This window comes from Hylobates moloch, unplaced genomic scaffold (assembly GCF_009828535.3).
Source record: "Hylobates moloch isolate HMO894 unplaced genomic scaffold, HMol_V3 SCAFFOLD_12, whole genome shotgun sequence".
In the NCBI taxonomy this organism is placed as follows: Eukaryota; Metazoa; Chordata; class Mammalia; order Primates; family Hylobatidae; genus Hylobates; species Hylobates moloch.
The window spans coordinates 88243418-88387596 of NW_026652287.1; the positions used below are offsets into that span (position 1 = coordinate 88243418).

At 36.9% G+C, this 144179-nt stretch overlaps 1 protein-coding gene across 2 annotated transcripts; it reads right to left on the reverse strand.

Annotated features, from left to right (window-relative positions):
- Positions 1 to 7647: 7647 nt before the first annotated feature.
- On the reverse strand, positions 7648 to 98022 carry KITLG (KIT ligand). 2 transcript variants are annotated; one of them, XM_032170871.2, is made up of 10 exons: positions 97815 to 98022; positions 63059 to 63172; positions 49848 to 49910; positions 36125 to 36295; positions 33768 to 33924; positions 32968 to 33051; positions 24515 to 24624; positions 23798 to 23865; positions 22646 to 22722; positions 7648 to 12045 (listed from the first exon to the last, which is right to left on the reverse strand). In XM_032170871.2, exons 1-9 carry the CDS (start codon positions 97827 to 97829, stop codon positions 22683 to 22685), a joined length of 822 nt encoding a protein of 273 aa, XP_032026762.1. In that variant the 5' UTR covers positions 97830 to 98022; the 3' UTR covers positions 7648 to 12045; positions 22646 to 22682. The 2 variants fall into 2 exon arrangements, with proteins under 2 accessions (XP_032026762.1, XP_058281869.1); XM_058425886.1 differs by lacking the exon at positions 32968 to 33051.
- Positions 98023 to 144179: the final 46157 nt, after the last annotated feature.

A 144179-nucleotide genomic window follows, 5' to 3' on the forward strand; every position in this document is an offset into this window, starting at 1 on the left:
TTTGCTGATGATATGATCTCATATTTGGAAAATCCTAAAGAATCCACAAGATAACCATTAGAACTAATAAACAAAGTCAATAAAGTTGCAGGATACAAAATCAACATCCAAAAATCGGTGGCATTTCTATAGGCCAACAGTGAACAATCTAAAAAAGAAATTAAGAAAGTAATCCTATTTACAATAGATAAAAATAAAATACAAATCTTAGGAATTAACTAAAGAAGTGAAAGATCTTTACAATAAAAACTATAAAAAACATTGCTGAAAGAAATTGAAGAAGACACACAAAAATAATAGAAAGATATTTCATATTATGTATTGGAAGAATTGTTATTATTAAAATGTTCATACTACCTGAAGCAAGCTACAGAGTCAATGCAATCCCTATGAAAATACCAATGACATTCTCCACAGAAGTAGAAAAAAGAATCCTAAAATTTATAGGGGACCACAAAAGACCCAGAATAGCCAAATCTGTCATGAACAAAAAGAACAAAACTGGAGTAATCACATTACCTGACTTCAAATTAAACTACAGAGCTATAGTAACCAAAACAACATGATACTGGCATAAAAACAGACACATAGACCAATGGAACAGAATACAGGACCAAGAAACAAATTCATACATCTATAGTAAACTTATTTTCAGCAAAGCAAGAACATACATCGAGGAAAGGACAGTGTCTCTAAAGGTGCTGGGAAAATGACATCTATATGCAGAACAATGAAACTAGACCCCTATCTCTCATAATATACAGAAATCGAATCAAAATGGATTAAAGACAAATCTAAGACCTCAAACTATGAAACTACTCGAAGAAAATATTGGAGAAACCTTCCAGGATATTGGAGTGGGTAAAGATTTCTTGAGTAATACCCCTTAAGCACAGGCAGCCAAAGCAAAAATGAACAAGTGGGATCACATCAAGTTAAGAAACTTCTGCATAGGAAAAGAAACAAACAATCAACAAAGTGAAGAGACATTCCACAGAATGGGAGAAAATATTTGCAAACTACTTTTCTAACAAGGGATTAAAAAACAAAATATATAAGGCACTCAACAACTCAATAGTAAAATATTTAATAATTTGATTTAAAACTGAGCAAAAGATATGAATGGACAGTTCTCAAACGAGGACATAGAAATGGCAAACAGGCATATGAAAAGATGCTCAACATCATTGATCATCAGAGAAGTGCAAATCAAAACTACAGTGAGATATCTATCATCTCCTCCCAGTTAAAATGGCTTGTATACAAAAGACAGGCAATAACAAATGCTGGTGAGGTTGTGGGGAAAAGGGAACCCTTGTACACTGTTGGTGGGAATGTAAATTAATAAAATATATGATCTAGAAATCACACAGCTAGGTATGTACCCAAAAGAAAGCAAATAAGTATATTGAAGAGATATCTGTACTCCCATGTTTATTGCAGCACTATTTGCAATAGCCAAGATTTAATAATCCATTTTAGTGGATCCAGTTTTTTCGGGGACTCAAAACTGATACATTTAGTGGGTTCCTTAAGGAAAATAATATAGATATTATGAATATAGAAGTAGGTAGGAAAATAAATATTTTAAGAACGAAAGGATATAACAAAAACTGTGAGTTATAAGAAGTTGACAAATACAAACATTATAATAATTTTAAAAATAGTATTTTGATTAGTTAACTGCCATACATATACCTATAACAATTATTTTGCCTTTTGTGGTTACATACATTTTTATCACTTCTTCGTATGGAAATATGGAAATATGTTTTATAGAAATAATTTAGTATTCCTACCACCATCACACTACCAAGATTGAAATGATTGATCAATTTTATTTACTTATTTTTTTACTATTGGTAATGTAGAAGGTTTCTTTCATCTTTACAGCTCATTTTGGCAATATCATGTAAATTTGTAGAATTGTCAAATTTGGTAAAACTCTGTAAAGTTTTTTTCTTATACATGAGCTCTGTAAGATTTGAGGACATTTTACATTTTCCTTTTGGTGTGATTAATTTTTAATGTTTTAAAAATTGATGACATTCATTAGCAAGTTTATATCTGATACCCTTGTTGTGAAGATGTATTGTGTTTTAAGTTATTTTCATCAATATAGTATTTTGTATTCAATCAGCAAAAAATTAAAATCATTTGCCATTGTGTTCTAGTGACCCACTTTCTTATTAATTTGATTGTAAAGCAACCTAAGGGCCTATTTATAACTCCTATTGGAAAGTTATCTTTTCTTGTTAACATATTACTGCATTTGATGTGACACTGTTTTGTTACAGTTTGCTTCTCAAAGTTAGAATAATTTAAATTTATTAATTATTTATATTGATTTTTGTTTCATATCAATTTATTTTGTATTTAAGCATTCTCTCAGTTCTTTAACAAAATAAATACAAAGATGTCAGAAAGAGATCCTTTATATTCATTTTATATGTTTGAATCAGGAGCCCATAATTTCATATTTGTTTTTATAAAACTTTTAAAGCAACTTTTAAAATTGGAGTTAAATGTACATGAATTCCACCAACTTTTTACTTCTCGTGTGTTGGAGCTTCTTAAGTCTTTAAAAATATAGTTCTAGCCTAGGTGACGATGAAACCCTGTCTCTAAAAAAATAAGAAATAAAGATAAAAATATATTTTAGAAGTAATTAAAATATTGTTAATTATGTTGCAAAGTCTTATAATAAGAGAGCATTTCACTACACAAAAACTCTTAAAAATCCAAGTTTGCATGTATTTAAAATACTCCATCAAAAAGAGAAACTTGAAAAGAAAATATGATACGTGCAAAATATCAAAGTAATCAACTTCAGGTACTGTGGAGACTGCTTTTTCTCTGTGAGATTAGGGAATAAATCAATCAAGATATATACTCTGTTCTTACGTTTTAAAAAAAGGCTTGCAGCTGGTCTGTGACAAACAGGAGAATGAAAAGACAAACCATAGACTGGAATAAAATATGTGCAAAACACATACCTAACAATGAACTTGTATAAAAATATACAAAGAACTCTTAAAACCCAACAATAAGTAAAAGAACAACCCAATTTAAAAATGGACAGAAGATTTGGACAGAAATCTCATCAAACAAGATACACAGATGGCAAATAAGCATATGAAAAGATGCTCAACATCATTTGTCATTAGGGACTTGCAAATTGAAACAATAATGATATAACATTACGCTCCTATTAGAATGGCTAAAATCCAAAAAACTGACAATAGCAATTGCTAGCCAAGATGAAGGACAGCGGGAACTCTCACTTATAGCTGCTGGAAATGCAAAATAGTAAAGCCACTTAGGAAGACAGATTTGCAATTTCTTATAAATCTAAACATAGTCTTATCATATAATCTGGCAATGGTGCTCCTAGGTAGTTATCAAAATGAATTGAAAACATGTTCACACAAAAGGTTGCACACTAATGTTCACAGTAGCTTTATTAATAATCGTCAAAAAGTGAAAGCAACCAAGATGTCTTTTCTTTTAAGAGAATCGATAAACTGTGATACATCCTTACAATGAAACACTAGTCATTGACAAAAAGAAATGAGCTATCAAGGCACAAACTACATAGATGAATCTTAAATGCATGTTGTTAAATGACAGAAGCCAGCCTGAAAAGGTTCATACTGTAGGATTTTAATTATATGACATTCTGTAAAAGGTAAAAGACAGTTAAAACATCAGCGGTTCATGGAAGTTCAGGGAGAGGGGAGAATCACTGAATACATGAAGAATGAGGGATTTTTTTAAGGGTATTTAAATAATTATGTATGATAATATAATGGTGGATAGATGACATTATGCATTTGTCAAAATATGTATGTGAGGTCACTTGTTTTATGCTTCCAATGTACTTTCAGGAGCATAAAACATGTGACCTGACGTACATATTTTCTAGCTTTATAACTACAGCAGTTTTGTTAAATTCTATTGTGTTTCTTAATTATTAACAGCCAAAAAAGGGTTTTTTTATGGTTTGTTTATAATTGTATACTCTACATTACTATTTTCCTGACAGGAGAAAATTTCTGTTTTGGTCAAGCACTAATAAAAGCTGAATTCCTACTTAGAATTTCACCCATCAGGGGACTGTTAATGATTGTGAGAATTTTCCACAATGGGCTGCTGGGTCCATTCATTTCAAACCTTGTTTCTCCTCCATTACACACACGCTTTTGATGCCAGGTCTATAGGACATGTTCACATCATGATACAACCTCCGGCCACACACCTTTGGGTCATGATGCCCTGGTGAGCTGTTGCCATGATCAGTAGGAGTGTCGCTGAAAGCCATTCCCACACCAGAACAGCCACTGATAAATAGAAGTCGCTGCAAATTTTACAAAAACGTATTACGATGTGAACACGTTCCTAGGTCCCCTCCTGGAATTTATAAATAACCTGGATAGGTAAGAGTTTTTGAAATGTAAGCTTTAGAAAATCAGCCTCTAGCTTCTAGGAGTCTTTGAAAGTTATCTTTTTTTTTCTTCAATATTCAAGGTGCCATAGTAGTCAAGATAATAAGCTAAGAGTAAGAATGGGAACAAGGTGCGTGTTTTGGAAGAGAAAATAATGTGTGAAATAGTCTGTTTTGAGAATAGAAAAGCAAATGGACTAGGGAAATATAGTGCCTACTTGAGGTTCATGGGAAGGAATTTACAGGGAGACCAGTAGACCTGAAGGTGCATTGTGCTCTAGCCATGTTAGCCATACAAGTATAGACAAAGAGTGAGTAGAGAATGGGATTTGAGCCAGGCTACGGTTTACCAAACAAATACTAGAAAGTGAGAGGGACCAAGGGTGAAGAAGGTGTATGCAGAAGGACAATGATAATGCCGGACCATAGATTTTAATAACTGCCTAGGAAGGGAAGAGAGGGCATCAGAGATTGACAGTAGTAAAAAATGGTAGAATCAATAGGTTGACAGTCCCAGTGAGTTAAAGGATTGTTAGGATTGGGGCATATGAGGGAGTAAACTGGAAAGATACAAAGTCGTGCTCAGAGATGGAATGAATGCAATTGACATACGAATGGGTTGCAGTTAATGGCAACAGCAAGGTGTATAGGAAGACCATGAGACCGATCGGTTAGAATAGTGTTGAAGGCAAGTTTCCTAGGAGGACAGAAGTTCAATAATCTGAAAGTGCAGAACGTTTAAAGGCCCATTTATGGTTATATTAACATCCTCAAGAATTAAAACAATAGTATAATACAAATGAATCCAGTGACAGTGATCCATCTAGGTGCTAAACCCATCAAGAAACCAGGTGTAAAAACCTGGGAGTTAGTACATGAAAGCAGAAATGAGTGGCAGTGGGTATATAATCTGATAGCAGGAGATTCTAATCTACAAGGGTCTAAGGATGAGAAAAGAATGACCCAGAAGCTGCAATGAGGAGCAGGGAACCCACCTCCAGACCTAGTGACACCTGTAGGGGGAAGAGAGCCACCAATTGAGAGTGCTGCTGAGGCTGATAACGTCCTTGAAAGAGAGCTTCATTTTAATTTTGAGTTAAGTAATTAAAAAAAAGTTCTGATAGTATGTTAGATTTTGCTGAGTACTGAAAGTACTGAGTACTGAAAGGGCACACATTATGTTACAATCATAATGCCTATCTATAATTTCCTGGTTATTATGGTGCAGTGGGTAAAGATTTATGTAGGCTGATGTAGTGTTGCGCATTCTCCTAATAAATGAAAGAAATAAGGTTAGAGACTAGTATTGCATATACATGTATATATAGTTTGTACATGCCAAAAAATTCTAGAAGTTAATGAGTAATAATTAGCAGTGTTTACCTCCAGGGAAACTAACTTTAATGTTCAAGAGGGACTTTTAACTGTATTTTATACCCTACTCTAGTGCAATATAGCAGTGTACAGTGTAAGAGAGTTAAAATGTAAATACTTGTTGGCTCCTTGGTATTAAGAAATTATTAATAACTTTTCTTAGGTATAACAAGGGTATCAGGGTTACGCTTTCTGAAAGTTAACAATTAGAGATATACATAGAAATATTTCCAGATCAAATACTTTTAAGTACTTTTCTGAAAATGATATGAAATGGGGAGTGGATAGGGAGTATAGATAAAACAAGATTATTCAGGAGTTGAGTCAGGTTGTAGGGTTATGGTTATATGAATTTATTACACTATCTTATCGACTTTTGCATATATTTCAAATTGTCCATAACAAAAATCTTAAAACATAACTTCTCAGTGCGATAGGTGATAGCTATTTAGATCACATTTTGTTTCAATTCCACTAATTATTATTTGCACTAAATTTGAGGACTGCAGTTATATTAGTATTTATGGGCCCAACCTTCATGTTGTTTATGGATTAAAGACAAAAACAATGAGCAATCCAAAACAAAACAAAACAAAAAAGATGAGATGGCTCAAGTAGAGCCTTATAGGCTATGTTGAAGAGTTTGGGCTTTATCTAAAAAATAATGAGAAGCCATCCAAGTGTTTTATCCAGAAACACACACACACACACACACACACACACACACACACACACACACACACCTCAGATGTCTCCCTATTATTGACTATAATGTGATGAACTGATTGAAAAAGGGTGAAAGTAGAATCATGTGATCAGTTAGGAGGCTATTCTAGTTATCTAGTCATATATTGGTCGAAGTTGGCAATATAAAATGTGAACAGAGGAGAGAGAATCAGCAAATTCTGAAAAGAAATGGTGGGTATGTAAGTGTGGTCTCACATAGCAAGGGTATGTGCTTGAGAGTCAAATAGCAACCAGTGGTTAAGCAGGATGGTTATCTACTGCCTAAATCACAGGAGCCGTAGTGCATTTTGATCTTGTCATTCCTCTTCTCAGAAACAAGCAAAGGAGTCTAGGCTTCTCAGGGACCCTAAGAATAGTGTCTGCACTCCCTGTTGTTACATTGAAGGGTCTGGTCTTATCTCTCCGTGTGTCTTTTTATTTGGTGTATGCTAAGGACATACCTGTTTGATTTGGTAAAATAAGCTTAGAAATTTTATAACTTCTTTCTATGGAAAATGCTGCTCTGACAGGGCATAATTCTCACTATAAAAATTTGTCTCATCCTTCTAAGTATTAGCCCAAACATCAACTCCTCCACAGTCCTCCTTATTCTGTATCCGTTTCTCCTTCCTGCATGCCCTAAGCACATTAACTGGACCTCTGTTTTGCATGTAGGTAGTTACTTCGGGGACTATACATATTATACTGCTTTTCTATATCTATATCCGTATCTATTTTCTGTATCTATATCTAGTATAGTGCTTTTCTATATATCTATTGCATTTCTTTTCTCCAACCAAGTTATAAATCTCTTGAAAGCAAACGTCGTGTTAATTCATTTTTTATTTTCCTTGATTACTTATTTTAGTAATCAATAAATATTTATTGAATTTAAATGATTTGTTATCCCCTTGTGTCCATATTTCAACAAAATCTAGATTAATGACAAAAGTTTCCATAGAAAATTTTGACTGTAGCTTAATAAAATATAGATTAATGACAAAAGTTTCCACAGAAAATTTTGACTGTAGCTTAATAAATGCTCAACCATGTTGTAAACATATGTGATAACCTTAAGATATAAAATGACTGGGCAAATTTACGAGAGTGCATAAAATTCTTTATTTAGAACAATAAAGTATATGTATATATAATGTAATTTTAAATTCAAACCTGTATAAAAAAGGGTTGGGACATACACCTATTTTAAAAAGTACACATACAGTATATACACATACACATCACATTTTACAACCTTTTTTATTTAATTAAATTTCAGTCATAATAAAACTATTTAGAATAGTGTTGACATACATTTACATTATTATATTCAAACTCCAATCTATGACTGAACTAAGGGTATATCTGCGCATCCATCTAAATTAATACTTTTCAAGTCCATTGATTTAAAAAAATGGTGGTAAGTGGACACTATAATCACGTATTAACCCTTAGAATATAGAATAGAATATTTTGATTGGAAAATTATATTTAGTGAGTATTGTAGCTCAGAGATCAAGTAATGGAAAACAGTGTGGTTTTTAGTTTAAACAGTTGTTTTAATTTTATTGTTAAAAACATCATAAGGATGTAGCTGGAGATGGCAGTTATAAATAAATTTACAATGCTTAGTAAACATTTCAGGATCACAAATATCCGTTTTAGCATGGATTATTTCTTTAAAAAGAACACCTTGTTATAAAATGAAAGTACCATTATTTTATTTTTACAAACAAAGGCATTTCAAGACTAGTTAATGGAAAGCAGCAACATTATGAATTGTGTGATCAAGTTCCACAAATGAACTAATTAGAATTTCGATCTGAATCATTTTATTTTAAAGCCAATTTCAAAATAATATTGTTTCAAAGATAAGCTGGTTTACTTTAGAATTCTTATCCCACTTTCCAATTTTAAAGTGTAATTAATGAATTACCCCTTTATAAGTTGGTTCTAAAATATCTTTTGGCATTCAAAAACTTCATGAGCATTTTACATTTTCTGCCCTTGGTTTTCAATAAAATGAGAAGATTTAAACACTCACTTTGGTGCATTTCCAAATGTTACATACATCTTACAGTTTCTCATCCTGACTAATATGACTAAAATGTACTACTGGTTTTCATTCTTTGGAGGTGATCCAAAATGTTTATTCAAGCAAAGGAAAAAGCCATCTCTTGTGTAAATGGTGATCCAATTCACCCTACTTGAGACTGAATTTCACTTTTACTAATGGACACTATTTACATTAGAGATAAGAACAACAATGACTTTTTATGGTCAAGATACTTATTCACAGAGTCCAGAGTTGGATATTTTGTATGGGTTAGTTTCAGTGCTATTTTATCTTCTTTGTCAGTCATATTGCAATAGGACTCACCCCTAAGGAGTGATCTCTGAGTTTACCGTATAGATAAATAAAAAATTGAGATCCAAAGAGGAGAGGTGATTTACCATATCAGTTAATGACAGACTGGAGGCTCCGGATATCTTTTGCAACATCCATCCCACCATGCCAAAATGCATTTTTGAAGAATATATTTTTTAAATATACAGAATGCCTAAAAGCTCCAAACTGGAATTACATTTTGAAATGAAAACTTGGCTGCAGCAAAACATGTTTAAAATCCATGATTTCTGAATGAATTTTTCTCTTTATTTATAACTTCAGTTGAATTAGAGTAGCAAAACGTGCCCCAAAGTTTCTCCAAAGTACTTTAAAACTCAATGAAATGTATTTAATTCTTACTAAAACCAATACTTCATTAGGTATGCATAATTTTTCATAATTTTCATTTTTTCACATACTTTTTAAGAGAATAGGCTACTTGTTCCATTATTGTATTGAAGAAAAATCAATTTGTCTCTGACTCATTAAAATGTGGCAGTGTAGTAAGCACATTAAATTACAATACAATATCCAGGAACACTTCATTATCACTCAGGAGGCATCATTTATCATAAAGCCATTTTCTAAATAGACTTGGTTTCTACCAAAGAGGTGCGAAGCTTTCAGTATCGTTGAGAATCTACAGACTTCTGAGATCATTTTAAAAGGTAATTTTGAAACCTTCTAAGATGGAACTATCAGATACATGGCACCAACTGAAAAGGCGATTTCACGGTTTCCTATCTCAGCAGTGAGTTTTCCATGATTTATGAAGAAGGATATTCAGAACACATCTGGGATAAAATAAGCAAAGATAAATATATATTTTTATCTCAAAGCAGAAATGACACAGTTAATGTCCAAGCAGCTAGCATCCAAAATAATGTCCAGCATTTTTCTATTGTTCATGCATTTTATTCAACTTTAGTGTTTTAAAAATTGGCAATCCATGTAACTTTCAATGGATCAATACATTTAATAAGCAGGACACATCTCCCCTCTCCTACCATGTCAGATTTAATAACTTGCTGAATTTGTTTATTTAACTCCATTAATTAGGACCATGTCCATGAGTGTTAAAACAGCTACTAGGTTTGAGGACAAAAGTACATTTATTATACTCTTAAGCACATTAAGCAGCATTTTCATATGCTCAAGCAAACTGAAACCATTGATTAAATAAATCAAACTACTAGATTGAGAAGTATCTGTCTTCTCAATCTATACACAACCTACATGCATAACTCATATTAATCTGTATCTATTTTGCTGAAAACAATCAATGCCACACACTGAGACAGGACCTATCAGCAATTAAATTGATCTCTGGTTTTATTACTAATCAAGTGTACCATGTGATATCTGAGGGCCTGAACACCTTAATGCAGCTTCTCAAAGCACCTGGGTTGTATCTTAGAGAAATTAGTCATGTTTAAGGAACCACAGCATGTTAGAGAAGAAGGGGACTGTAGGAATCATCTGGGCTCTTTGGTACAAAAAAGAGCAAAGGCCACTTACTGGAGTTGCATCTGGATTCGCTTTGAACAGAAGCTAAAATCCAAATGTACTAGAAATTCTTGGACTTTTGAAATGAAAGGAAAGTTAGCAGTTAGTTTTTCATGCCCTTTTGTGTCACTACATTGAAAACTGTCATCTTGTGGTTGTAGAACATGGCAATAATATTATCACAAAGATTAAGTTAGAATGGAAAGCTTTGGATTCCTTTATGTGTACATTCAAGATGTGTTAAAAGAACTTTCATCAAAATAAACCATAAGAAATAATTCTTTGACTTTAGTCAGATGTTTTCTTGATTATAAAAAAAATTGGCAAGGGATATTCACATAATGTCTTACAAGTTCTAGTTTAAAAGCACAATGTCCATCTTGGGAATTCCTGCCAAATTCACTCTTAATATGACAAACACTGTTACACATTTTAAATAGCAAACTGACATGCATAACTACATAAAACTTTCTTTTTATTTTTAATTCATAAACCTTAATGAATATAGAGTGCCCGATTGTAACTAAATGGATCCTTTAAACAGATAATGGTGATTATACTATAAATAACTAAAGTTTCCTGATTCCTTGCATTCCAAGTAACCTAGTTTTCAACACCCATATTAGCATGTGGGCGTGGTTTTCTAACCTTAGATACTAAATGTCATAATTTATTTTTATTCTCTCCCATGGTGGAAGTTGAAATGGGACCATCTTACATTCAGCATTTTCTCCTAAGTCTCTTTACATAGCTCTGTAATAGTTTTAGAATATAAACACGTCATAACACATTTTGCAAACACGATTTATACACCCTATAGTGGTCAAGGGAAAAGGCAGACTTTCCCAGGATGCCAATGTCCTCCTTAGCAGACTGTTCTGATGTTCAGTGTTCTTAACTTCTTCCTGCGGTGACTCTTTTGGAGAGTCTCCACTCTGCCAAGGCATAATTCAGTACTGGCTCCCTTGCATAAATGGAACCAGGCAACCATTTGCATTTGTTTAGTGGGATATGGGTGAGCATGGTTTACATCAGGAAGAGATCAAAATCAGACCCATATCACTAATCAGCAACTATAAAGCTGACAAGTTGCCAACTCCTATCACAGTTCCCACTGCTTTCTACACTGTACAGTGGCTGATACTACTGAGTTTTAAACATTTTTTCTAGATCCCTTTGAGAAAAATTGTTACCCCTACTATCCAAGCTGAAATCTATTTGCAGAGACCAGGATAACTACAGGCTGCAGTTTGTATCTGAAGAATAAAGCTAGGTGTTTTTTCAGCATTTAGACATTTCTGGAGCCATGCAAATGGTACATGCAGTCTGAGACACGTGCTTTCTCTTCCAACATCAGCTGCAAGTTCTAAATGAGACCCAAGTCCCGCAGGTCCTTAAAATAGAGTCCTGCTCCATGCAAGTTCTTCTTTATAGATGATTAATTCAGTGCCAGTTTCACAGTAAAACATTCTGTTCCAATTTCTGAATCATCCATATAAAGTCATGGGTAGCAAGAACAGATAAAGATGTGGTCTGTCACTCCAGACAGAATATGAATTTGTTTAAAGCTGCTTCATTTATGAAGCAAACATGAACTGTTACCAGCCTAGAAAGGAAGGAAAAAAAGAGAGATTATGGTGTATCTGCCTTCTGCCTTTTTAAAAATCTCAATAGCTGAAATCATATATGACCATGGAATGAGTAACAGATTTACAATGTATGCTTCACTTACATAGCATAAAAGAACTTGATAAATGTTTTCTTAGATGCAGTGATCAGTCATTTTCTATGATCTCCTTGGTAACACATTATCTGAAACAATCTTACTTATTGTTTATTATCTATGTCCTCCCATTAAAATGTAAGCTTCATGACGGCAGGGAGCTTCTCTATCTCTTTTAGTGCTGTACCTCAACTCTTATAATAATGTCTGGCACTTAATAGACACTCAATAAGTATTTCACCCTGTGACTTTCATACCTCCTGACATTCTACCAGTGATCTCAGTTTGTGATAATATAATTATCAACTTAGCTTTGAATTTCTCTAGCAAGACTATAAAAGGTTATAAACAGGGGTGAAGAGAGAAGGATTGATGAACAAAGAAGCGTCTGGAGAGTGGAGACTAGAGAAGTGGAGAGAGAGAGAGTAGCATGAAAGAGATCCCTAGGACAGGTGGAAAAGCTGGTCAATGGACACTAACAAGTAATAGCCTCACATGGCCACTGAGCTGCTCTAGTATCTTGACTATCTAGTTAGGTTCTAGCAATCATTTATCCCAGCTGAGGAAATAGCAGCAGAAAGATTTCATTCAATACTTCCAGCCAAAAAAAGAAAGACCGAAATCTTGGCACCACATACCAACAAAGTTCTGGGGAAGGTTCATTTGGCCTCAGCATAGCTTATTGTACTTGTTGAAGCATGAAAGCCATATTTTGTTTTAGTTCTTCAGTACTTGTGTTAATCTACTAGCTTTCAGATGTTTCAACTTTCCAGTAAAGTATTCGTATTTCCTTCTCTACTTAAAAAAATATATATATAGATGGTATCATCATCCCATCTTCAATCCCAGTCTCTAAATAAACATGTTTTGCGTTTCTCATCTTCTCTGCTCAATCTCTTTCACTACTTTTGTCCTTGTTTATCAACCTAGCATCACAGATCACTGTTTTTAAAGTATTGAGATCATTACACAGATTAGCCATAAAATTCCGTAGTGTAATAAGAATTGCAATATTTTCCAGTCTCTCTAAATGTAATATATTAAAAACTGTCTTATACAACAATTTACCAAGCAGAGAACTCTAGAAGCTAGAAAACCTGTATTTAGGAAATCAGAATTAAATCTAGAACAAAAATTAAGAGATACTAAGATAAAACTTCAGAAATCCAAAATATATAGATATTTTAAAAGCATGGTTAGAAAGCAAAAGGGAATCACAAAAAGCAAAAGAATGTATTTTTTAAATGTATAAATAATTTGAAACACAAAGCTTAATGTAGAGAATTAAATGTAGGATGGGCATGGTGGCTCATGCCTGTAATCCCAGCACTTTGGGAGGCTGAGGTAGGTGGATCACCTGAAGTCAGGAGTTTGAGACCGGCCTGGCCAACATGGTGAAACCCTGTCTCTACTAAAGATACAAAAATTAGCTGAGTGTGGTAGTGCACACCTGTAGTCCCAGCTACTCATGGGGCTGAGGCACAAAAACCCCTTCAACCCAGGAGGTGGAGGTTGCAGTGAGCTGAGATCATGCCACTGCACTCCAGCCTGGGCTACAGAGCAAGACTTAAAAAAAAAAAAAAAAGAAAAAGAAAAAAAAAAGAAGAAAGGAAAGAAAGAGAAAATTAAATGTAGAGAAGATTGGAAATGTATTTTTGATTTTGTTCCCAGGTCACTTAGCAAAGAAAATAAACTTAAAGACTGACACCTGTTTTCCCATAGAACAAAACTACAATTTTTATAATGATAACCTGGGTTCTTGCAAGAACCCTTGTGAAATAAGAAGACTAAATTTATCGTTAACCCTCATTACACATCAAAAACCAGGGTTTAAAAGACATGAACTGATAACTGATATAAACTCATCTAGTATTCTACACCAAAGAGTCAAGGCTTGAACCCAAGTCTAATCCTTTCTGATCATCTGCTTTACAATGTATCTACAGAAACCAAACTCCCAAAGCTTTGGAAAGTCAGGAAATACCTGGCAAAGAATCGCAGATCTTGCTATTTGGTAACCAACCATTCCCAAGCCTTGAGGCCTAAATTTCCAAGCTTGACTTCAGCTTGTCCTTTATTCCAATTCTAAGATTTATTTTCTTCCCCCTTAACTCAGATATACAGAAATTTTGTTTGTATTTCTTTAGTGAACCTCTCCACAATCAAACCCATGCTATTTACTATCAACCACATGGGGCCATTTCTGTGACTAAGCAATTTTTCTTTCAAGGTCTCAAATAAGATTCTTTGCAGATAACTCTCAAATTGCAAATCATTCTTTCCAGGCCTGACTGTTATTTGAAGTTCCAGTCTAACATATTTGGACACTGGTCAGTTTCAATAATATTTACCAACAGCTTCTTCTCCTGATTTTCCATTTCCTGTTAATGCCACTGCACTCTGGTAAGTCCCATAGTCTCCAAATCATTCTTGAGTTCTGCCTGTGATGCCAAGTCTCACATCCCATTAGTAACTAGGATTTGTTGATTCTTTTACTGCAATGTCTTCGAATGGTCTATGCTTTCTTATTTCCTGGCCCTGATGCTAATTCAGTTGTCATTCTCTCTCACATCTTATTTAAAGACTGGCCTGGTAAGTGGACTCCATTTCTCTAGTTAGCTACTCCCGTACATCTTGCCATACCAACACCCAATTAGTTTTCCCACACCTCTGCTTTGTCACCCACATCTTTCCTACACCATTTTCTCCCAATACCTCCTTATGTGACACAAGGCATTTAAGCCCCAGTCCTGGAATTCAACCCCTTTCTCAAACTGATGCTCACCCTTTCTTCTCAGCATTTTAACTCTTTATATGTGACTTCCACTGGAATCCAACTGTCCAAACTGACCGTTGAACATAGTTTCTACTTTGGGACTTTCCTGACTTAGTTTACGCCATGTGCTCAGTACAGATACTACCTCCATCACTTGCAAAGTGAAGCTTTTCTCCTATTGTTAGTGACTTCTCTCTCCTTTCAAATTAGGTAATTGTATTTGAGTGTGCTCAATTCTTTTTTTTTTTTTTTTTTTTATACTTTAGGTTTTAGGGTACATGTGCACAATGTGCAGGTTTGTTACATATGTATCCATGTGCCATGTTGATTTCCTGCACCCATTAGCTCGTCATTTAGCATTAGGTATATCTCCTAATGCTGTCCCTGCCCCCCCCCCCCCCCACCCCCCAACAGTACCCGGAATGTGATGTTCCCCTTCCTGTGTCCATGAGTTCTCATTGTTCAATTCCCACCTATGAGTGAGAACATGTGGTGTTTGGTTTTCTGTCCTTGCGATAGTTTACTGAGAATGATGTTTTCCAGTTTCATCCATCTCCCTACAAAGGACACGAACTCATCATTTTTTATGGCTGCATAGTATTCCATGGTGTATATGTGCCACATTTTCTTAATCCAGTCTATTGTTGTTGGACATTTGGGTTGGTTCCAAGTCTTTGCTATTGTGAATAGTGCCGCAATAAACATATGTGTGCATGTGTCTTTATAGCAGCATGATTTATACTCCTTTGGGTATATACCCAGTAATGGGATGGCTGGGTCAAATGGTATTTCTAGTTCTAGATCCCTGAGGAATCGCCACACTGACTTCCACAATGGTTGAACTAGTTTACAGTCCCACCAACAGTGTAAAAGTGTTCCTATTTCTCCACATCCTCTCCAGCACCTGTTGTTTCCTGATTTTTTAATGATGGCCATTCTAACTGGTGTGAGATGGTATCTCACTGTGGTTTTGATTTGCATTTCTCTGATGGCCAGTGATGATATCTTACCAACCAAAAAGAGTCCAGGACCGGATGGATTCACAGCTGAATTCTACCAGAGGTACAAGGAGGAACTGGTACCATTCCTTCTGAAACTATTCCAATCGATAGAAAAAGAGGGAATCCTCCCTAACACATTTTATGAAGCCAGCATCATCCTGATACCAAAGCCAGGCAGAGACACAACCAATAAAGAGAATTTTAGACCAATATCCTTGATGAACATTGATGCAAAAATCCTCAATAAAATACTGGCAAACCGAATCCAGCAGCACATCAAAAAGCTTATACACCATGATCAAGTGGGCTTCATCCCTGGGATGCAAGGCTGGTTCAACATACGCAAATCAATAAATGTAATCCAGCATATAAACAGAACCAAAGACAAAAACCACATGATTATCTCAATAGATGCAGAAAAGGCTTTTGACAAAATTCAACAACCCTTCATGCTAAAAACTCTCAATAAATTAGGTATTGATGGGACGTATCTCAAAATAATAAGAGCTATCTACGACAAACCCACAGCCAATATCATACTGAATGGGCAAAAACTGGAAGCATTCCCTCTGAAAACTGGCACAAGACAGGGATGCCCTCTCTCACCACTCCTATTCAACATAGTGCTGGAAGTTCTGGCCAGAGCAATCAGGCAGGAGAAGGAAATAAAGGGTATTCAATTAGGAAAAGAGGAAGTCAAACTGTCCCTGTTTGCAGATGACATGATTGTATATCTAGAAAATCCCATTGTCTCAGCCCAAAATCTCCTTAAGCTGATTAGCAACTTCAGCAAAGTCTCAGGATACAAAATCAATGTACAAAAATCACAAGCATTCTTGTACACCAATCACAGACAAACAGAGAGCCAAATCATAAGTGAACTCCCATTCACAATTGCTTCAAAGAGAATAAAATACCTAGGAATCCAACTTACAAGGGATGTGAAGGACCTCTTCAAGGAGAACTACAAACCACTGCTCAATGAAATCAAAGAGGATACAAACAAATGGAAGAACATTCCATGCTCATGAGTTGGAAGAATCAATATCGTGAAAATGGCCATACTGCCCAAAGTAATTTATAGATTCAATGCCATCCCCATCAAGCTACCAATGACTTTCTTCACAGAATTGGAAAAAACTACTTTAAAGTTCATATGGAACCAAAAAAGAGCCCACATTGCCAAGTCAATCCTAAGCCAAAAGAACAAAGCTGGAGGCATCACGCTACCTGACTTCAAACTATACTACAAGGCTACAGTAACCAAAACAGCATGGTACTGGTACCACAACAGAGATATAGATCAATGGAACAGAACAGAGCCCTCAGAAATGATGCTGCATATCTACAACTATTTGATCTTTGACAAACCTGACAAAAACAAGAAATGGGGAAAGGATTCCCTATTTAATAAATGGTGCTGGGAAAACTGGCTAGCCATATGTAGAAAGCTGAAACTGGATCCCTTCCTTACACCTTATACAAAAATTAATTCAAGATGGATTAAAGACTTAAATGTTAGACCTAAAACCATTAAAATCCTACAAGAAAACCTAGGCAATACCATTCAGGCCATAGGCGTGGGCCAGGACTTCATGTCTAAAACACCAAAAGCAATGGCAACAAAAGCCAAAATTGACAAATGGGATCTCATTAAACTAAAGAGCTTCTGCACAGCAAAAGAAACTTCCATCAGAGTGAACAGGCAACCTACAGAATGGGAGAAAATTTTTGCAACCTACTCATCTGACAAAGGGCTAATATCCAGAATTTACAATGAACTCAAACAAATTTACAAGAAAAAAACAAACAACCCCATCAAAAAGTGGGCAAAGGAGTGTGCTCAATTCTAAGATGTCTTCCATGCCAGTATCTAGAACTGTGTTGAATTCACAACTTGTATGACCATATGCAGAGGCCTGGACTTTAGTCAAAGTAACTCGGTAAACTTTTAGTTCACTTTTAAAAATTGGTTATTATGTATATGTCTGATTTCCTTTTGTAGGCTATAAACAATTTGAGGACACAACAAAGTTATATTAAGCTTTGCATCCATCAATGCACCTACTAGAGTTTGTTGGAATCACATTTGTGGGAAGAGTAAAGAGCAAAAGTTTCCTGTAATGCATTAACATAAATAAAGCTTTTAATGTAATCTATCTGTTTTATTTATTTATCTTAATCTTTGCTATACACAACCCAATATGAAAAAAGGTTTTTGTAGGATGCTACTATGGATATTTGGCATAAGCTATGTGACCAAGTAAATTTTTAACTTTTCACATAGCTGTTCTCATGCATGATGTCAAATAAACACAACTTCAGTTAATTTTTTATTTTTATATTTTGAGACCAGGCCTGCTCCATCACCCAGGTTGGAATGCTGTGGCTTGATCATGGCTTATTACAGCCTCAACCTCTCGGGCTCAGGCAATCCTCCTGCCTCAGCCTCCTGAGTAGCTGAGACCACAGGTGCATACCACCATGCCCACCCAATTTTTAAATTATTTGTAGAGATGGGGTCTACCTATGTTTCCCAGGCTGGTCTTGAACTCCTGGGCTCAAGTGATCCTCCCACCTCAGCCCCCCAAGGTACTGGGATTACATGCATGAGCTACCACTCCTGGCCTATTTATTCCTAGGTGCGACTTTTTTTGTTGCTGTTTCTAGTTCAATACATTCCTTCCACGTTTGTTCCTTGTATTTAAGATATTAAGCCCTCCTTCTTTTCATTTTCCAATTATAGGTTATTTCCTTCAGAGAACTAGTACATATGTTCTCTATTCTAGTGTTCCAATATTTGTCTTGATTTAATTTGTTTTAGTTGGTGAAAATTCCATTTCAGGGAGAAATCCTTGCCATAAACCTGAGTCATTCCTTGTATTTTCCCCTTCCTTGCTAACCAAGAAAATGATTATAATCCAAACTATGTCTATTTTTTAAATGTATAATTGCAACTCCACATTTTATTTCTGTCTTGGTATTTTTTACTACAGTTATTCTTATTTTTTAGAAGATTTTCTCTCCAACCACTTCATAGTTTGTTCTCCCAGACCTTCCCTCTACTCCACACCTATCTAGGAACTAGACTTAAGAGTTCCTTGGAGGGTTTTCCATCTCTGTTAGTAGAAGGCCAAATGTAAGGGTTTACTTCATATAATGGGTAGTCAATAGATGATTACAAATGATATACACACATTTTTACTTTGGGGTTTTCAGATTCTGATGACGAACTTGCCCTTTTCTCCCTCTTTTCCTACTTTTCCCTCAGCATTTGAATTCTTATGTACTCATAGACACATGCAAGTTTATTTCTGTTTTTATTTTCATATATTTTACTCTCATCTTATTGTAATTCTGAGATATTCATTCATCTTTCCATTAATTTATTCAACAAATAGTTATTCATCATTTATATGTGCACAGTGTAAGTGACATTGTTTAGTGGGGCTCCAAAATTAAATTAAGAAAAAAAAACCTGCCCCCTAAGAGCTTATGGTTTTGAAAAGGGCACAAAATGTTCATTTAAGTGACTGTGATGTCCTACCAAGTGTCATATGAAATCTATTTAGAGGGCCACAAATAGAGATTATTTTCATTTGGGAAGTCCGCTTTTTGTAGGTGACAGTATGTGACCTGAGCCTTGGTGGAGCTTTGCAGAGATGATGAGTAAGGCACTTTGTGAAGGAGAATGAGTCATGTTTTCATTCATTCTGCCATCTATTTTCCATTGACTACTGAATAAATGAGCTGGGTTTTTTTCTGGATAATTCTGGCTTCTTTAACCTGGCTAATGTGATTCATTTTATACATGAGTAATAATTCATACCTTAAGAAAAATAATTTGTTAGTTAATTTCCCATGTGATTATATTCCCTCTTGATATGCATACCTTGCTGTCTCATTAATCCAACCCAATAAATTAAACACACACATTCACACAAAAGATAAAAACAAACCCTACTTCAGAAGAACAATCTTCTTTGCCATTTGCTTAAACTTTCATTTAGGGCTGGGTCACTCACTCAGTCTCTCATTCAACAAACATTTATAGATAGCCAACAATGCACAGGCAGCAAGTTAGGTGTTGAGGGTACAGCAAGAAACAGAAAGACCTAGCTCTTGTCTTGGAATGCTAACTGACTATTCAACACATGCATAAGTTGTTTGACTATGGTTGCTTTAAAATACCATCTTTTTTCCTCCTAAACAAGTGGCCTGGGTTTCTGTATCCTAATCCACTCCCAAATATCATGGGACGAATGTCATAATTAAAACCACATGATTAAAGACCTGTGTGCCAAAACCGGATCCCAGCAATGCAATCCCAAAGCAAACAACAGAGGATATTACTTGAGCATTTGAGCAGTTAAGACTCAATTAACCATTTAATGTGTGCTTTGTGAATGCTGCTTGAGAGAACTGAAATGGCTGTCAAGAAGAAGAAGAAAAGGAAGGAAAAAAAAAAAGAAAACAGTGAATCTCATCTTATGGTTCAAAGGCAAAAAAATGAATTTCTAGGAAAAAGCATGGTTTCAGCTTGGGAAATATTGCTCCCGAAAATAAAAAGTGTCAAGCAAAGGGTCTATCCATTTACATTATTTGACAGGAAGAATGAGCCTAGAAAGAAGTGGGAATGGGCAGCAGAAAATAGAGGGTGCTATTCATGCTACAAACATGTTAATCAAGAGTATGATTGAAGGTAAAAGTGACAGAGTGTGTAGAATAAAGTATTACAGTGTTAGAGAAATGTGCAACATAATTATATCATGTTATCTTGAGTTGTTAAAAAAATGTTGTATAACCATAAAAGCAAGCTCATACAGGAGGCAAGATACTTTATGACTCAGCTCCACTGAAGAAGATTAAGTCTAGAGACAAATCTCTGAACCTGGGACAGGAGTTAAAGCTGGAAGAGCAGTGACTTGCAGGGTAAAGACGGAACTCACCACAGACTATCTAGGTAATAAAGAGGAGAGTAAATAATCCTTTGGCAATGAGGGAATGCACAGAAGAAATGAGGAATTAGAAAGAGGACAGTATATTCGCATGCAACTGTGGTAAATGCTCTCAGGATTCCATGCCAGTAACAAAAATAACAGCCAATTAGCAGAAGCAAAAGTGAGGGACAGCATGAATCAATACTGATTAAGTTAATGCAGCTGTGGGTCTTCCTGCAACAGTATCTGCAGCAAGGGAACAGAGAAAGTAGACGGGACAGGAGATAATGATACCGTACCTTCTAGCCCTGTCTTACTCTCCTTTCTCCCACAATCCCTCCGCAGACCCACACAATCACAGCACGTGTCTGCTATGCGTTTATGTTCAGTGCATCCTGGGCTCTGAACTATTATAATGCATAATTATTACTAGTCACGTGGAAGGTGGCAATTGACCTGGAAAATCTTACTCTCCTGACTGTAAGATATTTGGACGTTTTCTCTTTTTCCTTAAAATGGCAGGGAAACATTCTGGTTTTCTCTTGTTTCAGCATCTAACACATAGGATACAGTCACGTTATAGTGGTCACACCTAAATAAAATTGATTCCATATATTTTTATTCTATTAGTAATACTTAATTTTAGTCCTAATTTGCTATATTCCCCTTGTCTAATTAATTTTCTGGCCTCAAAAACAGTCTAAGTAAACATACAACTGTTAATTTTAGTGCATCTCCCACACTAGATGAATCCAATAGTCAGGACAAACACTGCTTACCTTTCAAAACTGGAGAATACACAATGAATTAGATATGTACATTTCAATTATGTAACAACTTCAGCCAACATACTGACATCTGCTTGACAGAAGACTTACTAATGAAGTTTGTTTCTAAATTTTGGCATCTCATATGCTGTATAGTTCTTGCTAAATATTTCAGTTTGAATTAAAATTTTTACAATCTACCCATCTGACAAAGGACTAATATCCAGAATCTACAAAGAACTTAATAAATTTACAAGAAAAAGTCAAACAACCCCATCAAAAAGTGGGCGAAGGATATGAGCAGACACTTCTCAAAAGAAGATATTTATGCAGCCAACAGACACATGAAAAAATGCTCATCATCACTGGCCATCAGAGAAATGCAAATCAAAACCACAATGAGATATCATCTCACATCAGTTAGAATGGCCATCATTAAGAAGTCAGGAAACAACAGGTGCTGCAGAGGATGTGGAGAAATAGGAACACTTTTACACTGTTGGTGGGACTGTAAACTAGTTCAACCATTGTGGAAGTCAGTGTGGTGATTCCTCAAGGATCTAGAACTAGAAATACCATTTGACCCAGGCATCCCATTACTGGGTATACACCGAAAGGATTATAAAAATTATAAATCATGCTGCTATAAAGACACATGCACATGTATGACTGAGGCTGGAAACCATCATTCTGAGCAAACAATCGCAAGGACAGAAAACCAAACACCGCGTGTTCTCACTCATAGGCAGGAATTGAACAATGAGAACACTTGGACACAGGGTAGGGAACACCACACACTGGGGCCTGTCGTGGGGTGGGGGGAGTGGGGAGGGATAGCATTAGGAGAAATACCTAATGTAAATGACGAGTTAATGGGTGCAGCACACCAACATGGCACATGTAAACATATGTAACAAACCTGCACATTGTGCACATGTACCCTAGAACTTAAAGTATAATTAAAAATAAAGAAAAAAAAAGGAAAGAAAAAAAACTTACCAATGTACGAAAGTAACAGTGTTGATACAAGCCACAATTACACTTCTTGAAACTCTCTCTCTTTCTCTTGCAACATACTGAAAAACAATAAGAAAAAATACTTATTTGCTCTTGGTCAGAGATTCTGAGGTACACCATGATCTGGGCATTGTAAAAGGCAGCTTTTCTGTAAATATAGTAGCAGAAGATTGCAAAATTGAATGGGGAGCTTACCTTATTATTACTATAAGGAAGAGGGAAGACTTCATTTGTCTTAGGTAGTCTTTCCAAGTAGTTAAAACATTTCTTTCTCTGCATATGTATATATACATATCAAACATGCCTATATGCATTTCATATGTGTCTGTGTATACATACAGGCATGACATGAGAGAAGACAACACACCAAATGAAAATTATAATCAAAGGTAAGGGAACATATGAGTGCTGGGCAGTATAGGGTAAGGTGAAAGAATGACAAGAGCCAGCTACAGTGAATGGAAAGTCATCTTACAGCAAATTTTGTATTCGGCTTTAGAGAAAACAACAAGTATGTTGAGAATAGTTAAGGGCTCTGAAAGCCAGAGTAAAATAAAAGATATATAAAATATACAAGAGAAAATCACTGAACGTATTTTGAATAAGAAGTCACACTATGAACCAGGGTTTACAGAAGAGTGTGACTAAAGGTTGAGTTTAGAAAGGCTAAAGAAAAGATCAGTGGCAGCAACTCATGAGATCATAAAGATGTCAGTGATGATAATGCTTCCTACCAAAAGAACTAAGCTTAGGAAGAGGCTCCAAGAGCTGAATCAGCATGTTTTGATAAAAGTGTGGAAAAGAAAGAACATGAGCAAATGTGCCTCCAGAGCTCCACAACCAGGAGTCTGAGAAGATTCTGCTGCATTACTTAAATAAGAAAGCAGAGGTAACCCCTTTATAAACCCTAAGAAGAGTCATGAAGACAATTGTGTGAAGGTATTCTATAGGTAAATGGAGATGCAGCACTGAAGAGAGAGTGAGACATCAGAAACACGGATAAAGAGTTGGGACTCACTGGTTAGGAGCTACTGTCATGAGTGAAGGACTTCTTAAAGACATTATGGGCAGGTACACAGTGTGTGAAATGGCAATGCCATGCTTGATTGGGCACACATTTAGCAAATAAAATACCTTATCTCATTATCCTCTTCATTAATTTGTATATTTTCAACTGCCCTTGTAAGACTTGGCTGTCTCTTCTGGAAAAAGAAGAAAGACACATGCTGTAAAATGATCAATGAATGGTCTAATATTTAAGAGGTAAGTGGACTCCACTTTTATCTTTTATGTCAATAACTCCAATAACAGTTCTTTCAGCATGTAGCATGCAAAATATTTTTGTAATAAAAAATTATGAAAGCTGCATGGTACTATCAACTCAACATTTTTAGGATGTTGGGGGCTAAAGAGTAATAAAGAAGCTGACATTTAATCAAATTCAAAAGACATTTCAAGAAGCTGAGTCACAATGATTTTTGCACATTTTAAAATTTTAGACAGGCTTCAATAAGAATAGAACAAAAGAGTAGAAATCCAAAATAGCAGATAATACAAATGACATTTCTATTTGTCTTTTAAGTATATCATATGATTTTTGTCAGATCTTCCTTTTCATATTTAGTTCAGGCTATTAACACCAGTTCCTAATTCTTAAGTGTGAATTATCAGCTAGAGGGATTGTCTCCAGACATAATGAGAAACAGGAAACTTTATAAAATTTAAATTTTGTTTAGATGATAAGCTAAGGTAGAATTCACTGTTTTCTTTAAGGATCATTTCTTGAGAAAAAAAGATTAATAATTTATGTAAACATAGCATATTTTTTAAAAAAGGAATGGTACCACTTACCTTCCAGTATAAGGCTCCAAAAGCAAAGCCAATTATAAGAGAAAACAACGCTGGCAATGCCATGGCTGCCCAGTGTAGGCTGGAGTCTCCAGGGGGATTTTTGGCCTTCCCTATAATTTAAAGAACACAGTGATGAATACAGCATATCCATTCTAGAAGTTTTGCTCTTATGCTGTGGTTGTTTTTAACTGTTTCTGTAACACATTCTGGACCTATATCTGTTTAAAGTATTCAAAAGATTGATTTTTCTGCTGAATATTGCTTTTGCAAGGCAATGTAAGTCCATGTAGTCTCCAAAAGATGAATGCATTAAAAAAGAAAAAAATCACAGAGACAGAAAGAGATCTGGCTTGGGTAATTCTGACACATATGGAACACAGACTTAATATATTTCTGGGGGGAAAATGACTTATACTATCAAGCAAATCTATCTCCCATGCCTTTATCTTCTAAAGCCTTTTTGCTTTCTCACTCTTGACAGCTTGTTCAGAAATTTTAAACATGACATTTTACAACGTGGATCAAGATCTGTATGCATTCAGCTATGTTTGGACTGTTGAAAATATTAAATAATTGTATGTGAACTGTGGTTATAGTATTTTTAGGTATCTCATGCTTAGAATCATGGCTGTTTCCACATTCATATCTTCAATACACATTTATTGGATGTCACTATGCAACGGACTAAGAGTGTGGACTTTTAATGTTGGAAAGCTTAAGACTAACACTAAGGGGAATGGTTGAAGGCACTAGTGTTGTCCCATACTAAGTCTAAATAAGAAACTCAATAAGAAAGAACACATATGGAATTGGCTTGGGACACCTTTATTGACCCTGCCTGGCTCTTCCATGAGAAGCAAAATGATTCATGAATTTAGGTTGGATGTGGTGGCTCACACCTGTAATCCCAGCACTTTGGGAGCCAAGTCAGGTAGATCACCTGAGGTCCAGAGTTCAAGACCAACCCAGCCAACATGGTAAAACCCCGTCTCTACTAAAAATACAAAAATTAGCCAGGTATGGTGGTGCATGCCTGTAATCCCAGCTACTCCAGAGGCTGAGGCAGGAGAATCGCATGAACCCGGGAGGCAGAGGACGTAGTGAGCCGAGATCATGTCACTGCACTCCAGCCTGGGCAACAGAGCAAGATTCTGTCTTTAAAAAAAAAAAAGGAGCAGAATGATTCATGAATTAAATAAACAAAACACATCTCCCACAAGGGTCTCTTCCAACATGAAACTTATTTTGACAGAATTTTCTATATACCTATACCTATTTAACATACAAAGTACCTAGAGTATATAATATAAAATAATGGATCTACTATGTGTGTATCAACACCTTATAGGGAAAAATTAATTCATAGTTTAACTTGGTAAGTCAGAAATAGATTTTATATACTATGGTGAGGACAGGAACAGCCCATTCCTCTACCATATGTGAACTGAGAGCAGGAAATTCCCTCATCCTATAAATGGTATGTTTCCAAGGAGACTCTAATGATGGAATGTATGCATGTGTGCTCACGTGTGTGTGTGTGTGTGTGTGTGTGTGCCTGTGTGTGTGTTGGGGGAGGAGACAGTGAGGGATGAACAATAAGGTGCTGGTGATCCCCAGGTAGGGAGCTGTCAGAAATAGGGTCGTCCATTCACATAACTATGAATTTCTTCCTTAGGATTCCTCCTCCTGGCCCACCCCACATCCTATAGCCCCATGGGCGATATGTTTTACCATCTCAAGTTGGAGCCCAACGTGAATTTTCTCACAAAAATAAATCTGAGTTATAAAATGGGATTTGGTAAAATTAAAGTACTATCATTACAATAACAGAGTTATTTTAAGGATTATGTAAGATTACGTGGACTAGTTTGGGATTTAACTACTATCTATAAAAGTGTTCTCTGTATGAAATGGATTCAGGGTTACAAACAATTTCCACCATTTGAGGAATTTTAATAATACTACTTGTAAATAAATCATTTGGCTGTTTGTGGTTCTCCTTGAAGGCCAATCTGCTGCGGCCCCCATTATCTATTGGGATTGCTGGTATGTAATTACAATAGATTTACTAAGTAATTACCTCCTTAAGAGGCCATAATCAATGTACACAGAGAGAACAAATAAATTAATTAAGATTTTGTCCTTAAAATCCAATGGAAAACTCTAACGAGTTAGGAAGATGCTATGGAGAACTCCATTATCTGCGTTGGGTCAGCCAGATGCCCTGGAATCAAAGTAGCCAAACACCATGTTCTTCCTGTTCTATACAAAGACCAAACCTAAGTCTTGAAATTCACCACTCAGACCAAAGGAAAGACCAGACTCAAAAGCAAACAGCAGCTTACTAAAGAGTGAGATATTCTGGAATTTGCTACCTAAAACCTTTCTCAGGCAGAAGGACAGCATCTAAGGAAGGTGCTTCAAACAAAGCTGTGTGGGAGACCTCACTAAAGAAAGCTCAGACTTGCTCTCTGAGAGTGCGGTGACTACCATGTTGACAGTTCCATCCCTAAGACTGTGAGCCAATACACAATCCTGGAATCTGACTAAGACACAGCAGCAATCTTCCTGCAAGAGAAAGGGAGGGAGAGAAATAGCAAAGACCGGATGGCGGGGCGGCAGTGGAGGGGAGGGTTGGGGGAAGCGCTCATAGGTTACTGAGCTCCACCTCCTATAGAGGTCAATGTTACCTCACTTTTTTTATTTCACTTATTCATGCGTGGGGCTTAAGAACCAGGCCTTTGGTCCATCAGGGATACTACGGTCCCTCTTGCAGGCAGACAAAACTTTATCAGAAGAGATTTGCTTATACCTCCAGGGAATGACTTTCAATACTTTCCACTGCAGCTATCGAGTAGGAATCAATGAGATTTGAATTGTACGCCTCAAGGCCCAAATGAAGGGTATTTGGGGACAAAACTTAAGCTGACAACAAAGTTTTGATTTTATGCAAAGATAGCCTGCAGAGAATCTGTGTGGAGAGGAAGCACATCTGGGCAGGATTTGAATAATCCCAAATTCCTGGGTTATTACCATATTAATTGTATCTCCTTATTACCAAAACTATCCACTGTCCAGAAATCTTGGGAACTGACTTGTTTCATTTGACTAATAATAACTAACATCTGTAGAAATATAGAACACAAAGAATTGTGCCATAATTTTGCTGAACTTCTTTTTAGAGTGAGCATTTTTAGGAACACCATGCCTGTGACATGGTTATCTTGGTGCTTATGAAACAAGCAAATGAGTATTCTTCCTTGATTCAGATCCAGAGCTCACTAAAGGTTCAATATAATTACTGATCCAAAGTCTTATTGCATCTCATTGTTCTAGTACTTAATGATGAACTCTTACAAGACATCAGTTATGTCTCCAAGCACACGTGTACTAACTCACTTAAAACTCACAGAAACTCTTTGAAGGAGGTATTATGATCTTCCATTGGACCGAAGAGTCAACAGAGTTTAACTTGACTGGTATATGAGTCCAGGAAGGTTGGGTCAAGACTATTTCTAGAAAATGTATAAGGTAATGTCAAAGTTAGGATTTCTTTCTCTATCATTTAGGTACTGTCTGCAAGAATCTCAAACATAAAACATCTTTTAAACATTCTCTTTGCTTATCATAAAGGATATTACTGTTATGCTATAAACATAATTCCCTTTGGATAACTAGTAGGTTTGTATGTTATTCCACTATCCCATGACTTTTCCTTACACACTCACATCTCTGTAATAAGTTTTCATATGCCCTGGTCCTCTGACATGGCCAGCTTTTGAGTTATCCCTGAAAACTAGCATGCTTTCTTCAAATTTCCCTAACCCTTCTCCCAAAAAACAGTCTTACCCCCTTTGTGCTACAACTAAAAACATTTGCATAATTCTATTATGATACATATTGTATACTGTACTATGAGTATTTTATTTACGTCTGTTTCTCTTAGAATGTGAGCACCACAAAATCTTGTCTTGTGCATAGGTATTTAAGTGGCATATTCATGAGTGACATCACCTAGCTAAAGGTTGCTGACAATGCAAGACTCAAAATTTTTTAAAAAGGAAGAAAAAAGAAACAGTGAACAAAAAAGAAGGCTGTCCATTCATCTTGCAATTTAAAAAGTAATCTCAGATTCTGAGGCATGGGATTGAATAGGTATTTTATATTTAGTTTGTCTTTTAAAATTAGTAGGAAAGACTTTTGTTTCCAAACACGATGGTAGCAGACTAGCCTTTCCAACCTAAGTAATTATAATTCTGGACAAATTATGAGGCAACTCTTTTCAGAAATTAACGAACAGCAGCACAAATGTGTAATTCGCGAGACAGGGAATCCACACTAAGTGAGGCTCATGTTTGCCCTGGCTTTCTGGCTTTCAGCTCTCCTGTCTGGGGTGCACTTCCAGATTGAGGTGTGGAAGACAGAGTCCAAGCAAGGACCAATGGCCTCACTAAGCTAGGGAGTCAGAGATTGAAGTTAAGGGCTGCTGATGCAGCTGGAGTTTCTAGATCTAGGTTATTTGGAAGAAGGGAGCTGTGCAAAGAAGGAGCATCAGAAATCTCTAGATGAATCTCCTTAAGTTACTGGTCCAATAATAAGCTGTATATGCACTAGTAGAGAAGTCACAAAACCTGACCAAAAAATAAAATAATAAAAAAAAATAACCAAACACCAAACTCGTGGGAAGCTATAATCTTAGTAGAGGCCCTAGCAGTCACAGAACAATGGCGACAAAATTGTTAAGACAAGCAATATTAGAGAGATTTTCTGAGCACTTTACAGATATCTCAGATATTCCATGCCTTAGCAATAAGGCTACTTTTCCTTGTACCCAAGAAAGTTTAAAAACAAGGCTGGGAGAAAAGATAAACCTCATCTGCTAGTATTCGAACCTCCTACCAAAACACAATTCAATAGCCTCTAAAGAAACTCTATAGAATCTGAAAGATATTCAACAGCATAGAATTCGTAATATCCAGCATATATTAAACAATCACTAACCATTTAAAAGGAAATGTGACCCCTAATCAGAGAGGAAGAAGTCAATAGACACAACTCTGAGATGACCTATGTGTTGAAATTTGGAGACATGAACTTTAGAGAAGCTATTATAATTATGTTTAAGTGACAAAAGAGAATTTTTTTTTTCATAGTGAGTATGCAGATGGAAAATTCCAGCAGAGAAATATAAAATACATTAAACAATTAACTGGACATTCTAGAACACAAAATAAAAATTTATAAATAAAATAATTCACTGGATGAAAAATTCAGCAGATCAGAGATGGCAGAAGAAAAGGTCAATGAACTTGAAAGCAGACAAGTAGAAATTACTCAGAAGAACAGACAGAAAAGAGGATAAATAAATGAACAAAACTTCTGTGACCTATGACACACTAGCAATCTGCTAATACATATGCAAGTAGTATCTCAGAATGAGAGGACAGATAAAATGGATTAAAACATTTGAAAAATTTATGGCTATTTTTTCCCTAAATTTGAGGGAAAACAAATATATAGATCCAAAAGCTTGACAAATCTCAAGAAAGATAAATACAAAGAAAACCACTCATAGGCATATTCTAGTTTAACTGTTAAAAAGGAGAACACTTTGAAAGAAGGCAGAGGAAGAAATGACCCAGTACATACAGGGAAAAAATAAGACAAATGGTGGCTACCTTTTTTATTTTTTTCAGAAGCAATAACTGCAGGAACACAAAAGTGATATTTTTAAAAGACTAAAAGAAAAAAAATCCTGTTTACCCAGACTTCAATATCTAGTAAAAAGTACCTGCTACATGGAAGACAAAACAAAGATATTTTCCAATTAAAAAGAAAAAAGAATTTGTTGCCAGCAGATCTGTATTATAAGAGATGCTAAAGAATGTTTTTCAGCCTGAAGGAAATTAATACCAAATGGAAACTTGGACTGACAAGAGGGAATGAAGGGTACAGGAAATAATAAATATGCAGGTTAATCTAAAAGACAATATATTTCTTCTTCTCTTACTTTAAAATACGTATGACAGTTCAAAGCAATAATTGAACTGCATTGTGTATTGTAGACTGTATTGTGAAATTTATACCTGATGTAGATACGTTAATATATGTCAATGATGACACGCAAGATGGGTATGGGTAAATAAAACTATCCTGTTTCAAGGTTCTTGTATTTTTTTCTCAAGTGCTACAATAGTAACTCTAAGTAGAATATTACAAGTTAAAGTGCATACTTTAATTCACAAAATAATGCAAAAGGGTGCTGTTGAAAAGCCAACAGTAATTAAAATTAAACACTAGAAAAAAATAATTAACCCAAAAAAAGCGCTAGAAATAAGGAACAGAAGGTCAATACACAAATGCGACAGATAAAAAACAAGTAAGAAAATTGGGGATTAAAATCCAACTATACCAATGATTTATTACATAGAAATAGATGAAGCACTCTAATTAACAATCAGAGATGCACTAAATAAAATAGTGAAGCCCAAGTGTATGTTGTCTACCAGAGATGTACTTTAAAAATATAGACAATAACTGAAAATAAAGGAAAGCCAAACATATACCATGAAAAACAGTAAGCATAAGAAAGATTTGCTCTAATATCAGACAAAATAAACTTCAAGACAAAAAGCACTATCAGAGATAATGAGGGATATTTCAGTAAGATTAAAAGGTCAATTAAACAGGGAAGATCTAACAATAATCAATGTATATGCCCATAATAATAAAGCTTCAAAATATATGAAGCAAAAAACCCAAAACCAAAAGGAAAACCATACAAATCCACAATCAAAAGTAAATATTTTCAATTCCCTTTTCTCAATAATTAATAAAAATTAGACAAAAAGTTTAATAAGGAAGGGAAGATATAAACAACACTATCAACCATTTTGGCCAAATTTGAGTGCTGCATTCAATAGTTAAATAACATACATAAAATAGTTTCAGTACATTTCAAAAAAATTATAGAGTATGTTTTCTGACAACAAAATTCATAGACTAGTAACAATAAGATATATAGGAAAATCTCAAACTTTTTGACATCAAACAACGCACTTTTATATTATCCATGAATCAAAGAAGAAATCACAGTTAACAAATATTTGGAAAAAAATAATAAAATCACAACACAAAAATGTGCGAGGTGCAGCTAAAGCAGTGTATATAAGAAAATGTATACCTTTAAGTGCTTGTAATTAGCAAAAATAATTTAAAATCAATGATCTAATTTTTCCACTTTGAAAAGCTAGAAAAAGTGGAGTAAATGAAACACAAAACAAATGGAAGGAAATAATAAAGATTAGAAATCAATGAAATATAAGCAGAGAATTTAAGAAGACAAAAGTTGCTCCTTTGAAAATGTTAATAAAATCCATAGTTAGTAAGAAAGCCCTTAATTGACTAACACACAAACAGGGCTCTAGTCCCTTTTTGACACATTTTAGAACTGATATGCTATGTAATTCAGAATTTTAGGTTTCAGAAGATTCTGTCCTGCACATAATGTATAACATATACTATCCCCAGTGAATCCTGGGTAGCATTCTGTAATCAAATACATTAATATTTCATTAGTAAAATATATATTCACTTTTGGAAAGATAAATAAAGACTATAAATAGCCTCAAATCACTTCAGGTCAGGTTTTGGTGGCAAAAAATTCCAAAATAAGTAAATTGTATTTTAGAGTTTTTTTTTTTTTTAATGTTCTGCATTGTAACAAGCAATTACGAATTAGTAATAAGTTGCTTACTTCTTTTCACAGATAGGTCTTCTAAGTCCCTGAACAAATGACAGTGCCCCATTTATAAGTCTTAAGAGATGACTTTTTTAGCTTAGATCACAAGATGGCTTTTTTTCTTCCTGCACCTTCCATGAGGCTAGAGAGTATTTAGTAAATACAATAAACTTTATAATGACCTTTGCCTGGATTTTCAAAGAAAACTGGGTTATTGGCCAAAGAGGACAGAAATTTCAGAAAAATAAGCCTATTCTCATCAAGCATATAATTCTGTAGTAAAATAACAAAATCATCAAATTTCCAAATGCGCAATAGTATATACTGATATACACAAATCTGAAAATATCTTTGGAATTCTATACAACCAGCATTTATACACTTAATTTTAAACTTCCATTTTTGTCAGACATATTCCACACAGAATATATGTTAATGATTCAACAAAAGGCATAAATCATGTTTCTAAAATTAATTTTATGTCTTATTTAAAATAACCTCAACAGAAAATTTATTGGCCTAATTCTCTAAACATTATCTCCAGCTCTAGGGAAATTTAATTCTACAAGTCTCAGGAAGACCATAAAAGGAATAACAGTAACAGAACAGTATCAATAGTAACAAATGTAGAAGTTTCCTTGAAAGCCCATGCAATACTCCTATAGGTGCTAATTGGAGCCATGCATGCATTAAATCAGATATATGTACTTACTATTACTGCTACTGCTGTCATTCCTAAGGGAGCTGGCTGCAACAGGGGGTAACATAAATGGTTTTGTGACACTGACTCTGGAATCTAAATAGAAAGCAATAATGTGTCAGTGTTATATGGTGATTTGTATGAGTTATAGAGTCCCTGAAAGGTGAAGTGCAATACCAGATTACTTGCCAGGTCTGTTTCCCAAGTCTAGAGTATTCAGATCCTATTTATTTCATACTGGGTCCTACTATTCTATTTTACTAAGAAATTCACCAATATCACCTTGTGGAACAAATACTTACTGAATAAATATGTTAATAAATACAAATAATGACACATTGATGGTAATTTCTCATTAAAAAAAGAAAGCAATGAATCTAGGTTTGTATTATAGGGACCCAGTGAAGGGAAAAAAGAGTCTTAATATAGAGTAACTGGGGAGGATCGGAATTTGTGACTTAGAGTTAGATCCTTAAGAAAAAAATTTGAGAAAAACATTAAGTAGACTGGAGGTACAGAATAATATAATTGTAATTACTGGCAAATATTAGATGAGAAAAGGTATGAGTGGCCATCTCATATATTGTTTACTCACAAACAGCTCACTAATTTGAAACTGATGAATATTGCTTTGGGTTGGAAACCAACAAATCTACAATCATTAGTTTCTTCTGTGCTATTGATACCTGCTTTTTTATTAGACGTACATGCACGTATCTTGCTACAGCTAAACTCAGAGGTAGATTCTTACTACATAGGGAAGATTTAAGTTTGTTGTTTACATTTGAACTGGAAATGCTTACATGTCTTACCTTTCTCAGGACTTAATGTTGAAGAAACCACGCAATCACTAGTTTCAGATGCCACTACAAAGTCCTTGAAGGCATCAATGGATCTATTAAAAATTCTAAAGAATTCTTCAGGAGTAAACAGCCTGGGTTCTGGGCTCTTGAATGATTTTTTTAGATCCTAGAAGAAAAAATAGGATTACATTTTTCAAATAGTCTTTAGACTTAACTGAGGTGAAGATAATAGACTATAAATATGTCCCTCAAAGATTCAAGTATTTAGACTCTTACAACTAGCATTTTTAGATGGCTGTTTTAATGTATGTAATTCAGATTGGTAATGTAGGGTAGTGATCCCAGTGGGATCACAAGTTGAATCTGGGGCGGTGAACACAACATCATGGCAAAAAATAAAATAAAACAAATAACCTTAAAAACAAGCTGGGGTTATTTTTCTTTAGAGATGCTCATTAAAAACATGAGGGTTTATTTTAAAAAGACTCCTCTGTTACAAGAACTTCCAGTCTTTAGAAAAAAAAAAACCTCTACATAATGCATGCTCTAATATCCAAAAATTAGAAAGTCAGAAGATACTAAATATTGGCAAGGCAACTCATATACTGCTGAGATAATGTAAGTTGGTACATTTGATATTATCCAGTAAAGTCAGACATGTACCCATCCTGTGACTCAGAAATTCCATTCTCAGGTAAATAACCTACTGAAACTATTGCACATATATACCATCAGACATAAAAAAAAGTTTTTTTGCAGCAATATCTGTATCACTTATGTCAACCAAAAGAGAGTGGCTTAATAACTAGTGATATATTGAATTAGTGGAGTTCAATTCAAGAGAAGGTTAACTACAGCTATATGCTTTAAAGTGGATACATCTTCTAAACCTAAAGCTGAGTGAAAGAGGCAAGTCCCAAAATAATAAAAATGGTATGATTAATTGATATAAAATTAATATAAAATTCCCCAAAGCAAATCAAAGCTATGTTGTAGGGATACATAATGGATTATAAAGAAAAGTAGGTAACAAAAATAAACAACTATCTGTTACTCACTATGGACTATTCTAAGAGCTTTATATACATTAACTCAATCTCCAAAACAACTGAGAAATATCATCGGTAATCTCCTGGGTTCCCACCAAAGCGTCATGATTAGTAAATGCACATTCTTTGTTGTTTGCAGTGTTCTTCCCAACATCACCATTGACCTAACTCATTTACCTAACTCATCTTTAAGGCTCTAATGCACATGTTATTTCCTTTGTGACACCTTGTGTGATACACTCTACTTTTTGTGATCTCTACTTCTTTTGAATGCCATCGGCACACTATATGTGGTAGTAATATGAAACAGTGGTTAACACTATATTCTGACTTTGGAAATTAGAAAATAAAACAATACAAAGATCAAAGGTAGTGACTGGATTGTTAGTATGGTAATAATTATAAAATAGGAGAGTACAAATGGGATTGAAGTTGGGTCTTACAGAGTAGCTGGAATTTAGATGGGACACAGGAAAAAGCATTTAGGTATTAAGGTACAGAATCCTGCTTACAACTTTGAATTTAAACTTATAGAAGTCTCCTAAGCTAACCTTTGGCCATTTGAACTGTATACCAAATCAGGTCTCCTAAGCATGATTCTGCTATAGACACAGTGTGATGAAAAAACGTCAAATTTTATTAATATTTGTTTTGCTAGGTAGGGTGTTAAAGTACTCATGACAAATCACCTAATGTCGACCCTGTTAGATGAATTCTGGCATTGTCCCCATTTTAAAGATAAAGTGAGGTACAAAGAAGTTATGCTCACAAAACTCATTAGTGACAGAGCCAGAATTTAAATTCCAATACTTCACTCTTATTTTCTGGAGTACATTGCCTATTCCATATGTCATGCCCATATCCTGAAGTTGGTGATGATCAGTTATCCAATGACTTTGAGGAGCCAAAATGTATTCCTTTGTTGTGACATATGGGGTGATTACATTATGGATAAAAGGATATGTGTTTATTACAGACAATTTTCCATTTAAATGAACACTTGTAACTTAATAGAAAGGTTTCGAGGACTTCACTTATGAAAAATAAAGATAAAGGCAGGACTGATTTTGCATTGTAATGTAAGTAAGTTTTATTTTTATATTAGATGACAACATTTAAGTCTGAATGTGCACTTCAATATTGCAGTATAACTGCAAATACTTGTTTTCTTTGCTCATCTGAACAAGATTTTTAAATTTGAAGTTTATACAATCAAAATATCATAAATAAAGGTGCCTCATTTTCCCCAACAGCACCAAGAAGCATGGGTTTTTAGAGAAGGGTAATGAAAAATAATCCCAATGAACACAAAGTTACCTTAGATGAGTTTTCTTTCACGCACTCCACAAGGTCATCCACTATATTCACAAGTTTGTCTATGATGGAATAATTACTCAGACCTTCAGAAATATTTGAAAACTTGTCCAGAAGATCAGTCAAGCTGTCTGACAATTGTACTACCATCTCGCTTATCCAACAATGGCTTGGCTGCAAGATATGAAAAAGGAGACAAAACAGCTATTTTAATAAGTGCCATAAAACTCAGAGTACTCTTCAAAGCTATCGTTTTAGTTACTCAAGTGATTCTCCTGCCTCAGCCTCCGAGTAGATGGGATTACAGGTGCCTGCCACCACGCCTGGCTACTTTTTTATTTTTAGTAGAGAGGAGGTTTCACCGTGTTGGCCAGGCTGTCTCAAACTTCCTGACCTCAAATGATCCGCCCGTCTCAGCTTCCCAATGTGCTGGGATTACAAGCATGAACCACCGTGCCTGGCCAGATTTTTAAAATTAATATTACATTACTTAAAATATTGTAATAGGAGGACAGGGGCTATTGTAACAGGAAGAGAAGGGACTACTAGTGTGACAGGAGGACGAGGGACTCTTGTAACAGGAGGAGGAGGTTGTAAGTTTGCATACTTTATATGATTTTAACGTGTTATCTTTTCTCTTATAAAGATCTTTTAAGTGGAAACTCTGATGTAGTTTGAACTCTGCTGAAATGGTGCAGTGACAAAAATATAGCATTATTATTAGAAATAACTAACATTGAATTGGCTCATTAAAAGCACAAATAATTTAATACAACTTGTAACAAAAATATTGTACTCAGAGTAATTGATGTCATGGAAAATAAGTCAAACTACTAAGCTTTATTTCTCCATTTACCAATAGAATATCTCTGTGGGGAAAGTCAAGCCTTTTATTTATTTATTTATACTTTAATTTTTTACAGAGACAGGCTCTCTCTCTGAGTCCTGGGCTATAGTGCAGGGGTGCAATCCTGGGCTATAGTGCAGGGGTGCAGTCATGGTTCACTGCAATGTTGAATTCCTGGGCCCAAGTGATCTTCCCACTTCAGCCTCCCAAGTAGCTGGCACTACAAGGCACATGTTACCAAGTCTGGCTAATTTTTATTTTTTTTTATATAAATGGGGTCTTGCTTTGTTGCCCAGGCTGCTCTTGAACTCCTGGCCTCAAGCAATCCTCCCTCCTCAGCATTCTAAAGTGCTGGGATTAGAGGCGTGAGTCAATGCATCTGGCTCAAGTCATTTATTTATTATAAAGTATAGAAGGGACCACTTTATATTCATTTAACAGAACAGTTTTACTTAATATAATACAGCCAAAAAGGAAACAGGTTTATCTGCAGATAGGTAAGCCCCAATTCCTGGAACCATTAAATGTCACTCAAAACTTTTAGGATTGTTGGCTCTGGCTTCAGATAAGAAGGATAAACAAATCTCAACATGGGAATTTAGTTCAAGTGGCCATTTCAACTCGTCATAACCAAGTTCTCAAAGAATATGTGTTTCCAAAGTATGTGCAGAATAGAGTCTTTGTTTTGTTAAATCAATGCTTACTTCAAGCACATGCAAGTTCCTACTTGCATCATTATCAGGTCTCTTTCAAAGCTGTCAGTCTTTCCTTGGATGCTGAATTGCTCTGCAAGTTTCTCTCCTTTTAGGGAGTGATAATTCCTTATAGACCGTCAGCCCTATCAACAATGAACAGATTTCCTAGGATATGGAACACAGCATACACTGTAAATGCTATTTGAATAGTATTTATGTGATAGAATAGCTTTCACCAATTCATTCCGTTGAAATTGTGCAAATTTTTCTAACAATGAAATTCCAGGTATTAATCTCTTAGGACTCTATTTCCTTACTTTATGAATATGCTTGCCTACGATCTCTGGCAAGTAAGAACCAAAATCAAATTCCTTGTTTTGAATTAAGACATTCCTTTAGTTTCTGTGGTAGTTGTCTTATATGAATGGGTACTTTGTTCATTTTGCTTTTTTTTTGTGGTTAAAGTAGAAAATATTTTGTTGATTTGTTTCTTATTTTTAAGCTGGGGAATTCTGGGGTGCTTACTGCCACTTCTGTTGATCACTGTTTTCAACCGAACTCTATGTTTACATTTTATATTCTAGTTCCTATTACCCTACCTAGCTATTACCCTACCTCCTCCCATTTTCACATACCTAAATCAACAGTCTAAACAATCAACTCTTTCCAGTAAAATTTCCAACCCCGATCCTGTGCTTTCTTAGAGTTAAACCATGGAAATTCCACAGTCTAATCCTACTCTAATGTTTGCCCTTCTAAAGTCATGAACAATTTGTTGATAGTTGATATAAACTATGTGCCTACGCAGCTGAAAAACTGTGTATTTCTAAAACACTTGCAATCATGTTTCATTCATTTTTTATTTTTGCTTGTGCTATTGTTTCTTTGGAAAAGGCTGAATCATAAATTCAAAGTTCTATTTTTCAGTAATTTAACCATGTATATATTGGCTTTTAAAGATTCTTGAGTTTATTAAAGATAAAATGAAGGTAAACAGATAATATTAAATGTCAGTCAGTTTTGATCTGCCTGCTTGTAAGAGAGGAAACTAGTTTTGACTGGAATATCTAGCAATTTTGTCATTTTTAATTAAATATCGTCAATGATTTGCAAGGAGAATAAAACACAATGAACTAAGTATTTCATTTGTGAGGTGATAGCACATCTTTCTGTTTTTCAATTCCTCCACGATTATGATTATGAAATAAATGATTACAGATTGTCAAATTTACAAATGTACTTTTTCCTTTGCCTTGATAAATGACATTATCACTGTTTCTTATTTTTCAGAGATATTTTAAATTAAATAGTTTTATATAAATATTTACTCAATGATATTCATTAGAAGAAAGTAAGATATAATGTTCTCTCACTAGAAAATATAAAGCATTAAGAAAATTGACAGTCATACAGGATGTCAAAGGTGACACAAATGATGGCTTTTAAATTCCTGATGTGCATGTACAGTAATTTGATGCTTTATTCACCTGTATGTATAGTTTCCAAAAGAAGAAACATATAGATTCTGCTTTGAGTGTAAAAATTTTTTTCTTGACTCCATTCTCTCAATTTCTTACCTTCTTTCTTGATAGCTTCTGTCTTATGTTTTCTTGGTTAATTATAGCAGCTCTAGCTAGGACTACCAAAAACATGTGCTTTCTATCCCTATGTACTTATAACATGTATTATTCTAGAATCCAAACTGACTCAATGATATTGAATCAATATCCTTGGACTGCTAGCATCTCACTACCACTGACAATTCAGTTAAAAACTGTGAACTTCCTTAGGAATTTTAAAGTACCATGAACACCAAATCATGATCTCACTAAATGATTAAATAAAATATATAATTTAAAATGAATAAAATTAAAAGTATTGTAAACATAACTAGGAATATGACTGTTTCCAAAGACCAACAATAGAAATATATGCACATTCTAAGACTAAGCATAAAGTTTTAAAAGGTAATATATTAATTCCACAAAATATGTGATACAGAATCTCTGTAGTTCCAGAACCAGTAAATTTGAGAAACTGGCTGAAATAAACCATGTATTTTAAAATCATCCTGGGGATTTGCTAATTCTGGCATGCTTTCTCCTCTCCATCTCCTGCCTCATTCAAGAAACTGTGCTGGTTTATGAGGTGAAATAATTTGACACATTATTCCACATTGGTATTAGATGCACAGACAGTCTTTTTTTTTTTTTTGAGACAGTCTTGCTCTTGTCGCCCACGCTGGAGTGCAATGGCGTGATCTCAGCTCACTGCAACCTCTGCCTCCTGGGTTCAAGCGATTCTCCTGCTTCAGCCTCCCGAGTAGTTGGGATTACAGGCATCTGCCACCACGCCCAGCTAACTTTTGTTTTTTAGTAGAGATGGGATTTCACCATGTTGGCTAGGATCACCCCAGGTGATCCACCCATCTCGGCCTCCCAAAGTGCTGGGATTACAGGCGTGAGCCACCGTACCTGCCCCACAGACAGTCTTTAAAAGCAGTCATGGTAGGATTTATGGATTAAGAAGCTGAAAGTAGACAAAATAATACTATAACACTTCTTCACTGAGGCACTTTACACTACTTTCCATTTGGTAGCTATTCACAGAGAGATATCTATGTTCTTTCTTATAGGGCCTAAAGCTAGTATCTACCCAGTGAGAGCGTTCTTTTCACAGGAGTTGGTGAAATACCAATTAGAGATTCTCAGAGAGAAAAGCCTGGCTCATAAACGATGATGTTTCTAAGAATATTCACAAGGAGTATTCACCCAGCCTTCTAATCTGATTAATCTAAATACCAGCATTACCACCCAGTTTGTTTTTGTTTTACTTTCTTTAATTCGTGTCAAACTTCACTCTTGCTGGAATTAGACATATGCATGCCTAGGGCACAAAGCGTACCTTTCTGTTTGTGCTTTCAGCATCTACCTCTGGGATGAGCAATCAAAATCTAGAGCCATGTCATCAGAATCACCAGAATTTCAGACCTAGAAGGAATACTGAGGACCAGTCTCACCAATTGCATAAATGGGAAAATCAAGGCCTAGAGTAGTGAAGTGTCTCGTTCCAGGTTACATAACAAATTTACACAGAAACACGAGAAACCAGGATTCTCGATCACTCATTTTGTTCTAGCAGCCATGAGAATAGTGAAAGCACATAAAACTGAAGTGTTTTTTTCTGCTGAATTCACTATGACCCATGTGGTCTCACGTCTGGACCAGACACGATTCTTAGGCTCAATTAAGAAATCTCTTTGGAATAGAAATGGTTCGTTCTGTTTCATTTCAATTAATCCAGAGTCATACCAATGAAGGTAAATTTCTCTGAGGAATCATGACAATTGCCATTTGTGGACTTTATTTACTGTTCTTTTGGTTTTTATCGTTGTGGCTAGAAAGCTGACATTCTACTCTCAAATATTCCATGGGCAGGCAAATTTAAAAGTTTCCTATAAAAGCACTTTGCAAAATATTGCATGTTCATGTTGCCAGTGTAGTCTCCGAAATCTTAACTTCTCTTTGGATTAGCTGGGTTTTGTAATGATTTATTTTAGTCTTCTCCCTAAACAATTAATTTGGGTCTTCAGTGTTCACTTTAGGCATCTAACTTTGCATTTCTTGTTTGAATTAAAGTGATGTAGAAATCTCAATCTGATTAAGATGGTAATCAACCAAAGCACTCTAAATATGTGTTATTTCCCAGGGCAGACCTATAAATGGCCTCTAGGCCAGCCCTAAAATAGAACAGTGAAGGAACAGCACAGGGGTTTGGGGAGTGAGGGCAGCAATGATGAACCAGAGGCCCAGTTTTTAGTCCCAACTCTGTCAATTCACTTTGTGATTTCAGGCAAATCTATTCAGGGCTTCGGTTTCTCCATCTGTAAAATAAAGGGGCCTGTCTAATGAGTGCTGGCCAATATGGGAATCCCACTATCTATCCGCAGCTCCTCTCACTCAAAATGCATTGAACGTGACTGCAGAGCTAAAATTTTCATTTAACTATAATTTCTTTAAATTGAAAAGTCAATAATATCACCCTACTTAGAGGCTGGAAAACTTTTAAGTATGTTTGGAAAACACAGAAATGTGACTATCTTCTCAATGGTAAATTTTATTAAAAAATCTAAATATGGAATAACTATTTCTAATGAAAATTTAGTGTATGAACTGTAATATGTTGCAGGTGTAAAACACACTGTGGATTTTGAATAATATGAAACATATAAAACATTCCATTAATAATTTTTAGATTGATTTTAAGGTAAAATGACAATATTTTGGATACATGGGGCTAAATAAATTTCATTATACTTAATTTCAGCTGCTTATTTTTATTTATTTTTTTTTAGTGTGGCTACCAGACAATTAAGATTATGAATGTGGCTTCTATTGTATTTCTATCAGACAATAATGGCCTAGATAATCTGAACAGCATCTTAATATAATCACTTATTAGGAAGACGGGCCCCTATGCTGTAGTACAGTATACAAAAGAACTACTTAAAATAGCATTTAATGTCATATTTTATTCATTCAACTAACATTTTATGCTTATTCATTTTAAATAAATACTTTCTTATTACATGGGAGATCGAGGCAGATAAATAGTTGACTACAAGTGTCTATTTGGCTGACGTCTATTTTTATAAACAGAATGCCACATCATAGGAGTGGAGCCTCAGAATCCATGCTTACAAACAGTGAACTTTCCCTGTAGCCACAGTTGGCTGGATGATGGTAGACACCTGACTTGGATGGGCCAATCAGAAAGTTCCTCCCCAAAATTGGTATTGATCATTAGAAACTGATAATTAGTCTCTGAGTAGGGCTGAAATTGAAATATGTAAATCTGGCAGCTCTTGGGCAGTTACATTCTACCAAGTGACTGGAACAAAGGAGAAAAAATCTGCACAAATAGAATGAGGCAGAGAAACAGAGATTCAGAGATGGAGAAGGAAAAACTGATAGTTTCCAATCCTGGTTCCAGTCTTTTCATGAGGCCTGTTGCACCCATGCCCTTAGGTGACATGCTATTCTTTAGTGTCCTTATAATAATGGGACTTTTACTATTAGTGAAAACCACAGGAATCTAATAAGATGGGCTCCTTCAAGATTTGGAAATCTAGCATTTTTGCCAAGAGTTAAATGTTTATTCATAACTATTTTTTGAGGAGCGACTATATGCATTGGATTGTCTAAAGAATGGTGAGGAGATACACAGGAGTAAAAGATTTCAACCTTGCTCTGTAGATAGTCAAAATATAGTAAAAAGAGAACACAACAACAAAATAATAATGGTGGTATCTGATGTTATTATACGCACACCACAACTCATATTTTTTGTATTTTAATTATTTCTCACAAGAATACTTTGAGACAAATCTATAACACTTAAAATATTAAGCTCTATGTAAGCAATATATGATCATGTACCCAAGATGAATAGCCTCTGGACAAATTCCATAGAAGTCACAAGATAATAAACTAAAAGATAGGGTCCATATAGCAGGTGCAATGTTAGTATTGCTGACCACCAAGCCCCAGCATCAAGCAAAACACTCAGCACAGAGTAGATGTGATGCCAATTTCACCTGATCAAATGATACAAGGGAGAGAAAATGTGGGCTGAAAGAGCAGAAAATGTCCTTGTGTGAAAGAGAAATCTTAAACTGACCTTGGAGGAGATGACCACTAAGATGGGTTACGCCCCAAGATATTGCGTGATTCTGTGGGTAGAATTTGTGGATAAGTGGATGGGAGAAGAAAGGGCATCCTTTGAGAACAGGTGCATTGATTTTAGGAGGCAGTGATGCATGTGGCTGAGGTGGCAAGTTTGTGTTGGAGAATAATGGGTATTCAGATGAGTTGGTTTGGGTAGGGCAGGATTACAGAGAGTCATGAACATTAGGTTCAGGAATTTGGCTCTCAGCCTTTAGTAAATGGGAACAATAAGCAAGTTGTTGAATGCAAAAATAACTCAATTAAAGCAGTAGAACAGAAGGCTTAAAGAAGCTGTGATTCCCCAAAATTGCATAATACAATTCTTACACCTAAAATATTTTTAAAAATTCACACGTATCTAAAAGAAGATTATAACGTTGCAGTGCAGATACTGTGTGATGAGTTATAGGCACTCACCTCATCATTATAACCTTGTGAACTATACTCAGTTCAAATCTGTGCCTCAAGGAAATTACAAATGATTATATGGTAGGGAACTTTTCTTCTTCCTTCCTTTCTTCACTTTCTTTCAGCAAATATTCATTAAATGCCTATGAGCATCCATGAGGCACTGAGAATCTAATGCAGAGCAAAAAGAATATAGTTCCTACCTTCGTGAAGTTTACAGATTGGTGGAAGATTATCCATTAAATCATCCCACAAATACATCCAAAACTGCTACTCTGAGGAGTGCTATGAAAAGAGTTTCCAGCAGAACAATTTGGTTTCATCAAAAATCAAAACTGAAATCTAAAAGAATCAGGTGTTAGCTAGACAAAAGAACCAATCAGGATTCCAGGTATAGAGAAAGCCAGGCAAGAAGCTATGTGGCAGCAAGGAACTGGTAACGATAAAGGACTGAAAAAGGACATGGAAAGGTGTCAGATCAGTATAGTCTTTTTTTTTTTTTTGAGACGGAGTCTCGCTTTGTCCCCTAGGCTGGAGTGCAGTGGTGCGATCTTGGCTCACTGCAAGCTCCACCTCCCAGGTTCACGCCATTCTCCTGCCTGAGCCTCCTGAGTAGCTGGGACTACAGGCACCCGCCACCATGCCCAGCTAATTTTCTGTGTTTTTAGTATAGACGGGGTTTCACCGTGTTAGCCAGGATGATCTCGATCTCCTGACCTCGTGATCCACCTGTCTTGGCCTCCTAAAATGCTGAGATTACAGGCGTGAGCCACTGTGCCCAGCTAGATCACTATAGTCTTGGAGGCCTTGTTGAAGCAGCTCCTTTTCCTGTTTCCTAAGAGCAACAAAAAGCCATTCAATGAATATAACAAAAGAGGAACGAAATGATTGGATGTATTTCTTTTTAAATCACTCTATCTATTCAGGAAGAATCAAAACATCAAATAATAAATCCTGAGGTATCAAAGAAAATGGAAAGAGCCCAGAGGTAAGTAATAGGGCCAGGCAAAAGAAGATGAGAATAGCCAAGAAGTGAAATTGTGCATACCTGAGGAAGGGTACTGAAGAGGGAAGAAGGTTGGAAGCCTTATTGTTAGAGTGGCATCACATGCTGCCAATCACTCCCACATTTAGCTGTGCCTTTAAAAAGTCTGAATGAAAAACTGACAATGATAGCAAAGATTGGTTCAGGTAAGTATCATCAATAGATGCTAAATCCGTGGGAGAAACTTTGATAAGGAGAAGGATTGCTTACATGGCCTTAAAGTGTCTCTCCCCAAATTGTGAATGAGTAAATATACATAAATAGTTGAACATCTTAACCAGATGATCAAAACAAACAGCACCATGAGGAGAAGATGGACTCTGTGTGCCTCTGGATGTGGTAACCTGAGCACAAATCATCACTTATGTAGCATTGTCACTTGAATTGCATAAGCTCTACAGAAGCATTAAGAAACATCAATCAAATGTTGCAAAGTGAAACACTTTTCTCAAAGGAGAGGACTGTCTCATTCAAAAATATCAGTGCCATAAAGACAAAGAAAGCCTGAGGAACTCTTAAAGGAGACTAAAGAGACAGGATGTAGTAGCTTATTATTGCTGCTATAACGAAGTTCTACAAATTTGGTGGCTTAAAGCAGAACAAATTTGTTATTTTACAGTTCTGGAGGTCAGAAGTTTAAAATAGGTCTGAATAGGCCAATACCAAGGTATTCATTAGGGCTGTGTTTCTTTTGGGTGCTCTAAAGGAAAAATCATTTTCTTTGCCTTTCCCAGCTTCCAGAGGCCATGTGCATTCCTTGGCTTGTGAATGCCTCTTCCATCTTTGAAGCCAGCAGTGTAATATTTTCAAATCTCTCTCTCTGGCTCTGATACTCATGCCTCCCTTTTATAAAGACTCATGTAAATCAGAGTGGGACCACCTGGATAATCCAAAATAACTTTTCCATCTAAAAATCCTTAATTTAATTACACCTGCAAAGTCCTTTTTGCCATGTCAGGTAATATATTCCCAAAACAAGGTATCTTTGGGAGTCATTATTTACATGGTATCAAAATGAGAATTACGATCCTAGATAGGATCTTATACCGAAGGAAAAGAAATGCAAAAAAAAAAAAAAAAAAAAAAAGGCTAAATTGAAATATAGACATAGATTAAAGTACTATAATTATTGTAAAATTTATTGAAGTTGCAAATGTACTGTGTTTAGGTAAGAAAATATCCTTTACGTAGGAAATACACACTGAAGTATTTAAGAGTAAATGGCCATGTATGCATCAGTATACAACTTATTCAAGAAGTTCAGAAGCATAATATAACACACATGCATACATAGAAAGAAAGCAACTGATAAAGCAAATGAGGCAGAATGTTAAAAACACATGAAATAGGTGAATCTGGATTAAAGGACACATGGGTGTTCTTTAAATATTCTTACAACTTTTTTTGTAAATTTAAAATTATTTGCAAATAAAAAACTAAAAGAAAACTGATGAATATATACTTCAAGTAAAAACTGAAGAAGGAATAACATCTAGTGTTCAGTAGCAAAATAGGTGACACAGTTAATAAAAATGTCTGCTTCAAAATAACTAAAAGAGTGGAATTGGAATGTTCCTAACACAAAGAAATTATAAAGTTGAGCTGACGAATATTCCAGTTACTCTGATTGGATCATTACACACTGTATGCTTGTATCAAAATATCACGTGTACCCCATAAATACATAAAACTCTTATGTATCCATAATAGCTAAAAATAAAAAAATTTAAAAAATTAATGAAGATTTTTAAACTCAAATATTACAAGCAACCCACAGTTTATGTCATGCTATGGAAGTTCAAATGAATGAAGATGTGTGGCAACAATTCAGCAATGCCATTTTTATTCTTTCTATAATAACATTACTAATAAATGGAAAAGACCAGAAATATCTAGGTATTCTTTAAGGTTAGGAAGTTAAAGGAAAGTTTAACAGTCCGGCAATATAATAGTTTCAAAGAGTTTAAAATAGCATTGGTGATTATCGTTAGATTTAAATACTAAGTGGTTGATCACACCCTGCTATTTGTGAGAGAGAATCTGCTAGGTAATTTTCTAAGAAGGACCTTGGAAAAGTGAATTCCCTTTTCTAGGAGAATTTAGCTCTTTTTCAAAATGAAGGCAAAATAAAAATAAAAGTGTATTCTATTCTAGAGCTTTCTTCTGCCCAGCGCCCATGGGCAGAATTTTATTGCTTTGGCACCAAAGAATCTTTTTGGCACCCATTCCCACTCCACCCTCTATTGTTTAAAGACAAAAGATAAGGCAGCTGGGACTCTGACCACTCGCAAATAATCAGAGGCCTCCCCACTGGGAAACTCCTCGGGTCTTGGCAGAAACGAACATTTCAAAACGAAGGTAAAACAAAGGGTGAGACCCCTGGTTCTGTCCAATGCTCGAAACATGGCCTTGTTTTTCTTGCCCACAGTGGTGGCCAAGAAGAACAGTGTCTCTCCAGTTGTGCCAGGACAGCATGCCAGAATCAAATAATAGTAGACTTTTCTCAATTACAGAAACAAGCACAAAATATGTGGCAGTGAATCAGCTTTATTTTCACAAGCTTGGCTCTTGCTATCACAAGCCGACATTGAAATATATGATTTAGCACATTCTATGATTATATCAGCACAAAAAATTCTATTTAGTTGTTTTCAGTTTAACATTTGTTTTTCAAAGAGCAGCAGGTTATCTTTGAGTGCTTGGCAATCACAATTCTAAATGCTGCTGCAGTCAGGAAGGATCTGGGGTGGGTCTTTATTACCTAGAGGCTTCCCTTCAAACACTTTCCCTAAGTATTGTAATTATTTAGATCCTCACTTTCTGTAACCCAGGGTTAAGAGTCTGATGACCTAGGGGTTTCTTTTTAAGACTGTCACTTTCTAATTGTATAACCTTGGGCAAAATACTTTTGAGCTGTAAAGCTCAATATATCATTTGTAAAATAGGAATCATAATAGCTATTTTGCCTTCCTCAGAGTTTTTCTAATCAGCCAAGAAAATTAATATGTGAAATCATTTTGCAAATAGAAAAGTGTTATAAAAAGGCCACATAATCCCCCCTGCCTGCCTTCCCAATTACTAAACTTTTTGATCAAAAGATCATTGCCTAATTGATGTGTGTTTGTTTCTTCAAGTGTCTGCCAAAGTGCTGGCTCCTGGTTAGTTTTTCCTAACTAAATACTTGCTAAGTAATCAAATAATAAAATTAATTAACTTTCAGGCTGCTAATAATTTTCCATTTCTATTTCCAGAGAATTCCCCCTAACCCAATAGGATAGACATTGACGTAGTCTTGAGGATAAATGGTTCAACATGAAGATACATGTTCTAAGGAATTCTAAAAAAAACTTCAGATAGTTCATGCTAAAATGCTTACTAATAAAAAGAAATGTAGCTTTGACATTCTCTTGAAATGACAGCCTTGTAGTCTTTGAAATGCATTTTAAGCACAAGCACATAATGATGTGTTTAAATTGGTAACAACTTTGATGGACTGATCCACAAAAATTGGTCAAAACCTAAAACAACTTGCACAAAGTAGATGTATAATAAGTTTTGGTAGATTATGGAAAGATGAGAGTTGTAGAGAAGAGAGTAACTCAAATGGTTTTAAATTTACTCAAGAAACACAGTACAGCAGTTGAAATGAGTCAACATAAAACAACTTGTCAAAGCATGTTGAAAGATATAAGCGAACTTCAAAGTATAGAAGCTTAACATAAAATCATTCAATATTCAAAAAGTTCCATGTCTTATGTATGGGTGCATACATTGCAGTAAACATATAAGAGAATGCTCCTCCTGCTCTACATAACACCAGGGAATGCTGTCCACATTACAAGCCCTGAAAGCACACATTGGAATGAAAAAGTCCAGCTCAGAATAAGTGTTACCACTAAGAGACAAAGTGGGGATTAATGAAGACGGAGAAGGAGCATACATAGGGCATTAGTTACATTTGTAATGTTTCATTATTAAAAATATATTTGAAGCAAGTATTGCACAATGGTAAGGTTTGATAAGCTCTGTGACGGGTATACAGGTATTATATTATCCTCTATGCTTGAAATATTTCTTAATGTATGAATTCTGATACTGTGTAATGAGAAAAATAATTAAAATTTCTTGGTTTCAGCAACAGAGTAGTATTTATAATAGTAAACACATACACTTGTAAGTTCTAAGAATCTATTGCACTGCTAGTAAATCAAATCGTGTTTTCAAATTAAACAAGTGAGATAGGTCAGCTATGAAAAAGAATTTACATAAACTTACACCCAAGTCCTTTTTAGGGGGATGCTTAAAGAAAATGAGAAAATCTGTGGCTAGGTCTAAAGAAGATAATCGTATTTACTTTGGAAGTACAGATGGCCCTCCATATCCATGGATTCAACCAACAGAAGATGGAAAACATTCAAACAATAAGAAAACATAAAATGAATTTTAAAAGCAGAGTATAACAAAGATTTATGTAATATAGGCATTATATTCAGTATTAGAATTAATTTAGAATTAATTTAGAAATACTTTAATTTAGTTCCAAATTCCTGGAACTAAACTCCTGGAACACACAGGAGTTCCAGTGTGCCTTCCATGGTGAAAAATAAAAATTTAAAAATAAAGTATACAGAAGAATGTGCATAGGTTATATGCAAATACTATGCCATTCATAGAAAGGACTTGAGCATCCTAGGATTTGGGTATCCTGATGGTGGAGTGAGTGGGGAGGATGGCGGGTTGGAAGGTGTCCTGGAACCAATCCCCTAAGGATAGTGAAGAACAACTATACAGGTCTAGGATATATGTGCGAAATGATCACCGATAAAGTTTAACAGTTGCTTAAGAGGGGAAAAAAAAAACCTGCAAGTCAAATTCCAAAGATAAATTCTTCAAATCCTGACAATAAGCAAACTCCTAAATAGCAGCTAGTGTACTATCTCAATACGAATGATCCCATTTCTTCTATGATCTACTAAAATGAAACTCAGAAATGTAGTTTACATACCAAAACATCCATCCCGGGGACATATTTGAGGGTTATCATATAGTCTTTCGGAAGATTTGCCACCTACAGAGACAAAAAAAAAATTCCATAAGAAAATTCTTATACATCAATTAATCATATTTGTAGTGCTTTGGAGAAAAGCATACAAAACTGTTGTGCTTTTTAAAGTTACCAATGAATTTCAATATTTACATGTATATTGATTTTTAATCCTTGATTTCCCTCTGTAATCAAAGGCATCCTTCAAAATAAAAAAGTGATAATACAAATCTTTTACCAAATTCAGTTATGCCTGGCTAGGTATAACCTACTGAGTTTTGGAAACATGATCTGAATTTCAGCTTCCACCTGTGATCTTGGAATTCTCCTCCAGGACTATTTTCCTACTTGTTCCTCCATAGGATTAATCATAAAATATATGCTTTTTATGTCAGTGGTTCTCAAAATGTGTACCTCAAAGTGATGTGCCAGCAATAGGGAACCTGTCAGAAATGCATATTCTCAGGCCATACCAGACCTACTGAATCTTATCTTTACTTAACAAGTCCTCCAGGTGATTCCAATGTGCATCCAAATTTGAGAACTACTACTTTATGTTGAACCTAAAAAATGATCAGTGAAACTTCACAAGAACAATGCTACTTATGAGATGCAAATGCTTTATAAGAAAAATTTAGAAAGATTCATTTTGTGATGTAACTTAATTCTCTTACCTTGGACTGAACATTTGAGAAGTCTCAAATGTTTGCCCAGGTTCTTCTGAAGGCTTTAAGTAACGTCTGACTTACTTACATCAGTCATTCTGGCATAAGTGAATAAGCAATAGGTTTGGGACAAAGGAATCTGGGACAAATCTAAACTCTGTACGTTGGTTCCTCTCATTTATAAAATGAAGATCAAGATACCTATGTCAAATGGTCATTTAGAATTAAGATAGATGAATGTGCCAAACACATTATAAACACTCAATCCATGTTCTTTACTGAGAGCTATACTGGCAACTGACTGGAGGCATATAACCCTAGTAAGTTACAGAGTTCTAGGTTCTCTTCCTTCCTACACAATGTAGCAACTTTGCGGTCCCCAACCTTCTCTTATATCACCATTAAAATTCCCAGATGAATAATTTAGCCAACAACTGACTTAGCTCATTGGGTATTAAGATAACATATGTTAAAAAGTAGTTTTGTACCATTACATCTTCAAGGGTCTATCTTGCTTTGTAGACTTATTTTTTCCTTCATCTTGTCTCCAAAAACTTTATTTTCTTTATAGAAAACTAAGATCATGTGCATGTTTGCTAGACTAGGTCATCTCGCACAAGTTTACCATAACATTTTCTGTATGATTCTGCTTGGTCTTGTCAATAGCTTCTAGAATCTGAGAACAATTTATTGATAAATGAATTTAGGCATGGGCATAAGTAGTCAGATGGGAGCTAAGGTAGTAACTGATCTCATGGTGCTTACTACCATCCTACTTCCAGTAATGCCACCTGACACTCATTCAGCTCTGAACTGAGGCACTTAGTATGGTTCCTCTTCCCTAAGTTCACATAATCATAAAATAGTAACAGTGTCTAACACGTACCAAATATCTACTATGTGCTAGGCACTGTGCTCACTATGGGCTTAGGCTGCATTATTACAATTTATCCTCAGATCCCGCTGACATATTGTCTTTATTTAACAGATGAAGAAACTGAGGCTAGAAGGGGTCAAGTGCCTTGACTAAGGTCACACAGCCATCACATGTTAAGTCTAGACTAGAACTCAGGTCCCTTGAGAGGCCTCCCTTGTCTCTTAGCTCCACTACATATTTTCACACTCTACACCCTCTGGGCACTTGTTCTAGGTATTTTCCACTTCTGAATCTTCAACATCAACCTTCTTCATGCCACCCTAAATAAAATATTAGAATTATTGCTGCTTTTATTTTTCTTTTTTTGGTACAGAGTCTCACTCTGTCACCTGGGCTGGAGTGCAGTAGCATGATCCTGGCTCACTCCAACCTCCACCTCCTGGGCTTAAGGAATACTCGCATGTGTCAGCCTCTGGGATTACAGGCACGCACCACTACACCTGGCTAATTTTTGTATTTTTAGTAGAGGCGGCCATGTTGGCCAGTCTGGTCTCAAACTCCTGGCCTCAAGTGATCTGCCTGCCTTGGCCTCCCAAAATGCTGGAATTACAGGCATGAGCCACAGTGTCCATTCCATTGCTGCTTATTGAAAACACATCTGAGCTACTAGACATGATGGCATTTTTGTTCATTTATTTTTGGCGTTAACTCCCTTACTCTTTAAACTTAACTTTCTTCCTCTCAAACTTTCCACCAAGCTTCCATAATTTCTTTTCTCTTCTTAATCTTCATCTTCATCTTTGAAAGGAAAAATGGTCTAGTCATTTTATGTAAAACCTAGTGACAAAGACACAGCAGACCTGTTGCAGGTATGAAAGCAACAACTAAGCAGCAATATTCTATCTCATTTTGAATAAGCCAGGTAAATTAAAGGCATTCCAGATAGAAAAATGCAGGAAGAAGTGGCAAGTATTCTGAACACAATCTGCTTAACAATCTAGCCCTTTCTTAAGCATAATTTATATTATTTTAAAAATACAAAAATACAATCAACTAGATTAGTATTTAGAAAGTGTGGGATCTGAGTATATGTCTAAAAAGTAAAGAATGTGTAAAGAGTATGCTGACCAATTCCATTTCATGAATAATTTATATACAAATATTGGTTCAAAGAAGGCTTACAGGAAGTTCCGTGACAAAAACACTGAAATCTACACTCTACCACTGGCGGTAGGGCAGTGTATAATAATAAAGTAATTTATTCGTTAAGCTGATTTACTGATACTCAATTTCTGGTGAGACTGAAAAATAATACTGTTTTTGAAACGTGCTTTATAATTTAAAACAAGTTTTCATGTACAGTTTCTACCACAACCCCATGAGAGATTATATTAAGCTTATTTTACAAATGAGTTCATGGAAACTCAGAGAGGTTAACTGGTATCCCCAGGGTACACGCATTAGGAGTAACTGGTGCAGGTAGGATGCAAACCCTGGCTTTGTGTGCTGGGGCTCAGCACATCTACCTATAGCGCAGTCTTCCATTATTACATTCTTGGTTTTCATTGGTTTCCTTCTAATTACATTTGGAAGAGAACTTAGAAAGTCAAGTTGTAGATATTTGTGGTTGCTTAATAAATTATTGTGTTAATATTACTTTCTAAGCATTTATACAGATTGAACATCTCTAATCTGAAATCTAAAATAAAGCTACATGCATACAAGCTATGTGATCTTTGACAAAGTCAACAAACATACACAATGGGGAAAGGACTCCCTACTCAATAAGTGGTGCTGGGAAAACTGGCTAGCTATATGCAGAAGAATGGAACTAGACCCCTACTATTCAACACATACAAAAATTAACTCAAAAAGAATTAAATTTTTAAATGTAAGTCTCCACACTGTAAAAATCCTGGAAGAAAACTTAGTAAACACCATTCTGGTCACTGGCCTTGGGGAATAATTTATGACTAAGTACTCAAAAGCAATTCCAACAGAAACAAAAAATGACAATTGGGAGCTAATTAAACTAAAGAGCTACTACACAACAAAAGAAACTACTAACAGAGTAAATAGACAACCTACAGAATGAGGGAAAATATTTGTAAACTATGCATCCAACAAAGATCTAATATCCAGAATCTATAAGGAACTTAAACAATTCAACAAGAAAAAAATAACCCCATAAACAACAAGTAAGCAAAAGACATAGACATTTCTCAAAAGAAGATATGCAAGGGGCCAAGAAACATATGAAAAATTGCTCAACCTCACTAATCAACAGAGAAATGCAAATCAAAACCACAATAAGGCACCATCTCATATGGGTTAGAATGGCTGTCATGTTGGTGGGAGTGTAAATTAGTTCAACCATTGTGGAAGAAAGTGTGGTGATTCCTCAAGGATCTAGAACTAGAAATACCACTTGACCCAGCAATCCCATTACTGGGTATATACCCAAAGGATTATAAATCATTCTACTATAAAGACACATGCACATGTATGTTTATTGCGGCACTATTCACAATAGCAAAGACTTGGAACCAACCCAAATGTCCATCAGTGATAGACTGGATAAAGAAAATGTGGCACATATACAGCATGGAATAATATGCAGCCATAAAAAAGGATGAGTTCGTGTCCTTTGCAGGGACATGGATGAAGCTGGAAACAATCATTCTCAGTAAACTAACACAAAAACAGAAAACCAAACACCACATGTTCTCACTCATAAGTGGGAGTTGAACAATGAGAACACATGGACACAGGGAGAGAAACATCACACACCAGGGCCTGTTGGGTACTGGGGGGCTAGGGGAAGGATAGCACTAGGAGAAATACCTAATGTAGGTGACGGGTTGATGGCTGCAGCAAACCACCATGGCACGTGTATACCTATGTAACAAACTGCACATTCTGCACTTGTACCCCAGAACTTAAAGTATAATTTTAAAAAATGTCAAAAAACGACAGATGCTGGTGAGGCTGCAGAGAAATGGGAATGCATATACACTGTTCAGCCACTGTGGAAAGAAATTTGGGGATTTCTCAAAGAATTCAGAACTACCACTCAACCCAGCAATCCCATTGCTGGGTGTATATCCAAAATAAGTCCTTCTACCAAATAAACCCATGCATTTGTACATTCATCACAGTACTATTCACAATAGAAAGACATGGAATCGACCTACGTGCCTATCAACAATGGACTGAATAAAGACAACGTGGTACATATACACCATGGAATACTATGCAGCCACAAAAAAAGAATAAAATCATGTCCTTCGCAGGAATACGGATGCAGCTGGAGGCCATCATTGTCAGTGAATTAACATAGGAACAGAAAAACAAATATTGCATGTTCTCACTTATAAGTGGGAACTAAACACTGCATACACGTGGAAATAAAGATGGCAACAATAGATACCAGGGTCAACTAGATAGGAAGCAGGGAGACAGGGTTAAAAAAACTACCTATTGGGTACCATGTTCACTACCTGGGTGATGGAATCAATCATACCCCAAACCTCAGCATCACACAATATACCCAAGTAATAAACCTTCAAATGTAGCCCCTGAATAAAAAATAATAGTTGAAAGTATATTAAAAAGAAAAAACCACAAATATTCTAAAATCTGAAAAAAAAATGAAATCTGAAACAGTTTTCATCCCAAGCATTTTGGGTAGGAAATATTCAACCCTGTAGTATACTGACTCACCTTCCAGAAAGCACAGATAACCATGAAATAAATTCTGCTTCTCTGATATATGTCACTGTGGAAAGTTTTACAGAGTAGAGGGAGCCCATGGCCTGGAACTTGGAAAATACTCCTTAGAGGCAGTGAATTTAATGTATGGATTAATAGCACAGGTTCTGGAGACAGACAACTCAGGTTGGATCCTGGCCCTGCAACCTGCTAACTCAGAAGTCTTGGGCAAGTCACTTCATCTACTTCAGCCTAAATTTTTACATGTATCACATGGGAATCATGTAGAATCTAGCTGATGGATTTATAAGGATTAAATAACTCATGTAAAATACCAAGTGCTTAGTTAGGCATGGTATGTGAATGAGTATGAATTTCTATTAATACTAAATGCAAGGGAGTGGGACAGTCTAGATAGAGGAAGGGTCTTATGCAAAGGCAAAGAAATGGGAAAGCTCATAGTGTGTTAGGGAGACCAGATAAAAGACAATAAATATTCCAGGAAAACTGCATTTGAGAGAGACCCTCCAAATGTTGAGCTAAGGAGGTCAAATGGGAGGTAGTAAGGTACAGTAGGAACAGTGCTACCATCAGAACTCCACAGCAAGTCGCTTCTGCTTAGACACATAGCATCATCTCTGTGGAAGTTCTACTCCTTGTCTGTAAGATAAAGAGGGCAAACTAGATAATTTCTATAAATTCAGTCTGGTTTGACTTACTTATGTAAGTGGTGATGCAACACTGAACATGTTTCAGCAGAGAAGTAACATGGTAGTAAAATACCAAGATTAGTATGGTAAGACAGTTTGGAGCAAAGAGAAAACAGAGACAGACAAAAGATTAGAAGACCACTAGGAATCTGAATATACATTAAATGTTTACATGTAAACTGGAAACTAGAAAAGCAGGAACCAGGTCTAGAGTCCAGGGAGGTATTCCCTATTGGTAGGGTTAAATGGATAAGTAACCAAGGCTACATATTTTAAAAAACAAATCTGTTCTACTAAAAGAAATTCATGGCAAAAAATAATAATAATAATAATTGACGGAAAATTTTACCAAAGGCTAACTCATTCTAATGAGCTCTGGTTTGGAATGCAAGGATGTCAATACTATGCCAGATTGTAAAATAAAAAACTGCAAAAACAAGTTACTGGATGATGAGCTAACTGTGCTAGGTGGGCCCCATTTACTGTCTTCTTTGGATGTCCTAAGGATTGACCATGTCCAGTGACACTGGAAAAACATCCACGGGAGAACAGCATTCGGAAATGCTGGAGACTCGGCCAAGAAGAAGTCTTTGCAAGCCAAACTGGCACTGGCTGCATACCACACCCTGCAGGTATTTGGACTCAGAAGAAAAATAACTCAAAGCCAGAATACTTAACTTCCTCTCTAGATCACTGATCTAAAAACCTTTGGATCTCATGGTTCAAGGGTCACTGAGGTCCCTAAATCTCATGAGATCAGTGGCCACTTTGGACATCTTTGCAAGACCCTTACTTGTTATGCTGTCTCTCCCAAGTCCAAGGCAGGAATCAAAATTCAGTAGTTATCTATGACTCCCTTGACACTTTTATAAAATGCTGTACATATGTCAACTTTTCTGGGGAAAGAGTCCATTATTTTCAGACCTAGCAAAGTTTAATAATCACAGCTGTAGATGAAAAAAGCTCTACACTTCTATCTAAATGTCATCATTCACTTGTGTACAGTAGCTTACTATAATGTTAGTTGTTCAGCCTTCAGAAATAACACCCTCCAAAAAAGCTTTTTGCTTCTTTGTTTCTCCTAAAAAATTATCTACCACTAATATTGACTAAAAATCTAACCAACCAGGTGTATTACCTATAGTTTTCAAATGTAACTGGACTTTTTAAAAATGGTAACAATTAGTGATTAAAAAAAAAATTGGCAGGGCACAGTGGTTCATACCTGTAATCCTACTGCTTTAAGAAGCCAAGGTGAGAGGATTGCTTAAAGCCAGGAGTTTGAGACCAGACTTGGCAACAAAGTGAGAGTCCATCTCAAGAAAAAAAATTTAAAAATTAGTCAGGCATGGTGGCAACTACTCTGGAGTCCCAGCTACTAGAGAGGCTGAGGCAGGAGGATCACTTGAGCCCAGGAGTTTGAGGCTCCAGTGCGCCATGATTGCACCACTGTACCCCAGACTGGGTGATAGACACCCTGTCTCAAAAAAAAAATTAAGATGGCAACTTCAGGAGGCTTTTCAAGGTCATCTTTCCTCAGTAAAGAATATCTAAATAAAGATAGATAACAATTTTTTCTTTCAAATAGAAGAGATTATAAACTGCAATATTTAGGGAGTGTATAATACCTCATGATGATGACATACCTTATGATGATGACAGACCTTATGATGATGATTCCAATTAAGTAACTAACTGAGCTTCTACAATATGATAGCTTCCTAATCACAGTAAGATAAGGTGACTATTATTCAGGAAATAAAATTCAGTAGGTTACAATGATAATTCATTAATTGTAGTTGAAACTTACATTTTAAACTACTGGGAAGAAATTATAAATTATGAACTGCATTACTGTGCCTCAGCGATAGGTAGTTAAGGGGTCAAACCTCTATTCAACTATTTCCCAAGTGATGATCAGATTACTAAATACCACTAGATCTCAGCTTTCTAACCAATATACTGGGGCTAAAAATAGTTATCTTGTAAGGTTATGAAAATTAAAGGAGACAATCCATGCAAAGTGTTTCTGCATGGTGTATTGTTTTAAAAAACCAAGGAGCAGGCTGCACATGGTGGCTTACACCTGTAATCCCAGAACTTTGGGAGGCAGAGGTGGGAGGATCTCTTGGGGCCAGGAGTTTGAGACCAGCCTGGACAACATAATGGGACCCACATCTCTACAAAAGATAAACATAAAAATTCAAGGAAAAGAAGACATACTATCCAAGTAGTTTATTTTATAAAGGAAGAACAATGTTTTCCTAGCAATATGACTGATATGCTTGATAATATAGCAATCTATCTAGAGTTTTAATAAATATTATTCCTAATAGTCCTTTTTTTAAAATACAAAATGTCCTAAATTTAGCTTTAAATAGAGAAAGAATATTCTGCTGACCACAGGAGCAGAAATTAAACTGCTAAATATTGCAACCTAATAAAATAAAATTTGAAAACTATCTTTCACGCTATTATTTTTCGAAGGTCAAACAAAACTTTGTGAAATCTTCACTATTATTGATATACCTAGGTCATTTGAAGAAAAGCTTAGAATTCATCCAGAAATGGGGACATTCAGAGACTCCAATTCTTCACTTTAATGCAGTGGTAATTCTATTTGAGGAACATAATATTTGAAGAAGAAAAATAATCAGAATTAATCAAAACTGTCTATTCAAAGTGTGAAAATGTGTTATCTGAGGATATTTTTACAATCTCTCATTATGTTAATCTCCATGAATCATGTATAAATATAGCCAACTTGAAATAAGTGCCTACCACAAGACCAGGAAAACAATAGATTCCCTTGTTCCAATGCTATCTTACTAATTTGTAGACTGACCTTGAAAAGACAGAGTAATTTCACCTTTACGAGATGGGGATGGGACCTTAAGAAACATTTCTACTCAATAGAAAGTTAAAGACAAAAACAGTTTTTCTCTTTAGCAACAAAATCATATTGAGTCAAATTGCCTCAAATGAAGAAACAAAGTCATCACAAACAAAGAGAAGAGTAGGGAGAATACACAGAGAAAACTAGTTTGAACTTTTTCAATATTTGGATTTCCTTCTTATATGAACAACTACAACTACTAAAAGCTGCAACCTAACTACCTCATAGACACAAGTTATAAAAGCTTGATTCATCCTCTTCCGAGATACTTGACCCTTTCTTTAGGTAAGTCTGAGTTTGCCATTTAAAACAAGTCTTGCAACATTTTTTTAGAAACAAAGCAAAATGTTCTGTAAATAGATGAACTATTATGCTTAGTAAACATGCCAGAAGCATTTCGAATGAAAACCCTGGGGACTGTAGGAGCAGTACAAAGCGTTCAAGAAGAAATTTTAAAAAAAAATTGACATTAAAATAATAAATCATGTGCTTCTGTGACATGAGAATCACTTCAAGCAAAAAAACTTAACGTGTGTGGGCACAGTGCAGGTTGCCACCTAATGCAAAGATGAAACTGGTAGGGGCTGCAAAGGAATGATTTCCATTGAAGGAATAATTGTGAGCACAGGCAAAAATGGACTGTCAGGCCACTTTCTTTCCCTCACATAAAATGTAGCAAGGTTATGTCTGCAAAGCAAATTCCTTTCATCCTATATAACCTCCTTTATTTGAGTCATTATTGAATTATTCCAAGAGGTGCAACCTGAAAAAACATCATTATGGAATAAAATAATTTCAAAGCTGAAAAGGGCCTCCAAATTTCTCTAATTTAGTAGTTCTTATCTTCTTTGGGGTCATAAATTTCTCTGAGAAATGATAAAAGCTACACACTCTACTCAGAAATGAACATAAGGCATACGAAGGCAGCACAATTCTGAGCTTCATGTGTAAGCATTTGAAGTTTATCAGCCTTAGATTAATAACTATTGATCATATCCCTGTTCCTCATTTGAAAAATTAGGAAATTGAACGCCAGAAAGATTCAGTGATTTGTCCAAGGCCACACAGCCAGGTAACAGTGGAGCTGGTATTAAAACAACCTAGTATTCCCGACTTCCATCAAGATGCTCTGCCCCACCATGTATAGAGAAAGGCTGTGATTATCTACATCCATAAATCTCAACAGCCACTCATGTTGCTGTTTGAATAAATGAAATTAGTAAGTTAGGATAGGACTCCACTTCTTTTCAAACATTAAAATACACACACACATGCACACACACACACACACACACACTTTATAAACATTATGGCCTAAGCAGTCATGATACTTCTACATAAATAACTTTTATGTAGATGCTAGTTGGAAACATTAGGGTTCTTACACCCCATCTCCACAAGTTGAGATTCGGTATAGTGATGCCCTTACAGCTGTACCTTAAATAAGTCCCTGAGAGACTGTGATCTGCTGGTTCTAAAGTAGTGACCTACTTTAAACATATTTTGAAGACTTGTATTAATCTGGCATCCTTATAAATCTATACAACACAGATGATAACTAGTCATAATAGGAATTGAGGTTAAATAAGAGTCAAGACATTTTGGTTTCTAAACAATGACAGAAGAGACCATCTAGAGCAATTGCTCTTAAGCCTCCTTTCAGAATTTTGTTAAAAATATAGATGTTTGGATCCCTTTCTCAGACTTACCAAGGCAGTTTCTTGGTGTAGTCCCAGGCACCTGTAATTTTTATTATTATTATTATACTTTAAGTTCTAGGGTACATGTGCACAACGTGCAGGTTTGTTACATAGGTATACACGTATCATGTTGGTTTGCTGCACCCATCAACTCGTCATTTACATTAGGTATTTCTCCAAACGCTATCCCTCCTCCAGGCCCCCACTCCCCAACAGGCCCCAGTGTGTGATGTTCCCCTCCCTGTGTCCATGTGTTCTCATTGTTCAACTCCCACTTATGAGTGAGGACATGCGGTGTTTGGTTTTCTGTTCTTGGGACATTTTGCTGAGAATAATTGTTTCCAGCTTCATCCATGTCCCTGCAAAGGACATGAACTCATCTTTTTTTATAGCTGCATAGTATTGCAGGGTGTATATTTGCGACATTTTCTTTATCCAGTCTGTTACTGATGGACATTTGGGTTGGTTCCAAGTCTTTGCTATTGTGAATAGAGGCACCCATAATTTTCATCAGCATGACAGGTGATTGTGATGCTCACTAAAGTAAAACACATAATTTCTTCTTCTTCACTCACCCAGCAAACATTTAATGAACATCATCTACTTTGCTTTCCCCGCCCTTCTCATATCACCATTAAAATTCCCAGATGAATACATATGTTAAAAAGTAGTTTTGCACCATTACATCTTCAAGGGTCTATCTTGCTTTGTAGACTTATTTTTTCCTTCATCTTGTCTCCAAAAACTTTATTTTCATTATAGAAAACTAAGATCATGTGCATGTTTGCTAGACTAGGTCATCTCACAGTAGTTTACCATAACATTTTCTGTATGATTCTGCTTGGTCTTGTCAATAGCTTCCAGAATCTGAGAACAATTTATTGATAAATGAATTTAGGCATGGGCATAAGTAGTCAGATGGGAGCTAAGGTAGTAACTGATCTCATGGTGCTTACTACCATCCTACTTCCAGTAATGCCACCTGACACTCATTTCAGCTCTGAACTGAGGCACTTAGTATGGTTCCTCTTCTCTCAGTTCACATAATCATAAAATAGTAACAGTGTCTAACACGCATCAAATATTTACTACGTGCTAGGCACTGTGCTCACTATGGGCTTAGGCTGCATTATTACAATTTATCCTCAGATCCCACTGACATATTATCTCTATTTAACAGATGAAGAAACTGAGGCTAGAAGGGGTCAAGTGCCTTGACTAAGGTCACACAGCCATCACATGTTAAGTCTAGACTAGAACCCGGGTCATTCACAAAATTAGATTTTAAACACATACTGTCCTTTTAGTATTGTTTCTTGAGTCACAAACTAACAAGTAACTCAAGGAAAAAAACATGATCTATTTTTAAACAGTATTTTTTTTAAATACTCCCCCATCACCCCCATCCCTATACACAATAGCTAACTGGGTATATAGCAGGCAACTCTTGCATGGCTTTGCTCACAATTCCCTCAAGTAAGACATATTGATACATCTGCTGCTGCTGCTGCATGGAAGAATGCTTTTAAACCTGAACTCTCTGGGTCCTAAGGAATTTATATAAATTGTGTGTGTGTTTCTAATTCTATATCGAGGCTAAGCTAGCAAGACTTCAACAGTGGCCTTAAACTTCTCGTTTGAAGTTCCATTGTAAACCCAAAATAAAACATATACACCAGAAAATATATATCAAGAGGAGGGAAGATAAATAAAGCCCCTTCTACTCCTTATCCCAGTACCTCAAAAAAATAAACTTTTCATCCTTTTCTCCAGATCACAACCCTCATTTCTTACCTATTCTTGCATCACCTCGGTTCTCTAGTCAGTAAATAACCAGGAATTTAAAAAATTGCTTCTCAAGCTTTGTTCATCCTGAAATCATATATGGTTCAAAAAAGCATGTAAGATCTCCCTTAGATCGTGAGGGTTGGGAAGGATGCATTCCAGATGTGCTATGCCCTCTTTGTGGCTTGATCTTGAGAGAAAGCATCTGGAGAAGCATAGCATGGAGCTGGCAGTGACTTGGGGCAGCAATGCAAATGCTTTTGCTGAGGGAAGAGTTCAATGTGACAAACCAGGGAGATGAGTCCCTTCAACATGTGGGCAATGAATCACCTCTCTATGTTCCCAGAAGGAGCAAACACCCACTGACATGTGACAAGGTCTTCCTGCTGATAGAATGGGGAGAATAGCCATTTCAGATTTCCTTTCGTTAGGCTTTTTAAAGAAGAGTAGGAAGGCATGTGAAGGAGAAATAGAACATGCTGGGGAACCCACTGGAGAGATTATGGGGAACAAGCCGGGGCAAGCCCATCAGCACACAGCGAACTCTCCATGGTCCTTCACTGCCTATGAAGGACGGGGAGAAGACCAGCAAAGGAGCAGTCACAGCAGTGATGTGAAACTAGCCAGTTTTACCAACAAATTATCCATGACCCTAAATATCTCACTACCTGCTTTCTATAAACCCTTTATAGTAACCCAGTGATTCCTTTCCCCACTTTAGGAAAACATTACTTTGGGGCAAGAAAAATCTAAATCTTTTATCAACAAGCACAGGAAAAAGAGCCACAGCTCTTTTTTACACAGCACGGTAAAGCATTCCTTACTTACCAATTTAGTGACGTCTTTTACATTATTAGTCACACGATTCCTGCAGATCCCTTCGGTTTTGACAAGAGGATTAAATAGGAGCAGCTGAAGATAAATGCAAGTGAGAATCCAAGTCTAAATGAAAACAGAAAAATTGCTTGGTGATCATCAGTTAAAATCTGTAATCGTTCAAACTTTTAACATCTAATGCCTTGATGCACAAAAAGACCAGTCTAATATATGTTATTGGCTTAAATGCAATTAAATATTACGCATTCAAGCTATGCTCACCAAAGTTTTAAAAAGCTTTTAGTTAAAATCCATTTTGAATTATTCTCTCAATGACAATATTGTTAACTTTTGTCAAAAACTTTCTTCAGCCAATTTCCCAATGGCAATTAGGAATAAACTGGTAGCAGCATGTTAAAGACTTAGCCCTTAGGGTGTCTTCTAAAAACTAGAGAATGCATAAAATGTATACCTTATGGCACCAAAAGAAACATCTTATTTCTACTTTAAATGTAGACTGCTTGGCAAGTAGCAGCATAACCCCTGAGCAGTGCTTTAATCCAATAATCTACGACAGCACACCAAGTTAAAGTGAGAGAGATGTGTATTTTTAGACCTAAGAGAATTCCACTTAATTTGTGAGACATCAAAAGAATATTTTGAAACACAGCTTTTTAGCCACTTAAGGAAAATATTTCCTTAGCCAATAGGAAGGCATTCTTGAGCCCTAGCAGAAAGTAATCTGTCTTCTCTCTCTCTCTCTCTCGAACACACATAACCTACACATCGGCTTGAAAATAACATTTTCTATAATGTATTATAGTTGTTTCTATGCATGACTTATTTTTCCTCATTACACTATAGAGCTTCAAGAACTTGCGCAACTGATTTATCTTTGTAGTATCTTCACAACACATAACACAGTGTCTTGCATATAAAAAGTCCTTAATAAATATTTGCTGGGTCAATCAGTGGTCAAGGTAAAAATATATTCTGATGCTCAAATTCAATAACCATTTATTGAATATGTATTATGCGACAGGAACAGCGCCAGTCACTAGGGTAACAAAGATGATGAAGATGTCCTTGAAACTCTGAAGCAGGTAAATAAATAACACTCACATCTTGTGATAAACACTTTGGGAACACAGAAGAGGAAGCAATTAATCAATTAACCTTAAGGGGGAGAACCAGTTGCAGGAAGACAGTGCCAAGAAAAGCCAGAAAGAAAATGTGACTGTGGCTGGATTTAAGAGGACAAGGAGGATTTGCAAGGGCTGACAAAGAAAAGATGAAGGTTCCAGGAAAAGTAAACAGCATGACAAAACCATGGAGATGTGAAGACATCTTAAAATATGTGCAAATTCTTTTATGAGATACCATTCTTCTGTAAAATCTTAAAATTACACAAGAGTCCAGATGCACATGGCTAGAAATCTTCTCTATTTACATAGCTAGCCATATTTAAAAGGAACTGGATTATTATTTTCAATTAATATCTGCATGCTAACTAGATATTATACTAGAACAAATAATGATTATTATTTGCTAAAATTTCTAAAACTACAATGCTAATTACATAGATATAGTGGTTTGTATTCAAAATTAAAATCCTTTTAGTCCCTTACCACCATGGTCTATTTAACAGTAATCCTGCATAATTCTACTTAAGGCTACTTCTAGCATTGTAGGGTCACACTCTTCATCGTATCATCTTTCTTGGACCACAGTGAAGTCAAAGTTGTATAAATTATTTCTGTTTGAGGATTCTTCTTTTTGGACAGACAACCCCTACATACAAACTCTCCCTTAATAACACAGTCTTCCTTCACATGGGTAAATATAATTTATTAAACTCAGCTTTCTTTTATATTGTCATTGCTAAGACATAACCTCCCTGGAAATATGTTTCTCTAAGCCCCTCTTTCTGATGTGATTTGGGAACTTTCTCCAAGGATCTCTGTAATGGACCAATCTCAGAAATGACCATAATCGTATCCTTGGCTCAAAGAAATGTAACGGCAGAAATTCTGCTACTGGTCTTCACAATCCTTTACGCCTAGCATTGAATAAATACTAAAGAAACATTTGTTCCCTCATTCATCTAACAAGTATTTATTGAGTACCTGGTGGATACCAGGCATTGTTCTAGGTGCTAGGCCTATATAATGAACAAGAAATTCCTGCCCTCGTAAGGCTTAATCAACAAACATAATTAACTAGGTTATATAGTATGTCAAAAGGTGTCGAAAGCTATGGGAAAAAAAAGATTAGAGCAAGGTAAAGGGGATCGGGATCATAATGTCTACTCTGCCTTACTGGTGATCTTGGGTTCAGAGTGACAATCACAGTCATGAGTCACAGGAGGCTTTGCCCAGCACCAAGTGTACTGCGGGGTTTTAAGAAAGGTTAGGTTGGCCGGGTGTGGTGGCTCATGCCTGTAATCCCAGCACTTTAGGAGGCCGAGGTGGGCAGATCACGAGATCAGGAGATCGAGACCAGCCTGGCCAACATGGTGAATCCCCGTCTCTACTAAAAATACAAAAATTAGCTAGGCATGGCAGTGCGTGCCTGTAATCCCAGCTACTCGGGAGGCTGAGGCAGGAGAATCGCTTGAACCCGTGAGGCGGAGGTTGCAGTGAGCCAAGATCATGCCACTGCACTCTAGCCTGGCGACAAAAGCTAGACTCCATCTCGAAAAAAAAAAGGTTAGGTAACAACTTGCACACGGCAGACTCCCAGGCCATTTCTAATATCAGAAAGTCACTGAACACTCAAGATATGTGTGGCAATGATAGGTGATGTTGGGTAGGTAGAATCATTCCTTCTGCTTATACCTTGCTAGCTGAGTAGCTTTTTAGGAATATGGCATGAACTTCTATTCATTTTCTAGAGCAGCTACCCCCACCAGTACCAATCTCAACAATAAAATATTAATACATATCAGGGCATGATATATGCTTGTAATAAAGCACACATCAGTGCCTGCTACCTAGTAACTTCAGCTGAATTCTCTTGGAGGAAGTATAGATGTACACCTAAAAGTTTCTTGAGTCCTTGTTGAAAGAAGACTTACAGGGAGGGTCAAATCACCAGGCATCTCTGAGTCTAGAGAAGTGCCACAGAACTAACTGTACTCTTTTCTTTCCAAAGATCGCAGTATGGGTGGAAACAGCTTGAAATTTTTAACAGGGTAATATTGATAACTGTATCGTTAAGAAGACAAAATTTCACCAAAGATTGGACAAAGCTAAGGCAGTGATCCACGCAGACATCTGTGGGAAGAGTACTGCATACAGAGAGAAAAGCTGGTGCCAAGGTCTTAAGGTCCATTTAAGGCATCTGTTATTTAAGACATAGCAAGAGTAAATTCGGGAGCAGTAGAGGATGATGATGTCAGAGAGACAATGGAGAGGACAGCTCATGTAGGGTGTTGAAGCCTATCGCCCAGACATTGACTCTTACTTGAATAAAATAGGATTCATTGCAAGATTTTGAGCAGAGGAGGGATATACACTTCAGAATAAAAATAAATTAATTAAATAAGATCAGTCTGATTGCTATAATAAAAATAGACTTTAGGGTGACAACAGGTAGAAAATGAAACTGACAAGTTGGAAGGTTGCTGCTGTAATCCAATCAAGAAAGGGTTATAGTAATACATTGACTGAAAGTGGTTAGATTCTGGACATCTTCTGAAGGCTGAACCATGAGAATTTCCTGACAGAGTATGATTTGAGAGAAAGAGTCAAAGATGACTATAAGAACTTTGGTATGAACAACTGGAAAGATGGTGTTGCCATCAACTGATATGGGGAAGACTGGGGGTAGAGAAGGTTTGGGGGGCAGATCAGGAGTTAAGTTTTTAGTATGTTAAGTTTAAGATGTCTTTGAGATATTCTAGTGATAATGCCAGGTCAAGATATTTAAATCTGGACTTAGGGAAACTTGGGGTGCAGATATAAATATGATAGCCTTCCATATATAAGCAAAATGAGTGGATGAGATCACCAAGGGAGTGAGTAAAAGTATAAAGAAGAACAAAGGACTGAGCATGCTATAGTGTTCTAACTTTAAGGGATCTGACAGAAGAGTGAGAACCCACAAAAGAGTCCAAGAGAGCAAAGCAAAAAGATCATGGAAGGAAGCCAAGACTTTAAAAAAGTACTTTAAGGAAAATAGGGTCAAACTATGTCAAATACTGGTTATAGGTCGAGTAAGGACTGAGAACTGACTGCTGGTTTGGCAACATTAAGGTCACTGGTGATATTAACAAGAGCAGTTTTACTGAAGTAGTATGGGAAAAAGCCAGTCTACGGTGGGTTTTAGAAAACAAGAGACGAGACTAACCGGAAACAGTGAGTATGAACAGCTGTTTTGAAGAGTTTTCCTTCAAAGGAGAGCAACTGGATAAACAAACACATAAATAAATAAAAACAAGATGGGGAAGTAGCTGGCAAGAAATTGGAGGTGAAGAGAGTTTTATTTGTAAGAAGGTTGAAATACCAGAATGTGTATATGCCTATAGGAATGATCCAGTAGGAGGAAGCAATTGGCAGTATAGGTCAGAAGAGAGCAGACTGCTTGGGCAACAGCCTTGAGAAAGAAAGAAGGGGTGAGATTCAGTTCTCAAGTAGAACGTGTGGCTTTAAATAGGAGTATAGGTAGTTCAATGCTATCAGGCAGAGTGCTGGAATGTGAATGCAGATGCTGGTGGTGTTTTGGGAACAATTCCATGAATAGAGCTAAAAGTTACTGAACATTTACTATATACCAAGCATCTTGGATACCTAATAAGGAAAAAAATAACGTTCATATATCCTAATTTTAAAGATGAAGGAGTTGAGGTACAGGGAGGTTTGGTGACTTCTGAGTGGTGAAATCAGTAAGCCCAGGTCTGTCCAATTCTAACTCCTGTCCTTTTAGCCCCTCTACACTGTCCCAGAACTCCTGCAAATTTGTTAGATGATTTGTGAGAACTGTGATGCAATAGCAGATCTCTAAAACTTTAATACTTTTGCAAATATCAAGCATATGGAGACAAGTCTGTTCCATATTCCATGCCACAGCTGAATATTCTACATTATTCAAATCATCATAATTTTTAATATATGTCCTTTGATAGTTTCTTAAAATATATCAACACAGACTGCTATAATAATTGAAGAATGATTTGATCAGGGCAACATAAATATTTTCTTGCATCAGTTAAATTCAAATATCTTACAAAGACGTGGTTTTGTTCATTTTATAAAAATCCACTGGGTCAATGCTAAAATTAAATCTATGTTAGATTATGAACATTCAAATATCTCTGAAAAACCTATATTTCTTAAAGCCCTTTATTTTAAAGTCATTATAAGTAAATTCATATTATAACTTAATTTTGCATATACTTTGCTACCATTAAAAATATTCACCTTTCATAAAATTAAAGAATTCATTCTGGCATATCTAAACATTAGGACAGGGGGATAATCAAGTTAGAAATATTGAGATTTTTGCCAAGCAGTAATGACACCTCCTTCATCAGTATACTCAGGAGAGAGCTGAAATGCAGAGCTTACTTCTTTATATAAAAAAGAAATATTTCAGTATTAATTTTTCTACACAGAAATCTTTCTAATATTGTACACACACTTTGATTTCTTAAACAGTGAACTGAAATATTAAACTTTGCTTTTCTTTGACGGTTCAGGTTCATCAAATAAAAGGAAGACTTTCAAAGCATCTCAGTTATGTAGTTGTAACTTCCATTCTCCAAGTGGTTCCAAATTACTGTACTTGTTTGTATAACTTTTAAAAATTTATTTTAGATTTCATTTGTTTGTTCCTTAGTTTTCCTGTTTCCCCCAGATTGTCAGGTCATTACTTGCAACATATTGTTATTGCTAACATGCCTATTTCTAGTCTCCTGCGCTCTTGATGATGAACACAACACATGTCCCATATGGGAGCTTACAGCAGGAAGCATAATGGCCCCAAAGATGTCCATGTCCTAATTCTTGGAAGTTGTGAATATATAACCACACATGGCAAAATGGACTTTCCAGACATGATTACGTTAAGAACTAGAGATGAAGAGACTATCCTAGATTCCCTGGGTCCAATCTAATCCCCATGGTCCTTAAAAATGGAGATTATTTTTCAGCTCTGTTCAGAGAGAGGTGCAATGATGGAAGAAGGGTCGGGGAAATGTGACCTGAAAAGGACTCAACACGTCCTTGCTGGCACTGAAAATAGAGAGAAGGGACCAAGAGTCAAGAAATGTAGGCAGCTTCTAGAAGCTGGAAAAGAGAAAGAAATAGATTCTCCCCTAGAGCCTTTGGAAAGAAACATAGTCCAACTAATACTTTGATTTAAGTGGGCCCTATTTTGAACATTTGATCTTCAAAATTATAATAATTTTTTTTTTGACGGAGTCTCTCTCTGTTGCTCAGGCTGGAATGCAGTGGTGCAATCTCGGCTCACTGCAACTTCCGCCTCCCAGGTTCAAGTGATTCTCCTGCCTCAGCCTCCCAAGTAGCTGGGATTATAGGCGCCTGCCACTACGGCTGACCGTTTTCTTTCTTTCTTTTTTTTTTTTTTTTTTGTATTTTTGGTAGAGATGGAGTTTCACCATGTTGGCCAGGCTGGTCTTGAACTCCTGAGCTCAGGTAATCCACCCGCTTCAGCCTCCCAAAGTGCTGAGATTACAGGCGTGAGCCACTGAACCAAGCCAGTCACTAAATTTTTGGTAATTTATTACAGCAGCAATAGAAAAATAAAACACAGCTCAATTGAAATACTTTTGGAATGAATGAATGAGTGAATGAATGAATGGTGTAGTGTAGTGATGGTCAAGCTATTCCAAATGAGGAAAGTGAACTGCCTCTGCCAGAATTCTTGGCCCGCACCCTTTATTTTAAGCAGAGCAGCTCAGCTTTTTTTTTTGTTGTTTTATTTGTTCATGCCTCTGAGTAAGATTCTGTTTAAACAAAGGTTTCCAAGGGCAAGAAGAAATTAAAAAAAAACAACAAAAAAAACGCTTTTGGAAACCATGCAGAACACGGATCCAGAAAACCTCTCAGTCCCTTCCCATGTGACTTCAAACAAGTCGGCTAATCCCCCTGAGTATCAATTCATCAGCCTATAAAATGAGAGTAAAAATAATTTTTGCCTTACCCACCTCATGAACTGGTAGTAAGAATCAAATGAGAAACTATTCAAACTATGGGTGCTATGCAATTATTTGTTGTATGGTTTATTGGCTTTGCATTGGCTAGGAAACCAGGAGACAAGTACTTCAAAAATGTTTGAGTAAAACTTTCCAAGTAAGACTTTATAGAGTAAATCTCCCATGAACAAAGAGTATGACCTTTAGCACATGAATATTTTGACACTGACTTTGAGTTCACACACCTTTTTCATTTATTTCTTAGTTCTGAACCGTGTTTAGAGTAGCTTCAGTTAACAGATAATTGACTTCCAATTAAATGAGATGTTCCAATATATCAACAAAATATTTGTCTTTGTTTTCTCTTCCTGTTCTTCCAATTTCTGGAAACTCTGAGGGAATAGGGTGCCTAAATGTGTGGGTGTGCACACACGCTCACACACACCCTAATGGAGATATACTCCTGAAGCAAAATGTCCCTGTGTTTGTGACTTCTGCTCTAAAATGTATCTTTTCAGTTTGGGTAATCATCTATTTTTTTTTCTGTTAACATTCTCTGCAGCTGTATATGACATTTTTCTTTGGCTACTTTGTTTTATCATTGTACAGCTTTTCTCTCTAGGTCAAGCTCATTGTGTGATAACCTCTTATTTCTGGATAGTCTTTCATTGTATAGACACATATTGTCCTGGGTAGTTCTTGATTTTTGTTTTAGAAACATGCATCAAAATTGTCCCCCATGTATTCCCCACAACACACGAAATTCCAATAATCCTTTCGTTGCTAAATGTTGCCTTCAAATTATTTACATGATTAGGAAAAAAAATAATGAGAAATCTGTGTGCACTGTTACAACCAAGGCATGCAGCAGAAACAGTTCTGGTAGAGGGAAGTAATACTGACTAAAATGTATGTTAACATCAGTGACAGATGTGGCTGGTCCTTTTCTGGGAGCAGGTTTTAACAGTAGCAGACAGTACTAGAAAAGTACTTTAAAGAAGTCTGGGGTGGGAGGAATTTACAAGAAGAAGAGGTTGAAGACCTCAAAGGCAAAGGTCTTGCTTAATTTTCATTTTCGTTGAGAACAAACATCAGCAGACTCCAGTGGACTATTCACTCAATAACCAATCCCTCCTGAACACAGAGCTTTCCTTACAGTAAAAGGCCACATGCCGGGAAAAGGAGCTACAAAACCCCCAAAACAAACGATGGACTTAATCTGAACGTGTGTTGCAACACATAAGTCACACTGCAGATTCCTTTCCTTCAGTAGAAATTAAAATGCATGCAGCCTAAGAACATCAGGGGGACATATGCTGTTCAAGAAACCAGAAGATACCAATCCTCTAAACTTGGGAAAACAAAAAAATAAAATACAGAAAAAAAGCCTTTTTTTCTCTATGAATATGAGAAGTGATTTTAAAATGTGCATTGTCAGGGTCCACATTACAGACTTCACAAAGTCAAAAAGAGAGTGAAGTGTTTGTGTAGCTCATTTTCTTTATGCACAGACCTACGAAATGGTATTAGAGCTGCCCTGAACAAAACAGCAGCTGCTGCCAAAAACAACATTCATCTTCTCTTTAATCCTGCATACCAGCTATTGAAGCAGGCAGTTCCCTTGTAGCCCAAATGTATTTTGGAAGAGAGCCAACTGGCTCAACTACCCAAAGACAGGAAAGCAAGTTACCAAGATACAGGTATGGTAATTGGTCTTGAGTTCAGGTCTTCTTAACTCATATGAACCATATCTTCCAAAAATAACCTATGTAAACCAACAACAGGATCCTCATTTGGTGAATAACCATTCAGTTCTATATGACTTCTTTTTTCAGATCTTTTTAATTGCTTAAAAATTTACCATTAAACATTATAAGGAAAATACCCAATCATCTTACACAGACTAAAATTCTTCTGTAAGCACTGTTAAGTAATCTCAAAGGGACAAATGAAACATTTAGTAGATTTGTTAGTTTTTGAAACTTAACTACTATCAATAAAGCAGATGTTACCAGAGTAACTAATTGAAACTCAGACCAACTTGGAGTCCAAATTGGTGGGTGCCAAAATCTTGTAAAGGTACTCTTCTAACTTCCCTTTTGTGAAGAAGTAAGCTAAAAATGTTTTAAACTATGGGTGATCATTAAAATATGCAATGAATATGCTCTTATAACAAAAAACAACATACTAGAAAGAAATTGCTTAATATAAAAAGGGAGACAATGTAATATAATAAGGGAATTTAATGTAATAGGGGAATTTAAAGATTTCAAGGTATTCAATGTATGAGAAAAATTTGGGGAAATTCACCCTTTAATAATCAGTCCTCGTTCTATATGTAAATACTACTTAAAGCAGAAATAACTCAAAATATATTGACTTCTAAGGGGCTGCACATAGGACAAGCAGTTTGCAGATATTATTTCCTGTAATCCTCCCATCAACCGGGTAGATATTATTACCCTATTCTGCAGGTGAGCAAAACACAATTCGGAGAGATTAGGTAACTTCCTTACGGCCACTTTGCTAGGAAATTGCTGGATTGGATATAAACCAAAACCTACACTATCTATGCTGGAAAGAAAAATACTGGACCAGTTAGATAATAAAACTGACTTCACTTATATTTAATGAACTACTAAATTTTTTTTTTTTTTTTTTTTTGAGACAGAGTCTGGCTCTGTCCCCCAGGCTGGAGTGCAGCGGCACCATCTTGGCTCACTGCAAGCTCCGCCTCCCCGGTTCACGTCATTCTCCTGCCTCAGCCTCCCGAGTAGCTGGGACTACAGGTGCCCGCCACCACGCCCTGCTAATTTTTTTGTATTTTTAGTAGAGACAGGGTTTCACTATGTTGGCCAGGATGGTCTCGAACTCCTGACCTCGTGATCCGCCCACCTCGGCCTCCCAAAGTGCTAGGATTACAGGCTTGAGCCACCGCGCCCGGCCATGAACGACTAAATTTTATTTAAAAGGGTCATGTTACAGAAGGCATATAGGTCTCTTTAACTCAATCAGTTTCAAATTGAAACTACATGTCAAGTTATTACTAGGTTGAATAAATGAGTCGTGCAGGTAAATCAAGTTACACTTAGCTATAGCTTAAACAAAAATTTACATAGCTAGAAGGAGGGGAGAAACCCAAAAAATAAAGCGAGAAGTTGTTTCTTCTTATAATAACAAAATTGGGTGCTTTCAGACTTCTAGTAACATTATCCCAGGGGCCACTTCTTCATTTAACAGACATGTATGGAGTATCTAATAAATACATAAGCTAAAGACAGAAAGACTATGGTCACTGGCCTTAGGAAGCTCAAGCTACTGGAGAACACAACACAGTGGTGGGAGTCAGAGAGAAAAGGCCCAGCCCCTCCCTCAACTGCCCCCTGCCCCAAGTACAGCTAAACCTGACTTGGGGAGGGGGGCACTTGGGGGACGGGGGCATTTAAGGAAGGGGCTGATAGTTTCTGGGGGGAGAAGCTTCTCCAAAGGTGATCGGAGGCAGCCAATTCAAAGACAGTGAGGGAGAAGACCCCTGACAGAGGAAGTAGCAGGTGCCCACAGAAGTGTGGAAACAAGGCATGTTCTTAGAATTCTGTGATTTTTTACTCCATTGGAAAATGAGTTTCAAAGAATAAGCAAAAAAAAAAAAAAAAAAAAAAGGCAAGGCTAGAGAGATATGTAGAGGCCCTCCTAATTTTGCTAATTGACTTAGATTTCATTTTAAAAGCACTGGGGAGACCCAGAATGATTTTAAGCAAGGGAGTGTCAGGATCTGATTTATTGTTAAAAGGTTTATCAGGCATCAGAATGAAGGATGGACTGGGGAGAGAGGGCAACAAGCCTGAGGGCATGAGGCCCATTAGGAGATGACGGAAGTAATCCGAAGCTGAGATGATGAGGGCCTTAACTAGGGCAGTGGCAGTGAGAATGGAGAGAAATGAACATGTTCAACAGGATATGGAAGTAGAACGGAAGATCTTGGTGACTAATGAAAAGAGGGTAGGGTCAAAAGGGGAAGAGGCACAAATGACTTCCAGGTTCCAGTTTGGGTGACTGTGTAAAAAGTGATGCTATTTGCTGATCCAGATATGTAGGAAGAGAAGAGGCAGCAGGAGTCTGGGAGTTTATCACCAAAAACCTTAGAGAATACTACCACACCATAGATAGATACCGTTCTATCATGAACTATCTGTGTAGGAGACGAGAGAATGTGAAGCCAAATACATGAGAGGGAAATCAGTTGATTGTGGAGTACAGCAGCCAATGGAAAAAAAAAACAAAGGCAGAGGGCAATGAATAAAACAAGCACTAAAAGATGTCAATATGATGTTTACTAAAGAGTACTTAACGGAGCTGACCTTAATGAGGGCAGTTGCCTTTGAGTTAATGGAACTAAAAGTCAACCACAATGGATGGATTACAGGAGTGAATGAGTATGAGGGAATTTCAAGGGTATATTACTACAGTTTGCCAAAAAGAAAGAAGAGAGTGAGTGATCATGGAAGGGCTAGAAAAGTTCACTTTGGTCTTGGTAAAAGGGAACACAGCCCTGAAAGAGTGGGACTAAAATAATAAACTCAGCATTTCTCTTTTTTAAATGGCCTAGGAATAGGGAACAACTTACCTGGGGTTAACAAAGCCAGGTGAGCTCAGAAGTTTTGACCCTGCGTAAAAATCCCTGATAAAAGATTGGTACCTCAGGCAAGAATATAGGGCCTGAGTGTTCAGGTTTTTACTGTTACTAATTTTAATAAAGATGTACATAATAGAGTAAGCATTTGTGACAGCAGTATAGACTATTTAATTAGTAACAATGGTTTAAAAAGTAGATCATTAGCTATTCATAAATAAAGCTCTTTAGCAGTTATACAAAGCAGAGGAAAAAAAAATCCGCCACACAGTATAATCCACTTAATTTTAAGGAGATGAGAGCTAATAACTAATTCTAATTTCTATGAGGATAATGATGTGTAACAGACTGAGCTAGTCTGGAAAACTGAGGGGTACTAGTTTAATTCTCAACTATTATGTCTGGAAAGCTAAAAACTCCATTTCTCAGATGCCCTTTAAGTTAGCTAGGTTTATATATCTCCTGCCAACTCTCTGCAGTAAGTGTATATTTTCAAAGAAATAAGACGAACAGACCTCCCCCAACACCGGCCAAAGTATGGAAACATAATTTTAAAAATTCATGAAAGTTCTGAAATCTGCATCTTCAGCACTCCATGGACACTGGCATCATTTACTCTTATGCCAACTAGCTGCTCTTAAAATTGAACTACCCTGATGTATAAGAATCTGAGGGTTGTACATCACCCTGATGTACAAGAGTCTGAGGGCTGTAGCTCTCTAAAAACAGCTACAGAAACATAAATCATAATTTACACTCTTCCAAATACATGACTTGCTTCTGAAAGTGAGATCTCATGTAAATCAAAAATTATGTAATTATTTAAAATCTCTAAAATATTTTGAACTCCAAACCATTTAGTGATGTGAAATGAGCATAGGCTTCAGTTGCCATCTGATCCGAAGTGCCCAATCTGAGACTGAATGCCTGAATTTCCTAGAACCTTTTTGTGTTTTTTTCCACTGTGGATGTAATTAATGTGCTCATATGTATTTTCACATCCGCTACTGAAAATCTGACAAGTTTAGTTTCACAAGACCTTTTAATTAAAAAAATAAATAAATACAAATCTGAGGAAGCAGCTCAGAAAATTTTCAACAAAGTTCCCCCCACCCGCTGCATCCCGCCACCCACCAACCTGGATCTTTTACTACATGAGAATAAACTAAATCTTTATACTCTACTTTAACTGCTTCCAAATATCATCAAAATGAGTGGAGCTAGAGACATGAGCTCAAAGAACGTTCACAATCTTGATCGTTTTCTCCATCACATCAGATGACAAGCTTGATTGGCAAAGGTCACAAACTGGCTTTCCGAATTATGCAATGTGTGCGAGACATACCAACTGCCTTTTTCGTGGGATGGAATAAACTGTTGAAATGTTCCTTCTTTCACTGAAGGTGTTCCAGCTGAAACCAAGGGAGTCAGCTGTGTTATGTTTAGATGAAAGTGTAATCATCTGGGGTGTTTACTTAAAATACAGATTCCTGCATGTCAGAGGGAATCCAAATTTCTAAGGGTGCATCTCAGGAAAGCACATCTTTTAATAAGCCCTCTATGTGATTATTAGGTACTCTATAAAGTCTGAGATACAATATTTTAGATAGTTCATGAGTGTTACATTGTTAAAGAAAACAAACAAAACAAAAATGTCTTAAAAAGTATACAACGTTGTATTTGATTGAAGGGCTACATACTAGGTGCTCTTGATTTAGAGTAACTTGAGGGGGTGAGGGATAAAAGATGACAAATTGGGTGCAATGTACACTACTTGGGTGATGGGTGCACCAAAATCTCACAAATCACCACTAAAGAACTTACTCATGTAACCAAACACCCCCTGTTCCCCAATAACCTATGGAAATTAAAGAAAAAAAAAGATAAGAAAAGTTAAGTGTATTAAGTGCACAGAATACTGTTGATTGTCTCTTTCAGTTGCCATTCCAATATTCTCCTAGCATATCCCTTTAAACTACCATGGCTGGAAAGCTAAAAACTCCATTTATCAGATGCCCTTTAAGTTAGCCAGGATTGTAGATGGGACTTTGGTTCTGTCAATTAGGCATGACTGCAAGATCTGATATGGGAAGGAAATACTTGAGAAGATAGGCTGGCTGTGGGCATGCATTTTGTTGGCTTAGTTGGTACTGCGGGCAGCAAGACCCTCCAGTCAGCAGCAGTAACAGCTTTCTGCACTGGCTGCAACATATTTACAGACTACAGTGGACTTAAGTTCTGAGTGCTGGGAGTTTTCTGGAAGCTCAGCTTGCAGTCTGCTCCTCCGGCCCTTCCAAAAATTCCACAGGCCATCAAATGCACTTCAATATACTCTTTGAAGTATATTCCAGGTTTCAATCAGGCAGAGTGGACTATATTGTCCAAAATTAAATCCTAAGCAAAACAAGGGGGAAAAGCCAAGTAATTAAGCATTTATTTCTTCTAAGGGTGGTCAAAACTTTCCTTAGAAATTTCCCATTAGTATTTTACAATTCAAGTTGAAAAATAAGGATTATTTTAAATTTTAAAAAGACCAATATTTTATAGGCAATCCATGAGAGTTTAATACAATTCTACCAGCTGAAACACAGCAAAGCATTTACAGTTGGCATGCCTGGGACAAGTTCCTCTGGTAACAATAAACTTCAATTGCAGATTCATTGACACGCCTGAGACATGTTTCTCTGGTAACAATACTCTACAACTGCAGGTTCAATGACATGCCCAGGACTTGTTCTTCTGATAACAATATATGTCAATTGCAGGTTCACTGCTTATGAAAGTGATGATATTTAAAACACAGAACGTTATCAAAGTAAGACATGAATTCAAATTCTGGTGCTGTCACTTACGTGTTGTAATCCAGAGCAAATTATGTAACCTCTCCAACTCAGTTTTCTTGTGATGATAACATGTTTTTGCAGTTTTGAAAAGATTACATAAGACAATGTTACGTAAAGCACTCACAAGCCAATTGGCAGATCTATGAGGTATTACATGACTATTAATGCTCTAATTATTATTTTGTTAATTAAAGCTAATAGTTAACTACAGTTAGTTCAGTTAGCTACAGTTAAACCACAGTTGATGCTACAGTTATAATTTTATCTTTATTAATCTCTTAAATATTCTAAAAGCCGTGCTAACAGTAAATGACTATACAATCATTCACAATACAACCCATTTTTAAAAAATGTATTTTCTTTTTAATTGCACATAATAATTGTAAACAATCTCATTTACCCTCTGCTTCCCCATAGATTAAAGATCAGCCCAAGCAAGTGAAATAAAGAGGTTGTGAAACTGCCCCCTGAGCTTGGATTTGGATCTGCTCTTCCAAGCAGGAAGGCTCTTTTCTACCTAGTATAAAAGTGAGGCAAAAATTGGGCAACAGATGAATGTTAACCTAAATAGCAAAGTTTCAAAAGTCAACTTCAGCTTCACTAATATATCCAAAACGGCTTTAGAAAACAGTGTGTTGGCCGGGCGCCGTGGCTCACGCCTGTAATCCCAGCACTTTGGGAGGCCGAGGAGGGCGGATCACGAGGTCAGGAGTTCGAGACCAGCCTGGCCAACACAGTGAAACCCCGTCTCTTTTTCCATATGGGTGAGGCAGAGAATCCTTGAACGGAGGCAGAGGTTGTGGTGACCGGTACCCCACGACGGTGAGATGTCTCAAAAAAAAAAAAAAGGAAAGAAAACAGTGTGTTTACTCATGCACAGAGAAGTGGTATAGAGTAGGGGGTTGGAAAACATCAACCTTAGAATGAGACTGCCCATATTTTAATTTCTACTTTGATACAATCCTTATGGCCGTTGGAAAGTTATTTTATCACCCTCGGCCTCAGTTTCCTCATCTGTAAATGGGCATGATAACAGAACTGACTTTATAGGTTTGCTGAGGATTAAATATAGTTATGTAAGTAGGCATTTAGTATAGTACCCGTCAAATAATGCACCTTTATAAATGTTTGCTATGGCTATTGTCATTGCTGGCTAGAACAAGCATTCCTAGTAACATCATGCCCAAACTTGAAGAATGGTGGTTTAAGCCAAAAATCTGGGCACCATCCTTGATTCTTCCCAGTCCCCTATTTCCACATCTGATCATATTTTCTACCAGCAAAATAAATCTCAAAACTCATTTCTCTCCATTTCATCTTGTACAACTTTAGCTTGCACTAAGCTCTTAGCACACTCTTACTGGAAGATTACAGGGATCCTCTAAATAGCCTTCTTTGCTTTCAGACTTATTACTCACAATAGTATCTTCTTCTGGGAATATATAAAACATGATCACTACCTGCTTAAAATCTCCCAGTGCCTTCCCATTACATTTATAGTAAGACTTGAACTCCTAATCAAGGCCTACAGAGACCTTCGGAACACAGACTTGTCCAACTCCACGTTTACGCCTTAGTAACCTTTATCTTCCCACCATGCTCTAGCCACACTGGCCTCCTTTATGTTCCTGAAATACCTGGAAGGTAATTCCTGCCTCAAGCCCTTTGTACCTGCTGCTGCCAGTTTTCTCCTTTTTGGGCTTTGCCAGTGGCAAGTTGTTCTCATCATTCAGGACTCAGTTCAAATATCACCTTCTCAGAGAAGGCTCCCCAGGTAACCTGTCTTAAGGAGCACCTCTTATCACATCACATCACAGTTTTGCTTTCCCTTAAGCACTTTTCATTCTCAGAAATTATTTTGATAATCCAATTAGTTTACTCTTATCATCTGTTCCTCCCAATAAGCATATACATGGTATACGAATGAGGATTATATTATTCTTATCCATCATTCTTACTTCTAGCACCTTGATTTGGTCCTTTCTCATAGTACATAATCCTCCATATTTGTGGATTGCATGTATTACTAACTGCTACCGAATTGCTCATAAAAGTGCTCCTTCAATAAAATTCTCTTTTATATGGTACAGACCAAGGTACTGGCACTATCTAAATTGTGTGACTAGAGAATAAACCCAGGTACATATAATGGGGCAGAGATGAAGGCTGGACAATGTACAATTCAATCCTCAGCAGGTGGTTTCCATATTTACACAATAGAATTGCAACATCGCCAACCAGTTTTGCTTATTATCTGTTTCTTACACTTGACTGTGAGCACCATAAGGTGCCATATGGACTTTCAGGCCCTCCCTGTTTTGTCAGACTGACTAAGGCAATGCCGGGTGTGAAGAAGCCCCTCCTAAATATATTTAGAATGAATGAGTGAAGGATAAACAGGAGGGTTTTGTTCTTCAGTTGGATATAAACCATTGTCATCCTTCTCACTCTTAGGTTCAATAACTGCTAAATTCAAATAGTGACGATTAGCTAAATGCTTCTCAGTTTGAACTTTTAACCATTTTCTTTGTACCTTTAATACTTCTCCAGGTCCATGTAATGGAAAACTAGGCTATAAAACCAGGAATAGACTATAAGCTCCAAGGGCAGGGACAACGTAACTGTTTTGCTTACTACTGTATCTCCGGCCTCTAGCACAGTGCCTTGATTGTAGTAAATGATAAATAGACAATTTTAATGAATGAACAATCATTGAGAAATGCCTCTTCTGGTAGATGTGGCCCAAAATCGAAGTGCTGACTTGGCTATAAAATCCCCAGAGCTCCCTTTCTGAAGGAACTACATAAGTATAAAGTGGAGTTTCTTTCCTTTATTGACAAAAAGGGGCATACTAAAAAAGTAAAAACACTGTAAGTATCCCATAGTGCTGAAATGTAGACACTGTCCTGCAGTAAGTTCACTGGAAGTCTCTGAGAAGTCAACAATTCCAACTGCTTTATTTAGAATTTATTGTAACACGCAACTATAAATTTCTTATTTCCCCAATGAGTTGCAATCCATCAACATTTCTAAAGTAGCCATTCATAAAAATTATTCATGGTGATTCTGCATTCAAAATGCATGCAAAGAATAAGATTTCACTCAGGAAAGACATACCCAGAAGTGATGACATGGGTTAAGCTTTTAAACGCTAATCTTATCTCTTCCCAAAGCATTGGTTGACTCTTATCTATCTGTCATCTTTTCTAAAGCAGGCAAAACAATGCTCATAAAACTGAATCCCTTTCCAGACTCATTCCTACTTTGACCAAAACAAAACCAGCTACCTTTTCTTCAGGGTCACACTGGCATAGTGTTGATGTTCCCCTATCATGCAACTTGTTTGCAAGAAACAGAAAGTCGCATGCCAGACTACTAATGAGCTGATTCAATGACACTTCATCCCTCCCCTAAAATAGGCTGCATCATCACATTTTCATGCTAATAATCATGACTAAGTGGCAAGCTCTTTTATTCCAATTGTTTATCATGAGATCCATGGAATTATGCTTAGCATTCTCTCTAATACCGTTATGATGTAGGAGGAGACTCTAAATTCATTAAGAAAGGAAGATGTGGCCGGGTGCAGTGGCTCACGCCTGTAATCCCAGCACTTTGGGAGACCGAGGTGGGTGGATCACCTAAGGTCAGGAGTTCGAGACCAGTCTGGCCAACATGGTGAAACCCCATCTCTACTAAAAATACAAAAAATTAGCTGGGCGTGGTGGCGGGCACCTGTAATCCCAGCTACTAGGGAGGCTGAGGCAGGAGAATTGCTTGAACCTGGAAGGCAGAGGTTACAGTAAGCCAGGATTGCGCCATTGCACTCCAGCCGGGGCAACAAGAGCAAAACTTCATCTCAAAAAAAAAAAAAAGAAAAGAAAAAAGGATGTAGGACAGAGTAAGGAAGGAGATGATTTTTTACAATGTATCAGGATAGGAGTACTGGCATCACACTTGTTATTGTTATCTCTATTTTAGAAGATTCTGACTTAACAATTTTCACGGTAAATGTAAGTTATTGTACATTCTGAAATTCATCCTCATGGTAGACTTGGGAAGATTATTTTGCTTTCAAGTTTAAAACAAAAGAAGACTACAGGAAATGTACCTTAAGGCCTCAAGTCCTGACTCTTAATAATGCTGGGAAAATACAGAAAGAAACTTTCTTCTTGGGGCAGAAAAGAGGGAGAGTGGGTAACCGTTTCAAGATAATCCTTTGAGCTTCTTTTCAAAGCAGCTGCTTTGCTGAGGAATCAGAAGGGGATGGAAGAACAAATGTAAACATGGAAACTGTTTGGATAGCAAAGAGATTTTCTCACCATATGGGAGAGAATAGGGATCTACTTCCTCAGGAAATGAAGAGAGGGCCTCGTGAGCAATATATTCACTAAATGAAATTTAAGATGTACTTCAGCTGCTGTATGTTTTAAGTGCCAAATCTGCAGAAACCATTTTGTACATCTACTTCATTGCTCACTATTTGTGTGTTATCTCCTCTTCTTTATGGTCCTTTTTGGAGCTTTTCTTTGCAAATCAAGGCAGAAGGTAGACTTTGTTCTCTGTGATATAATTATATAAAACTAGAAACATTTTATTGGTTCAAGAAATGTTAACTTTTCAGATCTACACCCAAAAACAAGAAACTTATCTGATTTAAAAAAAAAAAAGGAACACAGATCATGCTCTAAGTTTGTATCATTTTAAACACTTCAGAATTTTTAAAACTTAGCATCAAAGAGTATCCCCAAAATGATATATGTTTTTTAAAGTACATGCAACCTCTGTAACATTATTTTAGAGCACTATATTGTAAAGCAATAGTATTACTGCCTTGAGTCACTAAGATGATGGCTTCTAACCACACATGAAATTTGAAAACATCACTTCTTATTAATCCTTCTCCAGCTTTCTTCCTCCACACTTAATCTCTGATCTTATGTATTGAAACATTATTTTTGCTAAACTCCTTAACCATATCTGTCTTAAATACATAAATATTCTAATAGAATCATCTAAACCCTCTCATATTGTCATATTTCTGTTTTTCAACCCCTTTTAGACAAAGACTATACATCTCAGTATCCAGAACTACACAACATCCTTTACTTGAGTATTGCACTAGCTACCTATTAACCAGCACAAATTGTTAACAGAATTTTAAAGGAAGCATCTTGAGTGTGGGTGAGCTGGGAAGGAAGAATGCATTTACTATATTTGTAATAGTCTCATGAATTATTATGTATCAAAAAAAAATCTCGGCTGGGCACGGTGGCTCAGGCCTGTAATCCCAGCACTCTGGGAGGTTGAGGCGGGCAGATCACGAGATCAAGAGATGGAGACCATCCTGGCCAACATGGTGAAACCTCATCTCTACTAAAAATACAAAAATTAGCCGGGCGTGGTGGCACGTGCCTGTAATCCCAGCTACTCAGGAGGCTGAGGCAGGAGAATCACTTAAATCTGGGAGGCGGAAGTTGCAGTGAGCTGAGATCACACCACTGCACTCCAGCCTGGTGACAGAGCGAGACTCCATTTAAACAAACAAACAAACCAAATCTCTAGGTGAGAAAACAAAATGTCAACAGTACTAATACTAAGTAAGAAATTAGGAACAAACAGATCAGGTTTGATGACTGAGAGTTGTAAGATGCTGAGCAATTTGCTCAACCTCTGTGAGCTCACATTCCTCCTCTTGTATCAAATGGAATAATCACACTACCACCACCCTCACAGGTGGAGAGAATCAGGAGACATAAAGTATGTAACGCATTTAGCTCAGGACCTGGCACAGAGAATAAGCAACAGAAATCAACATTTTTCCTCTTCATCACCATCAACAATATTCTGCCCTGAAACCCTTTCTGGTTCTTAAGTCTTCATATATCTGGCATTAGCAAGTTTTAACTGGCCCTTGTCATTCAGCCCTATTGTGTCATTTCCTTAAGAATGGCAATTGCCTCACCTTCTCCTTTATTTATTTATTTATTTTTAATTTACTGTCTCCATTCTCTTCTACCACCCCAAGTGGCTCATTTATCATTTCTCTTTCTGAAGAAAATTATGTTTGAACAATGTATGTATGTTTATACAGGACAGTGTTATATGCACAGTTTCACGTGTCTGCTGAGGTCAGTGGGCACAAAATTGTCAAATGTCTGGATCCATTCTTAGAATGCTGATAGGTGGATGTTGTCCCTCAAAGAGACATTTGGCATTAAATTCACAGTTTAGTTCAGAAAACCTTTATCAATATTTTGGCACTGTGCCACTAGCTAGGGATACCAGTGTTAGACAACTTAGCTAGGTAAGTAAAAAAATAACTTCAATATAATGTGATAAGTGATATGATTGTTTTTTTAAATGCTATAGGAGCTCAGGATAAGATCACTAAACAACATAGTAGGGAGTGGGGCTGAGGAAGAAGAGCAAACAAAAGTCAGGGAGGACTTCCTGGAGGAGAGACCGTCAAAGCTACCCAAATGCGAGGCCCTCAGGGCCTTGGAGACCAAGTGCAGCAATATGGGTATGTCATTGTACATAGTTAGGTGACGCTGGAATGAAACTTACCACTCAGGGAGTGGTGGAGATAAGCAACAGCCAAACCACAGAGGACCTTGTATAGTGTGCTGAGGGTTTGGACTTTATCCTGAGGGTAATGTAAAGTCGGTAGAGGATTTTAGCCAGGGTAATGACACAGTCAGACTTCTGTTAATAACTCTAGACTGTGTGCATTAGAGAGAACCTTTAAAATTATAGGATCTACCCCATTTTGATGGACAACAAAATGGACATCCTGAAAGCTGCATAGCAATACAGTACCACATACATGAATTTAGGACATGGATCTCCTGTGCTGTCAGCAAGTTCTTGTTCTGACTTTCCTGTATTACCCCTCAAATGCTAGGACACAAATCTTCAGGGAAAAGTGCAAAAGGAATTCCTTTTTAAATCTAATTCTGTTCCTAAGCAATTCACAAAAATAACACATGTCAGTGTTTCTACTACATTCTCCTTTGGGCCTTAAAAGCAGGGACTTTAATATATATATATATATTTGTTTTTCTTTTTCAATATCTAAAAGAGATTTCTGCATTTTAGTCTTGGTTCAAACTGTTGTGTTAGATCCCACTCTGAACTGAACCCAAAATTACTTCCCACATTTTCCGGCTTGGTAAATTAATCACTGTGGTATCCACAATCAAAGATTCAATCAAGAAACTTCCAGAAAACCTTTGGAAACAAACTTTGTATTACAAAAGAGTTATAAAACAGGAGCTGTTTTCTCTCTTTCACAAGTGTTTTGAACAAATCAGCACTCCATCAAAAACAGCATAACAGTTTAATGTTCTGTCAAAGAATGGAATGCTTGTTTACCTGAAGTAATGGACTGATAAAAGTAACTTGCGTCTGTCTTGATTGATACAAAACTTACTCAAAGATGAATCCGGACAACCAAGCCCTTAAACTAAACAGAATCACTGACAAGAAAATAAAACCTGAATTCATAATGGAAACATTTCCAAACTGTTGATTCTATACAGTTATTAAATTCAACACATGCAAAAAAAAAAATAAATAAAAACAACAAACGAACAACCTTTGAATGCAAAACTGCATTTTATTTGAAAGGAGCTAACATTTACCGAGGTTTTCTGGTACCTGTCCTAATGCCCTTCTTATGCATTAGCTCATTTAATCCTCCCAGTCACCTTAGGAGTTAGACACTATTATAAACCTCATTTTACAAGTGAGAAAATCAGAATGTTATCAGAAGAATCAAGTGACTCAAAGTCATACAGTTTGAAGAGATGATTCCAGATTTATGAGTCTCCAAAGCTATTCATGATCATACTATACAAAAAGTAATTTGAGGCTCATTTTAGAAGACATTAATAAACAAAAGTTTTCATGTACTTGGAAAATTTAAATTTTTTAATGCTCAAGGCTGAGAACAATACAACAACACTAGGCCTCTGAATGGACAGTATAGTATGTAGAGCACTGCTCAGTTAATTACTCTCTTGACTTTCACAACTTGTGAGGTTGCCAACATGTGTCAACATCCTTACAGACACAGAGCAGACAGTCTAATACATACTGATGTGTCTGCTGGCATAATCCATTCCCTAAAGCTTACAGATACAATTTATTGAGCATCACTTCTGGGTCAGACAATTTCCACATATTATCTCATTTATTTATTTATTTTTATTTATTTATTTATAATATTTTTGTAAAGACAAGGTCTCACTATGTTGCCCAGGCTCTTCTCGAACTCCTGGGCCCAAGCAATCCTCCTGCCTCTGTCTTCCAAAGTGTTTGGATTGCAGACATAAACCACCATGCCCAGACTATAATCTCATTTAATTCTTGTGTTCTTCCAACTATGTACTATTATCCCTACAACCCCATTACACCAATGAGGATATTGGGGCCTAGAGGAAGGAAATAAATGTCATGCTGTAATCATAATAGTAGAGCTAAGATTTAACCCTCATTCTAACTCCAAACCCCATGCTTCTTCCAGTCTATACAAGGCCAATGAGCCAAACACTTTGAGAAATATAATTTACTGCTTAAAAGTAGAGCAGGAAACTGTGTTAATTCTGAAAAACATTGTTTTCTAATAGTACAATTATTTGAGTGATTGTGATTCATGATTACAAATTAGGTATATAACATTATTTCCAGGTTTTTTAAAAAAGGAAGGGAAAGAACAAGGAAAGAAGGGAGAAAAAAAAGAGTGAGGAAGCAAGAGAAGGAAGCTGCAAAGTATTATTCTTCCATTTTACAGAAGGTTAAGAGAAGGTTAAGGAAAGATAAATAAATTGCCAAAGGTCCCATGTCAAGCTAGAGTCAAGAGCCAGAGGTAAAATCTGTAGGCTTTTGACACAAAAGCCATGTTCTTTCCATTTTCTTTTGACAAGTGGCTATATTTCTATGGATGCTGAAAATGACTTCACTCATATAGGGAAAAGTAGGAAATCACTCACTGATTCAAAATGGGAATGACTCATGTTCTGTCCCCCTAATTCCAGGTAAAGCAAAGAGCTTGGGAATGCGAGCTCTGAATCCGAATCTGTTTCATAAGCCAGCCACCAACCATATATTGGTGCTGTGATCTTGGGCACATGATAGAAAGAAGTAACTTTGCTCTAGGTAAACTCTTTTGTGATTCTAATTATACACATTTTTCTTTTTCAGTTTTCGTTTTAAAAAAAGAATAAAAACAACTACATCACTCAGGACAAAAGTGAATTTGAGGCTGGAGTTACTTGGATAAATTGCGTCAACTTTCCCTTTCACTCTGGTAGTGGAGATTTTGCAGTTAAAGTCACTTTCTTTAAGAAAGGAGCCATCACTATTGATAAGCATTACATTACCATTTGTTTAATGGCAATAGCAAGAATAAATGTTTATTCAGTATTTTCTTGGTGTCCACCACTGGACTAAGTGCTTTTTTGTGGATTATTTCATTTTATCCTTATAACCACCTATGATAAATGTACCATTGCTCATTCTGTTTGGCAGATGGGGAAAGAGGTTTTCGTTCTTAGGCAATCAAAGCAGACCATCTGACTGCAGAGTTTGGTTAAGCACATCTCTGTTCTGTTGTCTCCTTTACCTGTGTTGAGATGATGCCAGGACTTTTCAGCCAACATTTTCATTTGTACTAAACTGCTATTGAGTAAGTTACAAGGTGATGCTGCTGATAAGGATGTGCTGACAATCACCCATTTAAAATCTTGCGATATTAGTGCAGAAAATATTTTTTTTTACTATTATTGCAGTTGGATTGATAAGAAATGAACAAAACAAAGGCCACAATATAAATGGCTGGTAGCTTTAAAACCCAGACATAAGCGACATTATTATCAAATAGTTTCCTAATGTGATCACAGACATTTAAAACCATCTTCCAAAACAGCATGTAAAGAGGGTCAGAGCAAATTGATAAAAGTAATTTCTGAAGTATCTTTCTATTTCCAAGAAGTTATTTTGAAACATAACTTTAAAATATTTTAAAATCTGCCCTCTGCCAACAAAGTACCACTTTATTTGAAAGACAGAAAGCTTTCTGGCAATGAAGTAATTCCTAATTCCATAGAGTAAGATGACATCTTTGGAGTTTACAATGAGATTCCCTCACAACAGTCAGATGAGTCAGGCAAGGGGTTTCCATCTGACTGCTGGGGAGATGGGTGGGAAAGCCTGATGAGGAAACCCAGGCTCCCTGACCTGTGGGAGTGTTGCTCATATACAACCATTTACACTTCTGGTAAGTTCTGAGGAGTGTGGGGTCAGAAGCAACTCATCACTCAACCAGAGGACTCAGCTTTGCCTGCTCTCAGTCTTTCTGGTGTAAAGTTAAAATGCATCTTCATCTCCACACATAAATTCGAAACAACAACAACAAAAAAAGCAAAGAAGTTCAAGCCTTACAGTTTGTATGCGTATGTATGCGTGTCTATATTGGTGCATTATATTGTAGTGATTAGAAGGAATCTGGCCTTTAGATTTAAATAGGCTTGGCTTCAAATACGAATTCTTCCACTTACCTGCACTTTTTAAATTCTCATTTTGGGCAAGTTTTCTTAATCTCTCTGAACTTCAGTTTTGTTTTTTTTTTTCTTTGTTAAAAAAATGATGCCAAATAATAATATGTACTTTACGACATTTTGCTACAATCGAATGAGATACACTTGTGCAGTTTGTGGTATGGTGCTTCACCCATGGGGAGTAATTCACAGCTATTAACTTATTAATTTGTCTTATTATTTCCTTATTCAGTAAGCTGCTCTTTTACTTCTTAAACAGCTTGTCTTTGGCCTACTTTGTATAGCTATTTCCTTTCAACAGAAAGGGAAGAAAAGTAAAGAAGATAAAATTGGGAAAATTTTTTAAAAATTTGCTAAGGGTGTTTATGAGTGTTAAATAAGATAAATAATGTATAAACAAGAGAGTTAAGCTATTAGTCTCTAAGGATTGGTTTTAATTTTTTTATTTATGAAAGCCCTATAGCCAAAGCCAGGAATTACTAACACTGAAGTTATTTCTTACAGCATACAGATTTGTTTAATGTTCTGTGTGACTATTCTTTTAGAGAAGGGAACGATGCTCTATTAAGTGCCAGTTGCTGTGATGTTAGACAGTCTATCTCTTTTAATTATCACACCAATACTACTACTAGGTGGTTACTTCTGTGCCCATTTTAAATATTGAGAAAGTGAGGTTCAAAGAGAAAAACTTACTGGGGTCGGTAAGTGGCAGAACCAATACTACATTTGATCTATACCCATTCAAACCTTTGCTATTCTCTCACATTGTCTCCAGTTTCACTAAGTAAATGATGTTACACATTCACTGAAAATTAATGCTGTAAAATAGTGAACAAAGTAGCCTTGCCAGTCATGCACCAAACACATTTGTGTGTATAACAGACCTAGCAAAATTGTTAAAATTTTGCCATTAAAAAAAGGCTTATAAAAAATGTATCAGTGTCTAACAACCTGAATTAGGTCTCCATTCATTTCACAACATTCCAAGTGTATTTACTGAGCAGCTGGCAGGAGCCACTCTTTGAGGCAACTGCAATCATGAAATTTTTGTTGTCCAGATTCTATTACTGGCAGCTTTTTTGAATATCTGAGTTGCATTTGTTTTTGATTCAATGTTCATGTTAACAGAATGCATATCTTTGAGGTATTAAATAAGCCACACTAATGCACTGTGGTTAATGCCAGCTGAGTCTCTTTTGCAATAAACACCTGGGATTGGCAGGAGAAAGACCTTGTCTTAGTTTTCTTATCTGTGAAATGGGGTTTAAAAAAATAATAACTACCTCTCAGCGGAGAAGTGCTGTCAATTAATTAATCTTGGAACTGTTTTCTACTAAGTGCCATTTTGGTAGAATAATAATGATAATAATAATGATAATAATAATAATGATCTATAATCAGGATGGTTTGATTTTTATAATATAATGATAGAAGCTATTTAAAATGGATACACATTTAAATGCCAAACACTTGACACATAGTACAGTAAATTTCATCTCTTCAAGTTGAATCATTATGTGTGACATTTGTACAGAAGTGCAAACAATAAATGGTCAAATCAGTCTTGGATTTAAAAGTCTCATTATTGAAAAATATAAATAAATAAATGCAAAGGGCTTAGAACAGGTCCTTATATTGTAAGCATTATATAAGGATTTGCTAGTATTATTAGAATCTACTTATAATTTTAAATTAAAATTAGCTACAGTCATATGTGTGTCTATATATGAAATAAATCAAGCAAGCTTAATAAATGCCTAAATACGTTTTTTTCTTAAAGACTCTAGTTTCAAATTTAAAAAAAAGGTACATTATTTTTAAAGTATTATTAAAGCATAGAGTACTGTGGCTTCAGTACATTACAAACAGGAACTAAAGTTTTAAAAACACTTTTCTGGACAGGGGCTAAGAATAAATATAAATACATACATTATATATTATATATTATTATATATATATTTTATATATATAATAATATATATATAATTTGTTACAAAGATAGTGGAAGAATTATGTAAGCCCTATTTTGTAGTTCAGTGCTTTTCTACATAGAATTGATGTCATCCAAATAGTAAAAACATTATGCTAATAACTTCCTCTGAATTTTTCATGAATGTTGCCTAATCCCTTTATTATCCCCTCATTTTGTTTAGTTCCCACTTTGGACCACCTGGAAGTAGAAAGCACCAGCCATTCTCCTATACTGTGATAATGTATCTTTCAAACAGCAGAATGACATATGTGCTAAGGTCAGTCCTCTGACTAACAGAGCACATCAAAGATTTCTGAGTAGGGCCCACGGAATACAACAGTTTTCTAAAGTTGCCAGAAATCCAAACTAAGGCAATCACAGAGCTTTTGGTTGTTCATCAAAAAAGGAAATCCCTAATGTGTTTACTATTTCAGAAGCGTTAAATTGTACATTTACACAGAAGCATAAATAATGATGTACGACTGCTGAGGTCTGTTTTGCAATCCTTGGGTTTTCTAGATCACATTAGAAACAATTTTATATGAAAACATCTCTACCCTCCCTTCTTCCCACTCCTCCATCTAAGTTCTGCAGTAAACATGAATTTTTACAGCCAGTACATCCATATGGATAACACATCCCAGGAGGGTGACAAGGCCTTTATAACAAAGCACACTTTCTCTGTCACACTCTTCTTGGAAGCAAAAGAATCTGTGTGTTTTCCCAAGGCAGTTGTTTGGGAGGGCACTGAGAAAGGAACTCCAAGTAAACAGTAGAAAACTCAGCACTGTAGGGCCCTAAGAGGTTCCTTCACAATCGACCACCACTATTCAGTTGTATTCCTTAGAGGCAACCTGGTTCACTGCCACTCAAATACTCACATTTAGGTGTAACAAGCCAATAATGAGATGCGATTCAGCCCTGGAGCAGAGTGAAGACACTGAAAGGGAAAGGTCCTCTGCTTTAGGGATTTTATGTCAAGGTGAAAAAGAGGGAAAAGTTGTAAGCACTCACAGGTTTTATGTTCAGCAGATGAACTTCTGCTCCTGAAAAGGCAACACAGTATGGGCATACAAGACAAACACAACGCCCCTTTCTAGCTGTGCTCTTTCTTCCCAGGTTTGCACAGGGATGCAATTATGCAGTGGGGATGCCCTTTCTGCAAAGGTGAACAAGGCTTGCTTTTTCAAGTGAGCACCGATGAGTTTGCGGTGGTCCTTTCATGTCCTTTTACATGGTCACCCTAAAGAGCAAAGGCATTCTGTGTGAGCAACAGACAAAGTTTGAGCTGCTGTCTGTGTACCTGGAACACAGAAAAGGCTACCTTATTGCCCGCTCCCTCCCAATTTACCCATGTTCTAATCAGAAGCATTCAAGAGCCCCAGGGCAACAGCTACAGGCACAAAGTCAAGTGCTGAATTTCTGCATCCAAATATCCCAATAATAGCCATTGCTACTTTTTTTTTTTTTTAATTTTCTAGACTATTGCTTCAATTCTAAACTTTGTTTTAGTGGATAGCTCAGTGGGCAATGCCAGTGATTAGAGAAGAGCATTATCTTCATTGTTATGGCCCTGTTTGCTGAGAAATGTGTGTTCTCCTAGCTTGAGGAGGGTCCGGCTGATCTTGGAATATTCTCATGTCTACAAGAAAAGACTGCCATAGCTTCTGACTGCTAAAAAAAAAAAAAAAAAAAAAAAAAAAAGGGCTACAGCTAGCTACTGGGTTTGCTCCAGATCTCAGCGAAGGAAAGGAGGTAAGCAAGCACTGTTTCAAGGATGGTACTGGATCCAGACAAAAGCCAGCCAAGGAGAGACTTGGCATAGTATCATCTGCAGGAACTGCCTTTCCCTGAGGCTCCCTCCTCTTTCCACCTCTGTGTCTCCAGCTGCAGCCTCTCATCTTCACTATCTTCTCAGGATTAACTCTTGGGCATGATTCAGAGATACTAAGACTGGGAGATTAGTCCAAGGTCACACATCTTGAGGCAGACCAAAGGGTAGGATCAGTTCCTTTGATTCTCCCCTCAGTGCTCTTTCTACTGCATCATCAGATCCCTTCTTGGTTTTCTTTCTCCATTTCAACTCCGTGCACACACGTACCGGAAGTTAAAGAAAGGGACAGAAAAAGACAGGCAAATACAGGGAAGCATTACCTTTTGTAAGATTATCTCCTCTGGTTAGCTGACTTTATCTTAGAATTCTTTTTCATAGAACTTAAAAATTTAGAACAGAGAAAGTAAAGATCCTCTTTAACTACGGATTTTGCTAAAACAGGAAAGTGTAAATACCATTCTTTTTACACAGAAATATCAAGCAGTAGGTGAAATGGATAAAAGTAGAACAGTCTAAATTTAAATCTCCTTCATTTCTCTCCATTGGCTTATTCATAATCATAAAACAATGGTTATAATGTGTATTCACACTGAAGCAATGGCTACATAAATCTGAGAACTGAAGGAAGCTTAAATACCATCTGGTTCAAATATCTATTTTACTAGTACTTTAGAAATAGAGAATTTTAGAACCAGAAGGCACTTAGAAATCACCTAGTCTCACTTACTCATTTTACAGTTGAGCAAACTAAGATCTGGAGTTCAAATAATTTCCCAAAATACTACTACTTAGTATCCAGGTTAATAAAAGAAATCAGCCTCCTAATACCCAAGCCAAAGTGGCAGCCTACAAAACTAGTAAAATGTAGCCAAAGGACAAAGACAGGTACATAAAGAACAGTCTTCCTTTAGATGACACACATTATGATTTTAAAGAAAGAACCATGAGCCCCAACTATGAGAAAATCACTCCCCCACCTCTTTTTTCTACAGAGAAAGAAATAGGTAGAGATGGGATCATGACAATTCTCTTAAACTCCCAGCCCCTGTAAACAGTTTTTAGTATACCCATAATTAAGTGAAAAGGCAAACACATCTTGCTGCATCTATAAATCAGAAAGGCTACAGTCAATTGTTTCTATGAAACAGAGCCTAAACAAAAGAACCCTGAAAGCAGCATATATTATAAAATTATCTTGGTGTTCCCTCAACTTGTTTTGTAAATTGTTCTGGCTACACACGTGACTAAGACCAAGAACAGTGTGTAAGACCAAGAACAGTTTCTTGCAGCTGCTCATGATTTATGTGCTAGAAAGAAAGATAAAAGATCACTTCTCAGAGATTTATATCCAAATGCCTTGCCCTAATTTACAAAAGGGAACATTAATATAATCCAGAAAAGAAAAAATAAAAGTCTCAAACTAGCATAATGAAAAAAAATGTCACTGCACGTTGCCTGGTAAAGACAACAAAGACATCCCACAGAAATGAATGCATGGCCTCACTCAGAAAAGCAAGTGCGAGAACATTAGGGATGGGAACCTGACCAAGTCTCTTTAGTCCAAAATAAAATAAAATGAAATAATTCCTTAGAATCATACAAGGAGAACTTAGAAAGCAAGAGTGTGGAAATATGAAACTGAGTCAGCGATAATGATAATATTTCCATTTTCCATTTCTATTTTCTATTCTAATTATCTCATTCATTTGTACTTTGAAAGAAAAACCTTCAGGAACACAGCACCTCTTACGCCCACATATCACCTTCATCTTCACATATTCCTGGATTGATGTGTCTTAATTACAGTCTATAAACAGATATTAGCTGATCATGACAGTCACCAAATCGACAGATGTAGATTTAGGAAAACTTGGTCTCTGTTCTTGGTTCATTAGGCATAATTTACCTGCAATAAGTCAGTTTTTCTCTGTCTTGTAAAAGTAGGCCAGCAGGCACTCTCTTCTCAGGAACAGTAAATTCAAACTGTACATATAGTAAGCTACTATGCTAGTATAAAGACACATATAAAATTTCACTTAGTCCTTAAAACCACCATGTGAGAAAAATCTTTATAACTTTTATAATCATCATACAGATTACAAAAAACAGAAATCCCAAAAAGTTTAACAAACATTTGCCTAAGGTCATTTGTCTCATGAGTAGTAAAACAGGAATCAGAATCTAAGTCTTCAGAAGCTAGAGCCTAGAATCCTTCCACCAACCATATTTTAGGTGTTTCTCAGTGGGCAATGCTCGGATATGCTTTATTCTCAGATATAAAGCGAAGGCCACATGTAGTGGAATTTGCCAATCCATGTAAGAAACCTCCAATACCCAGACTTGCTATATGAGTGAGAAATTTTTATGTGATTGATGGTGATGGAAACATTTCAGTCACCTATTATTAAAGAACAAATGTGACCCAGAATTTGCTATCTTCAAATCAGCGGTTAGATGTAAATAAAATTTAGCAATTTTAATTGGTTTGGCCCAGACCTTCAGATTTCCATATGGTTATTTTCCTTGTTTTATGTTAAATGTAATCAACTTAGCACTTGGGTTTTAAAGTCTTGGCAGAATGTATCAATTAAAAGCTACATAAATTAGAATTATTCAAAGCATACATTCCAAATTGAGTGATCTTAAGGACAAGACTAAAAAAATGCTCTTTTCATAAATATGTTAATTTCCTTCTACAAAGTAAACTTGCATCGTCACCCACATGACAAACTTCATACAGACACAAAAGAGATATTTTCTTTGGAGTAGTGAAAACTAGCATTCTATTTGCTTATTCTCTGAGAGTTAGTGTGCCTAAAATGGCCTTTTTTACATTGTTTGCAAGATCAATCTTTCTTATCTCAGTATTTCTGAAATTGACAGCAGTTATGACACTTCTCACAAACCATCCCCAAACTAAAATGTAAGCACAACATTGATAAATGTAACACCCGGCACATTAAGCTAATGGCACTTTTAACCAAATCTTAATCACTGTTGCAAAATATGGTGCCTTGATTGTTATCCAATATGATGTATCAGAATATTATGTTTAAAATATAGTTACACATTGAAAGAGATGTTTTTTCTAAGCCCAAGCCACAAAAACCTCTAGAAACTGTAAAACCACACAATCTGAATAAAATAAAATCAAACAGAAATCTGAAAAATTCAAAAGACAATCATTTCTGTAGAACTGTGACTAAACTTATTGCTTGTGTCATTATTTGGAAATACTGAAGTGTACCACACATGCTAAATGAATGAATCATTCATCAAACCCCAAGTGGTTGTTGATGGAATTTTCACACTTATTTAGCTTGACGGAAAGGCCAGAATACCTGGACTCCCCATGATTCTTGGAGAGCTGTGTAATTCAAATCAAAGCCCATTTTAAAATATTATTTTTTTTTATATGTGGGGTAGTAGGAGAGTACAGAACCAGTTGCTTTATAATAGAACCATGGTATTGATGCCATGTTTATAAATGACTATTTAAACTACTAAATATTAATAGATATTCTTCCTTGGTGAGGATAAAATTAGATTCAGAACAATTGATCCTATTTCTTAGTGTCCAATTTACATAGGCTACTTTCCATCCATGCAGCATTGCACAGAAAATGTCTTTGTAATTTTTGGATTAGAAAATTTAACAATATGAAAGAAGATCTAGCCCCCTCCTCCATTTCTGCAGATTATTTTATCGATTTTGGGCTATTTCCAGTGTCCCCTTTTTCAGTGACTGTGGAATCGCCAGAAGTATTCTTAAAAAAAACCTTGAAGGTCATTAGATCCTAGGCAATGAATGCCTTCATTCAACAAGGGTACTGCCCTCCTTTGCCTACAAGCCGTTTAACATCAGCAAGTTCCCCCAAAGGGCCTGCACTTTAACTTGTGTGATGTGTGACCGAACAGGTCACATATCTAAAATACTTAGCTTTCTCAAATGTCTCTGGTCGGCAGCACTGAGTCACTAATGCCACAGTCACAATGTTTCAGACTAGATTGACCTCTTTCTAGTTTTCAATGGAATTATTCCATGTAATCCGATTTACACAGCCATTTAATCAAAGCGAGAAAGGAGATTACAGAGCTCACATTTGTTTTGCAAAGCAAGAGTGCAAGGATCATCAATCCTACTGCCTCTCAAAGTGACTTGATAGTACATCCCCTGGCTTTGGAGTGTTGGACATTAACCTTATCTGTCTCTTGTGTTCTTGTTTAAATAGGAAGGTTTAGGCTCTTTTCCTGAACTAGAAGGTAGCAGCTTCTTCCTCCAGATCTCACCACCATTCATGGGAGCAGATGCTACTATAAGAAGGAATAGGTCTCTACCCTTCTTATAATTCCGCAGAAAGCTTGTCTAAATCAAGAGATTACAACAAAACTTTTATTTTGTTTTAAGAATCTTTAACATTTGCATTTCGACAGCACGCTGTGGTGATTCCAGGTGTGGTGCTCAATGCCTTGCCTGAAAGCTAACCTGCTTGTAAGAGAGGGGAGAGGCACATCACTTCTTTTCTCTTAGAGAGTGCTCTAGAGACTATGCAAGCTTCTTTTAGCCAGGCAATGTCCCTTTCCCCTGCCTTTTACCACACCGGTACAAGGGGCTAGAGCCTTGCAACTTTTGCAGGCCTAGATATCTGTTTAAAATATGATGCTAAGCAGGTCATTTGATAAAGCATTTTGAGCACATTGATGCTTTCATTCTAGACAAACGATGTGTACAAACACCCCGATTTCCTTTTTCCCCACCACTTCCACCCCTTCCACACATTTCAGGAACTGCAATCTCCAACAGAACCTCTGGGGGGTGAAAGGGCAACCCTTACCCAATCCGCGGCAGATAACACATAACAATTTCTAAGGGGGAAAAGTGAGAGGAGGTAAGAATCAACAATGGTGAAGAGAACTGTGGATAGGGGCACCGTGGCGGCCCTTTCTAAACGACGAACCAGGTATTTTCTTCAAGGGAAAAAAAAATCTAATTGTCCCCCCGGGCAGCGCTTTACCCACAGTGCTTTATGTATAATGCAGAATTTAGCAGCACTGGGAATTATCTCAATCACTATCATTTAGAGGTGCCTATTTTATAAAAAGCCTCTATCCCTTTTGAAATGGGAAAAGGTGCATGCATTGCGGAGGTACTAGAGCTCTTTAGAGCCCACACAGAGCCGCAAACTAGGCAGACACCGCCGAGAGCCAAGTTTCCCGGGCAGGCGGGCAGTTTCCCGCCCCGCCGAGAGCTGCTGCTTAGGAGCTCCGCGTTGGCTTCGCTCCCGCGGCTGCACCCGCGTTCGCGCCGCTCCTGGTGCCCGGCGCCCACCTCAGGGCTACACAAATAAATCTGAGTGAGAGAGTCAGTGAGGGTGGCGCGTGGGGTGCTGTTTCATAATCTCCTGGAATCCACGGGGAAACCGTCTCCTATGTAAAGACATGCCTTCCCGTGATAATTTAAGATTCCATGGCCCAAAAGCCAATCTTTCCACCAGACAGGAATTGCGGTTTCCGACTGACAGCTCAAAACTTAACTGCTGAGGCTCCAAACTTGACACCGGCTCCCTCTCAGCACTCCCACTCCTTTTCTCCCTGGCTCTCCCGGCTCGGGATAGCACACCACGCCGGCCTCCCCCGCATCCTCTTGGCTCACCCGGCAGGCACAGCCCTGCACGCCCCAGCTGCAGGTCCCAGGGAGCGCCGGCTTCCCCAGGGCACCGGGCGCGATTTTTCTTGGAGAGCCTGGGAGCTCTCGGGCGCGCCCTACTCACTTGTGTCTTCTTCATAAGGAAAGGCAGAGCTGCGATCCAGCACAAACAGTGGTGTGGCGACTCCGTTTAGCTGTTCTGGAGCTCCAGCATATTGCACGAACAGCGGCGGCAGATAGTCCACGCATTGGGTAGCCCGAGCGCAGCGCCCTCTCCACTGTCCGTGCTTCCCGCAGCGCTTCCAGTCTCGGCGCGAGGCGGCGAGCGAAGCCCGGCTGCTGAGCCGCCGGCGCTTTTATACAGTTCCCTCCCGCCTGCTCCGGACACGCCTCCTTCCCTTCCGGAGCCCGGGGTAGGCGAGAAGCAGGCAAGGACGCTGAGGGAAGACTCGGGAGGGCGGCCAGAGCACGGTAAAAGCCCCAGAAGTTGGGCAGATTAGGCCAACCTCGTCCCCTCGCCTGGGGGCCCCGGACCTGCACTGGCGGGAGACCGCGAAGGCGCGGGGAGGCAGAGGGCGAAGCTTGGTGCCCTGCAGCTACTGCTCGCGACGAGTCCCAGCTTACCCTCCCGGATCCGCTGGGGCTCACCTGGCACCCCCGGGGACAGACGAAATACCTCGCGCGCCAGAGAGGGCTCCGAGCTCCCTCTGTTATAAAAAGTCGGAGAGGGAGAGGAGTCCGGGAGGTTCGGAGCAAAGAATTCACCCAGCCTGCCTTAGAGAAATAAAGTTTAATTGCGATCTGTAGTTAGGCCATTGTCCTATCACCTCTATTTTTTTAAAAAAACAATTACTTTGGTGAATGAATATTTAATAATTACAAGAATTGTTGACTCAAGGTTAAGTATTGCAAGGGGAGATGCTTCATTTGGAATGGTTTGTTACCGTGTCTTTAGAAATTAAGATTGAAAGAGAAGCGATAGATAATTAAACTATAGGTCGCCAACACAGCAAGGCTTTGAAAGTTGTACTTTTTTGAACGGAAAGATAATGCAACCACAGTAATAATAGCTAACATCATTATGTGATGCGCTTATTCATGTGCCAGGTGCCAGAGTAAGAACTTCGCATAGATTATCTCATTAAATTCTTTCATCAAATCTATTAGTATAGATCTTATTATTTTATTCCCATTTTATGGACGATGAAATACAAGGTTAATTTTTTTGACCAACCATATCTTGTAACTGGCAGAGCTCTAATTTAAACCTGGAGCTCCAGCTGTACAGTCTTAAAAAAATACTTCAAATATTTTATTGATTCTCCAAAATGTGTCTGTTTTTGTTTGTATAACTGGAGAACATTCCAAAGCATTTCATTAATTTTTTTAAAAGAAAATATTAGCTGAACATTAACATCAGTGATCTTTAAAAGAAAGAGTAATGTATGAATTTAGGAATTAGTTATTTTAATAATAGAGTAGGATTCCAAATTTGCTTTAATTAGTTCCGGTGCGTTTGTTAAACATGAATATGCCAAACCTGTAATCAGGGCGAAGCTTGTTTATTTCACTCCAGATGTGCTGACCTCTGTGATTTCCCCAAATGTGGGAAATTCGACTGCATAATTTAGTGGGGGACTGCGTTCTCACTTTCTCATGTTAGAAAAAATATGTAGAGACAGCACATCAATCATGATTCCAAGTTGATAGTTGCTTAGAAAGATTTTTATACATTAGGTACTGTTAGTACAAATATATGGAACATCAAATATCAAAATGAGCTGCTTAATTTGGATACTGGAGGCATAGCAAATGATTGTTTTCTTTTTCTTCAAGATTTATTTTTATTTTTATTTTTTTTAGATGGAGTCTTGCTCTGTCTCCCAGGCTGAAGTGCAATGACGCAATCTCGGCTCAATGCAACCTCCGCCTCCCAGGTTTAAGCGATTCTCCCGCCTCAGCCTCACAAGTAGCTGGGATTACAGGCGCCCACCACCACGCCCAGGTATTTGTTGTTGTTGTTGTATTTTTTTTTAGTAGAGACGGGGTTTTACCATTTTGGCCAGGCTGGTCTCAATCTCCTGACCTCAGGTGATCCACCTGCCTCAGCCTTCCAAAGTGCTGGGATTACAGGCATGAGCCACTGCGCCTGGCCTCTTTAAGGCTTTTTTGAAGTCAAGAATTTTATTTTTTTCTCCAGCTTTATTAAGTTATATTTGACAAAAATAGTATCTATTTACCACGTGCAATGTGATGTTCTGCTTATGTATACATTGTGAAATTATTAAATCAGGCTAAATAATATATACATCACCTCACATACTCATCATTTTTGGGAAATGAGAGTATTTAACATCTACTCTTTGTAGTTTTGAAGTACCTCAGTATATTCAGGGGATTGATTCCTAGACCTTTCAGGTATACCAAAATCTACATATATTCAAGTCCTACAGTCAACCCTGCAGAACCTGCAGACACAAAAGTCAGCCCTGCTTATACATGGGTTTTACGTCTCTAGAATACTGTATTTTCTGAGTTTGAAAAAAAGTTGCATATAAGTAGACCCATACAGTTCAAACCTGTGTTGTTCAAGGGTTAACTGTATACAGTACATTAACTGTAGTTATCATGCTGTACAGTAAATCTCCAGAACTTATTCATCCTGTCTAACTAAAACTTTGTACCCCTTTACCACGGTTTTCCCCCCCAAAAAAGAAATATTTAGTGTCAATATAAATTCAGTTTAACGTATAACATTAAGTAAATAACAAGTAGTACTAAAGGAGGACAGATACGACAAAAATAATGAAAATGGTATGAGAATTACTGAAGCCTGGGAATCATAGATCTAACCATACGGATTTTATGAGACCAATAGAAAGGAATGGCCTAATTTGTTGGACCAGGTTTGAAGAAACCAGGCGGTGTTCCTAACAGAAATTCAGTTCTATTTCTTTTCATTCAACTCAATAATACATGCTATGTTCATCTCCTACAATGTATTCTCATTCTCCTCTCTCTTTCTCCCTCTTTCCATTTTTTTCCCTCTCAGTTCTCTCTGTCTCCTCCTCCCACCTCCATCATTCCCTTGTTCTAGCTTTGTTAATATCACTGACTTTCTCATCCATAACTGTATCTTTTGTTTCCCTCATACTGCTGCATTACAGTTTTGTTGTGTAATGATGTTACTTGAAATTAAATCAAGAGAATGTCAAAGCAAATATCCAAGGGATTAGAAAGAGCTAATATGCAAATGAAAGATTTTGGGTAGGCTTATGTGGAAGTCACAAATGGGTCAGAATGACTGAGATCTCTCCTTAAGACTGGCATTTGATAGGGGATGCAAGCCAGCATTCAGTTGATTTGCAGAAGAAAAACCAGGGAGTTCCTTTAAACTGAACAAGAGGCAAGGCTGTGTCCCAGGTGGACAGGAGGCATGGGGGATGTTTTCTTATGGAAGTAGCAAGCTACCATTATACAACTCAGAGAGTTAAACATTTAACACACTGGGTAGAAAGTTATTTCATAATTATCTAATTTTTACTTGAATACTTTCAATACTATTCGTCAGTCATGCTATTATTGATTAATCCAATTTTGAAAAGCTTTTTTCCTGAGCTTTATCGTTTTTGTTGTTAAGACGCAGGTGTAATTTACCAAATAAGTCTTATCTTGCTTTGTGCATGTGAAATGTCTCTTGTTCATTCACTATTTTGTGGATATCTTCTTTTAGACACACATATTGTTTTCAATATTTTTCTTTTAAAAAATGATTCTCACAAACTGAAACTTATTACCTGACCAAGCCAGACCGGAGACAGGCTGTCTATATCTGTCTTTGAGTGACTAGAGGAGGGGGGAAAGGAGAAGAATGCCTCTTTGATCATGAAATTTCCTCTGCTGAAAGCTCTTTGGTGGCTTGCCATTGCTCTTGGAATAAAGAAATCAGCACCTTAGCAAAGCCTTCAAGGCCTCCAGGATCTCGCCTCTCCCTCCTTCTCCAAGGTCAATTCATTATGTGCTCCCTTTTTTCCAGGGCCAAGGCCCTTCTGTCCTCATAATTCTCACCTCAGACCATTTGCAAATACCCTTCTTTCTGCCTCTGTTTGGACCACTTTGTTTCGCCCTATCATTGTGCCTAGTAAGTATGCATTTATCATGTAGATCTCAACTCAGTATTCCCTATATTTTCTTCCTCAGGGAGGCTTTCCCTAATCTCTTTGCTTTGTTCAATTTTCCTCTTACTATAAAGTCAAGCATGAATTACCTATTTTTTACAAAACAACTGCAGTTTTATATTTGTTTGTTTGACTATTTGGTTAAAGTAATTATGACTGCACTTGCTCATTATTTTATTGTCAATATCTATCACAGGGAAAAGAACAGAGCGAATCCCTTAAATATTGGTCAATTAGGTTGCTGTGGCCCATATAAGCCAGGAATTGGTCTAAGCCCTTAGTTTATATTCTGTCAATAACTTCTTATGACAATCATGTAAGAGAGGTAATTTTTAACTTTTCTACTTGATAAATAAGGAAACTGAGGATCAATGAAGTACGGTGATTTGCTCAAGATCCCTCAGTTGGTAAGTGGGAAAACCATGATCTAACCTAGACATATGGACTGTGGTTAGGAATTTTTTTTTGGTTGGGGGGACAGAGCTTCACTCTTGTTGCCCAATCTGGAGTGCAATGGCATGATCTTGGCTCATGCAACCTCCGCCTCCCAGGTTTAAGCAATTCTCCTGCCTCAGCCTCCAGAGTAGCTGGGATTACAGGCATGTGCCACCATGCCTGACTAAGTTTTGTATTTTTAGTAGAGATGGGGTTTCTCCATGTTGCTCAGGCTGGTCTCGAACTCCTGACCTCAGGTGATCCGCCCGCCTTGGCCTCCCAAAGTGCTAGAATTACATGCATGAGCCACCATGCCCAGCTTGGATTTTTTTTTTTTTAATTTGCTTAGCACACTTTCCTGTCACTCTTCTTCCATTATTAGCACTCACTTTCACTTAGAGAATTCAGACTATTCCTTATCTTTCAGGAAAGACTGTCATTCACATGGTTCTGTTTTACCACCTCCCTCCACTATGGGAGATAGGCTCAGTACCCTGATCTGTCCAGTCCTGGTTGGTTGAGGAATGGGTACATCACATGAGGTGGGCCAATCAGAATCCACTGTGGGACTTTTCTGCTAGAGCTAATGGGGAACAGTATCTCCTTCCTATGGAGTTTCCAAACTGCAAGAATGTGAAGTTCTCTTTGCCTATGTGAAGGCATGTAATTTTACCAGCCTTGAAAATGATGAAATACATAATAAGTTCACGGAGTATTCTTTGAATAATATAATTTTTCTAGTATTCAGAAAACAACATCAAACTCTTTTGTCTAGTTCAGGGTTTTTCTTAATTATGTAACAAGGGTTAGCAATATTGTGAAGGATAGTGTATTAGTCCACTTCCATTACTATAAAGGGATGCCTAAGACTGGGTAATTTTTAAGAAAAGAGGTTTATTTGGTTCACAGTTCTGCAGGATGTACAGGAAGGATGGTGCTGACATTTGCTTCTGGTGAGGCCTTAGGAAGCTTACAATCCTGGAAGAGGGTAAAGCAGAAGCAGGTGTGTCAGATGGCAGGAGAGAGCACAACAGAGTGAGTGGGGGAGGAAGTCCCAGATCTTAAACAAACAGATCTTTCATGAACTACCTGAGCAAGAACTCACTCATTACCAAAGGCATGGTGCTAAACCATTCATGAGGGGACCACCCCCCATGATCCAATCACCTCCTATCAGGCCCCACCTCCAACAATGGGAATTACATTTCAATATGAGATTTGGAGGTAGATTATGAGAAACCATAAACTTCTGCTTTCGGCCACCCAAATCTCATGTCCTTCTCCCATTTCAAAACGTAATCATGCTTTCACAATAGTCCCCCAAAGTGTAAACTCATAAGTTCCAAGTCCCAAGTCCACCATCTTATCTGGAGATGAGTTCCTTCCACCTATCAGCCTGTAAGATAAAAAATAAGTAATTTACTCCCAAGATATAACAATAAATAGTACAGGCATTGGGTATATGTTCCCATTCCAACAGGGAGAAATTGGCCAACAGAAAGGTGCTACAGGCCCAATGCAAGTTTGAAACCCAGCAGGGTAGTAATTCAATCTGAAGGCTCCAAATGATCTTCTTTGACTCCTTAGGACCCACATCCAGGGCACACTGGTGCAAGGGCTCCCAGGGTCTTGGGCAGTTCTGCCCTTGTAGCTTTGTGGGTGCAGCCCCTGTGCATGCTCTCATGGGTTGGAGTTGAGTGCCTGAGGCTTTGCAGGTTCAGGATGCAAGCTGCTTGTAGATCTACCATTCTTGGGTCTGGAGGATGGTGGCCTCCTTCCCACAGCTCCACTAGGCAGTGACCTAGTGGGGGATCTGTTTAGGGTCTTCAACCCTACATTTTTACTCTACACTGCCCTAGTAAAGGCTTCCTGTGAGGGCTCCACCCTTGCTGGAGGCTTCTGCCTGGTCACCCAGGCTTTCTTACATGTTCTCTGAAATCTAGGAGAGGCTGCCAAGCCTCCTTCACTCTTGCATTCCGTGCACCTGCAGGCTTAACACCATGTGGAAGTGACCAAGGCTTACAGTGCCTTATGGTCTCCAAAGCAGTATCTGGGGCCCTTTGAGCCGAGTCCACAGCCAGAGCAACCAGAATGTGGGGAGCAGTGACCTGAGGCTGCACAGGGCAGTGGGGCCCTTGGCTTGGCCTCCAAATCCATTTGTTTTTCTTAGGTTTCTGGGCTTATGATGGGAGGGAGTCCCTCAGAGACTTCTGAAATGACTTTGAGGCTTTTTTCTCATTATCTTGGATATTAGCTCTTGGCTTCTTTTTAGTTATGCTAATCTCTCTAGCAGGTGGCCACTCCAAAGCCTGCTTGTATTGTGTCCTGAAAATGACTTTTCCTGTTCTATCACATGGACAAGCTGCAAAATGTCCAAACTTTTTTGACTCTGCTTCCCTTTTAAATGTGAGTTCTAACTTTAAGTTCTTTCTTTGCTCCTGCATCTGAGTATAGATTGTTAGAAGCAGCCAGGCCAAATCTTGAACACTTGCTTAGAAATTTCTTCCACCATATATCCTAAGTTATGACTCTTCAATTCAAAATTCTACAAATCTCTAGGGCATGAACACAAAGCAACCAAGTTCTTTGATAGGACATAATACGGGTGCCTTCACTCCTGTTCCCAATAATTTCCTCATTTCCACCTGAGACCTCCTCAGCCTGGCCTTCACTATTCATATTTCTATTAGCATTTTGGTCACTACTGTTTAACCATTCTCAAAGAAGTTCCATATTTTCCCTTGTCTTCCTGTCTTCTTCTGAGTGCTCCAAATTCTTCCAGCCTCTGCCTGTTACCAGTTCCAAAGCTACTTCCACATTTTCAAGTACCTTTATAGCAAAATCCCACTCCCTAGTACAAATTTTCTGTGTTAGTCTGTGTTACTATAAAGGAATACCTGATACTGGGTAGCTTCTATAAATAAAAAGAGGTTTAATTGGCTCAGAGTTCTGCAGAATGTACAGGAAGTGTGGTACTGAAATCTGCTTCTGGTGAGGACCCAGGAAGCTTACAATCATGGTGAAAGGTTAAGGGAAACAGATGTATCACACAGCAAGACAGAGCAACCAAGGAAGTAGAAGGAGGTTCCAGACTTTTAAACAACCAGATCTTGCATGAATTAATTGAGCAAGAACTCACTCATCACCAAGGAGATGCTGTTAAAAATCTTAATATGATTTTTAAGCCGGGATCCACCCAGATCATTTGGGATCCACCAAGATGATCTAATCACCTCCCACCAGACCCCACCTCCAACACTGGGAATCATAGTTCAACATGAGATTTACAAGGGACAAAACATCCAAACCACATCAGATAGTAAATACCTACATTGTTGGTGGTTGGCTTTTTTCCCCCTTTATACTATGCCTAAAAATTAATTGTATGATCGATTTAAAAATCAGCAGTAAATAATTACATTCCTGAAAAAAGTTGAGCTTGTATAATAACTCATCTTAGAAATTTTTATTTTTTTACCCCTCTTGTGAACCTCTAGAAATATTCATATTAACTCAGAATGTTCTGTTTAGTCTTATCAATAAACATTAATTACATATTAAATGGAATCTGTTTGACAAAAAATAAAAAAAGCATGAGTGTCCCTGCAGATAATTATGATATGGATAAGTAATTATACTCCATATCTATCAAATAATCAAGAAGCAAGCTCAGCTGCTCACTGCTTGTAACAAGCACGAAGTGCAGTGGAAGGAAAATTACTTTATTCCAGGGCTTGCAGTGAGGAAATGGCCAAGGCTAGTGCCTTAAAGAAACCATTTCAAACTTTAGGCTGGGGAGAGGGGCTTAAAAAGGGAACTTGGAGTGGGAGGCATGCTGGAGTGGCACTGGGTACAAGGTCTGTGTGTCTTGTACTAGTGGCTATCTTGAGTTACGGTTCGCCTAGAGTGCAGGCTGGCATCATCTCAACAATGGGGGGGTTGTTGACTAACTACCTTGAGGTAATCTCTGGAATTTTGTGTCTGGGTCTTCATGCCTGGTCTGTCTCAAAATTAGCTTCTGGAACTTCTAAGTAAGCACAACTTCTAAGTGTGCGTAGTGTAAGTTTAACAAGTATACAATTAGATAAATGTTCATAGTATCAAGGAAGTGCGTGGTGAGAGAGGGACATAGCATTCCAAAGAACACTTCAAGACTATATTTTAAGACTAAGGAGAAAAAAAGAAGGTTTCTGCAGTTTGCTTCAAGGTTACATGTGGAGACTAGGGGGAAAGGAGAAAAAGGAAAGAAGAAAAAGACAATTCTCAAAAGAAGAGATAAAAATTGCCAACAAACATATGAAAAATGCTCAACATCACTAATTAACATGGAAATGAAAATTAAAGCCACAGTGAGATACCACCTTACTCCTGCAAGAATGGCCATAGTTAAAAAAATCAAAACATAATAGATGTTGATGTGGATGTCGTGAAAAGGGAACACCACACTGCTGGTGGAAATGTAAAGTAGTACAACCACTATGGAAAACAGTATGGAATTTCCTTAAAGAATGAAGAGCAGAATTAGCATTTGATCCAGCAATCTCACTACTGGGTATCTACCCACAGGACACTTGCATATGCATGTTTATAGCAGCACAATTAGCAATTACAAAAATATGGAACCAGCCTAAATGCCCATCAACCAATGAGTAGATAAAGAAAATGTGTTATATATACATCATGGAATACTGCTCAGCCTTAAAAAAATGAAATAATGGCATTTGCAGCAACCTGGATAGAGTTGGAGACCATTATTCTAAGTGAAGTAACTCAAGAATGGAAAACCAAGTATTGTATGTTCTCACTTACAAGTGTGATCTAAGCTATGAGAATGCAAAGGCACACAATGATATAATAAACTTTGGGGACTTGAAGACAAGAGTGGGGGGGGTGAAAAATAAAAGACTTCGCATTGGGTATAGTGTACACAGCTCAGGGGCAGGTGCACCAAAATCTCAGAAATTATCACCAAAGAACTTATCCATGTAACCAAAAAACACTTGTTCCCCTAAAACTATTGAAATTTAAAAAGAAAAGAAAAGAAAAATTTTAATGTATTTTGAAGCTAAAGTGCTCATTACAGTATTGGCTATATCCAATGAGATATATGATCCAATGAGAGAACAATACGATCCAATGAGATTCAATAAGAATACGATCCAATGAGAGAACAAGATTACCAAGAACATCTAAAGGAATAAACTTATTTACACATTCTAGTAGCAACTTGAGGGAAAATAAATCCAGTGGATCTTAGAGATAGGATTTCCTGGTATATTTCAAAAGTACAAATTCAGCTTTGCAGAGAGAACTTCAATTATTTATTCATTAGTCCCCTTGTTCGGCAAATATTTGTTAATACTTCCAGATGATACTATTTCCTTCAAAGCACATGATTAATAATTAATATTTAAATAATAACTGATTTTCGCTAACTTATTTTATTGTTTAATAATTTCATCCAAAACATATTATTTATTTCTTTTGTCACTTGCCTACTTTAGAGTCTCCTGAATCTCACCTAAACCATTCACCAATGATCTTCCTATCCTTGGTCTTCTATTACTACAGTCCATTTCAACATTGCTGCAAAGTTACAGCTGCACATGTAAAAATCTGGTCATGCCACTTTTCTGTCTGTCATAGTATTTTCACCCTTGGTACCTAGAGAATAAAATCCAGGGCTCCTTACAATTTGGCCACAATATTTATCATTCTCTATGCTCATCTGTTATCCACCTCCTTCCAAATAACGATATCGAACTTCTCAATATTTTCTCTTCGACACCTTTATTCCTCTGCTACATTGTTCCTTTAACATGGAGTAGCTTTTCCTCCATTTTCTGCCCAAAATCTCCTTTTCATCATTCAAAGCCTGGTTCAAATATCACTTTCTCTTTGAAGTAGAGTGGTTGCTCATTTCTTACAATCTTAGGTTTACTGTTAACGGGAAAACTAATTTGTAGTACATGAGCCTCCACTCAGTGAAGGAGAAGCTGTTGCTCAAAACATGCTGAGTAAAAGAGTAAAATGAGTTGTAGAAATGTGATGGGAACATTCTAGAGAGAGAATACACATATAGGACTTGATAAAAGTCCTATATGTGTATTCTTTTTTTGCAATTAAAAGTTTTATTAACATAAATATTTGTGACTCAAAATTTAGAAACTAGAGAAAATTTAGAGATTTTTAGGAACTATGAGTTTGTGAGTTATTTCATGAACACAGATTTTAAAACTAGGAGAAAATTTTGCTAAAATGTAGTTTACACAATTAATGTGCAGATGATGAAATTGAGGTTACAGAGAGGCTAATTTATGATAGAATGAGGAGTAGAACCCACATCTTCAGACTTGACTTATGCAAAACCTTCTGGTTAGTCCAGAAGCAGTACTTCCAAGGAATCAAGATCAAAGAGTAAATATTCTAGTGTTGTTTATAGTAAAGAGTGACTTATTGTTAAGGAGACAGTGGTTTTAAGATTATTCAGAAAGTAATTTCTAGAGAAGAAGAAAATGTGGAATTGATTTTCTAAATGATATGTATTTCTATCAATATACTTTTTTATATTCTATATTCCCAGAATATAGGAGACTGTTGAATGCATGCATTTTAGATGCTCAAATGTAATGTAATACCACAATTTTGATAAATTTTACCACAGGTCCCTCTTCTTCATAACCACTTAAAATCTATCATATAATTGTACATTTCGGCATCATTTCAGTTTATGACTTTTTCTATGTCTCATAACTTTTATTTGTACTAGATAAATTAGTTTAGGTTGGTGGTTTTGGCAGCAATGTTATTCTTTTTGGTTATTTGATCTTAAAAAATATTTGTGGCTTCAACTGTGGCAATGTTGTTTTTCATATTCTACTTCTGAAACATGTATCCTCTAGTGAATCATTTAAATGAGAAGTTCCTAGAGTATGGCTTATTTCTTAATTGACAAGTTCATTTTGCATTACTCTTGAAACGACAAAGTTAATAAAGGGTGTAGGTATATAGACAAAAGCAATGTTTTGGAAAGTTCTGTCACAAGCTGCAATGCAACTCCCATGGTGTATTTTCCTATGAAAACTATAAACCGGGAATACTGAGAAGCTATCAAACATTTGGGACTTTCTTCTTTCTGTCTTTTTGGGGGTTGGGGTGGATAGGGAATGAATTTGACATTAATTCAACTAGGTAACAGACAACTTTTACCATTTTGGGTTCCACAGTCCAAAACAGGCATTGTAATATTTCTTTTCTTTTTTCTTTTTGTGGATGTGCAACTTAGACAAGTTGTAGATTTTTCACATCTCCTTTCAATGTCGTCAGACCACTTATCTAGTTTGCATAAAATACATTTGTTAACAATGTACCTCGTTGTCTGAGTTTTCTCTCAGCTAGAAGCTGACTGCAGTGACCCCCATCTTCACAGGTTATGGGGATCTTAATCAGTTTTCAACCTATTTTCCAGAGGCCTTGAGGGTAGAGATGGCTTTTGGAATTTATAGTTCCAAACTTAGACTGGTTAGTAAGCCTCAGGCATTGTCATCATTGGCCACACACACTACCTGCCCTCACATATTTGTTTTTTTCTTTATTTTTGTTGGCAAATGCCAGAAACTAATTTTCTTATTCTGAAAACTATACCCAAGGTGAGACACAGATTAAAGAAGATGTTCATTGTCATAACCTCTGAATTTTTAAATATGTTTCCTTTATCGTTTATAAAAAAATGCATTCTTGGCCAGGCACAGTGGCTTATGCCTGTAATCTCAGCACTTTGGGAGGCCAAGGCAGGTGGATTACAAGGTCAGGAGATCAAGACCATCCTTGCTAACATGGTGAAACCCCGTCTCTACTAAAAATCCAAAAAAAAAAAAAAAAAATTAGCTGGGAGTGGTGCATGCCTGTAATCCCAGCTACTCGGGAGGCTGAGGCAGGAAAATCACTTGAACCTGGGAGGCAGAGGTTGCAGTGAGCCGAGATTGTGCCACTGCACTCCAGCCTGGGTGACAGAGCAAGACTCCATCTCAAAAAAAAAAAAAAAAAAAAAAATGCATTCTTAAATTGGATTGATTAATGCCATGATAGCTTTCATTTACCTTAAAATATGCAGTGTGGTATTGTGTGTTTGCTATTTGAGTGAGGCTACATCCCACATGTTAAGAGCATTCTATTCAAGAATTTCAATCCACAGCTGACCAGCAGGCTTTCTTTCTTTTCTTTTTTTAAATTATACTGTAAGTTTTAGGGTACGTGTGCACAACATGCAGGTTTGTTACATATCTATACATGTGCCATGTTGGTGTGCTGCACCCATTAACTCGTCATTTAATATTAGGTATATCTCCTAATGCTATCCCTGCCCTGTCCCCCCACCCTACAACAGGCCCCAGTGTGTGATGTTCCCCTCCCTGTGTCCATGTGTTCTCATTGTTCAATTCCCACCTATGAGTGAGAACATGCAGTGTTTGGTTTTTTGTCCTTGTGATAGTTTGCTGAGAATGATGGTTTCCAGCTTCATCCATGTCCCTACAAAGGACATGAACTCATCATTTTTTATGGCTGCATAGTATTCCATGGTGTATATGTGCCACATTTTCTTAATCCAGTCTATCATTGTTAGACATTTGGGTTGGTTCCAAGTCTTTGCTATTGTGAATAGTGATGCAATAATTATACGTGTGTATGAGTCTTTATAGCAGCATGATTTATAATCCTTTGGGTATATACCCAGTAATGGGATAGCCGACCAGCAGGCTTTCTAATGAGGAGTTCCATGCTTGATATGGTTTGGCTGGGTTCCCACTCAAATCTCATGTTGAATTGTAGTTCCCATAATCCTTACGTGTTGTGGGAGGGACCCAGTGGGAGGTAATTGAGCCATGGGGTCAGTTATCCCCATGCTGCTATTACCGTGATAGTGAGTGACTTCTCACGAGACCTGATGGTTTTATTAGGGGCTTTTTCCCTTTTGCTGGGCACTTCTCCTTGCTGCCATAATGTGAAGAATGACATGTTTGCTTCCCCTCCCACCATGATTGTAAGTTTCCTGAAGCCTCCCCAGCCATGCTGAACTGTGAGTCAATTAAACCTCTTTCCTTTATAAATTGCCAGTCTTGAGTATGTCTTTAGTAGCAGCATAAGAAAGGGTTATGGAATTTAGAGATCCAAACTTTAGCAGGTACTGATACAAGCACTTGTATTACCCATATGTAGCTTATCCATAGATGTTGGAAATATGTTCAAAATAAGAATGTTATTAATAGATATTATTCATGAATAGCATACTATATGGAAAAATGGTTTTTTAGAGGTGAAAATAGTGGCTGACTGATCAGCATCATTAATGTAAAAAGAGAGCTCTAATTGGTAAGATTAAAGTTCTTGAGAACATGTGGATTGGTTAAACTTCTTTTAGAGACATAAACATGATCAGGGTATAAGAATCCAGGGAGGCCTGAAGATTGTAGCAGTAGAAATGATGCTAAGGACATGAGCCCTGAACAAACTGGTTCTAGCCATTGACTGAGAGAAACTCTAATGATATGTTTGTATTCAGTGAATTTTTCATGTAGGATGTTAAAGGAAGCACTTAACTGTACCAAGAACTAGGACTTACTCAAGCATTAAATAATATTTTGTGTGACCTGACTTGTGTCCACTTGTTAATGTATTGGTTAGTCATATTTACATTTGTGAGAGAATTTGATCTGTGATTTACTTTCTCTATGATCTGGTAGCCAAAGTATCTACTGTAAATAACCTAAGAATTATGCATACTAAATAGACTTAAGATCAGTTCATAATTGTTTAGGGAGCATTTACCAAGCACTAAGTACTTTCCATATATTGTTTAATCTTTACTATGTTCTCTACAATAGTCCTCACAACACTCTTAAGAATGCTATTGTTGTTTGTTTTGGTTTTGGTTTTTGGTAAGCTCACTGTGAATAATGTGGTGCTTATCATTGTCATTATTTAGAGAAAGGGAAAAAAGACGATCAAATCCATCTATGAGATGGGTATAAGTACCCTGTTTTGCAGATGAGGAAACTAAGTCACAGGGGTAGTTAAGTGACTACTCTAGGTCACAGAGCTAGAAAGTGGCCAATTTTGCATTCAACTGGTGTTTGAGTGACTCTAAAAATCCACTCTTTTAACCATGATATTTTAGTGTATCCCTTAATAATACTTTGTTGTTAAATAGGAACATTTATGGGCTAGGAAGTGAGTTAAACATTTCTGATAAGACAACATAGTATTTACATTGCAGAGTTTCCTTGTGTAGTCAAAAGGTGAAAAAGTAACTTGTCTTGTCCTAGGGCATGCTGGATAGCTACCCAGACTACAGGATAATTAGACAGCTTTCAAAGCAGTACTCACAGCTTGAAAAATGTCCTTAAGGACTTTGATTCAATGACTGATTTCATGACAATAAAGGGCTCCAAAAGCGGAACAAGTTTCCTTTATGTAGAGTAAAGGAAATAGTTAGGCTAGCACTAGACCTTTTCGGTACAGACATTGGAAGCTGAAGATTATCTGTACTGATTTTTCCCCTAATCCCCATTATTGGGTTTCTGGTTACCGACCTTAGTATAGCTTGTGCAATATCATCTCTGTAACCTTTGTGTTGGTGTATCTTGATCAACTGTCAGTGCAAAGTGAGAAGCTGCCTTTCATCTGGTTTCCAATGGTGTTAACTAGAATAAGAGAAACTAAAAAGTTTGCGTTGAGCAGAAATAGGTAGTCAAGGTATTAAAGCACTAACAGTGAACCTAAAAAAGGTATTTGAAGAAAGAAGGATTCCTGGAGAGAAGTTTCACTAAAAAATAGCCTACACCGTAGGACATTGTGAACAAAGAGAGTTGGCTAAAATCTGGATTATTTGCAGTGGTACAAAGTTTTTCTATTTGAACTTCAATGAAAAGTTTTTTGTCAATTTATCCTTGCACTGAAACTGTCTGCTTAAATCTAATGCATCAAAGATCTGGCATTGTTAAGGAAGAAATCCTTGAACTCTAAGCAGGGCTGGCAAAAAAAAAAAAAAAAAAAAAGATAATGGTACATCAATCTTCCTCTCTGGAAAAATAAATAAATAAAGCCAGTTTGACTTTTGGAGTCCAGTTAAATCAGTTAGAAGAACAGAGAAAGAGCTTTCTAGCCAAGGAGGGAGGAGAAAGTGAACAAGGAAGTTGTAAAACACAATATGATTATTTTACAATGGTTTATTAAATGAAAGGTGGTAGCACTTTGCTTATCTAACATAGATCATTTTACACTGTGCCATAGTAGAAATAACATCAGCTTTGTGATACACAGCCCTCAGTTTAAGGCCTGGCTCCACCACTTTCTGCCTGGGAAATTCATAGCAGCTTCTTAACTCCCAGTACTTGCCTCACAGTAGTATTGGGGCCTGTGTGTGACAGTAACCTTCTGTTTGACTTTGGCCAACTTAACCCCAATGCCTCAGAGGCTTCATCTCTTAAATGGGAATAATAATGCTTTATCGCTCCATTCTAGAACTTTTTCCTGTGCATGGGGACAAAATTACAGAACTAATGTTCCTAGTGGTTTTTGTTCTCTCAAATGAGGATAATAATGATGACTACCAATAGTGCATTTTGAAGGTTAAGCATTAGTGTATTTAAGGTCCCTAATTCTTAAGCAGACAATAAATGCTACATAATAAGCATGCAGTAAATATTAGAGCTACATTATTAAATTCATGCAAGATCTATTGGTGGCATTAACTTAGTACTTACTTTTATAGAGAAAAATATATGCCACAGCAGACAACATACAGGAATATCATCTCATATCTGAATTGTGCTCATGATTGTTCAAAGCATAATCACATTCTAATGGAGAAGGTCATGCATACATAATTCTCACCTTCCAGAAAAGGAGGATGAGATCCAAAGAACTTTAGTGATATTAACCAGAGATGATGTAATTTTAAATAGGGAAGTCAGGGCTGGAGTCTGAATTCCTGAATCCTGTCTTAGTGAGCTTCCCATTACTCCATTTATTTTTTTTTTTATTTTTATTTATTTATTTATTTTGCTGTTCTATAGGTCTGGCATACTTTTCTAGAAATCCTTTGTTAGAGTAAACTATAAGAAGAAGAAATATGCAATTAAATGGCCTTTCATCTTATGAGTTTATGATGCATTGCTATCCTGAGTTTATTGTTTCAGTTTTTTGAATGTGAAAGAAGATAAATTCTCTGTAACATTCAGAGAGGAACAGAGAAAACACACTTGTGCTAAATTGAGTGGACTTGTGCCATTATCAGTTTTGAGCTTTGAACTAATTTCAGACCCATGAAAGTTGAAAATTAACAAAATGCTTTGCTTTTTTCAAAAAAAGACTGAAATTTTAAAAAATCACAAATCAAATTTATCTACTCTAAGTAACTACAGAAAGATAAATATTTTGATCAATAAAACAAATTGGAATATCAACAAAATTATTAAATATTCTGTGAAACATGTCTATTTAGAATAGAGCAATTGGTTACTGACTCTATATTGTTTAAAAGTGTTGGGATTATAGAATTAAGCCTGAACTGACTTTGATTCCTCAATATAGTTTATTTTACCTACCCAGTTAAGTACTTTAATATTTGATAAATTTTTTTCTTTGCAATATCAAAATATTTTTAGAAAGTCACAGAAATTTACAGCGTTGTGTAAATATAATATTTATTTACCTTATTTCAGTCCAGTTGAATTTAACCTACACTATCATTAAGAGTCTACACCACCAGGCATGATGCTTTCCCCAGATAACTACAGTCTGCCTTTGAGGAATCCAATGTGTGAGCTTTATGGCAATAAAAGCTTATAGCTGCTATCATTCGTTAACCTCTTGCAATGTATGAGCCACTCTGCCAAGAGTTTTGTACATGTTTTCTGATTTAATCCCATTGTCCAAGGTTCTGGAGACAGTGTTTTATTAACCCAGTTTATAGATGAGGGAACAGTGGCTTAGAATAAGGAACTTACCCTGAGATACTCACCTCATCAGTGGTTTAATCTATTTGATATGGTTTGGCTGTGTCTCCACCCAAATCTCAGCTTGAATTGTAGCTGTCAGAATTCCCACGTGTTGTGAGAGGGACCCAGAGGGAGGTAATTGAATCATGGGGGCTGGTCTTTCTCATGCTATTCTTGTGATAGTGAATAAGTCTCATGAGATCTGATGGGCTTATCAGGGGTTTCTGCTTTTTCTTCCTCCTCGTTTTTTCGTGCTGCCACCATGTAAGAAGTGCATTTCGCCTCCCGCCACGATTCTGAGGCCTCCCCAGCCATATGAAACTGTAAGTCCAATTAAACCTCTTTTTCTTCCCAGTCTCAGGTATCTCTTTATCAGCAGCATGAAAACGGACTAATACGCTATTCTTAATTGATATGCCAACACAAATATAGAGACACATAGCAACATATATACACAATGCAAACAAAATTGCTTGCAGCTTTAAGTAGATCTAAGTATACTTTTCCTTCTTCAGTGGGAACAAATGTGTTGTAATTGTTTCTGCCTACAGGTTATGCTTCAACATTGATTATGTGATAGTAGCGTCGCCGTTGTGCAGAGAAGGCAATGCATTAATAATCATAGAGGGGTACAAAAGTCCATCGTGGCTAATAATTCAAATCTCAAATGCTCTGACCTTGACCCTATAGCCTTGATTTTTCTTAAAAAAAGATTATAACCAAAATTATATTTAAACTTCAGGTTGACTTAAAGGTCTTTAATTATTTTTAATGTTTTAAGGTCATTAAAGATATTTAAGTCAATCTAAAGTTTATTAAAGATAATAAAACTTCTCATCTTAACTCTATCTTGTGCTTTTTCTAGGAAACTGAAGTAATAAGAAATGCTTTGAATATACTCAGAACTGTATTTTATAAAAGGATCACAAACACACAATGCCAGAAGACCTTAGACAAGAGTGTATGAAGGGCACAAATGTAGGAGAGAAATTAGTGAAGACATAGTACTTTAAAAATAATAGACTTCCCCCCTTTTATTTAAATTTTTAAGAGTGAAAACTTACAATAGAATATTTAGAAAAATATTAGAGATACATAATTTCACCCTTATTTATTTATTCATTTATTTTTGAGACAGAGTCTTGTTCTGTCGCCCAGGCTGGAGTGCAATGGCCTGATCATGGCTCACTGCAACCTCTGCATCCTGGTCTCAGATGATTCTCAAGCCTCAACCTCCCAAGTAGCTGGGACTACAGGCATGTGCCACCATGTCTGACTAACTTTTTATTTCTTTGTAGAGATGGGGTTTCACCAGGCTGGTCTCAAACTCCTGGACTCAAATGATCTGCATGCCTTTTCCTCCCAAAGTGCTGAGATTACAGGTGAAAGCCACCATGCTAGGCCTCATTCATGCATTTAAATAGTAAATGGAGTGATGGTATTCTAAATTTGCTAGGGCTTCTAAAACAAAGTAACGCAGACTGGGTGGCTTAAGTAATAGAAATTTATTTTCTCACATTCTGGAGGATGGAAGTCCAAGATCAAAGTGCCAGCAGAGTGGTTTTGTCTTCCTTGGTTTGTAGATGGCCATCCTCTTGCTGCCTCATCACACTGTCTCTGTGCACACCTGGTGGCTCTCCATGTATCTAAATTTCCACTTCCTATAAGAAAACCAGTCAGAATGGAATAAAGTCTTCCTCAATGACCTCATTTTAACTTATTACCTCATGCCCCATCTCCAAATACAGTCACATTCTGAGTTACTGGGTGTTAGAGTTTAAACACATGAATCTGGATGAGGGGATGCAATTCAGCCTATAGAAGTGACTTTAATTGCAAAGAGCTTAGAGTTCCTTTAAATCTAGAATCTAGTGCAACTTCTTCAAAATTTTCACTCTATATAAATTAGCCATGATCTAATTTGCTAATAAAATGCATTTATTAATTAAAATGACATTCCTGAATTAGCTTTATAGGACAATATACACACGTGTGTACATATTTGAGTATATATACGTGCATACATACACTAAACATATATGTTAGAGTATTGGAGAGACAGTGAGGCAGGTATGGTTATGGCTACGTGTCATTCACCCACACATTTACAACCGAAAGTATAGGTTTATTTATTGACTGATTAGATATGGCCAAATGAATAACCAAAATAGTACATTTTCATCATGCTGAAATCTTTCCTTTTAAAAATGCACTCGATTAAGTTTCTCTTTTAGATTAACCTACGATTTTATTTCTACATTCAACTTCATTTTTGGAAACATTTGAATAGACTAAAATAAATTATTTGCAGTTGTACTGTGAGTTCAAAGTAATCTCAGGTACATTAATTAAGACCTCCCATTGTTGTGGATCGTATTTTCCAAAAATGGCTACAACAATATTCCTAGTCCGACAGACTCTTGTAACTTTCCAGGCAAGAGGTAGTTTATCTCTCCTCTAGACACAGTTTTTCAAACTTGATGGACCTTTGTGAATGCTTGAACAAATAGAATGCAGCAGAAGTGATATTATGGGACTTTGGTGAACATGTCATAAAAAAAATAGTCTCTCTCTCTCTCTCTCTCTTTATTTTTCTCTATCTCTCATTCTGGAACCCTGAGCAACTATGTAAGAAGTCTGGCTGCCATGATGCCACCATGCTGGAGGGCCCACATGGACATACCATGATGATACATAGAGAAATGCTTTAGGAACCTCAGCTGTTCTATCTTTCAGCTATTTGAGTCTTCCTAGGCCAAGGGCCAGATATATAAACAAAGAAGACTTGATGGTGACTCTAGCCTTAGTCAATGTCTAACTGCAACCACGTGAGAGACTTTCAACCAGAACTATGCAGTGGAGCTGCTCCTGAACTCCTGACCCATAGAAACCATGAAAGAGAATAAATGATGCTGTTTTCTTTAAATGTTTGGCAGCATTTCTCAGTGAAACTATCTGTGCCTAGAATTTTCTTTCTGGAAAAGTTTCAAACTCTAAATTCAATTCTTAATTGAATTTTATATCTATACAACTATAGACATATACAAATATCTATATATCGACAAGATAATTCAGATAATTCAGGTTATCTACTTCTTTTAGAATATACATTGGGAGTTTGTGTTTGTTAAGGAATGTGTCTGGTTCGTTCAAATTGTCGAATTTATAGGCATAAATTTCTTCTCAATATTTCTTCACTAGTCTCTAGATATCTACAAGATCTGTAGTGATGTTATTACTCTCATTTCTGATACTAGTAATTTGTGTCTTCTCTTTTCTCTTGGTAGCTCTGGCTGGTGGTTTATTAATTTTACTGATATTTTCAAAGAATCCAGATTTTGATATTAATACTTTTTTCTACTATTGTTTGTTTTCTTTTTCATTGATGTCTGTTCTTGTCTTTATTACTTCCTTTTTTGGCTTTCTTCAGGTTTAGTTTTTTTATTTTTACTGTTTCTTAAGGTGGAAACAGATAATCAATCTGAGATATTTCTTCTTTTCTAATGTGAGCATTCAATGCTACAGTTTATCTTCTAAGTACTGCTTTAACTGCCTCCTACATATTTTGATATGCTATGTTTTTGTATTTATTTACTTCAAAATATTTACTAACTTCCCTTTTGACTTCCTTTTCCACATAGGGGACATTAAGAAATGTGCATTTTGACCAGCGATATCTGAGAGTTCCTGTTGCTTTCCATCAGTGTTAGCCATACGAAGCATTAACACTTGATATTGTGTTTTTCTCTTAGCCATTCTAATAGTTGTCCAATGGCATCTCAATATGACTTTAGTTACGTTTCCTAAGGGATTAACGTGATGGCTAATTTTATGTATCAGCTTCACTAGGCTATAGTACCCAGTTACTTGATCAAACAATAATCTTATCATATGACCCAGCCATGCCACATCTTCATGTTTATTCTAGAGAAATACAAACTCCTCTTTCCCAGTTACTCTTTATTTCCTTACTTTCTTAATTTTTTTCAAAATATTTTTTATTGTTAATTTAACTATATTAGTTATTTACTTATTTACTTTTTCTGATGATGACATATACAGTTTAGAAACTTCTGCTTGTCCATGGCCCTACCTGTAGCATCCAGAGGAGTGCAGAGCACGTAGTGGATATGGCATGAAATGTATTGCTTTATAGATGAACAATAACAATGGACATTGTTTGGGAAGAGATAAGGATTAAGAGTATGTAGGAGGACTAGGACAAGAATAAATGGCATGTGATGGTAAATGCAGAATGTCTTTGTCTTTACAAAAGTGCAATATTGTCTATACTTAGACGAAGATTCTGGGATGGAGAGTGGGGGCTGCCCCGACAGAGCTACAATCAGGGAATTCCAGGCCTGCCACTGTCAGTGACTTACATTGTTTCCTTGGAGTCTTTTCACCCTAACGGGTATTCTGTTTTTCACAAATAAATTCAAGTTTATGTTATCATTTTAAAAATCCCAAGGCATACAAGTATTTTTGGATAAAATAAATATATCTGTGAATCTATTGAGAATAAAGGTAGCATGTTAAAACTCCCATCAACATTCTGTTTCTTCCCACTTCTGTTTTAACAGTTTTTATTGCACATGCTTATGTAGATACAATCAGCTTTATTGAAGCATAATTTATGTATAAAAATTTACCAATTTTAAGTACATGCTTCAGTACAGTTTGAAAAATGTATAATTTAACCGCAACATCTGAACCTGACCAAAACATTTTCATTACCTCAGAAAGTTTTATTATGTTTCCTTGCAGTCAATCTCCTCCCCTAACCCTTAGGACGTGTCAACCATAGTTTTCTAGCACAATACCTATACTTTTTTCTAGAATTTTATGTAAATTGATTGATATGATTCTATATAGTGTATGGTTTCTTTCACTTATGTTTTCAAGATTCATTTAATTTGTTTCATGAATCAATTTATTTCCTTTTATTTATTTTTCCTTTCCATGAATCAATTTTATTCCTTTTTATTGCAGAGTAGTTACAATGGACTGAATGTTCATGCACTCCAAAATTTGTATGTTGAAATTCTAACCCCCAATTTGATGGTATTAGGAGGTGGGAATATTGGAAGGTAATTAATTTGAGGCTGGAATCCTCATGAATGGGATGAGCACTCTTCTTTTCTATTATTATTATTATTTTTTATTTTACTTTAAGTTCTAGGGTACATGTGCACAACGTGCAGGTTTGTTACATATCTATACATGTGCCATGCTGGTGTGCTGCACTCATTAAATCGTCATTTACATTAGGTATGTCTCCTAATGCTATCCCTTCCCCCTCTCCCCACCCCCCTGCAGGCCCCGGTGTGTGATGTTCCCCACCCTGTGTCCATGTGTTCTTCTTGTTCAGTTCCCACCTATGAGTGAGAACATGTGGTGTTTGGATTTCTGTCCTTGCGATAGTTTGCTGAGAATGATGGTTTCCAGCTTCAGCCATGTCCCTGTAAAGGACATGAACTCATCTTTTTTTATGGCTATATAGTATTCCATGGTGTATATATGCCACATTTTCTTAATCCAGTCTATCATTGATGGACATTTGGGTTGATTCCAAGTCTTTGCTATTGTGAATAGTGCCGCAATAAACATACGTGTGCTTTATAGCAGCATGGTTTATAATCCTTTGGGTATATGCCCAGTAATGGGATGCCTGGGTCAAATGGTATTTCTAGTTCTAGATCCTTGAGGAATTGCCACACTGTCTTCCACAATGGTTGAACTAGTTTACAGTCCCACCAATATGTAAAAGCGTTCCTATTTCTCCACATCCTCTCTGGCACCGTTGTTTCCTGACTTTTTAATGATCACCATTCTAACTGGTATGAGATGGTATCTCATTGTGATTTCGATTTGCATTTCTGTGATGGCCAGTGATGATGAGCATTTTTTCATGTGTCTGTTGGCTGCATAAATGTCTTCTTTTGAGAAGTGTCTATTCATATCCTTTGCCCACTTTTTGATGGGGTTGTTTGTTTTTTTCTTGTAAATTTGTTTAAGTTCTTTGTAGATTCTGGATATTAGCCCATTGTCAGATGGGTAGATTGTAAAAATTTTCTCCCATTCTGTAGGTTTAAGTTCTTTGTAGATTCTGGATATTAGCCCATTGTCAGACGGGTAGATTGTAAAAATTTACTCCCATTCTGTAGGTTGCGTGTTCACTCGGATGGTAGTTTCTTTTGCTGTGCGGAAGCTCTTTCGTTTAATTAGATCCCATTTGTCAATTTTGGCTTTTTTTAATGCTATGTTTTAAAATACATATTTGTGGTAACTTTATAATGTGTTATGCCTCACATAAATATAAAACATCCTTGTTAACGAATTTCATCCTCACAATAGCCCTGTGTGGTATTTATTATTATTATCTCTCTTTTGTAGACGAGCAAGATTTAGGAAGGTTAAATATTAATAGCTTGTCCAAGATCAAATGGTTAGCACAGCGGAGCATAAAATTGTGCCCAAGTAGTTCCAGATTTCAAGCTTCTTAACCACTTATAATGCTTCCCTCTAGAAATGAGATTGTTTATAGTGTTTGCCCTTGTTCAGTTGATACAAGTTTACTCTATCAGGTTTATGCTAATTTTACAAATTAATTATATTTATTTTCAAATATTTCTATACTGTTAAAGAGCTAATCCATTAAAATAGCTAAGCTTGAAGGTTTCTAAAAAATTTATTAATTTTTTCTATTTCTCTCTTAATTAATAATTGCTTTTTTTCTTTCTTTGTTTTTGCTTTTTCCTAACTCAGTTTTGGTAATTCATTTATTTCACCAAAATCAACTATATGAAATGGATTTACATGTTTATTAGTGTTCTATTGTACATTTTATTCATACAACATTTTAATTTTCCTTGAATATACATATTTAATTTCTGATGTTTTGCTGGAACTTTATTTGATTTTTGCTTTTATTTCTTTTATTGTTTTATTTTTTTAGAGACAGGGTCTCACTATATTGCATAGGCTGGTCTCAAACTCCAAGCCTCAAGCACTCTTTCCTTTTTAGCTGCCCGAGTAGATGGTCAACAGGTGTGAAACTTTTCCTAAAAGTTTGCCTGTTTTGTTCACTCCCAGTCAGAGTACTTGATAGTAGTTAATTTGTCATTGTTTTAAAATGCTCTACCGTTTATTTAAATTTCTTTTAGTTTATTCCTTTCTACTTTCCTTAGTTACACATTGCTTTTATTTTTTCTTATGTTAAGTTCTTAATTCATCTATTTTCTCTATTTCTTTTAAACATCAAAACTACATAAGACTATGAAGTTGCTTTGGTGTTCTGCTTTGATATATCTCACAGATTTTGATATGAAATGCAATTCCCTTCTAAGTAATCTGCTATTTTACTTACTGTTTCTTCTTAGACCCAGTAGCTGTTTAGGAGAAGTTTTATGTTTGTTTTGTTTTGTTTTGTTTTTTCTTCTAAGTATTTTAGAGTAGGAGTGGACTTAGTTACTTTGAAAATAAGGAGAGAAAAGAATCAGAGAATTAAAATCAATTACAAAGCTGAGCCAGTGAAGTCAGTATGAAAAAAATCTGAGAATAATAGCTGATCTGAGAGGAATAATTTGCACCAGGAGTTAAACTTACTGAGGAAAATTTTTAAAGGTGTTGTTGTATACTACATATTTCTACATCTTTTGATGTGGAAGCACTTGGTATTTGGTGTAAGGACCGATATAATAATATAAGGTTAAACACATTTATTATGTAAAATAACTTTATTTTATAATCTTATTATAGTATTATATTACATGACTTCATGTACTTATAGAGTAGAAAACATTTGTATAGTTATTTTTCTTTTGCTTAGTTGACTAATTTTAGGTCTGTTCTACAAACATGTTACCTTTATGCTGTCTGTAGTTTATAATTTTACTTCCTGAAAATGATACATACAATAAATATTTGGTATTCTCATGCAATACATCTATTTGCCATTCTGTAAAGAATAGCCATCTGTTTTTATTGTGAAGATGATATCTTACAAATCTTAAACTGCTCTATTTTCTTAAACTATAGCAGAAGCCAACATAATACAGTGAAAAGTTTATTAACAGTCTCTGTTTTAGCCATGGATATTTCACTCCTAGATAAATTTCCTTATTTTCTTTAACAAAAAGGAGAGGTTATTCCAAATCACATTTTCCAGACTAAGTGGCCATGAAATTACCTAAAATGGTATGTTGTAAGCCCTAAGTCCCTCTTTGTGGAGTTCCTGAATCAGTAGGTTTGGAGAAGTGCTCAGGAGTCTTATTTATTTTTTTAAAAAGAATCTGATAGGACTCCGATGGTTAAGCAAGTTTTGGCGTAATTTCTTGTGCAATTGTTTAAAACTGGAAGATTACAGACTAAGAAATACAGTTAATTCAGAAACATCATCAATAATGAGAACAGGATGTTAACTCAAAAAAATGAATAAATCCCAGATGTTACATTTTTGGATTCCAAATGGGTTTTACATTATTTGGTCTATAGGCATATGTTCCAAATTAGAAAACAAATAATCCTTTTTCATGCAGATATAATAATTAGATTTAATTGCAAAATCTTTATCAATTATGTACAGTTACACCATTACCCTTGGTGCTGTAATTAAGCAGGGGTTGACAGACACCTCATACAGGAGAGCTCCAGCTGGTATTTGATGGATGCCCCTGTGGGATGAAGTTTCCAGAGGAAGAAACAGGCAGCAATTTTTACTGATCTGCAGCCTCTCCTGGTGATACCCAGGCAAACAGGGTCTGGAGTGGACCTTCAGCAAAATCCAGCAGACCAGCAGCAGAGGGGCCTGACTGTTAGAGGGAAAGCTAATAAACAGAAAGGAATAGTATCAACATCAACAACAAGGACGCCCACACAAAATCCCCATCAGAAGGTCACCAACAGCAAAGCACAAAGGTACATAAATCCACGATGATGAGGAAAAACCAGTGCAAAAAGGCTGAAAATTCCAAAAGCCAGAAGGCTTGTTCTCCTCCAAAGTATCACAACTCCTTGCGAGCATGGGAACAAAACTGGAGGGAGAATAAGTTAGATGAATTTACAGAAGTAGGCTTCAGAAGGTGAATAATAACAAACTCCTCTGAGCTAAAGAAGCATGTTCTAACCCAATGCAAGGGAGCTAAGAACCTTGAAAAAAAGGTTAGAGGAATTGCTAACTAGAATAACCATTATAGAGAAGAACATAAATGACCTGATGGAGCTGAAAAACATAGTACAAGAACTTCCTGAAGCATACACAAGTATCAATAGCCGAATCGATCAAGCTGAAAAAAGGATATCAGAGATTGAAGATTAACTTAGTGAAATAAAGGGTAAAAACAAGATTAGAGAAAAAAGAATGAAAAGGAAAGAACAAAGCCTCCAAGAAATATGGGACTATGTGAAAAGACCAAACCTACGTTTGATTGGGGTACCTGAAAGTGACAGGGAGAGTGGAACCAAGTTGGAAAACACTCTTCAGGATATTATCCAAGAGAACTTCTCAAACCTAGCAAGACATTCAAATTAAGGAAATACAGAGAACACCACAAACATACTCTTTGAGAAGAGCAACCTGAAGACACATAATTGTCAGATTCACCATGGTTGAAGTGAAGGAAAAAATGTTAAGGGCAGCCAGAGAGGAAGGTCCAGTTACCCCCAAAGGGAAGCCCATGAGACTAACAGCAGATTTATCTGCAGAAACCCTACAGGCCAGAAGAGAGTTGGTGCAAATATTCGACATTCTTAAAAAAAAGAATTTTCAACCTAGAATTTCATATCCAGCCAAACTAAGCTTCATAAGTGAAGGAGAAATAAAATCCTTTACAGACAAGCAAATGCTGACAGATTTTGTCACCACCAGGCCTGTCTTACAAGACCTCCTGAAGGAAGCTCTAAACATGGAAATGAACAACCAGTACCAGCCCCTGCAAAAACATACCAAATTGTAAAGACTATCGATGCTATGAAGAAACTGCATCAACTAATGGGCAAAATAACCAGCTAGCATCATAATGACAGGATAAAATTGATACATCACAATATTAACCTTAAATGTAAATGGGCTAAATGCCCCAATTAAAAGACACAGACTGGCAAACTGGATAAAGAGTCAAGATCCATCAGTGTGCTGTATTCAGGAGACCCATCTCATGTGCAAAGACACACATAGGTTCAAAATAAAGGTATGGAGGAATATTTACCAAGCAAATGGAAAGAAAAAAAAAAAAAGCAGGGGTTACAATCCTAGTCTCTGATAAAACAGACTTTAAACCATCAAAAATAGAAAAAGACAAAGAAGGGCATTACATAATGGTAAAGGTTTCAATGCAACAAGAAGAGCTAAATATCCTAAATAGATATGCACCCAATATAGGAGCATCCAGATTCATAAAGCACGTTCTTAGAGACCTACAAAGAGACTTAGACTCCCACACAATAATAGTGGGAGACTTTAACACCCCACTGTCAATATTAGGCAGATCACTGAGACAGAAAATTAACAAGGATATTCAGGGCTTGAACTCAGCTCTGGACTAAGCGGACCTAATAAACATCTACAGAACCCTCCACCCCAAATCAACAGAATATACGTTCTTCTCAGCACCACGTAACACTTATTCTAAAATTGACCACATAATTGGATGTAAAACACTCCTCAGCAAACGTAAAAGAACAGAAATCATAACAAACAGTCTCTCAGACCACAGTGTAATCAAATTAGAAGTCAGGATTAAGAACCTCACTCAAAACTGCCCAACTACAAGGAAACTGAACAACCTGCTCCTGAATGACTACTGGGTAAATAACGAAATTAAGGCAGAAATAAATAAGTTCATTGAAAACAATGAGAACAAGGACACAACATACCAGAATCTCTGGGACACAGCTGAAGCCATGTTTAGAGGCAAATTTGTAGCACTAAATGCCCGCAGGAGAAAGCAGGAAACATCTAAAATCGATGCCCTGATATCACAATTAAAAGAACTAGAGAAGCAGGAGCAAACAAATTAAAAAACTAGAAGACAAGAAATAATTAAGATCAGAACAGAACTGAAGGGGATAGAGACATGAAAATCCCTTCAAAAAATTAATGAATCTAAGAGCTGGTTTTTTGAAAAGATTAACAAAATAGATCAACCGCTAGCCTAGACTAATAAAGAAGAAAACAGAGAAGAATCAAACAGACACAATGAAAAATCATAAAGGTGATATCACCACTGATCCCACAGAAATACAAACTACCATCAGAGAATACTGTAAACACCTCACGCAAATAAACTAGAAAATCTAGAAGAAATGAATAAATTCCTGGACGCATACACTCTTGCAAGACTAAACCAGGAAGAAGTCAAATCCTTGAATAGACTAATAACAGGTTCTGAAATTGAGAAAGGAATTATAGCCTACCAACCAAAATAAGCACAGGACCAGACGGATTCACAGCCAAATTCTATCAGAGGTATAAAGAGGAGCTGGTACGATTCCTTCTGAAACTATTCCAAACAATAAAAAAGAAGGACTCCTCCCTAACTCATTTTATGACAAAAACCACGTGATTTTCTCAATAGATGCAGAAAGGCGTTCAATAAAATTCAACACCTGTTCATGCTAAAAACTCTCAATAAACTAGGTATTGATGGAACATATCTCAAAACAATAATAGTTATTTATGACAAACCCACAGCCAATATCATAATGGGCAAAAGCTGGAAAGATTCCCTTTGAAAACCAGCACTAGACAGGGATGCCCTCTTTTACCACTCCTATTCAACATAGCATTGGAAGTTCTAGCCAGGACAATCAGGCAAGACAAAGAAATGAAGGGTATTCAGATAGGAAGAGAGGAAGTCAAATTGTCTCGGTTTGCAGATGACATGATTGTATATTTAGAAAACCCCATCATCTCAGCCCCAAATCTCCTTAAGCTGATGAGCACTTCAGCAAAGTCTCAGTGTACAAAATCAATGTGCGAAAATCACAAGCATTCCTATACAACAATAATAGACAAACAGAGAGCCAAATCATGAGTGAACTCCCATTCACCATTGCTACAAAAGGGAATTAAATACCTAAGAATACAACTTACAAGGGATGTGAAGGACTTCTTCAAGGAGAACTACAAACCACTGCTCAAGAAATAAGAGAGGACAAAAACAAATGGAAAAACATTTTATGCTCATGGATAGGAAGAATCAGTATCTTGAAAATGGCCATACTGCCCAAAGTAATTTATAGATTCAATGCTATCCCCATCAAGCTACTGTTGACTTTCTTCACAGAATTAGAAAAAAAACTACTTTAAATTTGATATGGAACCAAAAAAGAGCCCATATAGACAAGACAATTCTAAGCAAAAAGAACAAAGCTGGAGGCATCGCACTACCTGACTTCAAACTATACTACAAGGCTACAGTAACCAAAATAGCATGGTACTGCTACCAAAACAGATATATAGACCAATGGTACAGACGAGAGGACTCAGAAATAACATCACACATCTACAACCATCTGATCTTTGACAAACCTGACAAAAACAAGCAATGGGGAAAGGATTTTCTATTTAATTAATGGTGTTGGGAAAACTGGCTAGCCATATGCAGAAAACTGAAACTGGACCCCTTCCTTACACTTTATACAAAAATTAACTCAAGATGGATTAAAGACTTAAACGTAACACCTAAAATCATAAAAACCCAAGAAGAAAACCTAGGCAGTACCATTCAGGACATACACATGGGCAAAGACTTCATGACTAAAACACCAAAAGCACTGGCAACAAAAGCCACAATTAACAAATGGAATCTAATTAAACTAAAGAGCCTCTGCACAGCAAAAGAAACTATCATCAGAGTCAACAGGCAACCTATGGAATGGGAGAAAAATTTTGCAACCTATCCATCTGACAAAGGGCTAATATCCAGAATCTACAAGGAACTTAAACAAATTTACAAGAAAAAACCAAACAACCTCATCAAAAAATAGGTGAAGGATATAAACAGACACTTCTCAAAAGGAGACACTTACATAGCCAACAAATATATGAAAAAAAGCTCATTATTACTGGTCATTAGAGAAACTCAATTCAAAACCATAATAAGATACCACCTCACACCAGTTAGAATGGTGATCAGTAGAAAGTCAGGAAACAACAGATGCTGGAGAGGATGTGGGGAAATAGGAATGGTTTTACACTGTTGGTGGAAGTGTAAATTAGTTCAAGCATTGTGGAAGACAGTGTGGCAATTCCTCAAAGATCTAGAACTAGAAATACCATTTGACTCAGCAATCCCATACTGGATATATACCCAAAGGATTATAAATTATTCTACTATAAAGACACATGCACATGTGTGTTTATTGCAGCAATGTTCACAATAGCAAAGACTTGGAACCAACCCAAATGCCCATCAATGATAGACTGCATAAAGAAAATGTGGCACGTACATACCATGGAATACTATGCAGTCATAAAAAAGGATGAGTTTATGACCTTTGCTGGGACATGGATGACGCCGGAAACCATCATTCTCAGCAAACTAATACAGGAACAGTAAACCAAACACCACATGTTCTCACTCATAATTGGGAGTTGAACAATGAGAACATATGGACACAGGGGAAGGGAACATCACACCCCAGGGTCTGTCAGGTGTTGGGGGGCTAAGGGAGGGATAGCATTAGGAGAAGTATCTCATGTAGATGATGGGTTGACGGTTACAGCAAACCACCGTGGAACATGTATACCTGTGGAACAAACCTTCATGTTCTGCACATGTATCCCAGAACTTAAAGTATAATAATAATAAAAAATTCCTAGGATAAAAAATTTTAAAAAAGAAAAAAAATGTGTGTGGCATCCCCACCCCCTGTCTCTCTTGGTCCTGTTCATGCCATGTAAGCGGGAACATGCTTGTTCCCACTTTGCCTTCCTGCATCAGTAAAAGCTCTTGAGGCCTCCCCAGAAACAGATGCTGCCATGCTTTCTTTATAGCCCACAGAGGCCAATTAAGCCTCTTTTCTTTATAAAAGAAAAACATTCTCAACAACACTAATTATTAGATAAATGCTAATTAAAACCACAATGATGTATTGTATTAGTTCATTTTGAGTGGCTGTAAAGGAATATTTGAGGCTGGATAATTTATAGAGAAAAGAGGTTTATTTGGCTCATAGTTCTGCAGGCTGTACATACTTAGTAACAGCACCTACTCAGCTTTTGGTGAGACCTCAGAAAGATTTTACTTATGGCAGAAAGCAAAGGGGGAACAAGCACGTTATATGGCAAGAGAGGGAGTAAGAGAGAAAGGAGAAGATTCCAGACTTTTTTAAACAACTGGTTCCTGTGTGAACTAATAGAGTGAAAACTCATTCATGCCCTAAGGCGGGCACCAAAGCATTCACGAGGGATCCACCCCCATGACCTAAACATCTCCCACCAGGCCCACCACCAATACTGGGGATGATATTTGTTTGTTTGTTTGTTTGTTTGTTTTGAGATGGAGTCTTGCTCTATTGCCCAGGCTAGAGCACAGTGGCCTGATCTTGGCTCACCACAACCTCTGCCTCCCAGGTTCAAATGATTCTCTTGCCTCAGCCTCCCAAGTAGCTGGGACTACAAGCACGCACCACCATGCCCAGCTAATTTTTGCATTTTTAGGAGAGATGGGGTTTCACTATGTTGGACAGGCTGGTCTCGAACTCCTGACCTCATGATCTGCCTACCTTGTCCTCCCAAAGTGCTGGGATTACAGGCATGAACTACTGCACCCGGCCTTGGGATGATATTTCAGTATGAGATTTGGAAAGGACAAACATCCAAACTATATTAGATACCATCTCACACCAGTCAAGAATGGTTTTACACTGTTGGTGGAAGTGTACATTAGTTCAAGCATTGTGGAAGACAGTGTGGCAATTCCTCAAGGATCTAGAACTAGAAATACCATTTGACTCAGCAATCCCATACTGGATATATACCCAAAGGATTATAAATTATTCTACTATAAAGACACATGCACATGTATGTTTATTGCAGCAATGTTCACAACAGCAAAGACTTGGAACCAACCCAAATGCCCATCAATGATAGACTGCATAAAGAAAATGCAGCACATATATACCATGGAATACTATGCAGTTATAAAAAAGGATGAGTTTATGACCTTTGCTGGGACATGGATGAAGCTGGAAACCATCATTCTCAGCAAACTAATACAGAAACAGAAAACTAAACACCACATGTTCTCACTCATAAGTGGGAGTTGAACAATGAGAACATATGGACACAGGGGAGGGGAACATCACACCCCAGGGTCTGTCAGGTGTTGGGGGGCTAGAGGAGGGATAGCATTTAGTAATGGCCATTCTTAAAAAGTCAAAAAATAATAGATATTGGTGAGGTTGCAGAGAAAAGGGAATGCTTGCTTCTACACTCTTGGTGGGAATGTAAATTAGTTCATTCCCTGTGCAAAGCAGTTTGGAGTTTTCTCCAAAAACAAAAAATATAATTACCATGCCTAAATTATTGATTTATGAGAATTCATTTAACTTTTTTTTGTCTCAGCTGGGGAACACTCATGTATTAATCAGTCTTCTCCAGAGAAACAGAACCAACAGGATAGACAGATAGATAGAAAGATAGATAGATAAGTAAGAATTGGCACACACAGTTGTAGATGCTAAGAAGTTACATGATCTATAAGCTGGAGACCCAAAAAAAGCTTGTGATGTAATTTCAGTTCAAGTCCAAGGGCCTGAGAACCAGGGGAGCCAATGGTATACATTCCAGTCTAAGCAAACCAGAAGACAGATGTCCCAGCTCAAGCAGGCAGAAAGGAGGGAGATGAATTATTCTTCCCTCTGCTTTTTATTCTATTCAGGCTCTCATTGGATTGGATGATGACCAATGACATGGTTTGGATCTGTGTTCTCACCAAGTCTCATGTAGAATTGAAATCCCTAGTGCTGGAGGTGGGGCCTGGTGGGAGGTGATTGGATCGTGGGAGCAGAGTTCTCATGGATGGTTTAGCACCATCCCCCCTTGGTATTGTACAGTGATAGAGTTCTCATGAGATCTGGTTATTTAAATGTGTGTAGCACCTCCCTCCTCTCGCTCTTGCTCTTTCTGTGGCCATGTGACATGCCTGCATCCCCTTTGCCTTCCACCGTGATTGTAAGTTTCCTCGGCCTCTCCAAAAGCAGAATGTGCTATGCTTCCTGTACAGCCTACAGAACCATGAGTCAATTAAAGCTCTTTTCTTCATAAATTACCTAGTCTCAGGTATTTATTTATAGCAATGTGAGAACAGACTAATACACCCACCAACATTGGAGAGGGCAATCTATTTTACTGAGTCTGCTGACTCAATGCTAATGTAACCTGGGAACCCCCTCACAGACATACCCCAAAGTTTTTAATTTAAGCACCCCATCTCCCAGCCAAATTGACACATAAAATTAACTACTACATCACATATGATCATAAAGGAATCCATTGGGTTTCATATGGATTCTGTGGTACATACCCCACTGACTGTCACTGAAAATTATGACCAATATAAAAACAAAACCACAACAATCATTTTTTAAGATAGTGTGTATATTTCACTCATGGCCATAACAGATCCTCTGTTATCTTATATAGGGCCCCTTTTCTCCTTTCATTCTAGTATCTTACCTAAAGTTTTAATTTTACTTCATTGTTTTTGCCTGTTAGGTAAATATGAATTTTGTGTCTTAATGATACTTGCAAATGATTTATCATTCTTAAAGACTTTTTACTCTGTAGACCCAGAAATTTTGCTTGCAAAATTTGATAAGCAGAAATTCATACACTAATAGTATCTGCAGAAACAAAACTCAATACCATACTCATAAATTCTGAGCCCTAACTGGTGATGGGATTTTAAAAATTAATAAATGCTTGGTGAATGATTAAAATGATAAATAACGTTAAATTTTACCTGTTTATTTAAACCTGGTTTAGTACTCGTAACTCTAGAATGTTGAAAATAATGATCAAATTTTATCACGTTTATTTTCCACCTATACTTACATTTGGTTGGTTCCACCCCTACCTCCACTTTCTAATGATAAAGGACACAAAATCTCTCTAAAGTACCCTTCTAAAAATTCTCTGGAAACCCAAGAGGCATCTCACATGTGGTTATGTGCCAACTTTATTCGTTGCTTCCTGTGGGCATTTGCTATTTCTTCCCTCTTTTATTCCAGGCTTTTTCTACTAGGAACTGTGGTGCCTGCTGGGCTTTGCCAGCTGTGTTGGGCACTACTGCTGCTTTTGTCAGATTCTACCACTTAACATTGGTCAGGATATAGGATTGGTTCTTCTGATGATCCCACTGACATTAGCTTGGTGCCTTAGTCTCTTTCTGGACACCATGCTGTCCCACTAAATTCAGCTGTCTTCTGCTACCTAGCGTGCCCTGCAATCACCTGGGTGCTGGAGTTGAATGTTATTCCTTTGCAAAGCAGGGAACCTGCTTCTCTTTTGGATTAAGCCTTTCTAGAGCTGGTATCAGAGATAGAGAGAAAGACAGAGAGAGAGAGAGAGAGAGAGAGAGAGAGAGATGGTGCAAGAGAGAACAGATATAAAAGGAAAGCACTACTTTGGTAATACCTAAAAGTGTTTTTAGAAATTTTGATTTGGGTTCTCTGTTAGTCTGTTTGGGCTGCTATAACAAAATACTATAAACTGGTTGCTTATAAACAGAAATTAATTTTTCAGATCTGGAGGCTTGGAAGTGCAAGATCAAGGTGCTGGCATATTTAGTGTTTGGTGAGGGCCTGCCTTCTGGTTCACAGATGATGCATTCTAGCTGTGTTCTCACATACCGAAAGGAGCAAAACAACTTTCTGGAGTATCTTTTATAAGGACACTAATCCCATTCATGAGGCCTCCAACCTTATGATCTAATCAGGCACCAAGGCCCCATCTCCTAGTCCACCATATTAGTGACTAGGTTTTCAACATATGAATTTTGGAGGGAACAAATGTGCAAACCATAACATGTTCCTATGTTATAAATCCCAGAGTCTCCCCAGTAAAGTCTTCTGCACAAGACTGTCTTGGCTCTTGTTGTTGCTGCTCCCATCTCCCCACCTGAAATGTGGGATTAGGGAAACAGAATAATCTGGTAATTGAATTAACATGATATAGAATAGGAACAATACAGCTGTGATGCAAAATGACCCTCACATTGAACTAATTTGATGAAGGCAGTAGCATAAAATCTGAGATAGAACCACGGAAACATAAACACTGTAATTTTTTTCAGAAATCTTTAGAATGACGTAGGGCTTAAATCTATGAAGTGACTGGGCTAATGCATTCTTATCTAGTTTCTATAAAGCAAGGTGACTCTACCTGACCTCTGAATTGAATTCATCTCACAATTACCCTTCTTCTATAGTAAGGGAGTTTTGGTATTGGGAAAGCCATAGTTCCTCACTATCGTTTTCCTTAGAGCCAATTGCATCCTAGGAGGCTACTTAGGATTTCTTATACAGAGACTTCTAGTAGGTCACCCCACTGATTCATTAAACATGTGCATACAAAACTAGATCTGACCAGGGTTAAAACTCAGGCTTAATTTCGGTCCCTTGCTACCCCTATAAATACTGTGAAATTTTTAAAAATCAGTAAATTATACATATTTTTTTCACCAAATGGTTTTTCCTCCTTGAAATGGTCACCTGCATTGCCAAAAGAATCTTTATTAAGAAGATAACATGTTGTGTTTATTAGGGATGCCAAGGAAGAGCAATTATTTATTAGAAATAGAATAGGGTGCCTGAAAATCTAGTGAATGTACAATCCACTTGTAAGTTGAGGTTTACTCAGACTCTGAAACTAGATGAGACAAGATAGATATTTATCACCATTGCTGAAGCAGCTTTTGGCAGAATATACTCCCATACTAAGAGATGGACATCAGCAGGGAAGAGTAAGTTAAAAAGAGTAGGACTAAGATCCTGCCAGACAAGGAGTCAAGTGTGTTAGATAATATATCCATGGAAATCAGATAAAGCATCAGCATGCGAGTTTTCCATGTTGGGTCAGCAGTGGTTTTCTGGTATATGTTTAACAATGAACTCTCTTGGGCAGGAGAATAGGAATATGGTTTGGGGAGGATGGTAGGTAAGGGTAGGAAGAGGAAGAACACCTTGATTTAAGTCTTGTGCCAATTTCTCTGGTGTAAATACTCCTGCTGTGACCAGTTTCAAGCTACCACAGCGAGATGAACAGGCTCACATATTTTTTGAAGTTTTAACAATCCATTCTTGTGAGCCAGTGTGAATCAGCTCCAGCACACTACAAGTACAACCACTGAGGTGCATAACTCAGGCAGGAATAGTGGGTCACGGATCAGGGACTTAGTCAAAGAGACTGGGTGAGAAGTTGTATGAATTCAAGCAAAGCATCCAAGTGGTATGTTCTTTTGTCCTCCACACAAAAAAGCAAGCTGTTACTAAAAATTGTCTGAGTCATGGCCTCTCTGTTCTTTATGTTAAAGGTTAGAACTAGTCTATGTGAAGATGGATCAGAGGCAGGTAGAGGCAAGTTGGAGTATCTGCCAGAGTGGAAAACACGGGGCCTAAGAGACACTATATGGCAGTCCCGTTTTGTTTCTCCTGGGTGATATGCTGGGTTTCTGGATCATTGGCAGGGGCTTGGTTCTTCTCTTTGATCTGAAGCTTCATTCTCAAACCTGCACCTAGATAGTTATAGAACAGGTAAAGATAGTCGCTGAAGGAAAGCACTTTGTACAGCAGGGTAGTACGTTGCCTGCTTCTAACTAACTTCAAGAATGAAATAATTTGTACAGAAAACGTCTTCCAATCTTCTCTCTCACTCTCTCTATCTCTCTCTCTCTCCTTCCTCCCTGCCCCCAATAAATGTTCTGCCTTCTTTGGAGCAATCTATCATTCCAAATGACATCATTTACAAATATAATATACTATTGCAAGGATATTCCTTAGTTCACAGTCTAGAATGATAGGATAGGAAGTGTCAGTGTTTACATTTGTGAATTTGTCATACAACCCTTGCTTTATATCATTTTATTTCCTGAAAGAAATTTAAGTTCTAAATAATAGTAAAAAAATTCAAAATTACATGATGACTGTAGCTTTCATCAGTTACTAAATAAATCTCTTCAAAATAACTATCCCTAGGGTGCCAATTTCTTTATAAGTCTGGCCTTTGGATACAGCTTGAGTAATGACACTTGTTTTAATAATCCTTGATGGTTGATTATTAGGTAAGAGAAGCTCAGGGAAGCCAACCAGAATGTCAATGAAATAGTTGAATATGGTATTTAAAGGATCTAAATTTTGTTAGAGAATGAAACAAAACACTTCTTCATTAGAATATTCCTATTTAAAAATGACTTTTGTTTGTTGTAATGCAACATTATATGTATAATTCTGGAATTAGTGTTTTCTAAAGCTACGCATCAGCCTGATACCATAAAAATTGTTGGCACATTTGAAAAAATAATATACATAAAATTAATTGTGTAAAAACATTGGATTTCATGGAATTGGAACTAGTTTGTAAGTGGGCTCCATGTCTCCTGTGTAGAGAAAAAAGAGATAAATAAATAAAAAATAAAAATATTAATTTAAGAGACACCCTCCCCAAGACTACTACCCATTTATTTTCTTGTTCGAGAACTGGGCTACCTCTGCTTTTTCAGGCTACCAAGCCTTCTTCAGCCTGACTGGAGCATTCAGGTCCAAGCTTGTTCTTGATAACATGCTTTGATTGGTTCCACCCCACCTCCACTTCCTAATGACAAAGGACACAAAATCTCTCTAAAGCACCCTTCTAAAAATTCTCTGGAAACCCAAGAGGTGTCTCATATGTGCTTATGTGCCAATTTTATTCATTGCTTCCTGTGGGCATTTACCATTTCTTCCCTCTTTTGTTCCAGGCTTTTTCTACTAGAAACTGTGGTGTCTGCTGGGCTTTGCCAGCTGTGCTGCGTACTACTGCTGCTTTTGTCAGATTCTATCACTTAACATTAGTCAGCATATAGGATTGGTTCTTCTGATGATCCCACTCACGCTAGCTTGGTGCCTTGGTCTCTTTCTGGACACCACACTCTCTCACTAACATAATGTCTCTGAAGTTCCCCATAAGGCCCTAGGGCTGCAAGGTTTCCCTTCATTATAAAGTCCAAAGTTCTCCCAAGAGACATATGACCCATAACTGTATTCTCTTGTTGAAAACATTTCTGTCTATTCATACTTCTCATGAATCCACAGGAAATGGTGGCAAGATGAAGGGCACTTTGGGTTCCAAACCATTATATACCATTTATTCCTCCCACTGTTTTTTCTAAGGGACTGAAACAGAGGCTCAGTGTCTTACTTTCCCTGGATTTTATAGGAAGCTGTCCCTAGAGTACAAACTAGAATTATGATATCTTAAGCTCTTCTTTGACTGCTTTATTTAGAGTACTCCCACCCTTAACCACGTCCCAACACGATTCCCTTTTCTGCTTGATTTTCCTCCCTAATATCCATTGCTGCCTGGAATATGATATATTCTACTTAAATATTTGTCTATTGTTTGTTTTTATCACTAGAATGTAAGCAGTAGGAGGTCGGGTTTTTATCTATCTTGCTCATTGCTCTATCCCTAACACCTAGAGCCATGTCTGGCACACAGTAGGTACTTGATAGTTATTGGATACATAAATATATAAAGAATAAATGAACAGATTTTGGAGGATAGGGTTTAGATCTGTTACTAGGGTTCAAAAGTGTGTCTTTGTAGCACCAGAGTTCTCAGTTTAGTAGGTTTGCTAGCGTAAGTAGGGTTTTGAAATGATGTGTGTTATCACAATATATTGTTATGAGCGCTTGCTAACATGTTGGCCAGATGAGGTTAGAATGTGTCCTGATAGAGGTAGATGCACAGTGGCAGCACAGAGGAAGGTCTCACTGCTTATGAGGAGGTGTGAAGAGATGATGCCAGGCATGGATTTATAGAAGAGAAACTGTTTACTTTACATTCTGAAGGAGTATTTTGGCAGAGAAGGACACTCCGGTTGAAGGAAATGAATGGTCAAAAGCATAGATGAGGAAGATTCTAGCATTTGAGGAATATTCTGGCATTTTGGTGCAAAATGTTTGGGATTGGAGAAGGACAGAGATTCCACATAGGGATGCCTCCTAGGGCATCCTTTGCTCCAAGTGACAATGACAAGGACGAGGATAATAGCAATGGGAGGAGAGAGGAGATGAAAGAGTAAATAAATATTTGGGAGGTGGACTTCATAGGAGTTGATGATTGACTGATGTAAAGAATAAGTTAAGAGGAGGAGTGAGGAACGACAATGCCATTTCTAATGTGAAGAACTGATATACTGGTTTATCCTTAACTGATATGAGTAATACATGGGGTGGCAGGAACAGGGTTGGTGGGAAAGTGAGAAGGAAGACTTCCATTTCCTGTTAGACATGCCATGCTTGAGATGCTGATGGCTATGCAGAAGGGGGGCCTTGAGCTCAGTGCAAACGTGGGGCTGTTGATGCAGATTTGGGTGTCATTGCTGAGAGTATAGGATTTTATCAGCTCTGTTAGATAGAGGATACAAAACAAGCATAAAAGCATCCTAGGTTTCCAGGATGGAACCCTGAGAGATGTGAATATTAAAGAGAAATCTGTAAAACAGAGGTTTGAATACTCACTTTCATCAGAACCAGAGGAGAAGGAAGGGAGGAGGAATCTTTGCAGAAGGAAGAAATGGTCAACCAGCAAATGCCGCCAAAGTCAAGAGGATAAAGTTAAGCAACTAGAATTTCTTGGTAATCTTTGCAAGAGCCATTTCAGTGGAATGCTGAGGGTGAGAAAGCAGGGTGAATGCTGTACACTTTATATGAATGCATAGAAGCATCCTCCATTGTGCCCTCGGCCCCACCCCTCCAACCCTTCTCATGGAAACATTCTCAGTCCTGCAGAGTTTGCAATGAGGTGAATTAATTTAGCACCTTGTGCTCAAGCGAAGACTATAATGGTGTTCACGAGTTTACACGATGTGACTGTCAGCCTTTTCCTCTTCCTTTAGCATCCTCACAGGTATTTTTTATATGACTGATGAATATCACTTACTTACCAACATATATTTGAGGAGGTGAGTAAGGTCCAGGAAGGCTTCATTTCTAAAAAGGTCAAAAGTTAATGCTGCAATTACCAGTAACAGTCATGCATCTTGAAGTGCCCTTAATTTAAGTTTGATACTGTGGTGGTGAGGTCATCTTCTGTCACCTATATAGTAAAAAAATGCCTTGATCCTTTCACAAACATAACTTTTCAAAAGCAAAAGGGCAAAAAAGGCACAAACACTTGTGTATGTCATTGTATATAAAAGACTGAAGGGTCCATAACCAACAGTTAGCAGGAGTAACTCTGGGTAGAGGGTGAGATTAGGGGAGGGTTGAAGGGAGAAATTCACTTTTAATTTATCTTCTTCTGCACTGTTTAATGTTTGAATTTTTAAATGGGCATATATTTAGGCATTGCTTGTGTAATTCGTTGAAAGACATGGCATCTTCTTAGGAGGGAGACTGTCTTTTCCATACTTACCCTCACCCAAAATACTACATAAGAGTTTATCATGCCTCTGGTTTAAACATGATTTCTACTTGTTGATAAGTTAATCTTAATTATGAGCCTGTTGATGAAGGGGAAAATGTGAGAGAATAACCAAGGATAGAACAAAAATGTCTATAAATACCAGGAGCAAAATTGATGCCCTCTTCAGCAGCCAGATGCCCTTTCCACTTCCCGAGTGTTGCTCGAATCACTGGGAACTCAGTAGCAGTACAGATTCCCAGGTCCCACCCTCCCAAACAGGATTCTCTGAGGAGGAGACAAAGAAGCTTGCAGGTTTTAGAGAGCCCCATTGGTAATTTTTTTTTTTTTTTTGAGACAAGGTCTTGCTTTATCACCCAGGTTGGGGTGCAGTGGCACAATCATAGCCCACTTTAGCTTTGAACTCCTGAGCTCAAGCAATCCTCCTGCCTCAGCCTCCTAAGCAACTGGGACTACAGTTGCACAACATCATGCCTGAATAAATTTTAACTTTTTTTGTGGAGATGGGATCTCACTATCACTGTTGATGATTCTTTTGCACGTCAGCATTTAAGGGTCACTGGCTCATGTTAAAACTTGGGAATCTGGGGGCCTGAGTTTTAGTCCTGATGCTCACCATTTATGTGGCCTTGGACAAATTGCTTATTCTCTCAGAGTCATTTCCTTTGAGGATTCTCTGAAGAACTTTTTCTCCAGGTCAATCTCATTATCATATTTATATTTATGCCCGGTCCTACCAAATAAAAGGAAGGCTTCAATGAAGTTGTGTTTACTGAAGTATACATAAGTTTCAAACGTTCTTTGTCTGAGCTAATCAAACCCTCAGGTACTTATTACTGAGGGAGTTTCTGTGCTAATATCATGGGTGTGGGTCATGGGGAGAACCATTGCTAGGGTGGCAAAAACACAGCAATTATAAAAATGTCTCCTGTTTCTTCCTATTGTGTAAATATTTGGATGTTCAGTGTCTGTAAAATGGCGGAAGCAGGAGATGGGATTAGTGGAGGAGACACAGGGAAGAGAGAGAGACCTGTAAACATAAATAAATTCTGTTTTTTCATATGTTAGTTGGTTGCTTGTATTTTTTCTTTTGAGAAGTGTCTGTTCATGTCCTTTGCCCAGTTTTTAATGGGATTTGTTTGTTCTTTCTTATGGAGTTGCATGAGTTCCTTATAGATTCTGGATATTAGTCCTTTGTTGGAGGTATAATTTGCAAGTATTTTCTTCTATTCTGTAGGTTTTCTGTTTACTCTGTTAACTATTTCTTTTGCTGTGCAGAAGCTTCTTAGTTTAATTAAGTCTCATTTGTATATTTTTGTTTTTGTTGTGGAGGCTTGCTTTGCTCCTGTTCTGGGACTCTGGGCCAGATTCCCCATCCATTGACAACCCAGTGATCAAGGATCAGCCTGGTGAAATGACCTTGGAGTCACACCCTAATGTAAGAAAGCTAGAGCAAGTGGCTGGAAAATATCAGGACAGAGATTCTCTCCTCTTCTGGCTTTTGCTCTGCCTCTAACCTAGAAAAGAAAAAAAGGAAGAAGGAGGTGATATAGTTTGAATATGTGTCCCTGTCAAAATCTCATGTTGAAATGTAATCCCCAGTGTTGGGTGGGACCTGTTAGGAAGTGACTGGATCATGGTGGGGGTGGGCATTTCTCATGAATGGTTTAGTACCGTGCCCTTGGTACTGTCCTCACTGTAGTGGGTGAGTTCTCATGAGATCTGGTTGTTTAAAAGTGTGAGGCACCCCCTCTCTTCATCTCTTTCTCTTGCTTTGGCTATTTGAAGTGCCTGCTCCCACTTTGCCTTCTGCCATGAATAAAGGCTTCCTGAGGCCTCCTCAGAAGCTGGTGTCATGCTTCCTGTATAGCTTGCTGAACTGTGAGCCAATTGTAAAGAAATTAAGCTTCTTTATAAAATACCCAGTCTCGGGTGTTTCTTTATAGCAATGTGATAATGGACTAATACAGGAGGATTTGCTGTGTTTTTGGTATTTCACTGTCTAATAATTCATGAGAATTTCTTTTTTCTGTTTTTTTTTTTTTGGCAGTTGATATGATTATAATCCCAAAAAGTCCAGTCTAGTGACAGACAAACATTTAAACTTATCATTACAAAAAGTGAATAATTTGACAGATATAAGTAGAACCCCATGAGAATTTTTACATTTATTTAAACTTACAGTTAATGACATAAAAGTGTCGTTTTATTGTTATGTATAATACCCTACTGAATTCAGCACAGCCTGTTATATTATACTCACATACACACACACATATTAACACTACCTGGATATTTCCTAACGGTATATAGGATAGCAAAGTCCCAGTTGTATTTTGCAAGACATTGTGTCCCTTCTTAGCTATGTTTTCTTTTCTTTTCAAGCTCTGGAACTCTTGCCCTCTCTTTCTTCCTCTGTCCATACCTCCCTTTCATTTTATCTCCTTCAAAAATTAGACATGTCTAATACTGCTGAGCCCCAAGAACACATTTCTATAGATTGTAGTGATTTCATGCACGTGCAGTAGGAAAACATTTTAACTATTTATGAATTCTGTGGTGAGAGGAGGTTGGGTAAAGCAGAATTCAGTTTTGAGTAGAGTGAAGACACTTTTTATTTGGGAAAAAAGCCTTAACATGGATATTGCTTATGAAAAGGTAAAGTTCAGAGTATGTCTAATGAAAGAGGTTTACACAAAGAAAAAGAAATTGCTCTGCTCAGTAGTAAAAAGGACAGCATCCATTGGCTAAGCAGGTGGTTCTGAGAGATTGTTAAGCTAACTCTGCTTCCCCTGGGTGGTGGCTGACAGGGGCAAAAGACAAGGTCACTGGGGTATGGTAAGAGACAGAGTAAAATACCCTGATTTGCTGAGGTCTGGGATTCAGCCTTGGGGTCCAGGAGAAAGAGGGAGATGACAACCAGGGAACTTCTGAAAAAAAAAAGGCATGGCATGTGACCTTTATTAGTACTAATAATATCTGACCTTAAATTTTTTTTCTTTGTTGTGATTCCCTTATTGATACTTAAATTTATAAGTAAGCCTTATTAATCATTGAAGCCTACTTTAAACTTTGCTGAAGAAAAAAATTTTAGGCGCTTTTTTAACCACAGTTGTACTCAGCTCATGATGAGTGTAGCTGTTTTCTCTTCTGAGTCTGACAGAAAGGCAGTAGCAGCATGTTTTCAAGAGATGCCACCAGTACTTGAATTCTTTGAGTTGGCCAGCAACAAAGAAAGTGGCTTGAAAGAGCAAGAAGTGAGTAGTGACACCCAAGGTGGGCGAGTGGAATATAAAAGCGTTCTCCAGGGTTCTTAGTAAAATTAAGGAAGCGGAATGTGAAAGGAGGCATGCATGACTGCAGTCATGCAGGATGGAGAGCTGAATGATTTTTATTTTGAAATTAAAGAAAAGGCCAATTCCAAAGTCCTGAAAACTTGAGGACCCTCAGGTTAGTCATGTTATATTCTATCTTTGGAATGCCTTACATTTATGAGGATCCATTCTATAAATATGAATGAATATGGCATCTATACATCCTGTAAGTTAATGTTTTTAAAATTTCCTTAAATTTAGGATTATTTTGTTTGAAGTTATTTTACATAATGTTATATACCCTTTGATATTGGGGGGGGTTAAATTTTATCCAGATATGTAAGACAACTATTGGATTGCAATAAAAAAGATGGGTAAAGTTGGAGAGACTGCACTTTTAGATGGCATCTAACTATCTTTAAAAAAATGAATGGAGTTTACTTGATTGACAGATCTCCTAAAAGGGAATTTTGATGGAAAAATAATTTGATTTTGTAAGCAGTGTGTACTGTTTTCCACTATCACCCTGGAATTCCGCCGTTGATACAATGCCTGCTTTGCAATCTCAGTTTTTTCTTAGTTGCTGCTTTATTCTTCAAAATTCTCTTCAGATTAAGAAATACAAAACCACACTCAGTGACAGTGATTCATGAATAAAAATTTCACAATCCGTAGTCTTTTGACAGCTCTGAATTTTTTTTTTCTACTCCTTGAGCTTTTCAGTTTAAAGATAGAGGCACTTCTGGGAAGATTCAAATTACCTTTTGTCTCAAATTGTTGTCATCAGTTTAAAAATAATCCAATTCATATTGGCCTTTTGCTGGCCCTAACAGTGAGGGTTTTATAGATAATATTCCTTAAGCATAGTTGTTTTTAATATTTTGGGGAAAAAATTCTGTTAGTCAATAGTCTGTTTCCTGGGAATGGAAAGTGAACTTGGGTATTAATTGCGGTTGACACTGCGCACCCTATATCAGTGATTATATCAGAAGCCAGGGGCCTTAAAGGGAGTTATAAATCGATGCTGGAGGCCTGGCGCCAAGCACAGACAGGGCCTGGCCCTCGGACATGATAGATGTTCCACTATTAAAGTGATTTCTGGATGTTGTGACCTATTACCAGCTCCCCTGCTGTGAAATGCACAGCCAGTATTGAATAAACTTGCCATTAATTTGTCTTTTGGGCCCATGACTGAGGTGGAATGAAAGAAGTTCCCACTGACAGGAAGCTTGAAGGAGCATGGACCTCAAAATATGTGGAAATTAGAGAGAGATAATTAGGAAGAAGGAGATATTGAGAAAGAAAACTTGGGACGTAAAGGATTTCCTCAAAGAGTATCATGATCCTGACAAAGGGAGGCAGCATGGGTGTCACCTGGGAAAGAAAACATCACAGCAGAAAAATCAATGGGAGTCAGGCTGAGAAAGAAAAGAAGGAGGAAGAACTAGTTGGGAACAGGTAATAGAGAAATCAAGAGGTTGGGAAAGAAAGCAGGAGTATGCTTAAGAAGCTTTCATTAGAAACCATTTCAAGATCTCCCTAACCCAGAGTATATACTAATGCTTTCCCCATACCTGAACTTTTTTTGTAATTTAACCAGCATTCAAAGTAGAGGCATTTCCAATAATAATTAAATTATCTATAAAGACATATTAGGAACACTCACAGAATAAATTTTGTTATTAGATATGAAAATCCTTTCCCTCCTACTCATCCAGTTTTCAGGGCATCATGGAAAAGAGACTCGGATAATTTTTTTCTTAAATCATTATTAAAAAAACAAATCCGGCCGGGCACGGTGGTTCACGCCTGTAATCCTAGCACTTTGGGAGGCCGAGATGGGCAAATCATGAGGTCAGGAGATCGAGACCATCCTGGCTAACACGGTGAAACCCCGTCTCTACAAAAAATATAAAAAATTAGCCGGGCGTG

Coding starts and splice junctions, on each gene's coding strand:
- KITLG (XM_032170871.2), bottom strand. Junction 33,925..36,124: donor TGAAAGAAAACTCATCTAAG/GTAACTTTGTGT, acceptor TTTTTCTTCTAG/GATCTAAAAAAATCATTCAA. Junction 24,625..32,967: donor TGACAGCAGTAGCAGTAATA/GTAAGTACATAT, acceptor TTTAAATTATAG/GGAAGGCCAAAAATCCCCCT.